Source organism: Erythrolamprus reginae, chromosome 2, assembly GCF_031021105.1.
Source record: "Erythrolamprus reginae isolate rEryReg1 chromosome 2, rEryReg1.hap1, whole genome shotgun sequence".
In the NCBI taxonomy this organism is placed as follows: domain Eukaryota; kingdom Metazoa; phylum Chordata; class Lepidosauria; order Squamata; family Dipsadidae; genus Erythrolamprus; species Erythrolamprus reginae.
Window position 1 is genome coordinate 39,259,917 of NC_091951.1, and position 140,458 is coordinate 39,400,374.

General features: G+C 43.5%; 3 protein-coding genes, 1 long non-coding RNA gene and 1 pseudogene across 9 annotated transcripts; 2 read left to right on the plus strand and 3 right to left on the minus strand.

The window, feature by feature from the left end:
• Positions 1–17,912: 17,912 nt before the first annotated feature.
• Positions 17,913–55,909, minus strand: LOC139160155 (C-type lectin domain family 2 member D-like). 3 transcript variants are annotated; one of them, XM_070737742.1, is made up of 7 exons: positions 55,711–55,908; positions 54,815–55,067; positions 38,807–38,902; positions 22,057–22,155; positions 21,300–21,487; positions 20,304–20,401; positions 17,913–19,366 (listed from the first exon to the last, which is right to left on the minus strand). In XM_070737742.1, the coding sequence occupies exons 3-7, from the start codon at positions 38,883–38,885 to the stop codon at positions 19,252–19,254; spliced, it is 579 nt and encodes a 192-aa protein (XP_070593843.1). In that variant the 5' UTR covers positions 38,886–38,902; positions 54,815–55,067; positions 55,711–55,908; the 3' UTR covers positions 17,913–19,251. The 3 variants fall into 3 exon arrangements, with proteins under 3 accessions (XP_070593843.1, XP_070593844.1, XP_070593845.1); XM_070737743.1 differs by lacking the exon at positions 55,711–55,908 and adding an exon at positions 55,601–55,648; XM_070737744.1 differs by lacking the exon at positions 22,057–22,155 and having other exon boundaries at positions 55,711–55,909.
• Positions 55,910–60,199: 4,290 nt separating this feature from the next.
• LOC139160157 (C-type lectin domain family 2 member B-like) lies at positions 60,200–73,348 on the plus strand. 4 transcript variants are annotated; one of them, XM_070737745.1, is made up of 8 exons: positions 60,214–60,293; positions 62,986–63,041; positions 65,444–65,539; positions 66,508–66,621; positions 67,181–67,353; positions 68,046–68,143; positions 69,946–70,068; positions 72,736–73,348. In XM_070737745.1, the coding sequence occupies exons 1-7, from the start codon at positions 60,253–60,255 to the stop codon at positions 70,052–70,054; spliced, it is 687 nt and encodes a 228-aa protein (XP_070593846.1). In that variant the 5' UTR covers positions 60,214–60,252; the 3' UTR covers positions 70,055–70,068; positions 72,736–73,348. The 4 variants fall into 4 exon arrangements, with proteins under 4 accessions (XP_070593849.1, XP_070593846.1, XP_070593850.1 ...); XM_070737749.1 differs by lacking the exon at positions 62,986–63,041 and adding an exon at positions 62,445–62,501 and having other exon boundaries at positions 60,277–60,293; XM_070737748.1 differs by lacking the exon at positions 62,986–63,041 and having other exon boundaries at positions 60,200–60,293.
• A 4,172-nt stretch (positions 73,349–77,520) lies between these two features.
• LOC139160158 (early activation antigen CD69-like) lies at positions 77,521–121,206 on the minus strand. The gene is made up of 11 exons (XM_070737750.1): positions 121,141–121,206; positions 120,120–120,536; positions 111,694–112,114; positions 101,258–101,353; positions 95,699–95,806; positions 94,796–94,968; positions 94,098–94,195; positions 91,511–91,680; positions 85,150–85,322; positions 84,453–84,550; positions 77,521–81,466 (listed from the first exon to the last, which is right to left on the minus strand). The coding sequence occupies exons 4-11, from the start codon at positions 101,334–101,336 to the stop codon at positions 81,352–81,354; spliced, it is 1,014 nt and encodes a 337-aa protein (XP_070593851.1). The 5' UTR covers positions 101,337–101,353; positions 111,694–112,114; positions 120,120–120,536; positions 121,141–121,206; the 3' UTR covers positions 77,521–81,351.
• LOC139163231 (E3 ubiquitin-protein ligase RNF181-like) lies at positions 90,572–91,026 on the plus strand (annotated as a pseudogene).
• A 3,294-nt stretch (positions 121,207–124,500) lies between the features above and the next one.
• LOC139160159 (uncharacterized) lies at positions 124,501–131,279 on the minus strand. Its single transcript, XR_011557890.1, has 2 exons — positions 131,019–131,279; positions 124,501–126,398 (listed from the first exon to the last, which is right to left on the minus strand). It is a non-coding gene; the product is annotated as an uncharacterized lncRNA (long non-coding RNA).
• Positions 131,280–140,458: the final 9,179 nt, after the last annotated feature.

A 140,458-nucleotide genomic window follows, 5' to 3' on the forward strand; every position in this document is an offset into this window, starting at 1 on the left:
CCACAACATTTGCAACAACAATCGCACAAGTGGGGCTATAAGCACTTACAATGAAAGCCTCGTTGCAAGTGCTTGGGCCCCCACACGTGTGAGCCTTGTTCATTGTGACTGCTCACAGCGCTCATGTTAGTGTTCTACGTGCGCCCTGTCCATCCACTCACATGGCCCAGTGGCGATTTGGCCATGCGCTGGTAGTGGGCTATGACCCACAATTTGGGGACCGCTGATCTAGCTGCATTTTGCCTTCTCAAATATAAGAATTCATCTATTAGGAAGTGCTAATTGTACAATATATATGTGTTTTAGATGATTAGGGGACTGGAAGCTAAAACATATAAAGAACGGTTGTGGGAATTGGGTATGTTTACTTGAATGAAAAGACGGACTAGGAGTGACATGAAAGAATTCTTCCAATATTTAAAGGGCTGCCGCAAAGAGGAAGGGGCCAGCCTATTTTTCCAAAGCATCAGAAGGCAAGACAAGAAGCAATGGATAGAAACTAATCAAGAAGAGAGAAGCAGTAAGCAGATGATGGTTGCCAATTGACCAAAGTTTGATTATGGGGAAGCCATGATGGCTGTATTTACAAGGGCCGATCATACTGTCAATAATTGTAAGTCAATTATTTAAGATCTGTTGTACATTTGAACAGTTACTAAGTGAATGGCTGTAAGTCAAAAACTACTCATAATGCATTTTGAGTTACATTATTAGAGCCAAATCTTTTAAAGTGGCAACGCCTGAATCCTGGCAGCCAGGAGGCTCTTTCCAGGATCAGTCCTGAGCTGGAAAAAGCCTCAGGGGAGGCATTAAAACTTTCATTCAACTCTTGCCAACTAAAAGGAAAAGAGGAGGACTCACGTTGCATTTTCTCCATCTAGCCACTTCCAGGGCTGACCTGGTTCTCCCTTCAGGCCGATCCAAAATACCTCTTTTCCTACGAGCTTCAACACAAAATCCTTTAAAAACAAAAGTTATACACAGTGATACCTCATCTTACAAACGCCTCGTCATACAAACTTTTCGAGATACAAACCCGGGGTTTAAGATTTTTTTGCCTCTTCTTACAAACTATTTTCACCTTACAAACCCACTGCCGCCACTGGGATGCCCCGCCTCCGGACTTCCATTGCCAGCGAAGCACCCATTTTTGCACTGCTGGGATTCCCCTGAGGCTCCCCTCCATGGGAAACCTCACCTCCGGACTTCCGTGTTTTTGTGATGCAGCAGGGGAATCCCAGTAGCGCAAAAACGGGCGCTTCACTGGCAACGGAAGTCCAGAGGTGGGGTTTCCCAGCAAGGGGAGCCTCAGTGAAATCGCAGCATCGCAAAAACACAGAGGTCCGGAGGTGGGGTTTCGAGAACTTCTGTGTTTTTGCGATGCTGCGATTTCACTGATGCTCTCTTCGCTGGGAAACCCCACCTCCGGACTTCCGTTGCCAGCAAAGTGCTCATTTTTGCAATGCTGGGATTCCCCTGCAGCATCGCAAAAACACAGAAGTCCGGAGGTGGGGTTTCCCATGGAGGGGAGCCTCAGGGGAATCCCAGCAGTGCAAAAACGGGCGCTTCGGCTGGCAAAAGGGCTGAATTTTGGGCTTGCACGTATTAATCGCTTTTCCATTGATTCCTATGGGAAACATTGTTTCGTCTTACAAACTTTTCACCTTAAGAACCTCGTCCCGGAACCAATTAAGTTTGTACGACAAGGTATCACTGTATATTGGAATCTTGCATATCTTTTGAAGAGTAACCTAACCCTAATAAAACATAGCTAGATGCTCCTGTAGGGCAAGGCAAAATGAGAGATCTGCATCTTGTTAATTTAAAAAAAATATTATTATTTATTTATTCATTTTTCAATATACAAATCAATAAACATTTTAACAATACTGTGTCATATATATCATATGGTTATTTGCATTTATTTCTCTATATCTTTATTCCTCTGCTTTAACCAGTTATACCACCTATTCCACACTTTATAAAATTATTTTAAAAGTAATTTTAAGCATTTTATAAAAGGTAAAAAATTCCTACAATGGATCTTGACAATCTCCTGTTTTTACTGTTGCTTTTCTGACTCTATTTCTACCCATGGAGTTCACATTATCAGAAAGAAGCAGATGGCACTCCAAGTCCTCGGAGAAGGGCGGCATACAAATCTAATAAATTATTATTATTATTATTATTATTATTATTATTATTATTATTATTATTTCAGTGACATTTTGAATGATATTCTTGATTTTTTTAAAAAAATTCGCAAAGCAAGCTTTGTGAAACTGGCATTCTTTGGAAGGTAGAGGTTTAAAAGGACCCTGAAGCATTTGAACAGAAAGGCACCTGGGAAATATTCTTATTTTTATTCTAATGGTATCAGGAGAAAATCAAGACACCAGCATTGAGTTTATTGAGTTTTATTATCTCCTCCTCTAAAGGAGAGAGGATGCCCCCTTGTGAAGTTTGTGAAGGACAAAAAAGGGGCAATTTTTTATTCCCATCTTACCTTGTGCTTGACTAATATTTTTAGATTAATTTTAGTAGGGAGGTTTTTGAGATAGTTTTTGTTGTACATACTCCTGGTCAGTTGGAGGATGATGAAGAAATTGAGGACTCTGATACAGATAGTGTTTATGAATTAGTGGGGGGCCCGGGGTTACAGGTAGTAGAACAGGTGGGAGGCCAGCCATAGGATGGGGCTATGGGTCCAGAATCTGGCGAGGAAGAATCAGACGTTCGCTGAGTCAATCCTAAATTCAGAAGGGTACATCTCCACCCTGTGCCAATTCAGTGAAGTAGCAGTGGAAGTGATGTGCTGGTGTCTAGAGGCTGTAAGGGTCTGGATGGGTGCCAATAGGCTCAGACTCAACCCTGACAAAACGGGGTGGCTGTGGGTGTTGCCTCCCCAGGATATTTCCATCTATCCATCCATCACTCTGAGGGGGGGGGGAATTTTGACCCCCTCAGAGAAGGTCCGCAACTTGGGAGTCCTCCTTGACCCACAGCTGTCACTGGAACATCACCTTTCGGCTGTGGCGAGGGGGACATTTCCCCAGGTTCACCTGATACACCAGTTGCGGCCTTATCTGGATAGGGAGGCTCTCCTGAAATTATTCACTCCCTCGTCACCTCGAGGATCTACTACTGCAATGCTCTCTACATGGGGCTACCTGTGAAGAACATTCGTAGACTGCAATTGATCCAAAACACAGCCGTGCAAGCTGTCATGGGCCTTCACAGATGTGCCCCTGTTTTGTCATCATTCCACGAGTTGCATTGGTTGCCAACTAGTCTCCGAATGCAAGTGTTGGTGTTGACTTTTAAATCCCTACATGGCTTAGGACCTGATTACTTACAGGACCATCTCTTGCCAAATGTATCCCATCGACCGGTTAGGGCCCACAGGGTTGGCCTTCTCCAGGTTCCATCAGCCAGACAATGCCAGCTGGCGGGCTCTAGGGGAAGGGCCTTCTCTGTGGTTGCCCCTGCCCTCTGGAATCAACTCCCCCGGAGATCCATACTATTCCCACTCTCCCAGCCTTCTGGAAGAGCTTAAAAACATATCTATGCTGGCAGGCATGGGACTGTTGAACCTGATTGCTTTGTGCCATCCCCCAATACTGACTGCCGGACTGTTGACAAAATTGTATGAGGTGGGCTGTCTGTGAGATGCCTTAAGTTAAGGGTTTTTTGTAGTGATGTTTTATAGTGTTGTTTTATTTAATTTTGATTTCTTCCATTGTTAGGTATTAATATGTTGTAAACCACCCTGAGTCTTAGGGAAAGAGCGGCCTAGAAATCGAACAAATAAATAAATAAGTAAATAAATAAATTTAACTTTTCCACATTGTAGATTCACAGCGGTGTCAAACTCAATTTCACTGAGGGCCACATCAGAGTTGTGTTTAACCTTGGGGGAGGGGAGACAGGGGGCCGTGGCCAGTTTGTCATCACTAGTGTCAGAGACGCCTTTGGTGCCCGAGCACTCTGACCATAAAAAAGGGCTCACAAGCTCCATTTTTGGCTGGGATGGTCTCTGCCAGCAAAAACGGAGCTTGGGAGGGCTGTGTTGCCTTTGTGGGCTCTGTTTTCGCTGACAGAGGCACCACGGGCAGGTCTTTTGCGGTTTCCAGGGTGGCCCTGAGGGAGAGATCTAAGCAGCCCATAGGCCTTGAGTTTGACACCCCTATTGTAGAAGATCTATACAGTAAAAGAACATCATTTCTAGGAAATAATTTATGGTAACCCAAGCCAATGACATTACTCACCATTTCCTCATTTGTAATTTTGGCCAAGGAAGCATTGTGCGAAATACAAAAGTTTTGGCTCTCCGTCCAGTTCTTTTCTTCTGTTGAAAATTTGTAGCAGTGCCCGTCACGTCTAGTCCAGTCAGTTGGACATGTATCACGCGAACATTTTATCACATCATTTTGTTGACGTGAGGACACTAGAACATAGAAAAAGGGAAAGAATAGACATTAATTTATCCAGTTCCGTTCCTGTAGGTAGGATGGGAGCACCTGGCTGAGTTACAACCTCCTAGTACCGTGATGGCGAACCTACAGACCTCCCTGTAGGCATGTGAGCCATTGACTAGCTTCAGTACACATGTGCAGGTGCCCCCTGCCACCCAGCTGATTTTTCAGGTCAGACAAGCGCATGCTTTCTCCTCACATTTTGTGGCTCATGCCTTCCCAGATCTCTGGAGCAGTGTTTCCCAACCTTGGCCACTTGAAGGTATCTGGACTTCAACTCCCAGAATTCCCCAGCCAGAACTCACTGGATGGGGAATTCTGGGAGTTGAAGTCCAAATATCTTCAAGTGGCCAAGGTTGGGAAACACTGAACTACAGCCTGGCTTTATTACTAGGAGGAGTGAACTGTCCATGGTCCTGAACTCCTTTGTCCTTCAACAAAGGATCTCATAGATGCAAATATGGACAACCATCCCTTTAAAATATATTTATATATATAACAGTAAGAGTTTTAAAAACATAAATATTTTAATAGGGTATCAAACAATCATATACTCCAAGCCAAGTGAAGCAGTCAGAACTGTGTAGTCAAAAGGACCAAAAATGTTACCCTGCTAATGGCAAGGAAATTATCTGTAAGGGGAAAAATACAGTGCACATTCCCTCTTTATTAGAGAATTAGAGCTATCAATCATGACATATTTCAGACATTCCTTGTTCAAATAATTTATCCCGACACTTTCTAAGCAAAGCATTCATATGGGGGAATGAGGTTTCATGGCAAATGCCATCACAATGGCTCTCTCCTTACATTCTGTGGCCCATGCCTTCCCAGATCTCTGGAGATTCCACCCCAGCTCTGTTTGGGAAGGCTTCCCCTACCTCCCAGCTCTGTTTAGGGATGGGAAGCTTTTCCCCTCTTCCACAGCTGTTTTGGGATGGGAGGCCAAAACAGGGGGTGTCGTGCATGCGTGTGCAAGGGGTTGGACGTGTGGGAAGGGCATTGCATTTTGGTTGTGGGAATTCACGGATGTGCAAGAGTGTGCGCGCACACGCCAGGCATGGGGGAATTGAGATACGCTTTCCCCCTAGGCTTTTACAATTTTATGCATGGTATGTCTGTATGTATGATTGGTTTTTATAATAATGGGTTTTTAACTGTTTTAACTGCCTCCCTTTCTCTCTCCCTCTTTCTTCCCCCCTCTCTTCCTCCCTCCCTTTCTTGACACAGCAGAGCCGTTCGCTTTTCCTCTCGGCAGGAAGGGGAAAAGGCATGTGTCTCATGCCTCAGGCTCGCAAGGGAGGCTGCTATGGCCGTGGCTGACCACCAGGGGGCTCCCTCCTCAGGCGGCGCTGCCCTGACAGCTCGTTAGCTTCCAAAGGGAACTGAGCATGCGCGTCCACCTTTTGCCCGTCTCCGTTTCTCTCGCTCCCCAGCCGAAAAGGCACGAAGGAGGAGGGGAGAAAAGGCTTCCCTGGCGTCTATTCACTCTCCCCGCCGGCTTGCTTTGTTTTCATTAACCAGAGGGACCAGCCTGGAAGACGTCCCAATGCTGCGTGTCGCTCTCTCTGGGCTTGCAAGCGGCGCCCCCCCCCCCCCACCCCCGTAGCACAAGGCGAGCACAGCAGTCAGGGGGTTGCTGTCATGGCAGCAGGGGCCCGCTGATGTCAAGCCTGGCAGCGCTGAGCAAAACTGGCTGCCCGGAAAAGCAGCGTGTTTGAAAAGTGCACGTTTGAAAAGCGCGCTGCTTCCCTGGGCAGCCGGCTCTGCTGGCAGGCGCAGGGCTTGATGTCAGTGACAGCAATCTCCTGACCGCCGTGGTCCCTGCCCCCAGCAACAGACGGTTAATGGCGCTGGAAGTCACCCGCGGGCCGGATAAATGGCCTCAGTTGGCCGCATCTGACCTGCGGGCCGTAGTTTGGGGACCACTGCCCTAGGCCTTTACAATTTTATGCATGGTATATCTGTATGCATGTTTGGTTTTTATAATACAGTAATGGGTTTTTAACTGTTTTTAGTATTGGATTATTATTATAGGCTGTTTTATTAGAAGAAACATAGAAAGGAGTCCACGGAGAGGGGCGGCATACAAATCCAATGAATGAATGAATGAATGAATGAATGAATGAATGAATGAATGAATGAATGAATAATTAATAAATAAATAAATAAATAAATAAATAAATAAACTAAACTAAACTAAACATAGAAGACTGACAGCAGAAAAAGACCTCATGATCTATCTAGTCTGCCCTTATACTATTTCCTGTATTTTATCTTAGGATGGTTATATGTTTATCCCAGGCATGTTTAAATTCAGTGACTGTGGATTTACCAACCACGTCTGCTGGAAGTTTGTTCCAAGGATCTACTACTCTTTCAGTGAAATAATATTTTCTCACGTTGCTTTTGATCTTTCCCCCAACTAACTTCAGATTGTGTCCCCTTGTTCTTGTGTTCACTTTCCTATTAAAAACACTTCCCTCCTGGACCTTATTTAACCCTTTGACATATTTAAATGTTTCGATCATGTCCCCCCTTTTCCTTCTGTCCTCCAGACCAGTGATTTTCAACCTTTTTTGAGCCGCGGCATATTTTTTACATTTATAAAATCCTGGGGCACACCACCAATCAAAATGACACTAAATGACACATGAAATCAGGACCATGGGGAGGAGTAGCAGCTTCAATTACTCGCTGTAGCCACACAATGACAAGTGTGGATGAGAGGTGGCCTGCTATTGGTTCATTGCTAGTGCTCGAGATGAATCCTAGAAGGTGATTGGTCAGTGAGCATTCCCTGTGCCTCCACTCTTCCTGTCGTTGATAGCTGGAGGGATTGTGAGGGGAATGTTTATGTTTGGATGGAGGCAGCTGGCGGCGGGCCAGATAAATGGCCTCCGCGGGCCGTATCTGGCACGCAGGCTATGGTTTGGGGAGCCATGTTTAATTTCCCCACGGCACACCTGACCATGTCTCACGGCACACTAGTGTGCCATGGCACACTGGTTGAAAAACACTGCTCCAGACTATACAGATTGAGTTCATTAAGTCTTTCCTGATACGTTTTATGCTTAAGTCCTTCCACCATTCTTGTAGCCTATCATTGGACCCGTTCAATTTTGTCAATATCTTTTAGTATGTCAATATCTTTTCTTATTACTGTTGTTAGCCGCCCTGAGTCTGCGAAGAGGGGCGGCATACAAATCCAATCAATCAATCAATCAGTAAATAAATACTAGTACACTACAGTTAGCTGGCAAAAAAGACTCAAATGGGAAACTGAAGCATATGAAGAGAGGTTGCAGGAACTGGGCAGTCTAGCGAAGGGAAGGACCAGGGAGACATGATAGTAGTCTTCCAATACTTGAGGGGCTGCCACAGAGAGAAGTGGGTCAGGCTGTTTTCCAAAGCATCAGAAAGCCAGACAAGAATGAATGTATGGAAGTTGACCAAAGAAAGATTCAACCTGGAAATAAGGAGGAACCTTCTGATGGTGAGAGTGATCAACCAGTGGAACGGTTTGCCAGCAGAGGTTGTAAACGCTTCAACACTCGACACTTTCAAGAGGAGATTGGACGGCCATTTGTCTGGGGTGGTGTAGGGTCTCCTGCTCGAGCAGGAGGTTGGACTTGATGACCTGCAAGGTCCCTTCCAACTCTAACAATAAATAAAATAAATAAAACTGTTTGCCTAAAACGTCCCTTACGCCATTATTTCTGCTCTTCTCACTAGTGCAGAAAGTATAATAATTAATAAAATTTACAAATGTGCTGAAATGGACAGGCTTACAATAGAATTCAGATTTGGACTATTATAATATAGAAACATAGAAACATAGAAGATTAATGGCAGGAAAAGACCTTGCGGTCCATCTAGTCTGCCCTTATACTATTTCCTGTATTTTATCTTATGATGGACATACATTTATCCCAGGCATGTTTAAATTCAGTTACTGTGGATTTACCAACCACGTCTGCTGGAAGTTTGTTCCAAGCATCTACTATTCTTTCAGTCAAATAATATTTTCTCACATTGCTTCTGATCTTTCCCCCAACTAACCTCAGATTGTGCCCCCATGTTCTTCTGTTCACTTTCCTAATAAAAACACTTCTCTCCTGAACCTTATTTAACCCTTTAACATATTTAAATGTTTTGATCATGTCCCCCCTATTCCTTCTGTCCTCCAGACTATACAGATTGAGTTCATTAAGCCTTTCCTGGTAAGTTTTATGCTTAAGACCTTCCACCATTTTTGTAGCCTATCATTGGACCCGTTCAATTTTATCAATATCTTTTTGTAGGTGAGATCTCCAGAACTGAACACAGTATTCCAAATGTGGTCCCACTAGTGCTCTATACATCAGGATCACAATATCCCTCTTCCTGCTTGTTATATCTCTAGCTATGCAGCCAAGCATTCTACTTGCTTTCCCTACCGCCTGACTGCACTGTTCACCCATTTTGAGACTGTCAGACATCACTACCCTTAAATCCTTCTCTTCTGAGGTTTTTGCTAGCACAGAACTGCCAATACAATACTCAGATTGAGGATTCCTTTTGCCCAAGTGCATTATTTTACATTTGGAAACATTAAACTGCAGTTTCCATTGCTTTGACCACTTATCTAGTAAAGCTAAATCATTTGCCATATTACAGACGCCTCCAGGAACAGATATATAGGAACAATGGTATCAGTGGATTGGATTTTTTTTTAAAGGAAAAAGCAACAGCTAAAAAAATACCAAAATGTGTTTGTAATAATGATAAATGAGATAAGATTAAGTGTAATGTGCCAACGCTTAAGACCAAAATGGGATTTTGTAACAATGTAGAATTTCTCAAAGAATTATTGTAATAGTTATTTTAAAGAAAAGATTTGAAAACTAATTAAAAAATTAAATTAAAAATAAAACAAGTGTGAAATGACTTCTCCCCCTGCCCCCAGGCAATCTTACTCTGGATAAATCTCAGAAAACAAGACTCAGCAGTTAAGCAAAGGCAAAGGTCCCTCCCACCCCACCCCCAAAACATAGGTACTGAAGTTTCTTGACTTGAGAAAGTGCGGTGCCTAAAACCCAGGACAACTCTATGTTCCAGAGGTCATTCAGCTTCATGAAGTCATATGAAGATTTTTTAAATGGATTCCTTACCCCCAAAATAAACCAGAATGACGGTGAGGATTAAAATGATGACAATGAAGACGGTGTAGGAAATGACAGTTTTGCGATTATTAAGAGCTGATTGGAATTCCTTGAAACATGCTGCATGACAAAAAGAAGAGAAACACAATATATCAACATTCATCTGCTACATCAAGGAAATCTGGAAACCCTTAGGTGTACTTACTTACTTACTTACTTACTTACTTACTTACTTACTTACTTACTTACTTACTTACTTACTCCATTTGTATGCCGCCTAACTCCCTAGAGACTCAAATAAAATATTATATATAAAATGCTCCAGGGCAGGCCTGGAGGGGGGGGGGGGATGGCAGGCGGCGGCCACTTCTCAGAGCTGCTTCTTGCCCCTGGCTCAGCTAGGAGGCGCGCCCGACGCTCTGCCTGCTCGAGCCCCGTGGCTGACTGCAAAGGCGCTTCGTTTAGTCCAGTGGAGGAGCGGCCACAAGGAAGAAATCTGGGACTAAACCGGGCGCCTTTGCCGGCAGCCCCAGGGCTGGATTCCTGCGCGGCGGCAGCGGCCGGGGCGGTCCATCCCACCTGGGAGCTGCCAGCGGGAAGAATTTCTTTCCTTCCCGCAGGATTTCTTCCCGCTGGTAGCTCCCGGGCAGAACGGCTTCGGCCATGACTCTGCGCATGCACAGAAAAACGAAGGGTTGGCGCACGCCCCCCCCCCCCCCGTAGCGGCGCCGCGCGTCCCGTAGCGGCGCCGCGCGTCCCGTAGCGGCGCCGCGCGTCCCGTAGCGGCGCCGCGCGTCCCGTAGCGGCGCCGCGCGTCCCGTAGCGGCGCCGCGCGTCCCGTAGCGGCGCCGCGCGTCCCGTAGCGGCGCCGCGCGTCCCGTAGCGGCGCCGCGCGTCCCGTAGCGGCGCCGCGCGTCCCGTAGCGGCGCCGCGCGTCCCGCGTCCCGTGTCGCGTCCCGTCCCCGCGCTCACCCCTTCCAGTAGGTCCGCAAATAGCAGCCCTTTACTGGGTACAGTCCAATGTTTTCATTAAGAAAATAACACTGCTTCGGAATTCTTGCCCTTGATTCCCCCCCCCCCCCCAAACAACTGACACCCGCTATCTCCTCCTCTGTCTTTGGAGGGATTCCCACATAGGCTGGTAACTTTCATCGAGGGGCGGATATCTCTTGCAGGATCTAATCTGGGTCTGTCAATGGGAGCAGAGGTTTTGTGTCCCGAGTCTTAAAGACTTGCGCCGAGGCTCATCCTCAGGGAACTTCTGATAACTTCATGAAAGTTGTCAGCTCCAGCGCGAATATGGGAGACACGATACATAAGCAATTAAAAGGACGTAAGCAGAAAGAGTTCTTACTTTTCCGTGCTAATGGAGCAGGTGGGATCTCCGTTTCACTGGAACGCTCTGTAATGAAAACGCGGGAAGAATCGGGATTGCTTTCCCTGCTCCAGCCCGACATAATGCCGACTCTCTACACACCTTTTACCAGCCGGCACGACTCTTTTTATAGATGCTCCTCCTCCACCACGGCCGCCGATGGGCAAGTATTACTGAACTGGTGTCAGGGGGCCGCCCAAATTGAAAAATGGGCGGGGTGGAGCGGTTTTAGCCCGTCAACGTGTGCCGGCCTGCTCGCGCCCGCAGCAATTATTATACCCAGAATACAGAACATAGAGCACCCAAACTACACGCTTTCTATAGAGGTACATAGGGGAGGAATAAGAATGTATGCTAGTCACCTTCCTTTTCTAAAATTTCTAACAAAAGACAAAAAGGGTTTTAAAAATTTCTTTTCTGTATTTGAAAACATATTGAGAAAGCATTCAATAAAGTGTGAATTTTTAAACAACATTATTATTATTATTATTATTATTATTATTATTATTATTATTATTATTATTATTATTATTATTATGTCAGTACAACACAGCAAAAGAGATCACTATGCTGGATTTCGTATTTCATCACCAGTCGGGCACTTCCCAAGCACCTAGGACTGCGTGATGTAGTGGTGAATTATGTGTGTCGATCCCAGTAAAGCGGCCTTTTGCGATCGACAGATGGAGATTTTGTCAATTCCGATGGTTTTCAAATGTCCGCTGAGATCCTTTGGTACTGCGCCCAGCGTGCCAAGTACCACTGGGACTACTTTCACTGGCTTATGCCAGAGTCGTTGCAGCTCGATTTTTAGATCTTCGTATTTCACTAATTTCTCTAGCTGCTTCTCCTCAATTCTGCTGTCTCCTGGGATTGCGATGTCGATGATCCATACTTCCTTTTTCTCCACGATCACAATGTCTGGTGTGTTATGCTTCAGAAGTCGGAAGTCCCACGGTATTATTATTATTATTATTATTATTATTATTATTATTATTATTATTATTATTATTAATTAGATTTGTATGCCGCCCCTCTCTGTAGACTCGGGGCGGCTCACAACAAATGAAACAATATACAACAAATCTAATATTTAAAAGTAACTAAAACCCCTTATTAAAAACAAGACATACACACAAACATTATTATTATTATTATTATTATTATTATTATTATTATTATTATTATTATTACTTGGATTTGTATGCCGCCCCTCTCCGAAGACTCGGGGCGGCTCACAACATGTAAAAAGACAAATCATAAGTAATCAACAATTTAAAATTTTAAAGATTTAAAAACCCCCACAAACTAACAGACTCACACACAAGCATACCATATATAAATTCAACGTGCCCAGGGGGGGGGATGTTTCAATTCCCCCATGCCTGACGGCAAAGGTGGGTTTTAAGAAGTTTGCGGAAGGCAGGAAGAGTAGGGGCAGTTCTAATCTCCGGGGGGAGTTGGTTCCAGAGGGCCGGTGCCGCCACAGAGAAGGCTCTTCCCCTGGGGCCCGCCAACCGACATTGCTTAGTTGACGGGACCCGGAGAAGGCCCACTCTGTGGGACCTAATTGGTCGCTGGGATTCGTGCGGCAGGAGGCGGTCTCGGAGATATTCTGGTCCAGTGCCATGAAGGGCTTTAAAGGTCATAACCAACACTTTGAATTGTGACCGGAAACTGATCGGCAGCCAGTGCAGACTGCGGAGTGATGGTGAAACATGGGCATACCTGGGTAAGCCCATGACTGCTCTCGCAGCTGCATTCTGCACATACCATGCATAAACTGTATAGGCCTGGGGGAGATGTCTCAATTCCCCCAGGCCTGACGGCAGAGGTGGGTTTTAAGGAGTTAGGCAAGGAGGGTGGAGGCGATTCTAATCTCCGGGGGGGAGCAGGTTCCAGAGGGTCAGGGCCACCACGGAGAAGGCTCTTCCCCTGGGTCCCGCCAAAAGACATTTTTTAGTCGATGGGACCGGAGAAGGCCAACTCTGTGGGACCTAACTGGTCGCTGGGATTCATGCGGCAGGAGGCGGTCCCAGAGATATTCTGGTCCGGAGCCATGAAGGGCTTTACAGGTCATAACCAAAAATTTGAATTGTGACCGGAAACTGATTGGCAACCAATGCAGACTGCGGAGTGTTGCCGTTACATTGGCATACCTGGGGAAGCCCATGATTGCTCTCGCAATCTTGGTGAGATCCAGGTGGATTTGGTGCTTCAGCAAGTGTTGGGGCAGGACCATGCCTGCCTGTGAGAGAGGCTGGGGCAGGCACAACAGGGAAGGGGTGAAGCCAACCCAGTGCTTTCCCACCTGGCTGTAAAGGGCCTCGGCACCCAAAACAGCACAGGAGGTGAGGAAGGATGTCATGGGACTGCTAGGCACGGAACCTGCATTGATCTGGCCAACTGTGAGGCCTCAGATATCCTCAGCAATGTTGTTGTTTTGGCTGCTACTGAAAATATGCAGAGGGTGCATATTTATTTATTTATTCATTTGTCCAATACACAAATACAGTACATAGGAAGAAAAAAAAAGACATGTGGTAATATATATAAGGGTAAAAGTGAACTTGGAGGAGAGGATATATGAAAGAAAGAGAATATATATGATAAGTGAGAGAAAGGAAAGACAATTGGACAGGGGACGAAAGGCACACCAGTGCACTTATGTACGCCCCTTACTGGCCTCTTAGGAACCTGGAGAGATCAATCGTGGAGAGTTTAAGGGAGAAATGTTGGTGGTTAGGGGTTGACATAATTGAGTCCGGCAATGAGTTCCACGCTTCGATAACTCGATTGTTGAAATCATATTTTTTACAGTCAAGTTTGGAGCCTTTCGTATTAAGTTTGAATCTGTTGCGTGCTCTTGTGTTGCTGTGGTTGAAGCTGAAGTAGTCATTGACCAGTAGGACGTTGCAGCATATGATCTTGTGGGCAATACTCAAATCGTGTTTTAGGCGCCGTAGTTCTAGGCTTTCTAGGCCCAGGATTGTTAGTCTATTTTCGTAGGATATTCTGTTTCGAGTGGAGGAGTGGCACCACCCAGGCCCAAACAGAGCCTGTTTGGACACAATAGATCTCTCCTTGCACTGTCTTCTGTCCTTTGTGCAAGAACACTTTTCCAAAGATGGAAGTGTTTGCAAAAACAGGAAATCTAAGGAAAAGTTTCACACCGACATTTCTAGCTCTGGAGATCTTCCAAAGTGAACAATTGATGGTGCGTGGGGAGGAGTGTGTGAAAGGTGGTGGGCTACCAAAGAAGGACCACTGCCTGCAGAGACCCGGGAGGGAAGAATCGGGGGGAGGTGGAAATAAGGAAGGGAGCACATTGCAGTGTCGCTGCGGTTGGTCCAAATAATGGGGTGCAGCCAGTACTGGGCAAGTGTCCTGGTAGCAAAAATGGAGTCGCGTGTGCCGCTCCAGCTAAGCAGCGGGCAGGCGCACACATTGGCGTGTGATTCGGCTTCTGCGCATGCACCAAAAGTGAAATCTTGCACGAGGATGCACCCAAGAGTGAGATTTTGGAGATCTTTGCCAGTTTATGGCTTCCGCACATGCGCAGAAGCAAAAATATCAGTGAAAATCACTGAAATCTCGCTCACCCATGCGTCCTAATGAGCTTTTGGCACATGCAGAAACAGAACCTTGCACCGACTCCTGCTGGACACATGCGCACCCACAACAGTCACTGGGAGCGTTCCGGTAGCACCGGCGACAGGGAGCCCTTCACTAGATGGGTCCTAAGGGCAGAGGACCACTGTGATGCTGCAACGTACTGTTCTGAACCAGCTCCCCAAACACGACACACCCTGTGTAGTTGAAGCAATTATTCTTTTATTAGCAGCAGCCCTGGCAAAGTTTCTCTTTCACCTGAGGCTAATAAATCCATGAATGGTAGTATGGTAGAGATGAATGGTAGTATGCCACATCTATTTATCTCCACCCACTGCCTTTATCTCCAGACTTAGGGTGGGGCTTTGGTAGCAACGGTGGCTCTTACTTCCTAAGGACTGGCCGATAGATTTCCAGTGCTCTCCTCTCCTCTGCCTTCTGTGCATCTGAGCGTTCCTCCTCTTCCTGGTCCGCCACCTCCAGACTTGGGGGCTGTTGACTCTCCATGTGAGGGCTGACGGATGGCCCAGGCTCTATTTCTCTCTGCCAGCTCCACTCCCTCTCAAGTTCTCAAAGCTCTCAAGTTGCCTTGATGCTGACCCTGACTCCCATGCCTCATCTGATTTGGCTGCTGGAGGGGCTGGAAGCCGGCAGGCCACAAGTTCACATGCATAACTTTGGGACCTGGTCTAAGTACTTTTGATAGGGATGTCATAACTGTTAACTATCACTAAGTCTACTTGTATATACAGCGGTACGGCTACTTACGAACTTAATTCATTCCGTGACCAGGTTCTTAAGTAGAAAAGTTTGTAAGAAGCAATTTTTTCCCATAGGAATCAATGTAAAAGTAAATAATGCGTGCGATTGGGAAAACCACAGGGAGGGTGGAGGCCCTGTTTCCTCCCAGATTCCTAGAGAGGCCCCACAGAGGCTTCTCCCCACCTTCTCCAGTTACAGTTTCGGAGGCTTGGGTTTGTAAGTGAAAAATGGTTAGAAACATAGAAACATAGAAGTCTGACGGCAGAAAAAGACCTCCTGGTCCATCTAGTCTGCCCTTATACTATTTTCTGTATTTTATCTTAGGATGGATATATGTTTATCCCAGGCATGTTTAAATTCAGTTATTGTGGATTTATCTACCACGTCTGCTGGAAGTTTGTTCCAAGGATCTACTACTCTTTCAGTAAAATAATATTTTCTCATGTTGCTTTTGATCTTTCCCCCAACTAACTTCAGATTGTGTCCCCTTGTTCTTGTGTTCACTTTCCTTTTAAAAACACTTTCTTGAGAAGAGGCAAAAAAATCTTTTAACACCTGGTTCTTATCTAGAAAAGTTTGTAAGTAGAGGCGCTCATAGGTAGAGGTACCACTATATTACTACACCAATTTCTTTAATTACCGGTATTATGTGGTAGATTTCTAAAAAAAACTGTAAGAAATATAGTTTTCACTAAAACAACTAATATCCACTTTTATCGCAGAAGCTTTTGCCATTGGCACTAATGAAGAAGTATGTCAACGCATCTTGGGTGGACACCTTGCAAGGTCGCATAGCCTATTCCAACAGTGTTATCCACTCAAATTCTCAAATACACAGAAACCCTTAGCCTGAATTGCTTACTAGATTAGGCGGAGTTTTTCCCCCAATTCTACTTTGCCAAATTTAAAAAGACTCAGCACAAAGCAGCCATTCCCCACTTCCAATATCGGGGAAGCCTTTGCAACTGGATGCAGAAAACGACGTTAAACTGGGGTTCACAAAAATAAAAAAGAAACGTGATTTTTCCAAGGCTCGATGAAGAGAATACTGCCCTCCCATGGAGAGACTCCTCAATTGCAAATGAAACATTTAGGCTATCTTTAGCATTTGCTGTACAGTGATCCCTCGAGTATCGCGAGGGTTCCGTTCCAAGACCCCTCGCGATAATCGATTTTTCGCGATATAGTGGTGCGGAAGTAAAAACACCATCTGCGCATGCGTGCCCTTTTTCCATGGCCGCGCATGCGCAGATGGTGGAGTTTGCGTGGGCGGCGGGGAAGACCCAGGGAAGGTTCCTTCGGCCGCCCAGCAGCTGATCTGCTCGGCAGCGCAGCAGCAGCGAGGAGCCGAAGATCGGGGTTTCCCCGCCGCCCACGCAAAGGGGAAACCCCGATCTTCGGCTCCTCGCTGCTGCCGCGCTGCTGAGCAGATCAGCTGCTGGGCGGCCGAAGGAACCTTCCCTGGGTCTTCCCCGCCGCCCACGCAAAGGGGAAACCCCGATCTTCGGCTCCTCGCTGCTGCCCGCCCGCCGCTCGAGAGCAAGAGGGAGAGAGATAGAGAAAGAGAGAGAAGGAAAGAAAGAGATGAGAGAGGGAGGAAGAGAGTGTGAGAGAGGAAGAAGCAAGAGAGAGAAAGAGAGAGAGAAAGAAAGATGAGAAAGGAAGAGAGTGACGTCATCGGGTGGGAAAATATTTTTAATTAGTTTTTTGAAAAATCGCGATATAGCGTTTCGCGAAGATCGAGATCGCGAAAATCGAGGGAACACTGTATTTTCCTTCTTCTTGGTAAAAGGCCAGGGTGTCATTTTTTAATTTTTTTCTTTTCATGGATTGAAGTCACCAAGCACAGGTTCCTCAAGAAAATGGGCTTTAATGCAAGCGGCCTATATCGGGGTCCCCGACCCCTGGGCATGCCCCACGACAGGACTGCAGCTATGTAAGTGATGGACAAGCACCTGCAGCAAACAGTGCAGAGCCCATTAAGCCAAGCAACTGATTATCAGCTTCCCAACCCTCAGCTGATTGGCCTGCCAGGTGCTAAAATGAAAGTAAAATTAAAGCTGCAAGGAGGCAAACTGCTAGGAGGGAGAGGCAGAATTTTATTTTCTTGTGCTAGTCAGTTGTTGAAATAACTATAAATTTCTGTAGAATGTTCAAATTATTAGACTTGTTTTTTTAAAGACTGCTTTATTATTGTTCTAGACAACTTTACAAAATGAAGCACCTTTTTAAAATAAATTTTGATCTGAACAGGCCCAGTGCTATTGCATCTTCTTTTAAATAGTAGAGAACATAGTTCCCTCTAAGCTGAGCAGTGAGCAATGGCTCACTTAAAAATCATCATCAACTCAGAGTTTTTCAAACCTGCCCAGAAGCCGAGAGGGAAAGAGTGAGAAGGAAAGAGTGCCGCCCAGTCCCGAAGGGACTGCTGCTCAGACACTATATTTTTCTGCCCACCCCCCCAAAAAATTAGAGGGAACACTGGTAGAGAATAACTAATTCTTCCTAGGTTCTGCCTTTTTCAATAAACAACGGAGTGACAAGTTCATTTAAAAGCAATTTAATACAGTAATAAAATATCCGTATCAAGAGAGAACCTTAAGACCCATCTTGCATGCAAGAGAAAAAGTCGGGTATATTATCTTCCAACAATGAATTGTGTGTTATATTTTCTTTGACTGCTTCTCTAGTATTGCAATTTTATTTCAACGTATTTGCTTGATTTTTTCTTTCACCTGTTGCAATCTGTATATATGTTAATCTTTCAGCTGTGGCGAGGGGGGCGTTTGCCCAGGTTCGTCTGGTGCACCAGTTGCGGCCCTATTTGGACCGGGAGTCACTGCTCACAGTCACTCATGCCCTCATCACCTCGAGGCTCGACTACTGTAACGCTCTCTACATGGGGCTACCTTTGAAAAGTGTTCGGAAACTTCAGATCGTGCAGAATGCAGCTGCGAGAGCTATCATGGGCTTTCCTAAATTTGCCCATGTCACACCAACACTCCGCAGTCTGCATTGGTTGCCGATCAGTTTCCGGTCACAATTCAAAGTGTTGGTTATGACCTATAAAGCCCTTCATGGCACCGGACCAGAATATCTCCGGGACCGCCTTCTGCCGCACGAATCCCAGCGACCAGTTAGGTCCCACAGAGTTGGCCTTCTCCGGGTCCCGTCAACTAAACAATGTCGTTTGGCGGGACCCAGGGGAAGAGCCTTCTCTGTGGCGGCCCCGACCCTTTGGAATCAACTCCCCCCAGATATCAGAGTTGCCCCCACCCTCCTAGCCTTTCGTAAGCTCCTTAAAACCCACCTCTGTCGTCAGGCATTGGGGAATTGACATGTTCCTTCCCCCTAGGCTTATAAAATTTGTGTATGGTATGCTAGTGTGTATGATCGGTTTTTAACTTGTGGTGTTCTTAAAATTAATTTAATATTGGATTTGTCTTGTATTGCTGTTGTTGTGAGCCGCCCCGAGTCTGCGGAGAGGGGCGGCATACAAATCTGATTAAACTAAACTAAACTAAACTAACTTAAAACAGTAATATAGTTCCTTTCACTTAAATATCCAAATCCTTTAACAATTATATATTTTCTTCTTTTGACAAATGTAAAAGATGGCTTCTGGGTCTGACAAAAATCTCAGTAGAAAACATTAAAAACATCAGTTGGTAGTTCATATTTCCTGTATTTTATCTTAGCATGGATATGTGTTTATCCCAGGCATGTTTAAATTCAGTTACTGTGGATTTACTAACCACGTCTTCTGGAAGTCTGTTCCAAGCATATACTACTCTTTCAGTAAAATAATATTCAGGAAATAGTATAAGGGCAGACTAGATGGACCAAGAGGCCTATTTCTGCCGTTCTTTTATGTTTCTATGTTTCATAATATTTTTTTTGTGCAAATGTAGCGGTGTTCATTGCCGCATGTTCCAGCGTTGGCAGTGCCATCATCATCCAAATACGCACAATATCCTCCTTTCCCCCCAATGTCCAACCTGCAAGAGAAACAGAAATTAGACAGTGTGGAGTATTCCTCACCTAGCAGTATCAAAAGGCTTCTGAGTTTATAGTTCACCTAGCTAAGCCTCGCCTTCTCAAGGATCATTCCGCAGATTGTTCCCCAGTTCAGCTATGGGGAAGCATTGACCTTACAGTAACCCTGTGTCCCATGAGCTCAGCATTCGGGACTCCGATCCAAGTGGATATCTGAGCACATGTTTTGTCCATTTGACCTAAAACCACAGTTAGGAGTAGAATTTTCACTGCTTAAGCAAAGCAGTTATTAACTGGGTTGTGCGCAATTGTATAACTTATTTGTTACGTGAGCCTCTGTTGAGTGAATCAAATGATTTTAAGTGGGTCCATCAGGGTTCCACTGATGAATTTGCTTCCTGGGAAGATTGCAAGTGACAACCTCATGATCCCCAGGATGGGGCAACCACTGTTAGTGTCTCGCCAGCAGACCTGGGCAACCCAGAGTGATATGGGCTCCATCAATTGGTTAATGTTATTGTTAGCACTGTGGGGCTGAGGGGGGAGTTTATTTGCTTTATTATTGTTGTTTTATTTCTCTAAGCTACCCAGAGTCACTATGCGTGAGTTGGGTGGGCATATAAATTTTCCTAAATAAATAGGGATACTTGTCAAATTTTGATCATGATTATTGTAACTCTGAATCAGTCACAAGTAATTTCTTTTTGATGCCATTGTCATTTTCAATGCTTGCTAAATGAATGGCTGTAAGTCGAGGACAACCCATAAAGCATTTTTAAGTTACATGAATAGGGCCAAATCTTTTTAGGGGGCAACGCCTGATTGATGACAGCCAGGAGGCTCTTCCTAGGATCAGTCCTGAGCTGGGGAGATTCTCAGGGGAGGCATTTAAACTTTCATTCAGCTCTTGCCAACTAAAAGGAAAAGAGGAGGACTCACGTTGCGTTTTCTCCATCCAGCCACTTCCAGGGCTGACCTGGTTCTCTCTTCAGGCCGATCCAAAAGACCTGATGTCTTATGAGCTTCATCACAAAATCCTTTAAAAACAAAAGTTATACATATTGGAACCTTGCATATCTTTTGAAGAGTAACCTAACCCTAATGAAACATAGATGCTCCTGTAGGATAGGGTAAAATGAGAGACTTGCATCTTCTTAATTTTTTTTAATTTATTTATTTATTTATTTATTATTACAGTATTATTATTATTATTATTTACTCATTTTTCAATATACAAATCAATAAGCTTTTTTAACAATACTGTGTCATATATATCCTACGGTTATTTACATTTATTTCTATACATATTTGCTTGCTTGCTTGGTCAAAATTTCCTTTTTAAAAAAAGACACAAAAACTATGCAAGTTGGAACCTTGCACTGCTATATTCCCAGCTGAATTTCTGAACTTACTAAAGTTATCTTTTGAACAGTAATTAACCCTAATAAAACATACCTACTGGTAGTAATAGTTCTTTAGTGAGCAGCAAAATGGTAGACCCTAATTAACTTTTTAAAAGCAAATTTAAAACCTTTTTTTAGAAGACAAAACTCTGAATTTCCTAGAATGGATCTTGGCAATGTCTACGGTTCGCTTCCTGATTCTATCTCTGTTCTGAAATTGAGATATATATATATATATATGAATCATTTGGCGATAGTAATCAGATGCTTCTAAAAAAATGAAAAGAGGAAGATGACAGCAACCTATTTCAATGATATTCTTGGATTTTCAATTTTCTGCTTTGTAAAACCGGCAAATTTTGGAACCTGCAGAAGATTGAAAGGCTTTTGAAGCTTTTATTCAGAAAGGCTTCTAAGGAGATTTTTTTTGAGTAATATTAGGATAAAATCTTTTAACTTTTTCATGTTGTAGAAGGGTGTGCACCATCAATAAAGCAACAATACTTCCATGGTGTCGAGTTACATTGCTCACCATTTCTTCCATTGTAATTTTGGCCAGAGAGGCATTATGCAAAATACAGCTGTTCTGGCTCTCCATCCAGTTCTTTTCATCCCTTGAAAGGTTATAGCAGTGCCCCTGATAACCAATCCAATCAGGTGGACATGCCACAGATAAACAGTTTATTGCATCATTTTGGTGATTTGATGACATTGATCTCCCTAGAACAGAGAAAGATAGAAACAATAGACACTAATCCAGTGCTGCTCTTATGGGTAAGATGGGACACCCTCCTGCTGAATCAGAACCTGTTAGTGAGTTCTGACAAAACCCAATCTAGATGAGAAGCCCCATGTTGTAGCAGATTAAATGACCTCTATCCTGAAATCCTCAGATTAATAAGGACTATGGATCTGAGCAGTGATATGCATGCTGGATTTGCATCAGAGATATTTACCCAATGCAAATCTACTTATTCAGCCATGCATCTATTTGTGGGATTTTCCACTAATTTGGTCAGCTAATCACACATTTGATCCATCTAGTTTTGCATTTATTATTTCTGGCAGGAAGTCACTAAATAAAGAAAAGTATGTTTATTTTTTTTCACTTTTGAAATACCAAGACTTGTTCCAAACATTAGACCTAAAGTTTTCTGTATTGGATGGAACAGACTACAGTACCTAAAAACTGGAACAAAGCCAAGTCTACGTTTCTAATTAAGCTGCATTCAGCTTCATGAAATGAAGAAGCATTTAAAGGCAAAAGTATCAGGCTCAGTATTCCTTACCCAGGAAAAAGAGGACAACACCAAAGATGAGATGTGAAATTACAAATGGAATTGTCATCTTACAGCAAGCTAATGTTTGTTTGATTTTCTTGACACATTCTGCATAGACATACACACACACAAAAAAAAAGAAGCGAGAGAAAACATAATTAGAGAGAAATCTTGGAATTATGAGAATTTGGAACAAAAGTTACAAATTAACGAAATCAAAAGGTTGCAAAGAAAACATTATAAGATGTACTATAGATGGCATTATCCCCAGCTAGACTGACCAAAATGTACCCCAATTTGATGCCAAAATGTTGGAAACGTGGCTACAAAAATGGAACCTATTACCAGTGATACAAAACTTTTAGTATAAAGTTTGAACATGGCTGGAAGAAATAACTAAACAAAAAATTAAAAAGCAATCGGAAGCATTCCTCCTAGGCATACTAGACCAAGTTATAGGAAAGCAATATCATTACATTATACTATGCATTCTCACAGCAGTTAAGAATCACACTAACACAATACTAGAAAAAAGGAGGGGTATCAACCGAAAATGTAATAATTAAAAATATTTTGGAATGTGTGGAACTAGATAAATTGACATTAGAATTGAAAGAGAAAGATGATTCGGGAAACCCAGGAGGACTTCCGGGCAATGTTCCCTCTAATTTTTTTTTCGGTGTCGGCGGAAAAGTATAATGTCTGAGCGGCACATTTTCATGCCTGGGCGTGGATCGGTTAGAAACCCGGTCTTTAACCAAATCAGGCACCCCCGCCCCATTGTCTTTGCTTGTGGGACGGTTGCAAAATGGGGTCACGTGACCTCAAGACACAGCAACGGTCATAAATATGAAACGGCGGCCAAGTTTTGATCACGTGATCGTGGGTGTGAAAAAGGGGCATAAATCACTTTTTTCAGGTTGCGACTTTGAACGGTCAGTAAATGAACCGTTGTAAGTCAAGGACAACCTGCCTTCTCCCCTAGATGTTTTCTGTGGAGCTTCAAAATGGACTCCTGATCTGCTTCTAAAAGAGTGCACTGGTTAGACAGATAATCCTCGACTTCTGTTCTGACCCCAATGGAGGCCAACGTTTCTATCTCCTCAGTAAGACGGTTATTAAGTGAGTTCTGTCTCACTTTACCACCTTTCTTGCCACAGTCGTTAAGTGAATCCCTGCAGCTGCTTGTCAGAAAAACCCAAAAGATGTTCACATAACCCTGGAACATGGCCACCATCATAGCTACATTGTCAAGTGTCCAAAGTTTGATCCAATAACCCCTTTATTTTTCTAATAAAGTCCTTCCTTCCTAGAAGGAAGAATGGAAAGAATAAAATGGTAAAGGGGATACAAAAAAATTAAAAAAAAAAGCATTTGGTTCAAAGTTCTGCTCAGATTTTAAAAATTGGAGTTTGAGAAGGGTTGATTAAGCTTGGAATATTGTTTTGATTGCTCTTTTTTAAACTTTAATTATTTTTTCTATTTAGATATATATCCACCTGTCTGGGAAGAGTTTGTTCTGGTGACACCTGATGAAGTGGACAAGGCCATTGGAGCTGTGAGTTCCGCCACCTGCTTACTGGATCCGTGTCCCTCCTGGCTGGTTTCGGCCAGCAGGGAGGTGACACAAAGCTGGGTCCAGGAGATTGTCAACGCTTCCTTGGGGAGTGGGTCCTTTCCAGCACCCTATAAGGAGGCGCTTGTGCGCCCCCTCCTCAAGAAGCCTTCCCTGGACCCAGCCGTACTTAATAACTATCGTCCAATCTCCAACCTTCCCTTTATGGGGAAGGTTGTTGAGAAGGTGGTGGCGCTCCAGCGGTCCTTGGAAGAAGCCGATTATCTAGGTCCCCAACAGTCGGGTTTCAGGCCCGGCTACAGCATGGAAACTGCTTTGGTCGTGTTGATGGATGATCTCTGGCGGGCCCGGGACAGGGGTTTATCCTCTGTCCTGGTGCTCCTTGACCTCTCAGCGGCTTTTGATACCATCGACCATGATATCCTTCTGCGCCGGCTGGAGGGGTTGTGAGTGGGAGGCACTGTTCTTCAGTGGTTCTCCTCCTACCTCTCCGGTCGGTCGCAGTCGGTGTTAGTGGGGGGTCAGAGGCATAGTTCCCTCTAAGCTGAGCAGTGAGCAATCGCTCACTTAAAAATCATCATCAACTCAGAGTTTTCGAAACCTGCCCAGAAGCCAAGAGGGAAAGAGTGAGAGAGAAGGAGAGAGGAAGAGAGGAAGAGAGAGAAACAGATAGAAAAAAGAGAGGAAGGAAAAGAAAAAGAAAAAGAATGGGAGTAAGGAAGAGAGAAAGAAAATCAAAATCTAGTTTGAAACTAGCTCAACTATTTAAGTGGCATTTTGATATTGATAGAGTTGCCCTATTATGAGCTCACTGTTATAGACACACAGTATTTATTTATTTATTATTTCTGTGCCGCCCAGTCCCAAAGGGACTGCCGCTCAGACACTATACTTTTCCGCCCACCCCAAAAAAAAATTAGAGGGAACACTGGTCAGAGGTCGACCCCGAGGTCTCTCCCTTGTGGGGTGCCTCAGGGGTCGGTCCTCTCCCCCCTGCTATTTAATATCTACATGAAACCGCTGGGTGAGATCATCCAAGGGCATGGGGTGAGGTGTCATCAGTACGCTGATGATACCCAGCTTTACATCTCCACCCCATGTCCAGTCAACGAAGCAGTGGAAGTGATGTGCCGATATCTGGAGGCTGTTGGGGCCTGAATGGGTGTCAACAGACTCAAACTCAACCCTGATAAGACGGAGTGGCTGTGGGTTTTGTCTCCCAAGGACAATTCCATCTGTCCGTCCATCACCCTGGGGGAGGGAATTATTGACCCCCTCGGAGAGGGTCCACAACTTGGGCGTCCTCCTCGATCCACAGCTCACATTAGAGAAATATCTTTCAGGTGTGGCGAGGGGGGCGTTTGCCCAGGTTCGCCTGGTGCACCAGTTGCGGCCCTATTTGGACCGGGAGTCACTGCTCACAGTCACTCATGCCCTCATCACCTCGAGGCTCGACTACTGCAGTGTTTTTCAACCAGTGTGCCGCGACACACTAGTGTGCCGTGAGACATGGTCAGGTGTGCCGCAAAGAAGAAAGCTCAGGTTCCAGTCTTGCAAATTTTTGCTGAAAAGGAGAGGGGGGGGAGAGAGAGAGAAAGCAAGAGAGAGAAAGAAAACAAGAGAGAAAGAAAGCAAGAGAGAAAGAGAAAGAAAGCAAGAGAGAGAGAGAGAGAAAGAGAGGAGAGGAAGGGAGAGAGAGGGAGAAATGAGAGCAAAAAGGGAAGAAGAAAAGGGAATTGAGAAAACAATTGAGGCAGAGAATGAGAGGAAAGAGAGAAACAAAAGAGAGAGAGAAATGACTCTTGATTGAAAGCATATGATAAATAGCACCCAAAGAATAAGAGAGAAAAAACCCTAGCCCTCATCTGTTTTTGGAAATGGTTCAAAAGTGTATATACACACACACACGGGGGGAGGAGACAGGGATGGAAAAAGAGAGGAGAGTGTCTTAGAGTATCAGTTTGTGTCAGTTTGGTTGGTGGTGTGCCCCAGGATTTTGTAAATGTAAAAAATGTGCCGCGGCTCAAAAAAGGTTGAAAATCACTGGACTACTGTAATGCTCTCTACATGGGGATCGGAAACTTCAGATCGTGCAGAATGCAGCTGCGAGAGCAATTATGGGCTTTCCCAAAAATGCCCATGTAACACCAACACTCCGCAGTCTGCATTGGTTGCCGATCAGTTTCCGGTCACAATTCAAAGTGTTGGTCATCACCTATAAATCCCTACGTATCTACGAGACCGCCTTCTGCCGCACAAATCCCAGCGACCAGTTAGGTCCCACAGAGTGGGCCTCCTCCGGGTCCTGTCAACAAAACAATGTGGTTTGGCGGGGCCCAGGGGAAAAGCCTTCTCTGTGGCGGCCCCGGCCCTCTGGAACCAACTCCCCCCCGGAGGTTAGAATTGCCCCCACCCTCCTTGCCCTTCGTAAGCTCCTTAAAACCCACCTCTGCCATCAGGCATGGGGGAACTGAGATATTCTTTTCCCCTAGGCCTTTACAATTCATGTATGGTATGTTTGTATGTATGGATGTTTGGTTTTACAATAAGGGTTTTTTAGTTGTTTTAGTATTGGATTTACATGCTGTTTTTTTGTTACTGTAGTTAGCCGCCCCGAGTCTACGGAGAGGGGTGGCATACAAATCCAATCAATCAATCAATCAGAATTTAGGAATTGCTGATCTGTTTTAATAAAATTAGAAGTATTGATTATAATAAGATATGTAGTAGGTGATACCGATTTGGATTAATGCATAAATGGAATTGAATTTAGAATTGTTGGGAGATTAATGATGTTAAGATTTTTAATTGATTGAAAATAGAGATTATTTAGAATTTCCCCCCCTTTTTTCTTTTCTCAAATTGACTGAAATTTAAGATTAATAATTAAGTAATGAATTAAATAAGTATTAACTGGCTAAATGTTAGATGGGCTGAAATAATTTTTAAATTTGGGATTAGGTAAATGTACTATTTAGAGGGGGGAAAGACGTCTGAAATTTGTATATATTTATGTTTTGTTTTTAATTTTCTTTTGTTAACATCTGATTGGCTGTATAAGGTTTTCTTGGTTTATAGAAAAATGTATAAAGAAAGAAGGAAGTTTAATGGTGATGTTAGAAATATAATTGGTGTTGTACTTTTTGAAGGAACATTAAGGAGGGAATTTAATTAAAAGAAAATGTATACAGTATAACTGGATGACAAAATTAGAAAAAAATTGCAACTTTTCTGATGATTGATCTTCGTTACTAACAAAACACTGCATCTTATTCATGGAAAATTAGATGGTACACTGTATTGTTTGAATATATGTTGATTTTTTAAAAAAAAAAATTACCCCCCAAACCTTTTCTTCCTGTGTCTCTCCATTCATTTCATTCTTCCTCCTTCCTTCCTTGTCCTCTCCATTTCTCCTTCCTTCCTTGTCTCCATTTCTCCTTCCTTCCCTTCCTTCCTCTCCACTTCTCTCTTTCCCTCCCTCTTTTTCCCTTTTCTATCTTTCTCTCCTCTCTCTCTGTTCCCTCTTTTCCCTCTCTCTCATTCTTTCCCTCCAGGTCTCTCTCATTTCTGTTTACCTCTCCCGCTCCCCATCTCTCTCTCATTTGTTTCTCCTCCGTTTTTGCTCTCATTTTTCTCACTTTCATTTCTGTTTTTCTCTCTCTTTCCTCTTCCTCTCCCTATTTCCTTCTCTCTCCCATTTGTTTCCCTCTTCTCCCTCTCTCATTCTCTCTCTCTCAATCTTTCCCTCATTTCTCTCTCTCCCTTTCATTTCTGTTTTTCTCTCAGTTCTTATCTAGAAAAGTTCTAGAAAATAGGCGTTGATTGCTTACCTGAACGCCTCTTCTCGTACGGTGAGCGGGTACAGCAGTCACATGGGTTGCTCATGTCCAATCCGGTGGAACTGAGCCTAGTGTTAAAAAAGCTTGCTGGATCCGCCCCTTCCCCAGAATTCGCGAATCCGTAGACTAGGCTCAGATGTGAAGCTCTTTAGTGTTCAACTCTCATTGTTAGAGGAAGAAAGGTTATAGGAAGATAAGGAAGACACATACAAGGGCGGGAAGTGACTGCTGTACCCGCTCACCGTACGAGAAGAGGCGTTCAGGTAAGCAATCAACGCCTATTCTCCGTACTGAAGGAGCGGGTCCAGCAGTCACATGGGACATACCCAATAGATGGTCCCTAGGGTGGGATTAGATTGCTATCGTGAGAGATAACGGATTGGAGTACCCTTCTGCCGAAGGCAGCATCCGCTGAGGCGTAAGAATCAATCTTGTAGTGCCTGATGAAGGAATTTGGCGAGGCCCAAGTGGCTGCTTTGCAGACCTCCTCCAACGGGGCTTGAGTCGCCCAAGCGGCCGAGGTGGCTGCGCTCCTGGTGGAATGCGCTGTGATGTTCCTTGGAACTGAAAGGGCGGCCGACTCGTAGGCCTTAGATATAGTCCCTCTGATCCAACGGCCTATCACTGTTGAAGACACTTTGGCCCCCATGACTCTGGGGTGATAGGCTATAAAAAGTGCTTCTGACCTCCGAAAGGGTCCTGTGCGTTGGATATAGATCCTCAGCGCTCTAATGAGATCCAGGGTGTGCCATCTAATTGCTAAAGGATGGTCCCGTTGGAGGCAGAAGGAAGGTAAGACAATATCCTGGGTTCTGTGGAACATGGAACTGACCTTGGGTAAGAAGGTGGGGTCCAGTCGCAAGACTACCTTGTCCTGATGAAATTGGCAGAGGTCCTGCCTGATTGAGAGGGCAGCCAGCTCCGAAATGCATCGGGCAGAGGTAATAGCCACCAGGAATGCTACTTTAAAGGATAGGTACCTGAGGGACGCCGATTTTAGGGGTTCGTATGGTGCCTGCGTGAGGGAATGGAGAACCCGTGGCAAATCCCAGGATGGATACCTGTGGACCTTGGAAGGTCTGAGGTTGGCTATACCCTTGAGGAATTCCTGAACTTCTAGAAAGGAACGGAGAGGCTGTCTGCGGGGCCCCGCTAGGACAGAGGAAATGGCCGCCAGATGACGCCGGAGGGTGCTGGTGGAAAGTCCTTGATGGAAACCTTGCATAAGGAAGGAAATGATCCTGTGTATGGGGATGCACAGGGGAGAGAGGCCCTCCTGTAGACACCACTGGTGAAACTTGGACCACGTATGGTCGTAGATTCGATTGGTCGAACCCCTTCTGGCCTTTAAAATGACCTCCACTGTATCGGGGTCGTGGCCACGCAGTTCTAAGTCTCTCCTGATAACAGCCAGGCGGTGAGGTGGAACCACTCCGGGTCTGGATGGAATGAGGCCCCCTGCCGCAGCATATCCCCCGAAACGGGGAGTCGCCAAGGGTCCTGGACGGACAACTGTTGGAGATCCGCGAACCAGGGCCGGCGGGGCCAATGAGGGGCGATTAGGATTACTCGGGCCCTCTCGGTGAGGACCTTGTGAATCACGTCCGGGAGAATTGGAATTGGAGGGAATGCGTAGAGTAGGCCTGGAGGCCATGGGCTCCGGAGGGCATTGATTGCTTCCGCTCCCGGGGATGGAAATCTGGAAAAAAAGCGAGGGAGTTGGGCGTTCGCATTGGTTGCGAAGAGATCCAGAACTGGTAGGCCGAATCTGAGGCTGATTTGATGGAACAGGTCTTGATGGAGGTTCCACTCTCCGGGGTCTATCGTTGCTCGAGATAGCCAATCCGCCTGGACGTTGAGGCTCCCCGAGATGTGGTCGGCTAGGAGCGACCGAAGATGTTTTTCCGCCCAAAGGCCTAACTTGAGGGCCTCCCTCATGAGGGCCTTGGATCTCGTGCCCCCCTGTCTGCAGATATGGCTTTTCGTGGCGATGTTGTCGGTGAGAATGAGAACGTGTCGGTTGGGGATGCGAGGAGAGAATTGCTTCAGAGCCAGGGAGACGGCTCTTAACTCTAGCCAATTGATTGGCTTGGAAGCTTCCTCCGGGGACCACGTGCCCTGGGCTATCATCCCCTGGGCGTGGGCGCCCCATCCCGATAGACTGGCGTCTGTGGTGATGACAAATTGATCCGGGCACCTGAAAGGGGATCCTTTGTCCATGGCCGGAGACTTCCACCACTTGAAGGATCTGCGAACAATTGGTGGGATGACAATGCGACGACTTGAGTTGCTGTGCCCCGATCTCTGAAAGGGTAATAGGAGCCACTGTAGTTCCCTAGCATGAAGGCGAGCCCAAGGAATGATGCCTATGCATGACACCATCTTCCCCAAAAGGGAAGACAGGGTTACTATGGAAACTGAAGGTTGAGATAAAATGCGAGAAATTAACTCCCCTATACTGATTTTTCTCTCAGGAGAAAGAAAGACCTGGGAAGATTCTGAATTAATAATGGATCCCAGGTGTAAAATGGATGTGGAAGGTTGGAGGTGACTTTTGTCAAGTTGATGGAAAACCCATGGTCCTGTAGAACCGACATGGTGACAGAAAGGTCTGCTTTCACTTTCTCTAGGGAGTTCCCATGAACCAAAATATCATCAAGGTAACATAAAATGTGGATGGGTGACGCCCGGATATAGGCCGCCAGGGACCCCAAGAGCTTTGTAAAGACCCGAGGGGCCGAGGAAAGGCCAAATGGCATCGCCCTATACTGGAAATGCCTGCCCTGAAAGGAGAAACGTAAAAATTTTCTGTGGCATTTGGCTATAGGAATATGGAGGTAGGCCTCAGTGAGGTCTAAAGAAACCATGAAATCTCCCGGGTGGATGGCGGCCAAAATGGATGATAAGGAGTGCATCTTAAACTTCCTATATTTGATGAATAGGTTCAGCTTCTTTAAATCCAAAATAGCTCTCCAACCTCCGGAGGATTTTGGAACCATAAATAGGATGGAATAAAAACCTAGGCCCTTCTGACCGGGGGGAACCGGTTGAATGGCTCTGATGGACAATAAGTGGGAAATGGCCTCCTCCATACGGTTACCATCTGAGGAGGACCTGAGAGAAGGGCAGGAAATAAAACGTTTAGGGGGGGGAGAAGTAAATTCTAAAAGAAGGCCTTTTAGAACAGTGTCAATGACCCAGGGGTCCTTGGAGGTGAGACGCCAATTAGAGGCAAAATAGGCTAGGCGGCCACCTATGGGAATCGAGGAAGAACTACCATCTAGGTTTTTTTGAAGCCCTGTTAGAGGACGCTCCCCTTTGGAAGCGAAAACCTCTGCCCCTGGAGTTCCTACCTTGGGAACGAAAGCGGGGGGAATACTGACCTGGGGTTCTCTGATAGGAAGCCGCTTGATCTTGTTGACGCCCTGGGCGACGAAAGGACTGCGTTTTGGTGGCCTTTTTGGTGGTTGGACCCAATACCTTCTTCTTGTCCGTGGTTTCCGTGAGGAGTGGATCCAGAAGATCCCCGAAAAGAAGGTCGCGCTTCAAGGGTCCTAGAGATAACTGCCATTTCTGACGTACTCCTGCTTGCCAAGGGCGAAGCCATAGGAGTCTTCTTGCCGTTGTAGAAGCTGCAATAGACTTGGCAGCAAATCTAGTAGATTGTAAAGTGGCATCAGCCACGTACTGAGCAGCTGCAAATACCTTGTTGAAGTCTTGTTGACCTCTCAAGTCATCGGGAGGAATATGCTGTTGAAGTTGGCGAAGCCACAGAAGCATGGCTCTGGAGAAAAAGGAAGCCGCTGCGGAACTTTTAATGGCCCAGGAATCTGCGGTGAATCCTCTTTTGAGCATCTGTTCAATCCGCTTGTCCTCTGGGCGGAGGACCTCCTCTGCTTCGCCTGGCACAGCAGCCGCCGAGTGAAGGATCTTGACAGGTTCATCCGGTTTAGGAAAAGATAGGAGCTCCTCATAGGAAGAGGAAAGTTTGTACAACTTTTTGTCCTTGGTTGTGGGATTAAGCCCAGAGGCTGGAAAATCCCACTGCTTAAGTAAGGCATCTTTAAACAATTTAGGCATAGGAATTACCTCGTTATCCTCCTGTTCCTCTGTGAAGTAAGGTAAGTTCTCCTCCGGGGGATCAGTGGATGTGGAGGCCTGTTTCTCCTGAGCCGCCAATCCCGTAGAAATTCTAGCTTTGAGGAGGAGAGATTTGAACAATTGAGAGGGAAAAATAGTAATTGGAGAAGGAACCTTTATTTGGGATTCCTCATCATCTGAGAGACCTTGAAAGGGATCCTCATCCTCTTCCATATCCTCATATTCGTCCTGAGAGGAATCTGATTCATCCTGAATAGGAGCTCTAACCATTGGGGAAGAACCCAAGGGGCGGGAGGAACGAGGAGGTGGAGGAGGTAAGGGGGGCACATTGATGGTAGAGAGTTTAGCATCAATGGCCTTGGATAACACAGAAAAAATAGATTGGAATTCAGGAGGTAAACTAGAAATATCAGCAGGAATGGCAGATGAATCCCTGAAAGCCTGGGAGGATCCTGGCTGGGGGGAATCTTCAATAATATCTGGTTCCTCTGGACCTAATCCCCATAGGTTAGGTTGGGGTCTGTCTAGGTTTGGCTCATCCAGAGATAACACAGTGACCCCAGAAGAAGGCAGATTAGGAGCCTCTGGGGGGTCATGACTACTGAGTACTTGGGCCTGTACTTTCAAACGCTTTGCTGATTTGTCATGATTTTTTGTAGGGCTTGGTCCCTTCTCTTCTCAGCCCTGGTGACTTTGGTCAAGGGGCGGGCCCCTGAAGAAGAGGAGGTCGAGGCCTGGGGGATACTGGTAATCTCATCGCCTGTAGGCCTGGCCTCTCTGGGACCTTGAGTGGTGCCTCTCTTGGGAAAAGTAGCCATAGTCTGACAATTAACAGAAGACAAGGCTGAGCCAAATAAACTGGATAATTAGGGAGAAGAATTTCAAAGACTTCCCAAGAGGAATGGATCCTGCTCCTAGGCCTCGGAGCTGCTGAGACTTGAGGGCAATCTGGGCAAACCCAGAGTTCGTGTCCCCAAATACAGCGTGGCTAGCCTCCCTAAACTTTAATTAAAGTAACCAAGGCACTCTGGTTGGAGGCTTAGCCGGTGGAGAATTAAGCCTGAGCGTCCCAAAGCCCACTCCGGGATCCGAGCGGTGGACTAAGGCCTACGCGGCTGGCAGAAGGCCAACACGAGAGGCCTAAATTAAAAAAGGGCGCGAAGGCCTTCGCGCCAAAAAATCGCTCCGTAATAGAAATCTTAAAGGGGAAGCGATCGACTAAGTCCAGGAGACTAGAACAAGCGTCTCACTCCGCAGGAGGTATTTCTTAAGCCCTTTAACAATAGTACTAAATCAATGAAGCAATACTTGCACAAGGACCTCCAGGCCAAAGGATTAAAAGAATCCACAAGCGGCAGCGGAGATCGTAAACGGCAAAGAAGCCGTGGGAAAACGAAACCGCAACTTCTCCCAAAGGAAAAAAGCCGAGCCGCAAACGGCTGGCGCTATTAGTGCAAGTAAACAAATAAGGATAAACAATTCTTACTACTTTTGAAGGAAAGATCGAAGGGAAGGTGTTAGAATGTTGAACGAGCTATCACAATACAACCGCAGGATGCGAGAACTGAGCGAATTCTGGGGAAGGGGCGGATCCAGCAAGCTTTTTTAACACTAGGCTCAGTTCCACCGGATTGGACATGAGCAACCCATGTGACTGCTGGACCCGCTCCTTCAGTACGGAGAAGTTCTTAAGTAGAGGCATTTTTAGGTAGAGGTACCACTGTATTATAAGGAATTACAGAACTCATTAAAAATATTATTACTAGTAACATTCAACAAGATTTTAAACAAAGGAGAAATTCCTAAAACATGGGCAGAGTCAAACAATAACAATAATTCCCAAAGATAAATCAGGAAAACAAAAGATACAAAATACCAGGCTAATCTTGCTGTTGAATGTTGATTATAAGATCTTTGCGACAATAATGGCCAAAAGATTTAAAAAACATAATGACCAAATGTATTCATTCAGATCAAAACGGTTTCCTTCCAAACAAGTACATCAAAAATAATATGAGAAGAGTTTTAGACATATTACTGTAGTTCTCATGTTCTTCGACACCCAAAAGGCTTTCAATAATTTAAATTGGGATTTTCTTATAAATAAATTGGAAATGATGAATTTCAGTCACAAATATATTGGAATGATTAAAACACTATATTCAAAACAAACGACCAGGATAATTATAAATAAAGATATAATGGATAAATTCAATATCTAAGAAGGAGTCCGACAGGGATGTCTCCTTTGTTATTTATATTCACCCTAGAAACTCTTTTACAACAAATCAGGCAAAATCCAAATATTGAAGGACTTAAAGTCAAAGAACAAGAATACAAACTCCAGGCTTTTGTAGATGACTTGTTTTTTTATTATAGAAAAGCTACTAGAAGTAGGAACAAAATTATTATAAGAAATAAATAAATTTGGAAAACTAGCAAGTTTAAAAATTAATAAAAAGAAACCAAAATAATAACCAAAAACTTATTAAATAAACAAATTCAAGAATTAGAAGGAAAACTGGAAATCCAACTCGTCAAAAAAAATTAAATATCTAGGAATAATAAAATATCTGCGAGACCGCCTTCTGCCGCACGAATCCCAGCGGCCGGTTAGGTCCCACAGAGTTGGCCTTCTCCGGGTCCCGTCGACTAAACAATGTCGGCTGGCGGGACCCAGGGGAAGAGCCTTTTCTGTGGCAGCCCCGACCCTCTGGAACCAGCTCCCCCCCAGAGATTAGGACTGCCCCCACCCTCCTTGCCTTTCATAAACTTCTTAAACCCCACCTCTGCCGTCAGGCATGGGGGAACTGAGACATCTCCCCTTGCTAATGTAGTTTTATGTATGGAATGTTTGTGTGTATGTTTTTATATAAGGGGTTTTTTAGTATACTGTTTTATCACTGCTGTGAGCCATCCCGAGCCTGCAGAGAGGGACGGCATACAAATCTAATAAATAATAATAAAAACAGCTGAATGTTCAACGATTAAGAAGGATAACTATACAGAAGTAAAAAAATAGAAAAAGATTTGAAAAAAAAGGAACAAACTACTCATTTTGTTGATAGGGAGAATCATCACCATTAAGATGTTTACACTAACAAAATTAATGTACTTGTTCCAAACTATTCCAATTAAATTAGATAAAAATATTTTGAAAGTTTAAATAGGATGATATAAAAATTCATTTGGGAGGGAAGAAAGCAAGAATCAAATTAAAATACTTGCAGGATTTAACACTTGAGGGACATGATCTACAGGTTGAATGGCATGGGTTCCTATACACTCCTATTTCCAAAATCATAAAATCAAAGAATCTTTATACAAAATATGGGTTAAAATAAAACATCAAGATTACATAGAATTCCCAATTTGATTTTTCAATATGGAAGCAATTATGCACCTCAACACAATATATAAAACAAAATTATGCACCCCAACACAATATATAAAACAAAATTATGCACCCCAACACAATATATAAAACAAAATGGTTAGATACCTAGAAATTTTGGATACACAAGGAAATTTAAAAGACATCTAAACCTTGAATCAACAAGGAATTAAAATTGACTGGTGGCCATATAATCAAATTAGATCCAGATTACAAGAAAACAAAAAGAAATTTGGAATAGCAAAAGATAAATCAGAATTAGATAAAATATTATTTGGACCCAGGGGAAAAATAATAACAAACATTTATAAGTATTTACTAAATTATAAAATGGAGGAAGAAATTGTTGAGGGTAAATGATTAGTTGGGCTAATATATGTAACAAAAATAAAACATCAAGATTACATAGAATTCCCAATTTGATTTTTCAATATGGAAGCAATTATGCACCTCAACACAATATATAAAACAAAATGGTTAGATACCTAGAAATTTGGTATCTAATTTCTGTATGTAACAAAAATTTGGATCAATGGGAAAAAATTTGGAGTAAAAACTATACAAAGCAGTGTCATATAAGGAAATTTTTTATAAAATGTACTACCGATAGCACCAACCACCAGAGAGATTGGCCAAAATGTATCAAAATATAAACCCCAAATGTTGGAAATGCCAACACAAAAATGGATCATACTTTCACATGTCGTGGAACTGCCCAATAATAAAAGAAATGGAAAAAGATACGCATCTGACACAAAGAAATAACGGAGCAAGAAATTAATATGAAACTTGAAATATTTTTAACAGGGAAGCTGGATCAAAAGATAGAAAGGAAATACTGGTATATTACATATATTGAGAGTGGTGAGAATATGCCTGACACAATATTGGAAACATAATAATATAATCATTAGAAAAATTTTAAGATGTGCATCATTAGATAAATTGATGATAGAATTAAACCAACAAGAGGACGCGGAATATTTTGATATACTAGCTTTTATAATGTACATATTAAGTAATAGTGTCATAATATATTTAGAGGTGTACTGATTACAATGACATTAGAACTATGTTAAAATAGTAAATAAGCATAAAATATTTGTTGATATAAGTAGTGTAAAATAACCCTAGAGGTATAAATGTGTATATGTATTAGTTTGGTTTGGTTTTTATAGTCTCTTATTTGTTTGTTTGTTTTTGTTTTGTTTTTTAAGTTTATAAATGAATAAAATTTTATTTTATTTTTAAAAAGAAAGATACTAGTTCTCTCAGAAAAAATATGCATATATATACAGTGGTCCCTCGACTTGCGCGTTCTCGATTAGCGCGAAACGCTGCAACGCGGTTTTTCAAAAAATATTATTTAAAAAACAAAATATTAAAATATTATTTAAAAAAAAAATTTTTTTTTTAAAATAAATTTTTTTAAAAAAAAATTTTTTTTTATTCTGTTCCCTGAATGGAGACCGCCGGCCGCTCAATCGGGCCGGCAGGGAACAGAATGGAGCCTTCCGCGGCGGGGCTGGTAAGGGGGGGAGCCGAGGGGGGAGCCGAGCCCAGCCCCGTGGCATTCGCTTTCCTCCCGCCGGCAGCCGACTGATCGTGGGCTCCTTCGCAACCTCGGAGAGCTTCCTGGTTTTCGTGAGCTTTCATGCCCCGGAAGCTCTCCGAGGTTGCGAAGGAGCCCACAATCAGTCTCGGCTGCGGGTGGGAGGAAGGCGAATCCCCCGTGGGCTCCGTTACATTTTCCGCTGCCAGCCAGGCCATGCTGGCGGCAGCGGAACAATCGCTGGGTGGAAGGCGTGCTCGGCTCTGCCGCTCCAGCCGCTTTCGGCCGAGCCTCCCCGGCCAAGCAGCCAGGGAAGTCGAGCCAGGCGTGGCGGCGGCAGCGCTGCTTCTCCGGTCGCCTGGTCCAATCCTGCCTCCTGCGCCGATGTTCCCCGCTGCGACGGAAGGCAGTCGCTTGGCTAGGGAGGCTCGGCCGAAAGCGGCTGGAGCGGCAGAGCCGAGCACGCCTTCCACCCAGGGAGTCCTGCCCTTTCATTCCCGCCGACCACAGGGGCGAGGGGTGGGGATGAAGGGGCAGGACTTCCCGGGCGGAAGGCGTGCTCGGCTCTGCCGCTCCAGCCGCTTTCGGCCGAGCCTCCCTAGCCAAGCGACTGCCTTCCGTCGCAGCGGGGAACATCGGCGCAGGCCGCCGCCACGCCTGGCTCGACTTCCCTGGCTGCTCGGCCGAAAGGGGCTGGAGCGGCAGAGCCGAGCATGCCTTCCGCCCGGGAAGTCCTGCCCCTTCATCCCCACCCCTCGCCCCTGTGGCCGGCTCATCCAGGGGGGCGTGTGTGGACTGGCAAGCGGCAAGCGGGAAGACCAAGGGAAGGTTCCTTCAGCCGCCCAACACCTGATCCGCTCCGCAGCGCGGCAGCAGCGAGGAGCCGAAGATGGGGTTTCCCCTTTGCCTTTACCCCATCTTCGGCTCCTCGCTGCTTCCGCGCTGCGGAGCAGATCAGCTGTTGGGCGGCTGAAGGAATCTTCCCTTGGTCTTCCCCGCCGCCCACACGCAAACTCCACCATCTGCGCATGTGCGGCCATGAAAAAAAATGGCGCACATGCGCAGAAGGTTTTTTACTTCCGCATCCAGTATAACGCGGAAATCGGTTAGCGCGGGAGGTCTTGGAACGTAACCCCCGCGCTAATCGAGAGATCACTGTATATACACACATACATACATACATACATACATACATACATACATACATATATGTTTTTTAATGTCGGATCACCCTGGTATAAACTAAAAACATTTAACATATAAGCTAAAAACATTTAATATATATACACACACACACACACACATATATGTATCACATCTTTTTGAATTTTTGAAATTAAATTTAAAATTAAAAATTTCCAACAGAAAAAACATATATAGAAGAAACCCGAATATGCCAAGACCTTCATACCTGTACCCGTGAAAATCTACAAAAATACATTCATACGTACATACATACATACATACATAGGTGCTTCCTGTTGTTTAATTTTCAAACCCAACAGCACCCTCTTGAATAAAATAAAATGCCAGTCTTAAGCTGATGAAAAGAAACTGAGCTACAGTTTCCTCACTGAGAAAATACAATTGCGTAGGAGTACCGGTACAGGTGCAGTAGCACAATTGTGCTGGACTCCGCCAGTACTCAGAGCCACAGGGGCTAGCACACGACACTGTTCCACCTTAGCAGACCACCTCTGCCTGTAATCCTCCCTCCCTCCCTCCCTCCCCATCATGGATCTGGAGGCACTTTTGTAAATAAAGATGATGCTCCAAGTCTAAATTTGTGTGTCATCTGGTTCAATATAACAGAAGATTGAAACATAAAATTGGATCTGGTGAAACGATTTGATTGATAGGGCAGCTATAGAAATTGAAGAAATAAAATTGATAATGCAGCAGGAAAAACTGAATGAATGTCTGCACAAGGGGTGGGATAAAACTAGCTCGACTTTCAACTGCTTCAAATAAACTATTCTTCTCCTTTTTGGAGCATCCAGGACAAGGAACTTGTCCAGATAGATCCATAGTAAAATCTGTACTTTTTCCACATTCAGAGCACACTTCCCGCTCTCTCCTGTACATTTGATGTAAAGGACCTCAGATGACAATCTCGCTCTGTAATATTTGCTTCTTTATTTCCCATGAAACATTTAAATTCAGCAGACGTTTTTTGAAATCCAATTAGGGACATGGGTTTGGACTGCTCCATATGCTCCTGTGGCCATGGCTTAGACATTCCAACGCCCTCATTTGGGTGATTGGCTTCCAGATATTGATATTGTTATTACTACCTGCATCTTCCTCCTGTCCACCTGCAGATACATTGAAAGAGGGGTCCTGCAGCTTTTTTTCCTCATCCATATTCAACATTCTTGGATCTGTATGATCTGGAATTGGAAATGGGTTAGGGTTAATGTCAAAAGAAGGCAGGCCAAGATTCATACAGAAGTTGGCAAATTGCTGCTAATTTCAAAGAATCACTTTTTACTTCCTACTGCACACTTCTTAAAAAGTGTGCAGTAGGAAGTAATCTGTCATGCAAAGTTGGTTTTTTTTAATGCCACCAATAAATTGGGAAAGAAGAGCAAAAAAATAAAAACCACATTCCTATCTCGTGTGAGACTGGAAAAGATCATTGGGGGGGGGGGGAGCGCTCTATCACCCAGTGACCGGCTGGACGTACCCAGCTAGGAAGGCAAAGCTTATCCCAACGGAAGAGAGACCGCATCCCCAGACCTCCGAGGACACTGTGGCAAGGCTATTGCCAAACCTCGCTGCCGATTATATCAAGCTCCCCGCTGCTCCATAGCTCAAATCAGTAAAACAATCTGCAAAGCTATCGCTTTAAATCCCGGTGAACGTGAAGAGCTGCGGTTGGTCAAAATCCTCCACAACCGAATAGCTCAAATCAGTAACACCCCCCCCCCGCTTCCTCCCCAGCCCAATACCTGGGGAGCTCTTAACTCCAAGCGGAAAACAGTCTGAAAGGCCTAAATAAATAAATATTCTGCTCATCCGGCATGCCCCCTGCTCACGTAAAATGTAAGCGCCGTTTTTTTAGGCGTCGAGAGGAAGGGGCAGGGGAAACCCTGATTACTGTAGACAGTGTAGAGCCCTCCGAGGCTGCACAGAGAATCATCCGTTGCAAAAATAAACATTTTCAGCTGCCTTTAGAGTTTATTTTCCTTCTTCTTTGAAAAGGGCCAGGGGTAGATCTGTGTCTCCAGAAGTTATTCTCATGGGTTGAAAATACCCAGCTCAGATTCCTTAAAGCGGGGGAGATGGGGGTGGTGGGCTTCAATGCAAGCAGCCTGCGGCTTTTATGCACAGCAAATTGCCTCCCTTGCTGAGAGGGAGCGAGAGAGACAAACAAACACTACCGGGGTTTTTTCTTTACTATGTAGAAGAAGACTGACGGCAGAAAAAGACCTCATGGTCCATCTAGTCTGCCCTTATACTATTTCCTGTATTTTATCTTACAATGGATATATGTTTATCCCAGGCATGTTTAAATTCAGTTACTGTGGATTTACCAACCACGTCTGCTGGAAGTTTGTTCCAAGGATCTACTACTCTTTCAATAAAATAATATTTTCTCATGTTGCCTTTGATCATTCCTCCAATTAACTTCAGATTGTGTCCCCTTGTTCTTGTGTTCACTTTCCTATTAAAAACACTTCCCTCCTGAACCTTATTTAACCCTTTAACACATTTCAATGTTTCGATCATGTCCCCCCTTTTCCTTCTGTCCTCCAGACTATACAGATTGAGTTCATTAAGTCTTTCCTGATACGTTTTATGCTTAAGACCTTCCACCAGGATGGGGAGGGTCAGAGTAGAGGGGAAGGGAGAGAAGAGAGAATAGGCTGAAGAGGAATATGGGGTGCTTAATGGTGGGTGTTAACCTATGAGCAGAGTAATACTTGTTTACCAATGTTGTGCACATTCAGAAACATTTAGATGGAAATTAGTTGTGAATAACTACTCAGCCACACATAGATATACTAACTTGAATTAAAGTTTACTTTGAGAAATAATACATTCAGATAAACAGTCTAAACTCATACACATAATAGTCAGTATAACAATCCAAATATTACCATCTACATAGTCTTTCTTACAGTTGTCTGTCATAATCAGTAAACAAAAACAGATTTTAGCTGAAATACATAACAATGCAGAGCAGCAGAGAATTGCAGAGCAAAAATAACAGCGAGTAGCCATTAACAATGAATAGCCAGACAAACAGAAACAAAAAGAATTCTCCGGCTGTATCTCCGGCTAAAACTACTACAATATATTTTTGCTTGAAATCCAGAGTCATTAAATTATATGTACCACTAATATTCACCAAAACCAAGAAAATAAATTACCCATAAAAATAAGGAAGCTTCAGTCCAAAAAAAGATCTCCTTGGCATAAAAATAAAACAGGCTATATTGCAAACTTTAAAAGCCACTGCAAAAACCTGTGTTACCAAATAAAGGCTGAATGTACCAATTATCACATCACTCAAGAATAAAACCTTCTAGTATGAAGTCCACTTGTGCCTTCTATAATTTTGTAAACAATAAACTCAAAAAGACTCTAGATCAGTGATGGCGAACCTATGGCACAGGTGCCATAGGTGGCACGCAGAGCCATATCTGCTGGCACGTGAGCCGTTTCCCTAGCTCAGTTACAACCTGCATGCACAAAGGCTCTGGGAGGGCATTTTCATAGTACAGTAATATAATTTCTAATTTGGCAGTCCTAACCCAGCCCTTTCTTCGTCATAATTTTTTTATTTTTTTTTCTCCAACATAAAATTAAAAAACAATACATAGTTTCTAACAAATTTATTCTAGATTTTTTTGCCTAAGCAAATATAATTTGCTACTATTTTAATTAATTCTTTAAACAAACAATGAAGTTCAATGCAGAGAAAAGTAGGATTCTACACCTAGATAAGAAAAACCCAAAACACACATAAAAACTGGGTGAAAACACTCTCAATAGGGGGATGTGAAAGAGAACTTGGAGTCTTAGTGGACAACAAATTAAACATGAGCCAACAATGTGCAGCGGCAGCTAAAAATGTCGTTTGGCGGGACCCAGGGGAAAAGCCTTCTCTGTGGCGGCCCCGACCCTCTGGAACCAGCTCCCCCCAGAGATTAGAACTGCCCCCACCCTCCTCACCTTTCGTAAACTCCTTAAAACCCACCTTTGCCGTCAGGCATTGGGGAATTGAAACATCTCCCCCGGGTCTATAGTTTATGTATGGTATGCTTGTGTGTATGTTTGCTTTTAATAATGGGGCTTTAGTGTTTCTTTTAAATTATTAGATTTGTTATATATTGTTTATTATTGCTGTGAGCCACCCCGAGTCTACGGAGGGGCAACATACAAATCTAATAAATAAATAAATAAACAAACAAACAATCAAATAAGCCAACACAATTTTAAGCTGCATAAACAGAAGAATACACTCCAAGACAAGGGAGGTGCTAATACCATTCTATAACGCCCTAGTTAAACCACACCTAGAGTACCACACTCAGTTTTGGTCACCACACTACAAGAGACACTGAAACTCTAAAAAAGTGCAGAAGAGAGCAACGAGAATGATAAAGGGACTAGAAACTAACACATACCAGGAAAGGTTGCAGGAATTGGGCATGGATATTCTATCAAAGAGCAGATCCAGGGGGACATGATAGCAGTCTACAAATATTTGAGAGGCTGCCACAGGGAGAGAAGAACACATTATTTTCCAAAGCACCACTTTCTGACCGTGAGAGCTATGGGCCAATGGATAGGGTTACCTGCAGAGGTGGTGAACGCTCCAACACTAGTGACCTTTAAGAAAAGATTGGACTGCTATTGGACTAGTGTGAGGTACGGTCTCCTGCACCAGCAGGGGGTTGGACTAGAATGACCTGCAAGGTCATCCAACTCTAATAATAAATAAATAAATAAATTTTTAAAAACTTTGTGTGCCATCAATAAATTGGGCAACCTTTTGGTAGAGGAGCAACAAAATCAACCTTCTGTCATTCACTTTATGTCAAAAGGGCGGAATTCTCATCCTCTAGCTATGAATGCTACAGACCCTGTCCATTGTAGTAGTAACATTAACTGGATCACATTAAATGGATGAGGCCATCCCTCCTCTCCCCAATGCATTTGTTAATCGAAAGCATAGGTGTTAAAAGAGTACATGGGGTATCTCGGGGGGGGGGGGGGGGGCTAGTGCAAGGACGAGACAATCACCTCCAGCAACCAAAGGATTTTCCCCACTGAGATATCCTATGCTTCTCTTCTGATCCCTTGGGGCAGCGGTCCCCAAACTATGGCCCGTGGGCCGCATGCGGCCCACTGAGGCCATTTATCCCGCCCGCCGGTGATTGACAGGAGCACAGGGAAAAGAGAGCAAGAAAGAAAGAAAAGGGAAAGAGAGGGAGGGAAGGAGAAGTGGAGAGGAAGGGAGGAGGGAGGGAGGGAGGGAGGGAAGGAAGGAAGGAAGGAAGGAAGGAAGGAAGGAAGGAAGGAAGGAAGGAAGGAAGGAAGGAAGGAAGGAAGGAAGGAAGGAAGGAAGGAAGGAAGGAAGGAAGGAAGGAAGGAAGGAAGGAGAAATGGAGGGACAGAGGAAGGAAGGACTTTTTTCTCTTAACATACATTCAAACAATACAGTGTTCCATCTAATTTTCCATGAATAAAATGCGGTATTTTGTTAGTAACTAATATCAATCATCAAAAAAGTTGCAAAAGTTTTTTTTCTAATTTTGTCGTCCAGTTACAGTACATTCATTTTTTAAATTAAATTCCCTCCTTAATGTTCCTTCAAAAAGTACACCAATTATTTTTCTAATTTATTAACCATTATGCCAAAGTGCTTCCTTCTTTCTTTATACATTTTACTATAAGCCAAGAAAATATAGTATAGCCAATCAGATGTTAACAAAATTAAATTAAAAACAAAACATAAACATACAGTATAAGAATTTCAGACTTCTTCCCCACTCTAAATAGTACATTCCCATTTTGTTTTTTACTTTAAGATAAGGTATGTGCAGTGTGCATAGGGATTTGCTCATAGATTTTTTTTAATGGTACGGCCCTCCAACAGCCGAGGGACAGTGAACTGGCCCCCTGTGTAAAAAGTTTGGGGACCCCTGCCTTGGGGTCTCCACAGCTGCTTGGACCTTGTCCTCTCCTCCCCACCCCACCCTGTTTACCTTGGTCCTTTACTTTTAATAGATTTAAAAACCAAAGCTATTTCTTTGCGTTTTCCACTTCGGTTCTCTAAGACGCATATAATAACGCGGTATCTTACGTGAAATCTATTGCGTCAGAGCCTAGGCGGCGCCACATATATTTTTTCTTCCTTTTTAGCCTGTTTCTAAACAGCCAGAGTAGCAACACTGTTGCAGGAGACACTGGAGTCTTCACAGCATGCCAGGTCATTGCAGTCACTATACTATTTCCTGTATTCTATTTTAGGCTGGATATACAGTAATACAGTACCTCATCTTACGAACTTAATTGGTTCCAGGACTAGGTTCGTAAGGTGAAAAGTTCGTAAGATGAAACAATGTTTCCCATAGGAATCAATGGAAAAGCCAATAATGCGTGCAAGCCGATTACGAAAATCCAAAACATTAAGGTTTAAAAAAAAAAAGCTGCCGGCAGACGAAGCGAACGGAGTGGGGGGAGGGAAACCCATGGAGATCCAGAGGGGAGAATGGGGCAGGACAGGGTGGAGAAAAACGGAGGAAACCCATGGAGATCCAGAGGGGAGAATGGGGCAGGACAGGGTAGAGAAAAACGGAGGAAACCCATGGAGATCCAGAGGGGAGAATGGGGCAGGACAGGGTGGAGAAAAACGGAGGAAACCCATGGAGATCCAGAGGGGAGAATGGGGCAGGACAGGGTGGAGAAAAACGGAGGAAACCCATGGAGATCCAGAGGGGAGAATGGGGCAGGACAGGGTGGAGAAAAACGGAGGAAACCCATAGAGATCCAGAGGGGAGAATGGGGCAGGACAGGGTGGAGAAAAACGGAGGAAACCCATGGAGATCCAGAGGGGAGAATGGGGCAGGACAGGGTGGAGAAAAACGGAGGAAACCCATGGAGATCCAGAGGGGAGAATGGGGCAGGACAGGGTGGAGAAAAACGGAGGAAACCCATAGAGATCCAGAGGGGAGAATGGGGCAGGACAGGGTGGAGAAAAACGGAGGAAACCCATAGAGATCCAGAGGGGAGAATGGGGCAGGACAGGGTGGAGAAAAAAGGAGGAAACCCATGGAGATCCAGAGGGGAGAATGGGGCAGGACAGGGTGGAGAAAAACGGAGGAAACCCATGGAGATCCAGAGGGGAGAATGGGGCAGGACAGGGTGGAGAAAAACGGAGGAAACCCATGGAGATCCAGAGGGGAGAATGGGGCAGGACAGGGTGGAGAAAAACGGAGGAAACCCATGGAGATCCAGAGGGGAGAATGGGGCAGGACAGGGTGGAGAAAAACGGAGGAAACCCATGGAGATCCAGAGGGGAGAATGGGGCAGGACAGGGTGGAGAAAAACGGAGGAAACCCATGGAGATCCAGAGGGGAGAATGGGGCAGGACAGGGTGGAGAAAAAAGGAGGAAACCCATGGAGATCCAGAGGGGAGAATGGGGCAGGACAGGGTGGAGAAAAAAGGAGGAAACCCATGGAGATCCAGAGGGGAGAATGGGGCAGGACAGGGTGGAGAAAAAAGGAGGAAACCCATGGAGATCCAGAGGGGAGAATGGGGCAGGACAGGGTGGAGAAAAAAGGAGGAAACCCATGGAGATCCAGAGGGGAGAATGGGGCAGGACAGGGTGGAGAAAAACGGAGGAAACCCATAGAGATCCAGAGGGGAGAATGGGGCAGGACAGGGTGGAGAAAAACGGAGGAAACCCATGGAGATCCAGAGGGGAGAATGGGGCAGGACAGGGTGGAGAAAAAAGGAGGAAACCCATGGAGATCCAGAGGGGAGAATGGGGCAGGACAGGGTGGAGAAAAACGGAGGAAACCCATGGAGATCCAGAGGGGAGAATGGGGCAGGACAGGGTGGAGAAAAACGGAGGAAACCCATAGAGATCCAGAGGGGAGAATGGGGCAGGACAGGGTGGAGAAAAACGGAGGAAACCCATGGAGATCCAGAGGGGAGAATGGGGCAGGACAGGGTGGAGAAAAACGGAGGAAACCCATGGAGATCCAGAGGGGAGAATGGGGCAGGACAGGGTGGAGAAAAACGGAGGAAACCCATGGAGATCCAGAGGGGAGAATGGGGCAGGACAGGGTGGAGAAAAACGGAGGAAACCCATGGAGATCCAGAGGGGAGAATGGGGCAGGACAGGGTGGAGAAAAACGGAGGAAACCCATGGAGATCCAGAGGGGAGAATGGGGCAGGACAGGGTGGAGAAAAACGGAGGAAACCCATGGAGATCCAGAGGGGAGAATGGGGCAGGACAGGGTGGAGAAAAACGGAGGAAACCCATGGAGATCCAGAGGGGAGAATGGGGCAGGACAGGGTGGAGAAAAAAGGAGGAAACCCATGGAGATCCAGAGGGGAGAATGGGGCAGGACAGGGTGGAGAAAAACGGAGGAAACCCATGGAGATCCAGAGGGGAGAATGGGGCAGGACAGGGTGGAGAAAAACGGAGGAAACCCATGGAGATCCAGAGGGGAGAATGGGGCAGGACAGGGTGGAGAAAAACGGAGGAAACCCATGGAGATCCAGAGGGGAGAATGGGGCAGGACAGGGTGGAGAAAAACGGAGGAAACCCATGGAGATCCAGAGGGGAGAATGGGGCAGGACAGGGTGGAGAAAAAAGGAGGAAACCCATGGAGATCCAGAGGGGAGAATGGGGCAGGACAGGGTGGAGAAAAAAGGAGGAAACCCATGGAGATCCAGAGGGGAGAATGGGGCAGGACAGGGTGGAGAAAAAAGGAGGAAACCCATGGAGATCCAGAGGGGAGAATGGGGCAGGACAGGGTGGAGAAAAACGGAGGAAACCCATAGAGATCCAGAGGGGAGAATGGGGCAGGACAGGGTGGAGAAAAACGGAGGAAACCCATGGAGATCCAGAGGGGAGAATGGGGCAGGACAGGGTGGAGAAAAAAGGAGGAAACCCATGGAGATCCAGAGGGGAGAATGGGGCAGGACAGGGTGGAGAAAAACGGAGGAAACCCATGGAGATCCAGAGGGGAGAATGGGGCAGGACAGGGTGGAGAAAAACGGAGGAAACCCATAGAGATCCAGAGGGGAGAATGGGGCAGGACAGGGTGGAGAAAAACGGAGGAAACCCATGGAGATCCAGAGGGGAGAATGGGGCAGGACAGGGTGGAGAAAAACGGAGGAAACCCATGGAGATCCAGAGGGGAGAATGGGGCAGGACAGGGTGGAGAAAAAAGGAGGAAACCCATGGAGATCCAGAGGGGAGAATGGGGCAGGACAGGGTGGAGAAAAACGGAGGAAACCCATGGAGATCCAGAGGGGAGAATGGGGCAGGACAGGGTGGAGAAAAACGGAGGAAACCCATGGAGATCCAGAGGGGAGAATGGGGCAGGACAGGGTGGAGAAAAACGGAGGAAACCCATGGAGATCCAGAGGGGAGAATGGGGCAGGACAGGGTGGAGAAAAACGGAGGAAACCCATGGAGATCCAGAGGGGAGAATGGAGCAGGACAGGGTGGAGAAAAACGGAGGAAACCCATGGAGATCCAGAGGGGAGAATGGGGCAGGACAGGGTGGAGAAAAACGGAGGAAACCCATGGAGATCCAGAGGGGAGAATGGGGCAGGACAGGGTGGAGAAAAACGGAGGAAACCCATGGAGATCCAGAGGGGAGAATGGGGCAGGACAGGGTGGAGAAAAACGGAGGAAACCCATGGAGATCCAGAGGGGAGAATGGGGCAGGACAGGGTGGAGAAAAACGGAGGAAATCCATGGAGATCCAGAGGGGAGAATGGGGCAGGACAGGGTGGAGAAAAACGGAGGAAACCCATGGAGATCCAGAGGGGAGAATGGGGCAGGACAGGGTGGAGAAAAACGGAGGAAACCCATGGAGATCCAGAGGGGAGAATGGGGCAGGACAGGGTGGAGAAAAACGGAGGAAACCCATGGAGATCCAGAGGGGAGAATGGGGCAGGACAGGGTGGAGAAAAACGGAGGAAACCCATGGAGATCCAGAGGGGAGAATGGGGCAGGACAGGGTGGAGAAAAACGGAGGAAACCCATGGAGATCCAGAGGGGAGAATGGGGCAGGACAGGGTGGAGAAAAACGGAGGAAACCCATGGAGATCCAGAGGGGAGAATGGGGCAGGACAGGGTGGAGAAAAACGGAGGAAACCCATGGAGATCCAGAGGGGAGAATGGGGCAGGACAGGGTGGAGAAAAACGGAGGAAACCCATGGAGATCCAGAGGGGAGAATGGGGCAGGACAGGGTGGAGAAAAAAGGAGGAAACCCATGGAGATCCAGAGGGGAGAATGGGGCAGGACAGGGTGGAGAAAAACGGAGGAAACCCATGGAGATCCAGAGGGGAGAATGGGGCAGGACAGGGTGGAGAAAAACGGAGGAAACCCATGGAGATCCAGAGGGGAGAATGGGGCAGGACAGGGTGGAGAAAAACGGAGGAAACCCATAGAGATCCAGAGGGGAGAATGGGGCAGGACAGGGTGGAGAAAAACGGAGGAAACCCATGGAGATCCAGAGGGGAGAATGGGGCAGGACAGGGTGGAGAAAAACGGAGGAAACCCATAGAGATCCAGAGGGGAGAATGGGGCAGGACAGGGTGGAGAAAAACGGAGGAAACCCATGGAGATCCAGAGGGGAGAATGGGGCAGGACAGGGTGGAGAAAAACGGAGGAAACCCATGGAGATCCAGAGGGGAGAATGGGGCAGGACAGGGTGGAGAAAAACGGAGGAAACCCATGGAGATCCAGAGGGGAGAATGGGGCAGGACAGGGTGGAGAAAAACGGAGGAAACCCATGGAGATCCAGAGGGGAGAATGGGGCAGGACAGGGTGGAGAAAAACGGAGGAAACCCATGGAGATCCAGAGGGGAGAATGGGGCAGGACAGGGTGGAGAAAAAAGGAGGAAACCCATGGAGATCCAGAGGGGAGAATGGGGCAGGACAGGGTGGAGAAAAAAGGAGGAAACCCATGGAGATCCAGAGGGGAGAATGGGGCAGGACAGGGTGGAGAAAAAAGGAGGAAACCCATGGAGATCCAGAGGGGAGAATGGGGCAGGACAGGGTGGAGAAAAAAGGAGGAAACCCATGGAGATCCAGAGGGGAGAATGGGGCAGGACAGGGTGGAGAAAAACGGAGGAAACCCATAGAGATCCAGAGGGGAGAATGGGGCAGGACAGGGTGGAGAAAAACGGAGGAAACCCATGGAGATCCAGAGGGGAGAATGGGGCAGGACAGGGTGGAGAAAAACGGAGGAAACCCATGGAGATCCAGAGGGGAGAATGGGGCAGGACAGGGTGGAGAAAAACGGAGGAAACCCATGGAGATCCAGAGGGGAGAATGGGGCAGGACAGGGTGGAGAAAAACGGAGGAAACCCATGGAGATCCAGAGGGGAGAATGGGGCAGGACAGGGTGGAGAAAAACGGAGGAAACCCATGGAGATCCAGAGGGGAGAATGGGGCAGGACAGGGTGGAGAAAAACGGAGGAAACCCATGGAGATCCAGAGGGGAGAATGGGGCAGGACAGGGTGGAGAAAAACGGAGGAAACCCATGGAGATCCAGAGGGGAGAATGGGGCAGGACAGGGTGGAGAAAAACGGAGGAAACCCATAGAGATCCAGAGGGGAGAATGGGGCAGGACAGGGTGGAGAAAAACGGAGGAAACCCATGGAGATCCAGAGGGGAGAATGGGGCAGGACAGGATGGAGAAAAACGGAGGAAACCCATAGAGATCCAGAGGGGAGAATGGGGCAGGACAGGGTGGAGAAAAACGGAGGAAACCCATGGAGATCCAGAGGGGAGAATGGGGCAGGAGAGGGTGGAGAAAAACGGAGGAAACCCATAGAGATCCAGAGGGGAGAATGGGGCAGGACAGGGTGGAGAAAAACGGAGGAAACCCATAGAGATCCAGAGGGGAGAATGGGGCAGGACAGGGTGGAGAAAAACGGAGGAAACCCATGGAGATCCAGAGGGGAGAATGGGGCAGGACAGGGTGGAGAAAAACGGAGGAAACCCATAGAGATCCAGAGAGGAGAATGGGGCAGGACAGGGTGGAGAAAAACGGAGGAAACCCATAGAGATCCAGAGGGGAGAATGGGACAGGACAGGGTGGAGAAAAACGGAGGAAACCCATGGAGATCCAGAGGGGAGAATGGGGCAGGACAGGGTGGAGAAAAACGGAGGAAACCCATGGAGATCCAGAGGGGAGAATGGGGCAGGACAGGGTGGGAAAAAACGGGAGGAACTCAAGTCTGGAGGTGGGGCATCCCAGTGGCTGGCGGCAGGTTCGTAAGGGTGAAAAAAGTTCGTAAGAAGAGGCAAAAAAATTCCGAACCCTGGGTTCGTATCTTGAAAAGTTCGTATGACGAGGGGTTCATATCATGAGGTACCACTGTATGTTTATCCCAGGCATGTTTAAATTAAGTTACTGTGGATTTGCCAACCACGTCTGCTCGAGGTTTGTTCCAAGCATCTACTACTCTTTCAGTAAAATAATATTTTCTCACGTTGCTTCCCGCAACTAACCTCAGATTGTGACCCCTTGTTCTTGTGTTCACTTTCCTTTTCCCCCACTGAACCTAATTTAACCCTTTAACATATTTAAATAGTCCTCCAGACTATACAGATTGAGTTCATTAAGTCTTTCCTGATAAGTTTTATGCTTAAGACCTTCCACCATTTTTGTAGCCCGTCTTTGGACCCATTCAATTTTATCAATACCTTTTTGTAGGTGAGGTCTCCAGAACTGAACACAATATTCCAAATGTGGTGTCACCAGTGCTCTATACAGCGGAATCATAACCACCCTCTTCCTGCTTGTTAAACCTCTAGCTATGCAGCCGATCATTCTACTAGCTTTCCTACCACCTGACCACACTGTTCACCCATTTTGAGACTGTTTTTAAATCCATTTTAAATCCTTCTCTTCTGAAGTTTTTCCTAATACAGAACTGCCAATACAATACTCAGATTGAGTATTCCTTTTCCCCAAGTGCATTATTTTATATTTGGAAACATTAAACTGCAGTTTCCATTGCTTTGACCACTTATCTAGTAAAGCTAAATCATTTGCCATGTTACAGACACCTCCATGAATATCAACCCCATTGCACACTTTAGAGTCTTCGGCAAATAGGCAAACTTTCCCTACCAAACCTTCCCCCATGCCACTCACAAACATATTAAAAAGAATACGACCCAGAACAGACCCTTGTGGTACACCGCTTGTAACCAGGCTCTGCTCAGAATATTCGCCATTAACAACAACCCTCTGATATCTATGCTTCAGCCAGCTAGCTATTCAGGGATTAAGTTAGAAACATAGAAACATAGAAGTCTGACGGCAGAAAAAGACCTCATGGCCCATCGAGTCTGCCCTTATACTATTTTCTGTATTTTATCTTAGGATGGATATATGTTTATCCCAGGCATGTTTAAATTCAGTTACTGTGGATTTATCTACCACGTCTGCTGGAAGTTTGTTCCAAGGATCTACTACTCTTTCAGTAAAATAATATTTTCTCATGTTGCTCTTGATCTTTCCCCCAACTAACTTCAGATTGTGTCCCCTTGTTCTTGTGTATACTTTCCTATTAAAAACACTTTCCTCCTGGACCTTATTTAACCCTTTAATATATTTAAATGTTTCGATCATGTCCCCCCTTTTCCTTCTGTCCTCCAGACTATACAGATTGAGTTCATTAAGTCTTTCCTGATACGTTTTATACTTAAGACCTTCCACCATTCTTGTAGCCCGTCTTTGGACCTGTTCAATTTTGTCAATATCTTTTTGTAGGTGAGGTCTCCAGAACTGAACACAGTATTCCAAATGTGGTCTCACCAGCATTCTATATAGCGGGATCATAATCTCCCTCTTCCTGCTTGTTATACCTCTAGCTATGCAGCCAAGCATCCTACTTGCTTTCCCTACCGCCTGACTGCACTGTTCACCCATTTTGAGACTGTCAGAGTTCAATCTTCACTAACTCTTTATGTGGAACCATATCAAAGAGTTTACTGAAGTCCAGATAGGCAATATCCAAAGCACCACCTTCATCCAACACCTTTATGACATAGCCAAAAAAATCAATGAGGTTAGTCTGACATGATTTGCCCTCAGTAACAAGGATTGGCCTGTAGTTACCAGCTTCTTCTCTACTGCCCTTTTGTGGATAGGCACAATACTGACCATTCTCCAATCATCAGGAACTTCTCCTGTTAACAAGGATTGGTTAAACAAATCAGTCAGGGGGATAGCAATGACAGATCTGAGTTCTTTAAGAACTCTGGGGTGGATGCCATCTGGACCCATTGCCTTATTTATCTTTATCCATAACTTTTCAAGAACTCCGTCTTTTCCTGGGCTTCCTACCCTCCCTTCCCACAGCAAAGGCAAGCGGGAGAAACCTTGGAAACCTTCCCATCCGGCAGTTCCCAGTTTTCCAGCCCCTTCTTTCCCCCCCCCTTCTTTTAAAAATGTTTTTCTCTTCCTCCAGGTGGCGCTGGAGCTCTGGTTGCACAGGAAGAGGACTTAAAACTCTTTTGCTTGCCTTCAGCCATTTTCTCGACTCCTCGCTGCCGCCCTCCCCCTTTTCTAGGCCCTTTTCTACGGACAATGTATATTTGACAAAGTATATCTGACCTAACGTAGTTCATAAAACCATCTACCACAATGTCCCACCTGTCAATGATTTCTTCAGCTTCAGACGCAACAATACAGGAGCACACAATTGATTCAAACTTAATGTTGACAGCTCCAAAATCGACTGCAGAAAATATCACTTCAGCAACAAAGTGATCAATGTGTAGAGGCCCAAGGACAGTACTTTGAAGAATTTTAAGTGTTTGTGCAAATCTGTTCAATAAATTATTTTAAAAATAATAATTGTATTACTTTTGGAATGCACCCTGTATCGATAAAAGTGAGAGAGGAGAGACGGGGACTAGGGAGCGAAAGAGAGACCATCAAGAGAGAGCAAGTGGCTGGGCGTGCCTATTAAATATTAAGTAGAGGTGTTTGCAGGCATCGTAGACACACAGGATTTTCATTACAACACCCTTTAATTGTAATAGAACATCACAGAACAACTGCAATTGTAATTCATCAATGTAACTTAGAATACAAAATAACTGTCTAACAGCCAACTTTTTTATACCCAGCTTTTCAAATGGAACAATCAATCACACTCTTGCTTCTCTTGCTCGTGATCAGTCAGTCACCTAGTGGCCAACAGGCACATTACAATGCTCACTTGTGAAGAGGCTGGGACTCAACAGAAAGGGGGACGAGCCAGCTCAGTACTTTTCTCCCCCAGCACCCAAGGCAGCAGATGAGGTGAGCATGGGCAGCGTGAGACTCCCAGGTGCAGCACCTGCACCGACCCAGCCCAATGAGGGCTCAGGATTCCCAGCAAGGCAATAATAATAATTTATTAGATTTGTATGCCGCCTCTCTCCGAGGACTCGGAGCAGCTCACAACAAGCAATACATATACAAATCCAATATTTTTTTAAAAAAAATTAAAAAACCCTTATAAAAAGAAATCATACAGTCCAGACAAACAATACATATATCGTAGCAGCTAGGGGTATGTCAATTTCCCCATACCTGGTGACATAAATGTGTTTTCAGGAGTTTGCGAAAGGCAAGGAGGGTGGGGGCAGTCCTAATCTCTGGGGGGAGTTGATTCCAGAGGGCCGGGGCCGTCACAGAGAAGGCTCATCCCCTGGATCCCGCCAGACGGCATTGTTTTGTCGACGGGACCCGGAGAAGGCCAACTCTGTGGGACCTAATCAGTCGCTGGGATTTGTTTTATAGGTCATTACCAACACTTTGAATTGTGACCGGAAACCGATCGGCAGCCAGTGCAGGCCGCAGAGTGTTGCAGAAACGTGGGCGAATCTAGGAAGCCACACGATGGCTCTCGCGGCCGCATTCTGCACAATCTGAAGTTTCCGAACACTTTTCAAAGGTAGCCCCATGTAGAGAGCATTGCAGTAGTCGAATCTTGAGGTGATGAGGGCATGAGTGACTCCCTGTCCAAATAGGGCTGCAACTGGCGCACGAGGCGAACTGGGCAAGTGGCTAAAGTGGATTATGGGAGTGCTTCAGGAATGGAGACGAGCTAGTGCTTGAACAAGTGCTTTAGCTCCACTCCCCCAGTCAGTGCGATATCCCATGTTCATTCCTTTGGAGCATGATTGCTCCCATCAATGTTCCCATATCTTTCCAAGAGCTCAGGGGGTCCTATACCAAAGGAGAGGCCCCTGCACTGTGTGGGAGAAGCAGCCGTCTTTTGCTGGAGGTGCTAGGGAAGCTACTTTTCCTTGCCACACTACCCTTCCTTCCCCAGCAAAGGCAAGCGGCAAATGAGAGAAATGATCTTTCTGGCTGTGCTTTTTAAAACCCTCCCTCTTTCCAGGTTTGGCTGCTTCCACGTCAGAGGGGTGATTTCCTCTTGCCTCCTCCCTCTTTCGTCGGCAGAGTTCCAGTACAATGTTCCTAAAGCAGGTGGGGATGGGGCCTTCAATGCAAGTAGCCTATGGCTTTTAAAGCACAGCAAATTCCCTCTCTCACTGAGAGGAAGAGAGAGAGAGAGAGAGAGAGAGAGAGAGAGAGAGAGAGAGAGAGAGAGACCACCCTTTCCCCCCCCCCTTTACTATGTACACTTGCAGGGATTTAGATGGAAAAGTAACCACTATTTATACCACCCAGTAGAAAGCTCCTTCCGATCCCTTGAAACACTGAGTTTTCTAGCACAGCTCTGATCTGCTCTCTACCAACTTCTGCCCAGCTTCCCTTCTCCTCTAGCAGCTTTTCAGAAAGAGGAACAGAGGAGAAGGGGGAAAGGGAGAGGGAGGGGTTGAGAGAGAGGGAGAGGAAGGGGGAGAAAAAAGGAGGATGGGAAAGAGAGAAAGAACAGGTTGAAGAGGAATATGGGGGTGCTTCAGGTGTGGAGGAGGTCGAAGTGCATGCACAAATGCTCCAGTCCCACCTCCCTACTCATTGAGATACACCAGTGAGTCTCTTCCCACCCTTTGGGCCATTCCGAGCTCACCCCCTGCACCCACCGATTGCTCCCATCACTGATTGCTCCCTTACCTTTCCCAGGGCTCCAAAGCTCAGGAGGTCCTGTGCCAAAGGAGAGGCCTTTTCTGTTTTCCTTTCCTTGCTAGCTTTCCTTCTCCAGCAAAGGGCAAGGACCAACTGGGAGAACTGGGAGGAGACTAACTTCTCCTCTTCAAAGGGGCGTTTTTCTCTTGCTCCTGGGCGGGGCTGGAGCTCTGGGTGCGTTTCACTTCTACCTTCAGCCATTTTGTTGTCTCCTCGCTGGACCCAGGTTCTCCCTCGTTTCCTATGGACAGGACAATGTATATTTGACAAGGTATATTTGACTATGTACAAGTATATCTGACCTAAATGTAGTTCACAAAATCATCTGCCACAATGCCCTATCTTGTCAATGACTACTTCAACTTCAACCCCAACAGTACAGGAGCACACAATAGATAAAAACTTAATGTAAACCTCTCCATACTCGATTGCAGAAAATTGGACTTCAGCAACAGAGTGATCAATGCCTGGAATGCTCTAGCTGACTCTGTGGTTTCTTCACCAAACCCCAAAAACTTTAACCTTAGAGTTCTCGACCTCACTCCATTCCTAAGAGGTTTGTAAGGGGCATACATAAGCGCACCATTGTGCCTACCCTCCCTGTCCTACCGTCGAATTGCTGATTCACCTGTACCTACTTTGCTAATGTTTATGTTTATACCAATACTTCTTATTATTGTTATTATTATAGATTAATTATTAATGGAGATTATCACGGGGTGTCCCAGTAGTAAGCTGCTTTCTTCCCTCCTCCGTTTTCTCGACTTCACCAACCCTGCCAGCTCCAGTCTGTCCTCGGCCAACTCCTGCCTTCTTCCCCTCCACCATCCAGCCTTTTGCCACCCTCCACACTCATCCACCCCGGTCACCGACTCCCCGCTTACCTTTTTTCAAGACCTCCGAAACTCAGCATGTCGGGTATGGAAGCAGGAAAGCCAGTTCCGTTGGTAGATTGCATGGCGGAACACCAAATACGGAGATTCCTCCCACTCTGCATAAGATGGCGAAATCATTTCCCCTCCTCCTTCTCTCCTCTGATGAAGGCGGGGCATGTGAGAAATAGATACTCCTTCTACGTCACCATCCTCTTTCCAGCCAACCGTCTCTGCTGCTTCTTAAAGCGCCACCCACATTTCTGGGTGGAGTGAGAATATTCATGAAGGGGAGTGAAAGGGCGGGGATTAACAAGAATTGTATAACTACCAACTGTTCAGCTAGTCAGCTTCCGTTGATTCAGCCATTTTCTCGCCTCCTTCTGGCTGCTTCTAACCCTCACCTCTACTTCGCAAAGGGCCGGGCTGACCTATAGTTTTAAACAGTTTGATTGGTATGACTTTTCTGGGTTAAACCACCAAGCACGCCATTGCTAAAGGAGATTTGCTTCAGTGGCAGAGCTTACGGCTTTAAGCAGAGAAACTGTAACTGTGAATGTTCTCGCCAATTCTGAGGAAATTCTGAACTGCCTGGCTGTGAAAGTCATTTGAAGCAGTTTACTTTGAGTTTCTCTCTGTTGTGTGCTCGTGTATTGTGGTTGAAGCTGAAGTAGTCGTTGACAGGAAGGACGTAGCAGAGGATTTTATGAGCTATGCTTAGGTTGTGTCGAAAGCGACGAGTGAGTTTCAAGTCCGGTTGTGTAACATATTTGTTGCGAGTAGAGGAGTGCAGGACTCTACTCGTGATCAGAGCCGAAGGGGCGGGGAGGGGGGGAGAGAATGGCTATTTCCTGCTTAGCTTTTCAACTTTGAGGAAGTGCAATTCTTATTTGGGAAAGGACACCAGTTTCCAATAAGTAATTCTAGTAAGGAACTGCAATAAAGCATTAGGAAAGTTGGAAGCACTGAGAGAGGGAGACTAGCATAGAGCATATGAACGACATATTATACAATTTATACAAAGTTTAAAGTTTATTCTTTGTTCAAATTTCCTAGAGTTAGTATTTTAAAGTGTAGTCACACTATTATTACATATCCATGTTTGTCCAATATGTGAACCCTGGTAAGGAACTTCTGGATGGAGCTATGCTTCTGCATGGAGATATGTGCCAGGCACAGCACAGTACAGGAAAACAAGAAGGGGATGAGTGTTTAATATGGGCTTAAAACATTTAGATATAATAATATAGTGGGCCTGGAAAGGCTGGACAAGCAGCCAGTGAGAGGTATGTATAAAGTATGCTGATCTTTATAACCAGGTGTGATCTCCTATTTGTGCGAATTGAGATCCACCAGTCTTTGCAAACACTTCAATAAAACTCTTGTATTACAACAACTTTGGAGTTGAGATTTTACTCCTGATACCAGGTTGTGGCTTTTTAGAGGAGTCCAAGGTCTATTTGCAGGCAGCTATTATGTTCCCGTCTGCCTTGGCTTTTACATGAAGCACATGCTTCATTCTGGGTCTGCTTTCTAGCATGAATACATTCTAATGGCATGACAAAACTTGAGTCACAGCCAGTCACAGTTTCCTACCGGAATGGTAGGGGACAGCAATCCAGTAGTAAAAGTAAAGCTGGATGTGCAGCTTTAGGTCTCTGGCATGCAGGTGTGCGCATCCCAGCGAGACTTTGCTTCTGTGCATGCACAGGAAGCAAAATATCACAAGGGGACACATGTGCAAGAGATATTTCAGTGATACCTTCTGCGCATGCACAGAAGCAAAAAAACCCACTGAAATCTCACACGCACATCCCCTCGTGAGATTTTGCTTCCTGCGCATACACAGAAGCAAAATGCCTCTGGGATGTGCACGCACGCAAGCCAGAGACCTGAAACTGTGTGCACAGCGCACCAGTAGCAGTGGTAGCAGCAGAGGTGGGCTACTGTCCAGACGGGGTGGAGCGCAGTGGGGTAGCGAAAATGGAGCTCCACCCCAGAGCACCCAATTTGCACTGAAAGATGTTGAAAGAAAATGCATAAGCCACGCCCACAGTGTGGTAGTAAAAATTTTGTTAGTCCTTCACTGGGTAGCGGCAACCACACCTGGTCGCAGCATCTAAAGGATGGTCCCACCCAGATATTCTTGAACCTTTCCCAACCACCTCGCGTATTTTGACTAATGACTCCAAAAGAGAGGTAAATCCTTGTGGCTCTTGCAGGCATTACATTACTCAGTAGAAGTTAGGAAACCTCTGCAAACATTTTTGAGAGATGGGCGCAGGAGTGAAATCCTTCCTGCTTGGACTGGATCAGGAGAACCTTAGTGGACACATAGCCTGGTTCGCCACACCAGTAATTAGGCAAGCAGAAGGCAGTCAAGCCTGTCGGGCCGATGGGGAAGACAGTTAACAGCCTAATCCCTTCGCACAGCCCTGCCATGCTTGCCTGCCTTCCACGTTGCCTTCCGGGCAGTCCTCCATGCCCACTTGCCTTTGGAGGTTGGCATCAGCCCGAGATGGACACACTGCTGTGAGACTGAGAGGGGCGGAGGTGCTCCAGGAGGGCTGATGCCACATTGTTGTTCTAGGGGTGCTGAACATGCCCATTTCCTGCCCTCCTGGAGCACCACAATGGCGCCAGTTTTCTTTCAGGGAAGGAAAGCAAATGGCTACATTGCTATGGTGCTCTCGGAGGGCAGGCGACATGCAGATGTCCCAGGGCTGCTGCCATCAGGTGAGTCTGTTGGTATGATGGGCATGCTGAATATGGTGGCAAAGGATAACAGGCCGTGACTTAGAGTGTTCAGAAACTCCAGATCGTGCAGAATGCAGCTGCGAGAGCAACCGTGGGCTTTCCCAGATACGCCCATGTCACACCAACACTCCGCAGTCTGCATTGGTTGCCGATCAGCTTCCGGTCATAATTCAAAGTGTTGGTTATGACCAGGGCCGCCATCAGGAATTTTGGGGTCCCATACAGCCTAAGTGTCTTCCCCCCCCCATTTTAAAACTACTGCCCCCCAAATCCCGTGCCATGCCCACCATGGTCACACACCCTGGGCAAGCCCTCCCCCGGCCCTCTGAGGTCAAACACAGCCCTGATGTGGCCCTCAATGAAATTGAGTTTGACAGCCCTGGCCTAGAGGCTAAATCCTGTGACCAAGGGCTAAGAGAACGAGTCTCTTTAGCTCAATAAATAGAAAACTGAGGGGGAATATAATAGTAGTTTCCCAATCCTTAAAGGGATGCCAGAGAGCAGATGGCATTTATTCATTCTCCGTGCCACCTGAAGATAGTACAAGAAGCAATGGGCGGAACCTCACCAAGAAGAAATAAAATCTGGAAATAAGGAAAAACTTGGGACTGGGCGGCATAGATAGATAGATAGATAGATAGATAGATAGATAGATAGATAGATAGATAGATAGATAGATAGATAGATAGATAATATCTATCTATCTATAAATAAATAAATATATAAATATATAAATAAACAAATCCCTTCTTTTTTATTAAAAGAAATTAATAATTTAAAAAAAATCAAAATCCATTACTATTAAAACTAAAACAACCAGCAAAACTATTAATAAAAACAGGTGAGGGCTGATTTTTTCCCCTCTGTTATTAAAGTGCTTTTACCATATGCTTTAAATCAAGAATCACTTCTCTCTCTGTTTCTCTCTTTCCTGTCATTCTCTGCCTCAATCATTTTCTCATTTCTTTTTTTCTCCCCTTTTTTTCTATCATTTCTCTCTCTCTCTCTTCCTTCCACTCTTCTCTCTCTTTCTTCCTCTCACTCTCTTCCTTCCTCTCTCATCTCTTTCTTTCTTTCTCTATCTTGCTTTCTTCCTCTCTCACACTCTCTTCCTTCCTCTCTCATCTCTTTCTTTCTCTCTCTCTTTCTTGCTTTCTTCCTCTTTCACTCTCTTCCTTCCTCTCTCATCTCTTTCTTTCTCTAACTTGCTTTCTTCCTCTCTCTCTCTCTCTTCCTTCCTCTCTCATCTCTTTCTTTTTTCTTTCTCTCTCGCTCTCTATCTTGCTTTCTTCCTCTCTCACTCTCTTCCTTCCTCTCATCTCCTTCTTTCTTCCTCTCTCATCTCTCTCTCTTTCTTCCTCTCTCTCCCCCTCTTGCTCTCCCTCTCTTTTTCTCACTTTCCCTCTCTTGTTTTCTTTCTCTCTCACACTGTTTCTCTCATTTTCTTTCTCTCACTCTTTCTCTCTCTCGTTCTCTCTCTCTTGCTATCTCTTTCTTCCCCCCCCCTCTCTCTTTCTCACTTTCTCTCTATCTTGCTCTGTCGCTCTCACTCTCTTTCGTTCTCCGGAGGCTGGCGAAAGTGATTTTCAGTGTCGGGCGCGCAGGCCGGTGCGCGCTCCCCCCACCGCCCTGCCAGCCCGCGAAGGTTTTTCTTACTTTGAATGTTCCTGGCGCGGGCTGGCAGGGCAATGGGGAGAGCGCGCGCCCGGCCGCGCGCCCGACACTGAAAATCGCCTTCACCGGCCTCCGCTGTGAGGCAGCAGGCAGCCGGCAAAAGAGGGAGGGTACAGTCTGCGCATGTGCAAAGAACTGCTGACTTGGCGCTGCGGCGAAGCAAGGTAGGAGCCCGTTTGGGGTGGCGGCGGCGGCGCGGCGTGCGTTGCACCCCCGCCCGGCAGACCCCTTTACCTCCGCCCACTCGCGCAAGCACGCTGGCTGGTACCGCAGGAGGTCCCCTCGCCTTCACAATAACCTTCAGGTCTTCTTGACCGAATTTTTTTTAAAAAAACAACAACCCGGGATCCTATCCAGAAATCGTCTACATACATACGCGCGCGCACGACGCACGCGCACCCTCCCTTTTCTTTCTTTTTTTGCCCGAATCAAAAAGCACCCACCACCCACCCACCCACCGGCGCAAAGTACAGTGAGGAGAGGAGGAGGGATCCCTGAGGCGGTTTTTTTTTTCTCTCTTCCTGCCCCGCTCCGCCGGTCGACAACGTCGGTCTGCTTGGAAAATGTCCTCGCTCTATAAAGCGGCGCTCCTTCCTCCAACCGCGCTTGTGGAGACCGGCGCGGGTTTGCCTTCCTCTCCCCTTTGTTCCTCTCCTTGGGCTTCTCCCGCTGGGAAGCCGGCAGCCGGGACCGTTTTTGGACTGAAGGCGGGATAAAAAAAAAAGCGAGCTGTGAGGAGGGCTTGGAGAGCTTGTTCCTCTTCTTAGTGCAAAAGAGGGGCGACCTTGTTTATAACGAGCCTGGCGTCCTTCTGACATTACTGGCGTCGGGGAGGAGAAAACCCGGCCTAAACTCCGCCCAGCTCCTCTAATATGCTCGAGAAGAGGACGTCCTAGGGCGCAGGAGTAGGCAAAGTGGGCTCTTCTATGACATGTGGACTACAACTCCCACAATTCCTGAGCTGGCATGATTGGCTCAGGAATTCTGGGAGTTGAAGTCCACAAGTCATAGAAGAGCCCACTTTGCCTACTCCGTGACCTAGGCAAAGGCTCACGTGGTGGCCGGCCAGGCTCTCCCTGGCTGGGTAGTGAGGGGGGTTATGTCGTGAGCGATGGATGCTGGAGCAATACGCGATTTTCCCCCCTCTTGGCCTCAAAGCCTCGATTCCCCCTTCCCCCCTCCCCGCTTTCTTCACCCCCTTCCCCAATCACCGGTGCCAGGCAGACGGCAGGCTGTCTGCCTTTAGGGGCTTCTAAACGAGGGTTTATTTTATTGATTGATTTTGTCCAATGTACGTTGTTTGTATTTCTTGGTAAACAAGGAAGGGACAAAAAAGGGAGAGTCTGGACGCCAAGATAATAGAAATTTACAACAATTTTCTTCAAAGAATTTTTTTTCTTTTCCCAAAGACAAATCCATGCATGAGGAAACAGGGCTGTAGTTTGCCTCTGGTACCTCTATTGTTTGCAGGTTGTCTTAACATGGAATCCCTTAAAGCAGAAAATAGAAATACAAAACTATGTTGTCTTTTATACAGTGTGTCTGATTATATGTTTGAATAATAGCCCTAAGAATAGAAGAATATAATTATCGGCCAAGTGTGATTGGACACACAAGGAATTTGTCTTTGGTGCATATGCTCTTGGTGCACATAAAAGAAAGAATCATGAGGTACAACACAATGGTTGTCATGGGGGTCAAGCAATCAGGAAACAATATTAATAAATTGTCAAAAATACAAGAACAAGTTACAGTCATACAGTCATAAGTGGGAGGACATGGGTGATAGGAATAATGAGAAAAAACTAATAGTAATAGTAGGTGCAGACTTAATAGTATGATAGTTTTGAGGGAATTGTTTAGCAGAGTGATGGCTTTTAGGAAAAAATGTTCTTGTGTCTAGTTGTCTTGCTGTGCGGTGCTCTATAGCGACGTTTTAAAGGTAGGAGTTGAGAGGCGCTGTTCGCTTACATTGCTGGTGCGCTGTTTGAAGGCTGAAGTAACCCTTCAACTGAGCGACGAAGCGCTGCGGGGCCCGGCCCTTCACACCCGCGCCCAGTATTCATACCAATAAATAATAAACAGTCTGAATCCCTGTAAATATAGGTAGCACATGAAAGAGAGAATTTCTGTTTTGGTGGGGAAGGGGGTGTTCCGCCCTTTACAAACAAAAAGGGAAACAAATGCTAAAGGCAGTTGAAATGCTTCTTTTTGCAATGGCGGATTCTCTGGACATCAATTCTAAACTCTTAACTCTGCCTGAGGCCCTCAGCACCGCTTAGCGGAAGGCAACTTGCATACACTTTCATTTTCAGCGAGGTCGTCATTTTTACAAGAAGTACCAGCGACTAGATGAGCAGAAGAAAACGGTGGTAAGTGTTGGGCTGAAAAGCAGTTGGGGCTGGCCTAGAGCTCCTTACCAGACTCTGTAGTATCATCACCTAACCCTCAAAACTTTACCCTTAGACTCTCCACTGTTGATCTCCCAATTCCTAAGAGGTCAGTAAGGGGAGTGCATAAGTGCACCAGAGTGCCTTCTGTCCCCTATCCTAAAGTTTCTCTTTTATTAGTATCATGAATATAAATATTATATCTTTGTATACCACCAATATGTACGTGACAAAACAAACAAACAAACAAATAAATAGTTTGGGGCTGGGGTGTGGGGTTCTTTTGTTCCTTGCGGTCTCCTAGATAAGTGTTTCCCAACCGGTGTGCCGCAGCACACTGGTGTGCCGCGAGACATGGTCAGGTGTGCCGCGAAGAAAGAAGCTGAGCTTCTGGTCTTGCAACTTTTTGCAAAGAGCAAAAAGTTGTTAGACCAGAAGCTGAGCTTCCTTCTTTGTGCCTTCCAAGTTTTCCGGCAGCTGCAGTGCCCCGCCCGGCTGGAGCTTCCCTGGCGACGGCAGCAGGTGAGCTTTGGGGCCTGGTGGGAGGGCAGCGGCAGCGGGAGGGCGGCACGCAGCGGGAGGGTGATGGCGCGAGGGCGGCTACTGCCCAGTGCCTCTGCTGAGCGAAAGAGAGAGGGAGAGAGGGGGGGAGAAAAAGATAGCAAGAGAGGGAGAGAGAGAATGAGAGGGGGGAGAGAAGGAGAGGGAGAGAGGGTGGAGAGAGAAAGAGGGAGAGGGGGGGAGAGAAAGAGAGAGGGAGAGAGGGGGGAGAGAAAGATAGAAAGAGATAGCAAGAGGGGGAGAGAAAGAGAGGGGGAGAGGGGGAGAGAGAGAAAGAGGGAGAGAGAGGGAGAGAGGGGGGAGAGAAAGAGAGAGAAAGATAGCAAGAGAGGGAGAGAGAGAAAGGGGGAGAGAAAGAGATAGCAAGAGAGGGAGGGAGAGAGAGAAAGGGAGAGAAGGGGGAGAGAAAGAGATAGCAAGAGAGAGAAAGAGAGAGGGGGAGAGAAAGAGAGAAAGATAGCAAGAGAGGGAGAGAGAGAGAGAGGGAGAGGGGAGAGAGAAAGATGGCAAGAGAGGGAGAGAGAAAGAGAGGGAGAGAGGGGGGAGAGAAAGAGAGAAAGCAAAAAAGAGAAAGAGGAAGAGAGGGGGAGAGAGAAAGACAGCAAGAGAGAGAGAAAGCAAGAGAGAGAGAAAGGGGGAAGGAGGGTGAGGGAAAGACATGGAGGGAAGGAGGGAGAGAGAAGGAGGGCAAAAAAGAGGAAGGGAGAAACAAAGAGAGATGGAAAGAGGGGGAAAGAAAGAGGAAGGAAGGGAGAGAGAGAGAGAAAGAGGGAGAGAGAGAAATAGAGCGAAAGGGAGGAAGAGATATTTTTTTGTCCAAACTTTTTTTTACCACCACCCCCCGCTCAATGTTCCCCAGGATTTTGTAAATGTGAATAATGTGCCGCGGCTCAAAAAAGGTTGGGAAACACTGTCCTAGATGTTGCTTTGCGTCCAATTGCAGAGGCTTCCCTGGTAATCGGAGCGGAAGACTGGCTACTTTCTGCTGATCATTTTCAACTTTGGGGAAATGCTATTATTAGTTGGGAAAGCAGGCCATTTTCTAGCAAGCAATTTAGGCAAAGGTTTTCTTTGTATCAAAAGATTTGAAACGGGCTTTTCGGCCTTGGAACGTGTTCATCCAAGATCATGTTAGCACACTTCATTGTTACCAATGACAAAAGCTACTGCAATAGCAGTGAATATTAGTTATATATCTCAGGGATTTTTTTAAAAATCCACCGACATACTAGCTAATTGGTATAGTAATATATAGTAGTTAACAGTAATAATAGAATTATATATGTTCTACTTCAGCTTCAACCACAATACATGAGCACACAATAGATACAAACTTAAGGTAAACCTCTCCAAACTCGACTGCAGAAAATACCACTTCAGCAACACAATGATCAATGCCTGGAATGCTCCACTTGACTCTCTGGTTTCTTCCCGAAACCCCAAAACCTTTAACCCTAGACTGTCTACTGTTGACCTCACCCCATTCCTAAGAGGTTTGAAAGGCACTTGCATAAATGCACCATCCTGCTGTCTTATTGTCCTCTTGCACTCATTTATCTGTACTTACTTTGCTTATGTTTATGTTTATACCTATATCTGCTATCTTGTACATGTTTGACAAACAAATAAAATAAATATGTTTTCTCCAAGGGTTTGAGGAGATGATTTTAGGAGATTAGGACAGCTGTGGATATAGATTGGGGTGGGTAAGCCATTCAAATGACTAAAAATAAACGAATAAAAAGTGTTGGTCTATGCATAAAAATCACATAGAAGTTATAAGTTCTGGCCTGGGTCTCCAGTATAGTTTTTTTCCTGCTGAAATTATGATTTGGGAAATGATCTGTGGTAGGAGATGTGTTTTCTCCTGTGTTATGTGTAGATTGGGGTTTTTGAATGTTGCTGTATATCAGTGTTTCCCAACCTTGGAAACTTGAAGATATCTGGACTTCAACTCCCAGAATTCCCCATTCAGAGAATGCTGGCTGGGGAATTCTGGGAGTTGAAGTCCAGATATCTTCAAGTTGCCAAAGTTGGGAAACACTGCTGTATATGAAAAGTTTGTTCAGTTAACCTAGCCTTCAGATTCTCTGATAAAGGTTCATCCCTCTTAGCTTTTTTAGATCAATTCGGATTCCCAATTGAATTAAACCCTTTTAATGGAAAATGGAATGTTGATTTTTACCAAAAGGTAGCCTAATATATTGACAGCAATAAAAATTGCATCAGAAATTTTTTCTCCTGCAAACTTTTTAAGAGGCTTTAGCCTGTATCTAAAAAGAGATTATTTGAAATTATCAGTAATTTGCCACTTTCTATAGGGATCTTGGCCTTCCTTGTGACAGCCCCATTTCTAATTTCAGACCATACAATTCCAGGAGTGCTGAATATGCATAATGAGAAAAGGCTGCTGGGCCTTCCTTCCAGTGGATCTCCAGGTGGACAGGAGGAAGAACCAGGTACTAATAACAATAACAGGGTGTGGAAGCTAGTCACCCAAATGAAGGATTGAAATAGCCAAGCCATGGCCACAGGAGCATTCAGAGCAATACAAGACATGTACCGTATCCCCAATTGGACTTGGAAAACCTTCTACTAAATTTTTAATGTTTCATGGGACATAAATAAAGAGGAAAATGTGATTATAGAGCTTGGCAGCCGTCCTAGTAAGTTTACATGGAATGTTCAATAGAAAGCAGATGAATAGCAAATATAGTCTGGAACATCAGATTTATTTACATAAATGCCTCCAGATCCATCATGGACATTGAGGAAGAGGGAGGGAGGGAAGGAAGGAAGGAAGGAAGGAAGGAAAGAAGGACGCACGCCCCCTTAGTTTTGGGGGAGGAAAATAGGGGGAGAAATCTGCCTACCAGATATTCTGGCTGGCATCCTTAGTCTGTTCAGCTTCAGCACATTATCTTATCCCCTGATTATGGCTTTTAAAAACCCTATTTTGGAGAGTGTGACAATGAAAGAGCTTTTAAGCTGGTAAGAGCTGGGAACATCATTGGCACTTGGTTAGGGCTAGAAATAAACATTCGAAGCAAGTAGAGCAATGAAAAAAAGCCTGCAAAGACTTAGGACTGGAAAAACATTCTTTGCAGAGAGTAACAATAAAAGAGCTGGCTAGGTAAGAGCTGGGAATATCGCTAGCACCTAGTTAGGGCTGAAAAAAAGAAGCTTCGAAAACAGCTACATTCAGAGTTTATCAACGCACCCAATTTTTCAGCCTAGGTAGGAAAATGGTGCATCTTATACTCCAAAAAATATGGTAGTTTTGTTTGCTGAATCAAAACTTTGTTTCTTTTCATCAGAGTCAGTCTGACATTTTAGTTGACCCCAGTATCCAGGTTTCTCTCTTCCTTCCTTTGGTATAGCGGATAGGTGCTGATGAGTCTTGTTTCTCTTCCTTTTCTTCATCCAGCTCGTGTCAAGTTAATCAAACATAAATTATGGTCAACATATACTGAACACAAAAAGGAAATAATTGGAATTGTTGTTTCTCACCTCATCTTTGGCTGCTTCTTCTTTTTGCTGGGTAAGGAATATAGGTCCTAAAACCTTTCCCTTACAGTGCTGCTTTTCATGTGTACTTCATGAAATTGAATGATCTCTGCAGTTGGATCAGAAACATAGAATTGATCTTGTGCTGTTTTTTATGTACTGTAATCCTCTTCATCCAATACAGGAAACTTTGCTTCCTATGTGTTGAAAATGTCTTCTTAAGAAGTAAAACTGATAAACCTGCATTTCTTTATTTAGTGATTTCCTGCCAGAAACAGTAAACGTGAAGCAGGTGGACCAAATCTGAGACAAGTTGACCAAATCAATTGGAAAAATCCCACAAAAAGATTTTTGGCTGAATAAGTGGATTTGCATCTGATTTCTTAGATTCCGATCCATCATGCAAATCACTGCTCAGATCCATAGTCTCTCTTAATATGAGGATTACAGGACACAGGCTGCTAGAACCTGGGTCTTCTCATCCAGATGGGTTTTGTTAGAACTCACTAACAGCCTCGAATTCAGCCCATCCTACCGATAAGAATAGGACTGGGTACGTTAGTGTCTATTCTTTCCACCTTTCTTTGTTGTAGGAGCATTACTGCCATTGAGCTGCCAACAGGATGTCATTGATTGTCCACCTGACTGGATTGCATATCAGGGACACTGCTACAAATTTTCAAGAGAAGAAAAGAACTGGAAGGAAAGCCAAAACCTCTGTGTTTTGCATAATGCTTCCCTAGCCAAAATTACAGAGGAGGAGATGGTGAGTTATAGAGACGGTTTTGGCCAGCATAAATGAGTTCCCAAAAATAACGTTGCTTCATAGCATAGTTCATGCTTGTTCTACCCCATAAAAAATGTTATAAGTCTACGGAGAGGGGCGGCATACAAATCTAATGAATGAATGAATGGATTTTCTCCTGATATTACTATAATATATATCTCCTTAGCTGCTTCTCTGAATAAAAGTTTCAAGATCCATTTAATCTTCTCCAGGTTCCAAAATCTGCCAGTTTCACAAAGCAAGATCTCTTGACATAGATTTTTTTAAAAAAATAAGATTGCTCCAAACATCATTGAAATAAGTTAGTCATCTGCTTCTTTCTTTTTTTACTGCTTAGAAGTTGAAATCACAAGGATCCCCAAATGCTTAAACCATGTGAATTTCAGAGGCTAAAAATCGGGAATCTAATTGTGAAATTTTAGGCTTTGCCAAGATTCTTTTAAGGAAATTCAGGGTTTTACTTTTGTATCAAAGGTTTAAACTTTACTTCAAAAAACTTAACAAAGATCTCCTATTTTGCCCTTCTCTGAAGGAACTACTACCTATATGTTTTATTAGGGTTAATTACTGTTCAAAATATAGTTTTAGAAGTTTTAGCCTATATGTAAATTCAGAAATTCTATTGCGAATTTAGCAATGCAAGACTTTAACATACACGTTTTTTTTAAAAGAGCTTTATCAAGTTATTCACAAGACCTAATGTCTTTTGGATCGGCCTCAGGAGAGAACCAGATCAGCCCTGGAAGTGGTTAGATGGAGAAAATTCAATGTGAGTCTCTTCCTTCTCTTCTATTCTACTAGTTTTTCTCATCATTCCTTTCACCCATTTCCTCCCATGTTGACTGTATGACTGTAACTTGTTGCTTATATCCTAAGATTTTTATTAATATTGCTTCTTCATTGCTTATTTGACCCCTATGACAATCATTAAGTGTTGTACCACATGATTCTTGACAAATGTATATTTTATTTTATGTACGCTGAGAGCATATGCACCAAGACAAATTCCTTGTGTGTCCAATCACACTTGGCCAATAAAAATTCTATTCTATTCTATTCCTGTTTCCCTGTCAGTGCCAAGAGCTGAAAGCTAAATGCCTCCATTGAGGCTCTCCCCAGCTCAGGACTGATCTTAGAAAGAACCTCCCAGCTGCCATTACTCAGGCGTTGCCCCCTAAAAAGATTTGGGCCTACTAATGTAACTCGGAGTGCATTATGGGTAGTCCTCGACTTACAGCAATTCATTTAGCAACGATTTAAAATTTGAACACACTGAGAAAAATGACTTATGGTCAGTCCTCCCCATACAATCATTATACATCCCCATAATTACATGATCAAAATTGGGTACTTGGCAGCTGGCATGTACAGTGGTACCTCTACTGAAGAACTTAATTCGTTCCGTGACCAGGTTCTTAAGTAGAAATGTTCTTAAGTAGAAGCAATTTTTCCCATAGGAATCAATGTAAAAGTAAATAATGTGTGCAAACCCATTAGGAAAAAAATAAAAGCTTGGACTTTGGGTGGGAGGAGGAGGAGGAAGAAGAGGAGCAGGACAGTCACTGCCGAAGGAAGAAGGGGAGGTGAGGGGAATCAAAAAAATCCAAAACTTTAAGGCATTAAAAAAAAAGAGGGACTCTGAGGCAGCGCCCAGAGAAAGGAAAACGCTTCGTTCGCTCTGGACTGCCAAAGCCTCCTTAAGCATCACCAAAAGGCTCCTCTGGCAGCCCAGAAAAGCCTGAGATGGCTGGGATTAAAGGTGGAATGGCAGGAAACTGGCTGGCCCTTTGTGCCACTCTCAAACTTCCTGGGAAATTTTTCCGAGCTCGGGTTCTTAAGTAGAAAATGGTTCTTAAGTAGAGGAAAAAAATCTTGAATACCCGGTTCTTATCTAGAAAAGTTCTTAAGTAGAGGCATTCTTAAGTAGAGGTACCACTGTATTTATTTGGAAAAATTCTGTGGCGCTCATGGTGATTCTGACAGTTTACAGAAATAAAACAATACTAAGCCCAATAAACCCCCACCCTTCTAGTGATTACAATCAAACGAACCATACGATTGGCTCCATATCAACATTGAGCAGGTCTCTTGGGAAAGCAGTTACAAGGTTTGCAGCCTCCTGGGGTCCTGTGATTGTCATTTCCAACCTTCCCAAGAAGCAAAGTCAACTAGGAAAGCTGGATATTCTTAAAATCATTTGATTTATCCAACAATTGCAGTGATTCACTTAACTGTGGTTAAAAAAAGAGTTATAAAAACCTCGCTTAACAACTCCTTTGCTTAGCAATGGACATTCCAGTCCAAATTGTGGTTGCAAGTCAAGGAGTGCCCGTACAAGTAGCATGGTCAGAATCCCACTTAGAACTGAGTGCGGAGTGCTGAGCTGCTGGGATGCAGGTGGGTTAACTGGGATGCACTGTTAACACTTCCAAATAGATGAATTGGAGAACAATCTGCAGAATCATCTTTGGGAAGGCAAGGCTCATCTAGATGAACTGTAAACTTAGGACCCCTTTGGTACTGCTAGGTGGGAGATAACTCCCCATTGTCTAATTTCTTCTTCTGTTGCAGGTTGGAAGTCATGGGAAATGGAGGAGACTGTGCGTTTGTGGATGATGGTGCCACAACCAGCTCAGGGAGATGTAACATGGAACATCGTTACATTTGCAAAAAAAAATGATCCAAATATGATATGTAAGATCATCATATGTTCCCTGTCTTCCCCCACTCCACACTTCACCAGTATTCCTCGATCCACAGCTCACATTAGAGAAACAGCTTTCAGCTGTGGCGAGGGGGGCGTTCGCCCAAGTTCACCTGGTGCACCAGTTGCGACCTTATTTGGACCAGGAGTCACTGCTCACAGTCACTCATGCCCTCATCACCTCGAGGCTCGACTACTGTAACCATAGTTCCCTCTAAGCTGAGCAGTGAGCAATCGCTCACTTAAAAATCATCATCAACTCAGAGTTTTTCAAACCTGCCCAGAAGCCGAGAGGGAAAAAGTGAGAGGGAAAGAGTGCCGCCCAGTCCCGAAGGGACTGCCGCTCAGACACTATACTTTTCCGCCCACACCAGAAAAAAATTAGAGGGGACATTGACTGTAACACTCTCTACATGGGGCTACCTTTGAAAAGTGTTCGGAAACTTCTGATCGTGCAGAATGCAGCTACGAGAGCAATCATGGGCTTTTCCAAATATGCCCATGTTACACCAACACTCCGCAGTCTGCATTGGTTGCCGATCAGTTTCCGGTCACAATTCAAAGTGTTGGTTATGACCTATAAAGCCCTTCATGGCACCGGACCAGATTATCTCCGGGACCGCTTTCTGCTGCACGAATCCCAGCGACCAGTTAGGTCCCACAGAGTGGGTCTTCTCCGGGTCCCGTCAATTAAACAATGCCGCTTGGCGGGACCCAGGGGAAGAGCCTTCTCTGTGGTGGCCCCAGCCCTCTGGAACCAACTCCCCCCAGAGATTAGAATTGCCCCCACCCTCCTTGCCTTTCGTAAGCTACTTAAAACCCACCTCTGCTGCTAGGCATGGGGGAACTGAGATACTCTTTCCCCCAGGCCGTTACAGTTTTATGCTTGGTATGTCTGTATGTCTGTTTGGTTTTTATTATAATGGGTTTTTAATTGTTTTTAATATTGGATTATTATTATATGCTGTCTTATTATTGCTGTTAGCTGCCCCGAGTTTTTGGAGAGGGGTGGCATACAAATCCAATCAATCAATCAATCAATCAATTCTATAGGCACTGGACATTGATTATTAATGTTTTGGATCCTTCTGAGTAACCTTTCGACTGCCTTAAGCAGATTAAGAGTGGATGTAGTGGCAATGTGGAAGAAGTTAGGGACATTTTTTTCTTTCATATCTCTAGAAGTTTAGAGCTCAGTCTGAGCTAGCCTGCATATGTTTCACTCACTTTCTGGAGGAGAAAAGGGAAGGATCCTTCGTTTACTTATTTATTTATGTGTTAGATTTCTAAGCCGCCCAATTCCTTCCAGAGAAAGCTGAGAAAGTTTCAGATTTTTGCGTCTAGAGTCCCCTGCTGGCCAATCAAGGTCATGTCTTGCCGTCTCCTTTATCATAGCAGGGCTGTGATGTCAGAGTGCCATATTTCTATCAAACCTTTGTAGTTGTGTTGCTTGTGGGGAGCTTCTAGACAGAACTTCACATTAGATAGCTGCTACTGTCTTAGCTTGATTGCTTCTCTTGAGGAGATCTAGGCAGAGAAAGGAATAGTTTGCTTGCTGCTGTTGCATTTTAGTTTTTACCAGCAATCTCACCCTGTGTTTTGCAACAAGGCTCCAGCATTGGCTGTAATGCAGGACCATTGGAAGGAAGGAAGAAAGAGGGAGTGGGGAAGAGAAGAGAGAAAGGAGGGGTGGTTGAGCCTAGAAGAAAGAGAATCGAAGTTGGAGGCACTTCTACTTGCGACAGCAAAAAGTTGGAATCAGAAAAAGTAAGAATATTGAGGGAATATTGTGATGTAAGTGATGAGCAGGAAATTCTTGGCAGTTGAATTATCACCTTTAATGGAGTACATGGATTGGGATCAGATTATTTGAAGGACTGTCTCTGCCCTTACATTAACCCAACCCACCATTGGCAGAAAGACAGGGCACGTTATGGGCCCCAAGGATAGTCATGTGGTGGGATCACCTAAAAAGCCTTTCTCTGTGGTGGACCCTTGTTCATAGAGCATCATTCTCCCTGAAGTATGGTTGGGGTCCCCTTTCCTGCTACTTTTCCAAAAGACGCTAAGAACATGGTTTTGCCAGTGGGATTGATGCCTCGAAATGGAAATGGAACGGATGAAGTGACTAATGGTATGGTTGCAGCTTTTGGAGCTGGGGGTAGGGTTCTCTTTTTTTTTAATGTTTTATGTTGTAAGTTCCCCAGAGTGGCTTAATGTGTGAGTTTGGCGGCTATATAAATGTATTCAATAAATAAATTAATAATGATTAAATAGGTAAGTACATTGATGCAATGGGAAATATTTCTTCAGCTTTCTTCCTTTGAAAACAAAAAGTGCAAGGTGAATCCCCTGAAATAGTTGAGCCTGGCAAAAATCATTCCTAGCAGATTTTTAAAAGACAACAATAATCCATTAAACCTCAGATTTACATGATTCCCAGTTTATTGTGTTTCTCCTTAGAAAATCAAATTCTACTTCTTAGTCTTTACTTAAACAAGATGCGCCCCAGCAAAAATCAGTTGCTAGGCAGCTATTGTTCTTGGGAGCCCAAGCAGTTGAATTCAGTACCCTAATTCATGTTTGATGTATTGCCAGAGACAAAACTGTTAATATCTTCACTGACTCTATGAATGTTTGTGTCTGCTTTGCTCCAGGTGCCTTATGGAAGCCGAGAGGATTCTTCAGCTCAGGCTGCCAGATTGCTCACCTAGAGGAATGCTGTTTGCTCTGCTTCTGTTTCACTTTGAGATGCATGCATAGCTTTGCATCTGTCAGTCTTTGCACTTGTGTATTTATTTCCTTCTGCTAAGATTCATGAGGCTATTTTGAATAAGTCATATTTTATAACTATAGAATAAAAATATAAAAACATTTGTTTGATGCACTTGTAAAAAATTACTATAGATCCATTCCATTTTCTGAACAGGCTCTAAGCAGAGTGCTCCATAACTTTGTATCTGTCAGTCTTTGCACTTGTGTTTTTATTTCCTTCTGCTAAGATTCATGAGGCTATTTTGAATAAGTCATATTTTATAACTATAGAATAAAAATATAAAAACATTTATTTGATGCACTTGTAAAAAATTACTATAGATCCATTCCATTTTCTGAACAGGCTCTAAGCAGAGTGCTCCATAACTTTGTATCTGTCAGTTTTTGCACCTGTGTTTTTATTTCCTTCTGCTAAGATTCACGAGGCTATATTTATCTTGGCTACTTTTGAATAGGCCATCACTTGTAATGTTGTAATAAAAATATAAAAATGTTTGTTTGAAGTTTGTTATTTTTATACCATATATTGTAGAAGGCCCCAAGTCAGCTCCTCTTCACTCAGTGTGGCCCAGGCAAGGCAGAATTTAGACACTCATGGTTTAAATCAGCCAGAGTACAGTGGATGGTCACGCTGTTTATAAACATGCCAGGTAAACAAAAGGCATGCTTTAAAAACATCTTACCAATATAAATCTATACTCAACATCAAATCCATTTTCCTCCATTTCAATTTTTTTTAAAGTAATTTTTATTCAGTATATACACATTTTTTTTAAAAGACATTATCTCGATTACATAGTTACATTGACCATTATTCTGTCTACATTTAAGAATATACAAAAGAAGAGAAAAAATAAAAAAGGAAAGAAAGAACAGGCATAACACAAAACAACTATACGTAGCCATCCCCGCCCCCGCTATCTCTTTGACAGCTTAGTCTTCACTGTTAAATTATTCTATGGTGCACGATTAATTCGGTCTTATGTATACCTATTTTAAAATTGGTTTTTTTAGTAAATCTTAATTTCCTATCTTTCTACATTTATACTTGATTATTCCAATCTCTTTAAGTTTTATACCGGTAATCTAATATTTTTAAAAAGTTTTTAAACATATTTACAAGCCTTTCATACACCTTCCCTTTAATTTCCTTTTTTTTAGCCATTCATAGATGTAATATACAAAAATCCCCAAACCTATAAAATAACGCATGCCGGAATGAAGGCATAGCTAGATCATGAATTCACAAATTTAACTTTTAAAGGAAAAGACATACATTTAGAACTTCACAATTCAAAATACCCGTAGTTTCTCAATTTCATATGCACATGCAAATCTGCAGAAATACAATAGATGGCGACCTAACACTGACAGTGTAACAAACACTTAAATAAATAAATAAATAAATAAATAAATAAATAAATAAATAAATAAATAAATTTATTCATTCATTCATTTATTTATTTATTGGATTTGTATGCCGCCCCTCTCCGCAGACTCAGGGCGGCTAACAAGAGCAATAAAACAGCATATAATAATAATCCAATACTAAAACAGTTAAAAACCCATTATTATAAAACCAAACATACGTACAGGCATACCATGCATAAAATTGTAAAGGCCTAGGGGGAATGAGTATCTCAATTCCCCCATGCCTGGCGGCAGAGGTGGGTTTTAAGCAGCTTACGAAAGGCAATGAGGGTGGGGGCAATTCTAATTTCTGGGGGGGGGAGTTGGTTCCAGAGGGCCGGGGCCGCCACAGAGAAGGCTCTTCCCCTGGGTCCCGCCCTCTTTCTCTCTCACAGGCACACACACAAATAGACAACACACACACATGCAATCTATCACAGCCCTTTGGCAGAAGAAGATGGCCCTGTACACAGGCAGGAAAGTTAATGTGGAATGCAAACTACTAAATTTTGTATATATTTTGTATTCTTCACATTCTTAAAAGATATATCATTGTAATGGCATGGTAGTACAGTACTAGTATTTGCATAACAAATCTATTATATTTGATGGTTAATAATAATAATAATAATAATAATAATTTGAAACCATCAAATATAATAGATTTGTTATGCAATGACAAATGACAGTCTTGCAATTGTTTCCAATTGGCTTATTGCTCCAATTACTCGAATAATATTTAAGGAGGGAAAATGCAAATATCAGTGGTAAGTTTATTCGCAAAAATTAAAATGCTATAGCTTTAAGACCTTTTTGATTAGTAGTATTAAGTTGTTTATGTATTAAAATTATTCCCATAGTTAATGTAAAATGCATCATGAGTTTTACCAGAGCCCCTTAATTTTGCTGCTTGGAAAGATTTTCAGGAAAAGTTTTCAAGGCCTTGTTACACTTGGCTTCTGGATAGCAGGGACAAATTTCATCCAACTATTGTGCCCAACAGTATTTGTAGCTGGTTCTTTTACTTTACTATATTCTTCTTGTTACCCCCAAAAATTCAAAAGTTTCAGTTGATAAAATTAAAAAGTTCCTCATCCTAGACAATCTTGTTTACCATAATGATCGAAAAAGCTCTGCCAGTTTCTATATTTAAAACAAACAACAGCTTCTTTCTTATCTGTTGCAAGTTGAACTGAAAGATTTCTGGCATCCCGAGCCTGCAAAAATTTTACTTTAAATAAGATTGTCCTAAGGAGTCAGAGAAGAAACAATCCTGTTGCTCCTGTGATAGAGACCACTGGCCCTTTTCAGTTCTGCATACTTTTCCTGTTGTTTTCCCATTATTTGCAGCTGAGTTAATTTTCTTTTCTTTTTTTCCAACACCTTTCAGTGCAAATTGGGTGCTCTGGGGTGGAGCTCCATTTTTGCTACCCCACTGCGCCCCCCCCCCCCCCGTATGGGCAGTAACCCACCCCTGGGCTAGCTCATCCCCAACGCTCATAAACACCTGTTCTAATACCTGACCTGAGCTGATTATAGCTCCTTCTCCAATGGGAGATGTTACTGGTGGAAGAGCCTGTATGATTGTGACTCTCACATTCCCACTCTGCTCTCTTCTGACTCCCCATCCCAAATGACCTAAGACTGGTGTCAGGTCATCCTCTGCCGCACGAATCCCAGTGGACGGTTAGGACCCAGAGTTCCCCACAGGGCCTTCTCTGTGGTGGCCCTGACCCTCTGGAACCAGCTCCCCCGAGATTAGGACTGCCCCCACCCTCCTTGCCTTTCGTAAACTTCTTAAAATCCACCTCTGCCGTCAGGCATGGGGGAACTGAGACATCTCCCCTTGCCTATGTAGTTTTATGTATGGTATGTTTGTATGTATGCTTTTTATATAATGGGGGTTTTAGGCTTTTAATGTAAAATTGTTATTTTAGACTTTGATATTAGATTTGCCATTGTATATTGTTTTTATCACTGTTGTGAGCCGCCCCGAGTCTGCAGAGAGGGGCGGCATACAAATCTAATTAATAATAATAATAATAATAATAATAATAATAATAATACTCGTCCCTTTGGAAGTAGACAGGTCCCACAGGTGAAGGGGTGAAGGGCATAATCTTCTGAACCATCATCGGAGTGACTTGTGGTTCAGCCCCTCCGCTCACAGGACAGAAAAGTCACTGGTTGCACTCAGTTTGCACTCAGACTGTCCACAGCATCCTTGAGTCAAAACTATTAGCTGGAGTCTCTGCTGTATTCTGTTTACCTGAAAGGGCCCAATAGGTCACATTGGAACGAGGAAGGCAACTTTTAGCTGTTTGTTTGGACAGAAATAGAAAGCTGCACACTTGGGCCAGCAGTCCAAATCAGGTACTCTCAGTAAGTTAGCACAGAACCAAAGGTGGGTTCCTGCTGGTTCAGACAGGTACTATAGAACTGGTAGTGGGAATTTCCCCCCCCCCCCGGCTTGGCAAACTAGCAGTGATGGCTGACTGTACACGACCCTCAATCAGCTCTCTTGGCGTCGCTATCTTGTTTTTTCCGGCTCTCTTGGCGTCGCCATCTTGTTTTTTCCGGCTCTCTTGGCGTCACCATCTTGTTTTTTCCAGCTCTCTTGGCGTCGCCATCTTGTTTTTTCCAGCTCTCTTGGCGTCGCCATCTTGTTTTTTCCAGCTCTCTTGGCGTCGCCATCTTGTTTTTTCCGGCTCTCTTGGCTTCGCCATCTTGTTTTTTCCGGCTCTCTTGGCGTCGCCATCTTGTTTTTTCCGGCTCTCTTGGCGTCACCATCTTGTTTTTTCCAGCTCTCTTGGCGTCGCCATCTTGTTTTTTCCAGCTCTCTTGGCGTCGCCATCTTGTTTTTTCCAGCTCTCTTGGCGTCGCCATCTTGTTTTTTCCGGCTCTCTTGGCTTCGCCATCTTGTTTTTTCCGGCTCTCTTGGCGTCACCATCTTGTTTTTTCCAGCTCTCTTGGCGTCGCCATCTTGTTTTTTCCAGCTCTCTTGGCGTTGTCATCTTGTTTTTTCCAGCTCTCTTGGCGTCGCCATCTTATTTTTTTTCTTCTGCACATATGCAGAAGCTAGATTTTCAGTATTGCACATGCACAGAAATGGGAGGAAGCGAACCAACAATGAGGTAAGTCAGAACCCACCCCGTAACAGAACTTAATGTCAATGTATGTGATTTATTTTACAAGCTCAGGGTTTATATTTGGGTAGTTACATTTGTCCTTTTTGGTATAAGATGACATTTGCTGCATTTTTCCCCCCAATATATTTTATTAATTTTTTAAAATAGACAAAACTGACAAACATACATTTAACATAAAAATGGGGTTGTATCTACCCCGCTTATTCTAGAAGTAAAATTTCAATACAGAAAAAGAGTACTGTACATTTAAAAAATACTTAAATTCAACTTATTACTTTAGATGAAAAGAAGAAATTTGTTTTACCTTATATAATAAATTTTCATACATAAACTAAATCTAACATAACTCTTAAATCATAACAATGCTAATTCTAACATAAATCTTAAATCATATCACTACTAATATAATTCTCTTATTTATTTATTTCTTATTTTAATATTTCTTCTTATTTATCCATATATACACGTTATTCCATATCTCATAATATTCTGTTTCTTCTTGGTCGTTTAACCGTCTTGTCATCATATCCATGACATTTGCTGCATTTGTTGTGAGCTGCTCCCAATCTTCGGAAAGGGGTGGCATACAAATCTAATAAATTTTTATTATTATTAATTATTTAGTACAAGACAGTGAAAACTTCCTTTTTTTTTTTTTAGTGGGGGTGTATTTCCCCCGCTTCTTATGAAAGTATACATTCAAATGTAGAAAAAGAATACATAATTAAATATATGTTAACTATTATAGAAAAAAAAAGTTAATAAATTTGAGTTAAAGTTTTACAAATCTTAATTTTGATGTAAATGTTAAATAGGGTTAGTATAACATAATTACCAAAGAATACCTTTAATATAATCCTAATTACTATAGTAAAATAATGTCAAACCTTCAATCCAAACAATTAAGCTAAATTCAGCTATTATACATCAAAGATCTTGGTATGTTGCTTATACTTATACATAGACTACTATATCATAATCGTCAAAAAGTCCTTTTAAACTAATATTAATATTGTTATCACCTAGGTAAAAACTAATACAAAAAAACAACAACTAAAGATCAATCTATATGTCTTATTTTTCCTTATCTATCCATTTATAAACATTGTTCCATGTTTCATAAAATTTAGTATCCTCTTGATCGTTTAATCTTCTTGTCATCATGTCCATTTCAGCGCAATCTAATATTTTAGCTATGACCTCTTCTTCCTTGGGGATTTCCTCCCCTTTCCAATTTTGCGCATATATTATTCTAGCCGCGGTTAATATGTGTATAATTAAATAAAAAATTTCTTTCTTGTAGGTCTGATTTGTAACACCTAGTAGGTAAAATTCCGGGGTATTATCTATATCTTGCTTTATTATTTCTTTTAATATTTTTTCAATCATCTTCCAATATGTTTTTGCTTTGCCACATGTCCACCATTGATGATAATAAGTTCCTATATCCTTCTTACATTTCCAGCATATTGGGGATGTTTTGGGAAACATTTTTGCTATCCTATTTGGTGGGAGATGCCATCTATAAAACATTTTAATTTGATTTTCTTTTAGGGAAACTGATTTAGTCATTTTCCAATTATTAATCCACACTTTCTCCCATGTATCTACTGTATATCTATTTCCTTGCCAATATTTCTACACCATCTTATCATAGTATCTTTTAAAGTCAGCTCTATATTTTTATGAGCGATAAGTAATTTATATATTTTCCCTATCATTTTTGTTGAATTAGTGGTAATTAAAGTAGTTAAAGGATTCTTACTTTTATTAAAGATGTTTTATCCTTCTGATATCTAGATCGGATCTGGGCGTAGTGAAAACTTCCTAATGCTATCACTGCCAGGGGTTTCCTGGTGCATGTCTGTAGTTTGTGAGTTCTGCAAGGAAGTCAGCAATGAGAGGGACAACTTAGAGACAGTCTTCGTCATTTTATATTCTTAAATTGTCTTCAAGCCATCAAAAAGAGCTCCACTACAACAATGTCTCTCCTTCCTTGATCTATGACCCTTCTGCACCTGTCGAAGCAGTAAAATTGCGCATGGAGCCACAGGTGTGCCCGTGTTTCGGCATGCGCAGCAGAAAAAAACCCTTACCAAAACATGAACACACCTGCAGCTCCGTGCACAATTTTGCTACCTCTACAGGTGCAGAAGCAAAATCGCACTGGCCCCGCAAGCTCTTACGAGACACGGCGGCAAGCACAATTTAGCGTTCCGGCGAGTAGCCCACCACTGGTCATATCATATGATCCAAGTTATCCTGTCCATTCAACAGGGAGTGGTCAAAGAAGAGTGGTCATACTGCATACAAAGAAGTGGACAATACAGGGGTCATAGATCAAGGAAGGGGAGACATTGCTGTAGTGGAGCTCTTTTTGATGGCTTGAAGACAATTTAAGAATATAAAATGATATAACCCAGAACAGCTGTACATAGCAGCATTGTGCTTTAAAAAAACTTGTGGAGTGACTGCACATCTAGTAGCAGTGCCCTGTAAAAACGTGGAGTGCGTGACTGCATAGCAGCGGCAGTTTTAAAAATACATGCTGCTGCATTGTTTTAAAAAAACATGTGTTGCAGCAGCTGCACGTGATGATAGTGCATGGAATGGAGGAGGGAGGGGGAGGAAGTAAGGGAGCATCTCTACTCCGCGGAAATTTGACTTTCGTGGGCGGTCTTGGAACGTACAGGTATCCCTCGCGAAAGTCAAGGGACCACTGTATACAGTAACATATTTGATCCAAATTAATATAACCGGACACTGGGATTCATTTCTGCCTCTGTGAATGGCAGCGCTGAGGCCCCTTTTCTCCCAGCCCCCCCAAATACCCGGCTCTTCTGTCTGGGGGGAAGTTGCGGGAGCTGATGGGGGAACCTTCGCCTGTCTCCACTCCCCAAACTACAGACGGAACATCTGGGCCAGGTGAAGCTTTGTCCGCCTTACGGGAGACATAACAGGCCGTAGCCCTCCAGATGGGGGAGGGGGGGGGAAACATCCCGCCCTTATTCAGAGTCCAAAGTTCTGATCTGGGGAGTTTTGTGGTTTGGTGAGGTGGTTAAAAAAAAAAGCCTCTTTTTCTAGACCTGAAGGGAGGAAGATGAGAAAATGCGGAGGGGGGGGGAGGTTGATGTTGGATGGAGCACGGTGAGAGATTGAAGGGGAGATCGCAAGCGAGGCTCCCCAAAGGGCGATGGGGGGTGAGGTGTTGGCAGTGGGGGACAAAGACTTTAACGTCAGTGCAGGTGTTGTGTGGCTGGTGTGTCTTCCGAGCTTTCCAAGGGTACAAAGGGAGGGGGACAGGCAATGGGTTGTATGTTTGGCCAAGGTGAGAAGGAGGTGGCAGGCACCTTACTATCCATCCATCCATTTGTGTCTGAGTGTCCTCCTCCCTCCGCTAAATCAATAAAGAGAATGTGGCATTTCTATTTAATCTCCCGTCCAACCATCCAAATCAAAGCCTCATTGCCAGAGCTGTCACGTTTCCTTCCCAACCAGTCTATCATCACGACTGCGCGGCGTTGGAAAATGCTGCGCGGCAGTTTGTTGTTGAGTGCATGGCTGGGTAGCTTAGGGGGAAAAGTGCTGGCAAGTGACTCCGGATAGAAATATAGAGAGTCTGAAATTTTTTCAAGCTTTGAAACGACATAAGGATTCTTCTCCAGAAAATGAATGAAACACAAGCAGGTTATTTAGAATGAACTCTAAACTACTAGACTTTTCTTTATATGAAGAGAAATTAAAAATGCGCCCCTAACTCCTCAAAATAACACCACTAGTTCTTCCACATGGTCACTACATCCACTATTACTCCCCCTAAGGCAATCCCCGAGGTTGCTCGGAAGGACTCAAAATACAGTTATGTTTGGTGGCTATAGAATATGGGTGAAATGTAAATGGGGGGAGATGGAGAACATTGGGTTCTCTTACAAAAAGTCTTTAGATCAATTTTTTTTTGCAGATGTAGTGGTGTTCGGTGCTGCATCTGCCGGAGCTGGCTGTTCCATCATCGTTCAAAAATGCACAGTCTCCTCCATTTCCTAAGACTTTCAACCTGAAACAGAGGCAGAAATTAGACAGTGGGCAGTATTTCTGACCTAGCAGTACCAAAGGGGTCCTGAGTTAACAGTTCATTCACCTGAGCCTTGCCTTCTCAAAGGGGATTTTGCAGATTGTTTCCCAAATTCACCTATTTGTAAGTGATGACTGTACAGCACTGTTCCCTGTAAGCTGCGTGCACGCGCATGCCCCAAAATACCCCCCCGTGCACCCTTTTCCAAGGGCGTGCAAGGAGCTGGGCGTTGGAGTTGGGGGGCAGGGAGTGACAAAATTCTGCAGGCGCCGCGCACGCTCCCCACCCCCCTGCCAGCCCAAGGGGGGACGGGTGGGGAGGCGCCGGCAGTAGACATGGGTGGAAGGAAAGGGAGTTGCGGCCGCCCCCACCTCCCCATGGTGCCTCCGACACCCTCATGCCCCTGGCCTCTCGCCGCTGCCCACCACCCACCCGATCCGCCCCTCTCCGGCTTTCTCCGCCTCCCTCCTTGGGGCGCGACTTCTCCCGCGGTGGTGGCGGCTGCGGCTTCTCTTCCTCCTCATCCACGCTCCCAGCCAGGGGGCTGCGAGCGGGTTTTCTCTGCGCGCTTCAGGAATGCCCGCCCCGCCCCTCTCGCAGCCCCTTCGCTGGGACCGCTTTTGTCCCGAGCTTTCAGCAAGGGGGCTGCAGTAGAGGCAGGGCAGGCATTCCCAAAGCGCTCGGAGAAAGCTCTCTCGCAGCCCCCTCACTGAGAGAGAGAGAGCAACAGACAGAGCAAGATGGAAAGAGAGAGGGGGAGAGAAAGTAAGTGAGAAAGAGAGAGAGAGAGAAAGAGGGGGGAGAGAGAGAGATAGCAAGAGAGAACAAGAGAGAGAAAGAAAGCAAGAGAGATAGAAAGAGAAAGAAAGCAATAGTGAGAAAGAAAACAAGAAAGAGTGAGTAAGAGAGAGAGAGCAACAGACAGAGCGAGATAGAAAGAGAGGGAGAGAGAAAGTAAGTGAGAAAGAGTGAGAGAGTAAGAGAGAGAGAGAGCAACAGACAGAGCAAGATGGAAAGAGAGAGGGGGAGAGAAAGTAAGTGAGAAAGAGAGAGAGAGAGAAAGAGGGGGGAGAGAGAGAGAGATAGCAAGAGAGAACAAGAGAGAGAAAGAAAGCAAGAGAGATAGAAAGAGAAAGAAAGCAATAGTGAGAAAGAAAACAAGAAAGAGTGAGAGAGTAAGAGAGAGAGAGCAACAGACAGAGCGAGATAGAAAGAGAGGGAGAGAGAAAGTAAGTGAGAAAGAGTGAGAGAGTAAGAGAGAGAGAGAGCAACAGACAGAGCAAGATGGAAAGAGAGAGGGGGAGAGAAAGTAAGTGAGAAAGAGAGAGAGAGAGAAAGAGGGGGGAGAGAGAGAGAGATAGCAAGAGAGAACAAGAGAGAGAAAGAAAGCAAGAGAGATAGAAAGAGAAAGAAAGCAATAGTGAGAAAGAAAACAAGAAAGAGTGAGAGAGTAAGAGAGAGAGAGCAACAGACAGAGCGAGATAGAAAGAGAGGGAGAGAGAAAGTGAGAAAAAGAGAGAGAGAGCAAGAGGGGGAGAGAGAAAGAGAGAGAAATGACTCTTGATTTAAAGCATATGGTAAAAAGCACCCAAATAATAACAGATAAAAAACCCAATCTCTCCTCCTTCCTTGTGTGTGTGTGTGTGTGTGTGAACTCTTGAACCATTTCCCATAGCCCTCATCTGTTATTGGAAATGGTTCAAGAGTTCACATACACACACACAAACACAAGAGGGGAGGAGACAGGGATGGAAAAAGAGGAGAAGATAGTAATAATAGTAATAGATTTTGGTTTTGTTTTATTATTAATTTCTTTTAATAAAAAAGAAGGGAATTTTCTTTCTTTCTTTCTTTCTTATTTATTTATTTATTTATTTATACATACATACATACATACATACATACATACATACATACATACATACTTCTATACCATCCAGTCCCAAAGGGACTGCCGCTCAGACACTATACTTTTCCGCCCACACCGAAAAAAAATTAGTGGAACATTGCTGTACAGTACACCTACATCCCAGGAGCTCAGCATTCTGCTCTGAGCTCCAAGGAAAAATCTGACCATGCTACTTGTGCAGGAACTCCCTGATTTGCAACCACAATTTGGACTGGAATTTCCATTGCTAAGCAAAAGAGTTCTTAAGAGAGTGGTGCTCAATTTTATAATCTTCTTTTTTGCGACTGTTGTTAAGCGAATAATTGAATTTCTTATGTGAATCAAATTATTTTAAGTGTATCCAGATTTCGTGGTTGTTTCTGCTTCTTGGAAAAGGCAATCACTTGACCCCAGCAGGCTGCAACCATTGTTAACTGCTTTGGCAGCTAACGTGGGGTGACCAGGGTCATAATAATGGGTTTTTTAGTGTTTTTTAAATTATTAGATTTGTTTTTTTACATTGTTCTTGTTATTGTTGTGAGCCGCCCCGAGTCTACGGAGAGGGGCGGCATACAAATCTAATAAATAATAATAATAATAATAATAATAATAATAATAATAATAATAATAAAGATAACAACTGATTGGTTTGATTTTTGTCACTAAGGTGTGGTAGAGGTTTATTAAATATTGTTTTATTTCTGTAAACTGCTCAGACTCACCATTAGGGGTGGCCACATAATTTTTCCAAACAATTAAATACATGCCGATTGCTAAGCACCCAAATTTTGACCGGGTGATTGTGGGGATGGCATGATAGTTTTCACTGCAAAGATTGATCGTAAGTCTTTGTTTTTAGTTCCACTATAACTCTGAACAGTTGATTAATGAATGGCTTTAAGTCGAGGATTACTTATAATGCATTTTGAGTTACATGAGTAGGGCCAAATCTTTTTAGGGGGCAATGCTGGCAGCTAGGAGGCTCTTCCTGGGATCAGCCCTGAGCTGGGGAGATCCGCAGCAGAGGCATTTAAACTTTCATTCAGCTCTGGACACTGAAAGGGTAAGAGGAAGACTTACGTTGCGTTGTCTCCATCCAGCCACTTCCAGGGTTGATCTAGTTCTCGCTTCAGGCCGATCCAAAAGACGTTGTTTCTTGTGATCTTCGTCACCAAATACTTTAAAAGCAAAAACTATGCATGTTAGAATTTTGCATTGCCGGATTCACATCTGAATTTCTGAAATTACACATAGCCTGAAGAGACTAAAACTATCTTTCGAACACTAATCAACCCTAATAAACCATAGCTAGCAGTTCCTTTGGCACAGGGCAAAATGGGAAACCTTCAAGTTTTTTTAAAGTAAATTTTAAACCTTTTGTAGAAGGGGAAATTTTGATTTTCCTAGAATGGATCTTGACAATGGTTACAATTTTACTATTGGCTTCTGATTCTATCTCTATTCTGAAATTCACATCTATTAAGCATTGATTATTCGGTATTTCCAAGTTTCTAAGCAGGAAAAAAAAAGAAAGAAGCAGAGGAGTGACTTATTTCAATGATATTCTTGGATTTATAATTTTCTGCTTTGTGAAACTGGCAGTATTTGGGAACTGGAAAAGATGGAAAGGATTTTGAGGCTTTTCCTCAGAAAGGTATCGAAGGAGGGTTTTTTAATAATATAAGGAAAAAAATCCTTCACCTTTTTCATGTCGTAGGAGAGAATTAACCATCAATAAAGCAACATTACTTCTATGGTAGCCAGTAACATTACTCACCATTTCCTCCTCTGTAATTTTGGCTAAAGAAGCATCATGTAAAATACAGAAATCCTGGCTCTCCTTCCAGTTCTTTTCTTCCCTTGAAAATTTGTAGCAGTGTCCATGATGTCCAATCCAGTCAGATGGACATTTAATGGCCTCCTTTTGGCGGTTTAATGGCACTAAGGTTCCTAGAACAGACAAAAATGAATTTTTTTTAAAAAAATCAAGTCACATTCTTATCGATAGAAAGGGATCCTCCTGCTGAATTAAAATCTGATAAGGATTTCTAAGAAAACCCACTTGGGCAAGAAGCCCCATGTTCTGGCAATTTTAATGGCCCCATCCTATAACCTTCAGATTAAGAGAGATAGTGGATCTGAAAAGTGATTTGTATGCTGGATTTGAATCCAAGAAACCCCGATGCAAATCCACCGATTCAGCCATGAATCCTTCAGAAGGATTTTCCATTACTGTATTTTTCAGAGTATAAAATGCACCTTTTTACTCCCCAAGAGAGTGAAAACATGGGTGCAGTTTATATACTGATGTAGTTTTACCTGCCCATCCCCACTATTTTGGTCTCTGCCTCCCAGTAATTTACCTCCTTGCAGCAAGCAGCCCAGAGCCTGATTAGCACAAGCCACTAATTATCCACCTCCCAACTCTCAGCTGATTGATTGAGGCTGCAAGCAGGCCCATGTGCTAAAATGAAAGTGAAACTAAAGCTGCAGGGAGGCAGGGAGAGGCAAGGCAGAATTTTATTTTCTTGTGCTATTTAGACTGTGCTGAAATTGGTTGTTGTTTGCTGCAAGGAAATAAGTCACTAACTATAAATGTTTAGAATGTTCAAATTATTAGACTTATTTTTAAAAGATTTTTAAAGAGTATTGTTCTAGACAACTTAACAAAATTAAGACACTTTTAAAAATGAATGCTTGATCTGAAGAGACCCAGTGCTATTGTATCTTCTTTACAATAGCAGAGAATAATGGGACTACCTTTGAAAAGTGTTCGAAACTTCAGATCGTGCAGAATGCAGCTGCGAGAGCAATCATGGGCTTTCCCAAAAATGCCCATGTAACACCAACACTCCACAGTCTGCATTGGTTGCCGATCAGTTTCCGGTCACAATTCAAAGTGTTGGTCATCACCTATAAAGCCCTTCATGGCACCGGACCAGGGTATCTACGAGACTGCCTTCTGCCGCATGAATTCCAGCGACCGGTTAGGTCCCACAGAGTGGGCCTTCTCCGGGTCCCGTCAACAAAACAATGTCGTTTGGCGGGGCCCAGGGGAAAAGCCTTCTCTTTGGCGGCCCCAGCCCTCTGGAACCAACTCGCCCCGGAGATTAAAATTGCCCCCACCCTCCCTGCCTTTCGTAAGCTCCTTAAAACCCACCTCTGCCGTCAGGCATGGGGGAACTGAGATATTCTTTCCCTCTAGGCCTTTACAATTTATGCATGCTATGTTTGTTTGTAGGGATGTTTGGTTTTTACAATAAGGGTTTTTTAGTTGTTTTAATATTGGATTTATATGATGTTTTTTATTACTGTTGTTAGCCGCCCCGAGTAAATAATATAAAATAAAATAAAATAAATAATAAATAAATAATGTATAATTCCAGAAAGCCACTATCAATTTTAAGAGGATCTGTAAAAGTATAATCTTAAATGTAGCAGTGGTCCTGTTTAATGTTAAGATAAGGCAGCTGAGTTAAACCTTGACTTAGTTATGTTTTGAGTAGATCTATTTAAATAATTGGGAGGAGTTAGTGTGACCACATTTAAGAAAAATTGCTGGCATTAATATAGTGCCATAATGTACATTTCTCAAATTCTTGGCTATTTCTATGATTCAGGCACACTTGCACAGAAATACACAGCAAACACTGTATATCATCTGTGCTGTTTGCAGTTTGGCAAATTGCTGAGAGGCAGAGGAAGATTTGTTTTTTCCTTGTTTTCTTCTCCCAAAACTAAGGTCTGTCTTATACTCCTGGATGTTTTGTAGTCCAAAAAATATGGTAATTTGGTCAACTTGTCACATTTGGTCCGCTACTTCACATTTCATTTCATTTCATTTTATTTATTTATTTTATTTAATCGCACAAGTATAGGATTGTAGTTTGTATAAGCGTAACGTAAGTAGTAAGTAATTATAAAAGAAGACAATAAGGGCAGTAGGACAGGGACAGTAGGCACAATGGTACATTTATGTATGCCTCTTACAAACCTCTTAGAAAAGGGGAGAGGTCAACTGTAAACAATCTGAGGTTAAAGATTTGGGGGTTTGAGGAAGAAACCACAGAGTCAGGTAATGCATTCCACGCATTACCACTCTATTGCTGAAGTCATATTTTCTGCAATCTAGATTGGAATGGTTTACGGTACGTTAAGTTTGAATCTATTATGTGTTCATGTATTGCTGCGGTTAAAGGTGAATTAGTCACTAACAGAAAGGACATTTTGGTATATGATTTTAGGAACTACTGTTAGATCAGTTCGGAGGCGACATAGCTATAAATTGTTTAGTCGCAATATTTCAATCTGGCGGTTTTGTTGTGAGAGGAATAGTGAAGGACTCTTCTTGTGAAATATTTCTGGACTCTCTCAATTGTATTTATGTCTGATACACAATGTGGATTCCATACAGGTGAATTGTATTCTAGAATTGGCCTGACAAAAGTTTTGTAAACTCTAGTTGGCAGTACAATGTTTTTGGAGAAGAAGCTATGTAAGATTAGATTAACAACTCTTAATGCTTTTTTGGCAATGTTATTACAGTGGGCTCTGGCACTTAGGTCACATTTACTGCTTCTGACTGGAAAGCATTATATAAACATATGCATGTGTATTTTATTTTTCAAACACCAAGATTTCCTAGGAACTGAGTTACATATACAGTAGTACCTCTAGATATGAGCTGCTCTACATGCGAGTATTTCAAGATACGAGCCACAAGGGGAGAGACATTTCTGTTCTAGTCCCGAGCTCAAATTCGGGATACGAGCCGAGCGTCCATTAGGTGGCGCAAGAATCCTTGCTTTTGGTTATCTCGGAGGGGAAAAACAACGTTTAAAGCCATTTGTTCCAGATACAAGTTACTGTGTTCAGTTCTGGAGACCTCAGCTACAAAAAGATATTGACAAAATTGAACGGGTCCAAAGACGGGCTACAAGAATGGTGAAAGGTCTTAAGTATAAAACGTATCAGGAAAGACTTAATGAACTCAATCTGTATAGTCTGGAGGATAGAAGGAAAAGGGGGGACATGATCGAAACATTTAAATATGTTAAAGGGTTAAATAGGGTTCAGGAGGGAAGTGTTTTTAACAGGAAAGTGAACACAAGAACAAGGGGACACAATCTGAAGTTAGTTGGGAAAAAGATCAAAGGCAACATGAGAAAATATTATTTTACTGAAAGAGTAGTAGATCCTTGGAACAAACTTCCAGCAGACGTGGTTGGTAAATCCACAGTAACCGAATTTAAACATGCCTGGGATAAACATATATCCATTGTAAGATAAAATACAGGAAATAGTATAAGGGCAGACTAGATGGACCATGAGGTCTTTTTCTGCCGTCAGTCTTCTTCTATGTTTCTATACTATGAAAATCTATCTGAACACCAATGCATCAATTAATATATTTCCATAAATTATAATTTTCTATAATTTCATTCAATATTTCTAAGCTCAATTAATTTTCAGGCACTTAGCATTTACTATTATTAACTTTCATCAATCTTCTACATTCCAAGTATTTTTTAAATTCATAATGCAAAGTCATAAAATCATACAGCACATATCATAAACCCCTTATTTATCCTATGTATCTTCCATTAACTTTACCTATGTAATTCTATATAGTTCTAAAATTCTAATCCAATTTTACAAATTAACACATCCTAATATTAACCAACATCTAAATATATCGTTTACTATCATTGCATAGTCAATCCATATTTAATAATCAATCATCCCTCCTCAAATTTCTACCACTCTTGCCAAAGGGATAGGGTGCTTAGGTTGTCATAACTTAGACAAATAATTAACATATGATACAAATGAAACATATTTTTCAGAAGAAAACATATAGAATTTTAAACTATATTTACTAACTGCAGGTGTTCCTTCTGTCCTTGAAATTTCTGATAAACAACAAGTTTGCATTTTGAAAAGGCATTTTATTTGAAAAGGAATTCATTTATGCATTATATCATGTTTATTACAATAGAGCCAAGGAGCAGAAAATGTAGTTCTCCCAGCTAACTTGAGATATTTGAAATAAGACCATACATATTTTTGTTTGTATAAGTAAGAAATAAAAAAGATTTTGAGAAATTGCTGAAAGTCTGCAACAAATCAAGAGGGATTCCTATTATTGTTAGAGATCATATTGGTATTCTATTTCTAGTTGTGTTTTATTTGCTGTTTTCTTACATAAAACATTTAACATTCACTGTAATTACTGAATTCTAAATGTCATTATAACATTAAACAAAAACCTTAGACTAACCAGAAGTGCTGGATTCTCATAAACTTTATTAACTTTGATATATACTTTCTCTTAAGCTCAGAACCTTTAGTTTTAAATGTATGACTACTTAGAGTTCAATAATCTAGGCTTTTCCTTTAAAAACAAATCAGTTTAGAACCCACAAGTCTTATTTGTATAGAGCCAGGGTGGCGCAGCAGGTAGAGTGCTATACTGCAGGCCACTGAAGCTGACTGAAGATCTGAAGGTCAGTGGTTCAAATCTCATCACTGGCTCAAGGTTGACTCAGCCTTCCATCCTTCCGAGGTGGGTAAAATGAGGACCCGGATTGTGGAGGCAATACACTGGCTCTGTTAAAAAGTGTATTGCTAACATGTTGTAAGCCGCCCTGAGTCTAAGGAGAAGGGCGGCATAAAAACTGAATAAATAAATAAATAAATAAATAAATAAAATAAATAAATACATATGTGTGTGCAAGATTGCATGGGTTATATGCAGTAGAAAGGTTTTACAGCTACAAAGATTTGATGATTATGAGGTTATGACTTTTGTATCACTTTTCACTTTCATATAATTTTTCTTGTTTATCTCCCTGTTGTGATTGTAATTCATTGACTTTGTTGCAGTGACTATTAGCAGATTAACACCAGACCAATAATAAAGCAGAAAACAATGCACAAATCAAGGGATTGCCAAGGAGAAAACCACACAATTAACACTGGCAGGGCAAGTTACTGAATATAAACAGAAAGCAAACCCCTTGGCAACTTTAAGACTTGTGGACTTCAACTCCCAGAATCCCTCAGCCAGCAAAGTTGCAACTACCACTGTTCCCTATAGACCAGGGGTCTCCGACCTTGGTAAGGGGATTCTGGGAGTTAAAGTCCACAAGTCTTAAAGTGGCCTAGGTTAGAGACCCCTGCTTCGAACCACAAAGTGCATGCATAAAAAGCCACGGAAGCACGACTACGAACCTGGCGCTCTCACTGGGGACCCGCTGCCGCCCCGCCGTGCCTTGCTGGACCTGGCCAGGTTGCTCTTCCACAGGCTGGAGCTGGAGGCGAGTGCCCTGCAGAGCGGTGACTGGGATCACCGGCTACCCCTGCCCGCAGCGCCATGGAGGGGCTGCCCAAGGTGCGGGTGGTGGCCCCGCAAGCAGCAAAGGCGCTCTGGTGCCTGGTCTGCCTGCTGGAGTTTGAGGCGGTGGGGGCAGCCTGGAAGATGCCCTGCCAGTACCTCTTCCACACTGGCTGCTCCCTGCCCTGGCTCGGGAAGACCAACTCCTGCCTGCTCTGCCCCCAAGAACTGGCCACTGATGACCCCGAATATGAGGAGCACAAGGAGAAGGTTCGGCGGCAGCAGCAGGAGTCTTTGCACGGCACCATGTACACGTGACCACCCCCCATGGTCGTCCGGAGCCCCAGCCGGGATCATCCCCAATGCACGGCAGGGGCAAGTAAGGCAGAACTCGCAAATGACGCCACATGTCCCCCCCCCAATGCTGCTTCCAAGTGAAGCCTCCAACAGGCGGAGCTCAGAATTATTGTTGGAAAATAAAAATAGCACAAGTCACTGTTTTCAACAACAACAAAAAAAGCCACGGAAGCGCAGGCACCCAGTGCAAAGTGTCTACGATGAGGACGACAAAACCAGGCCGGAGCCAGAGCACCTTCCTCCCATCAGCCAGAAATGGAGTGTGGCGGTTGCCTCCCCTACGGGCAGCGGGAAACATTTGCACCCCCCGGCAGAGTTGAAGCGGTGCGTGCGGCGCTGGCCACAGCCTCTCCAAATGGGGATGCAGCTGCTCCCTGCTTGTCCTGCCCCGGCTTGTCCCGGTGCCACCTTTGAGCGCTCGAGTTGGCGCACTCTTCAGACCTACCCAGGCACTTGATCTGGAAGCCGTCGGGGGGCTTGAGAGTCCTGCGCATCCAGCCCTCGGTGAAGATCTTTTTGCAGATGTAGTGGTGTTTGGTGCTGCATCTGCCGGAGCTGGCTGTTCCATCATCGTTCAAAAATGCACAGTCTCCTCCATTTCCTAAGACTTTCAACCTGAAACAGAGGCAGAAATTAGACAGTGGGCAGTATTTCTGACCTAGCAGTACCAAAGGGGTCCTGAGTTAACAGTTCATTCACCTGAGCCTTGCCTTCTCAAAGGGGATTTTGCAGATTGTTTCCCAAATTCACCTATTTGTAAGTGATGACTGTACAGCACTGTTCCCTGTAAGCTGCGTGCACGCGCATGCCCCAAAATACCCCCCCGTGCACCCTTTTCCAAGGGCGTGCAAGGAGCTGGGCGTTGGAGTTGGGGGGCAGGGAGTGACAAAATTCCGCAGGCGCCGCGCACGCTCCCCACCCCCCTGCCAGCCCAGGGGGGGACGGGTGGGGAGGCGCCGGCAGTAGACATGGGTGGAAGGAAAGGGAGTTGCGGCCGCCCCCACCTCCCCATGGTGCCTCCGACACCCTCATGCCCCTGGCCTCTCGCCGCTGCCCACCACCCACCCGATCCGCCCCCTCTCCGGCTTTCTCCGCCTCCCTCCTTGGGGCGCGACTTCTCCCGCGGTGGTGGCGGCTGCGGCTTCTCCTCCTCCTCATCCACGCTCCCAGCCAGGGGGCTGCGAGCGGGTTTTCTCTGCGCGCTTCAGGAATGCGCGCCCCGCCCCTCTCGTAGCCCCTTCGCTGGGACCGCTTTTGTCCCGAGCTTTCAGCAAGGGGGCTGCAGTAGAGGCAGGGCAGGCATTCCCAAAGCGCTCGGAGAAAGCACTCTCGCAGCCTCCTCACTGAGAGAGAGAGAGCAACAGACAGAGCAAGATGGAAAGAGAGAGGGGGAGAGAAAGTAAGTGAGAAAGAGAGAGAGAGAGAAAGAGGGGGGAGAGAGAGAGATAGCAAGAGAGAACAAGAGAGAGAAAGAAAGCAAGAGAGATAGAAAGAGAAAGAAAGCAATAGTGAGAAAGAAAACAAGAAAGAGTGAGAGAGTAAGAGAGAGAGAGCAACAGACAGAGCGAGATAGAAAGAGAGGGAGAGAGAAAGTGAGAAAAAGAGAGAGAGAGCAAGAGAGAGAAATGACTCTTGATTTAAAGCATATGGTAAAAAGCACCTAAATAATAACAGATAAAAACCCCAATCTCTCCTCCTTCCTTGTGTGTGTGTGTGTGTGTGTGTGAACTCTTGAACCATTTCCCATAGCCCTCATCTGTTATTGGAAATGGTTCAAGAGTTCACATACACACACACAAACACAAGAGGGGAGGAGACAGGGATGGAAAAAGAGGAGAAGATAGTAATAATAGTAATAGATTTTGGTTTTGTTTTATTATTAATTTCTTTTAATAAAAAAGAAGGGAATTTTCTTTCTTTATTTCTTATTTATTTATTTATTTATTTATTTATACATACATACATACATACATACATACATACATACATACATACTTCTATACCATCCAGTCCCAAAGGGACTGCCGCTCAGACACTATACTTTTCCGCCCACACCGAAAAAAAATTAGTGGAACATTGCTGTACAGTACACCTACATCCCAGGAGCTCAGCATTCTGCTCTGAGCTCCAAGGAAAAATCTGACCATGCTACTTGTACAGGAAGTCCCTGATTTGCAACCACAATTTGGACTGGAATTTCCATTGCTAAGCAAAAGAGTTCTTAAGAGAGTGGTGCTCAATTTTATAATCTTCTTTTTTGCGACTGTTGTTAAGCGAATAATTGAATTTCTTATGTGAATCAAATTATTTTAAGTGTATCCAGATTTCGTGGTTGTTTCTGCTTCTTGGAAAAGGCAATCACTTGACCCCAGCAGGCTGCAACCATTGTTAACTGCTTTGGCAGCTAACGTGGGGTGACCAGGGTCATAATAATGGGGTTTTTAGTGTTTTTTAAATTATTAGATTTGTTTTTTTACATTGTTCTTGTTATTGTTGTGAGCCGCCCCGAGTCTACGGAGAGGGGCGGCATACAAATCTAATAAATAATAATAATAATAATAATAATAATAATAATAATAATAATGATAACAACTGATTGGTTTGATTTTTGTCACTAAGGTGTGGTAGAGGTTTATTAAATATTGTTTTATTTCTGTAAACTGCTCAGACTCACCATTAGGGGTGGCCACATAATTTTTCCAAACAATTAAATACATGCCGATTGCTAAGCACCCAAATTTTGACCGGGTGATTGTGGGGATGGCATGATAGTTTTCACTGCAAAGATTGATCGTAAGTCTTTGTTTTTAGTTCCACTATAACTCTGAACAGTTGATTAATGAATGGCTTTAAGTCGAGGATTACTTATAATGCATTTTGAGTTACATGAGTAGGGCCAAATCTTTTTAGGGGGCAATGCTGGCAGCTAGGAGGCTCTTCCTGGGATCAGTCCTGAGCTGGGGAGATCCGCAGCAGAGGCATTTAAACTTTCATTCAGCTCTGGACACTGAAAGGGTAAGAGGAAGACTTACGTTGCGTTGTCTCCATCCAGCCACTTCCAGGGTTGATCTAGTTCTCGCTTCAGGCCGATCCAAAAGACGTTGTTTCTTGTGATCTTCGTCACCAAATACTTTAAAAGCAAAAACTATGCATGTTAGAATTTTGCATTGCCGGATTCACATCTGAATTTCTGAAATTACACATAGCCTGAAGAGACTAAAACTATCTTTCGAACACTAATCAACCCTAATAAACCATAGCTAGCAGTTCCTTTGGCACAGGGCAAAATGGGAAACCTTCAAGTTTTTTTAAAGTAAATTTTAAACCTTTTGTAGAAGGGGAAATTTTGATTTTCCTAGAATGGATCTTGACAATGGTTACAATTTTACTATTGGCTTCTGATTCTATCTCTATTCTGAAATTCACATCTATTAAGCATTGATTATTCGGTATTTCCAAGTTTCTAAGCAGGAAAAAAAAAGAAAGAAGCAGAGGAGTGACTTATTTCAATGATATTCTTGGATTTATAATTTTCTGCTTTGTGAAACTGGCAGTATTTGGGAACTGGAAAAGATGGAAAGGATTTTGAGGCTTTTCCTCAGAAAGGTATCGAAGGAGGTTTTTTTAAATAAAATAAGGAAAAAAATCCTTCAACTTTTTCATGTCGTAGGAGAGAATTAACCATCAATAAAGCAACATTACTTTTATAGTAGCCATTAACATTACTCACCATTTCCTCCCCTGTAATTTTGGCCAAAGAAGCATCATGTAAAATACAGAAATCCTGGCTCTCCTTCCAGTTCTTTTCTTCTGTTGAAAATTTGTAGCAGTGTCCCTGATGTCCAATCCAGTCAGGTGGACATTTAATGGCCTCCTTTTGGCGGTTTAATGACACTAAGGTTCCTAGAACAGAGAAAGATGAAAAGAGTAAACCTTATTTTTTATCAAGTCATGTTTTTATTGATAGAATGGGAATCTCCTGCTGAATTAAAACCTGATAGTGAGTTCTAGGAAAACCTATCTGGATAAGAAGTCCCATGTTCCGGCAGTTTAATGGCCTCCATCCCGTAATCCTTAGAAAAAGAGAAATAGTGGATCTGAAAAGTGATTTGCATGCTGGATTTGAATCCAAGAAACCAGATGCAAATCCACCGATTCAGCCAAGAATCCCTCTGTATTTTCCATTAATTTTCAATTAATTAGGTCAACTTGTCTCACATTTGGTCCGCCTACTTCATATTTACTGTTTCTGGCTAGAAATCGGAGAGGGGTGGCATACAAATTTATTTAATAATAATAATAATAATAATAATAATAATAATAATAATAATATAAACAAATGCAAGTGTATTTTATTTTTCAAATACCAAGACTTGCTAGGAACTGAGTTACACATATTGAATGAAATATGATTACAGTACCTAATGTATTTATTTGTGTTTATATTATTATTGTAAGCCGCCCTGAGTCCTTCGGGATTGGGCGGCACAGAAGTCAAACAAACAAACAAACAAACAAACACCAGGGCAAGGCCAACTCTGTTGCTAAGCCAATTGCAGAAATCACTCAGTTTCATGATGTCATGTGAGAAACAGTATTTCAAGGGGATAGTATTAGGGTCAGGATTACTTACCCAGGCCGAAGGAGGCGGAAGAAAAGATGAGACAAGAAAGGGCAATTGCTGCCTTTTTGTGTTTATCGAAAGGTTGTAATAATCTCCTTTTGATTGCCTTGAAATGTACTGCACAATAGAAGAAAAAAATAGGAACAAGATTTATCACCACTCATCTGCTACATAAAAGAAAATTACTCTGAATACTCATCGCCCACCTTTAGCCGAAAACCCTAAATAAAATATTACACACATTTCTAACTTGCTAAAGTTTCTTGCTTTTTGTTTTTCTTTAAATTTACAAACCCAATAGTTCTCTTGAGTCTGCTGAAACGCAGTATGATTCTGATGAAAAGAAACTGAGCTACAATGTTCTCATTGAGAAAATAAAACTGCTTAAGAGTTTCTCCCTCGAATCCTACTTCCCTTCCTCCTTTCTCTCCCTCCCCATGATGGTATTCTTGTAAATAAAGATGTTGCTCCAGACTATGTTTGCCATTTCATCTGGTTCAACTAAGAACAGAATTGAAACGTAAGATAAAGTTGTGTCTGGTGAAGTGGGATTGGCTATGCTGCACTTCCCATCAATCAATGGCGGGAAGTAGAAGACAGGTTCCTCTGCTGTAGCCCCTACCTTGTGGGCCCCTCTCCCTCGGAGATTAGAATGAACACAGCCCTGTTGGCCTTTCACAAGGCATTAGAAAGTTGGGTAGGTTCCTGGGCCTGGAACTCGGAATGGGGTAAGGCTCCCATTCCTTGGCTTTATTGTTAATTAATTATCTTGGATGTGGTTGCATTTATTTTCTGGATGTTTCAGTGGTTCTATCATTTTACAAGTGTAAGCCACCCAGATTCACTTGATTGAGTAGGGCAGTTATAGAAATTGAATAAATTAATGAAACTGATGGCGCAGCAGGAAAACTACATTAATGCCTGCACAAAAGGTGTGATAAAACCACCCTGACGTTATCTCAACTGCTTGAGATAAATTGCACAAAATTCATGAAACCCATTTTCTTCTTCTCCTTTGTGAAGCATCCTGCACAACGATGCCCAGAGAATACATAGTAAAATCTGTATTTTTTTGCATTGTCTGGAACAGACTTCCCGCTCTCTCCTGTATCCCTCCTCTCTACAATATATTTATTGTAAATGACTTACAATATCTTAAGGGTTATGACTCCCCAGGTGCATAATCACATTTGCTTCTTTATTTACGTTTTTCAAAGTTTTTCTATAAACTTAACTTCAGTGGCTTGCTCAAGTGCTATGACATAGAAACATAGAAGACTGACGGCAGAAAAAGACCTCATGACCCATCTAGTCTACCCTTATATTATTTCCTGTATTTTTATCTTAGCATGGATATATGTTTATCCCAGGCATGCTTAAATTCAGTTACTGTGGATTTACCAACCACGTCTGCTGGAAGTTTGTTTGTTCCAAGGATCTACTACTCTTTCAGTAAAATAATATTTTCTCATGTTGCTTTTGATCTTTCCCCCAACTAACTTCAGATTGTGTCCCCTTGTTCTTGTGTTCACTTTCCTATTAAAAACACTTCCCTCCTGAACCTTATTTAACCCTTTGACATATTTAAATGTTTCGATCATGTCCCCCCTTTTCCTTCTGTCCTCCAGACTATACAGATTGAGTTCATTAAGTCTTTCTTGATACGTTTTATGCTTAAGACCTTCCACCATTCTTGTAGCCCATCTTTGGACCCGTCCAATTTTGTCAATATCTTTTTGTAGGTGAGGTCTCCAGAACTGAACACAGTATTCCAAATGTGGTCTCACCAGCGCTCTATATAGCGGGATCACAATCTCCTTCTTCCTGCTTGTTATACCTCTAGCTATGCAGCCAAGCATCCTATTTGCTTTTCCTACCGCCCGACCACACTGCTCACCCATTTTGAGACTGTCAGAAATCACTTCCCCTAAAACCTTCTCTTCTGAAGTTTTTGCTAACACAGAACTGCCAATACAATACTCAGATTGAGGATTCCTTTTCCCCAAGTGCATTATTTTACATTTGGAAACATTAAACTGCAGTTTCAATTGCTTTGACCATTTATCTAGTAAAGCTAAATCATTTACCATATTACAGACGCCTCTAGGAATATCAACCCTATTGCACACTTTAGAGTCATCGGCAAATAGGCAAACCTTCCCTACCAAACTTTCCCCTATGTCACTCAAAAACATATTAAAAAGAATAGGACCCAGAACAGACCCTTGTGGCACACTGCTTGTAACCTGTCTCTGCTCAGAATACTCGCCATTAACAATAACTCTCTGATATCTATGCTTCAGCCAGCTGCAAATCCACTAAACTATCCAGGGATTAAGTCCAATCTTCACTAATTTATCTATCAGCTCTTTATGTGGAACCGTATCAAAGGCTTTGTTGAAGTCCAGATAGGCAATATCCACGGCACCACCTTGATCCAACACCTTTGTGACATAGTCAAAGATTTGCCTTTAGTAAAGCCATGCTGATTTGGGTCCAATAATTTATTGTTTTTTAGGTGCTGATTTATCCTCTTTTTGAGTAGAGTCTCCATCATTTTAACTATAACTGATGTCAAGCTAACTGGTCTTTAGTTACCAGCTTCTTCTCTACTGCCCTTCTTGTGGATAGGCACAACACTGGCCATTCTCCAATCCTCAGGAACATCTCCTGTTAACAGGGATTGGTTAAACAAATCACTCAGGGGGGTAGCAATGACAAATCTGAGTTCATTAAGAACTCTGGGGTGGATGCCATCTGGACCCATTGCCTTATTTATCTTTAATCGTTCAAGTTCTTCTAAGACATCGGCTTCTAAGATCACTGGAGCTGAATCCGTAGAGCTGGAAGCAATGCTATATCCCTCTATTGCTGCGGTCCCCAAACTACGGCCCGGGGGCCACATGTGGCCTGCTGAGGCCATTTATCCAGCCCGCGGGTGATGGCAGGAGCACAGGATGCGTCCGTATCCTGTGCTCCTGGCCACTGTTCCCTCTAGCCTGTGTGGTCACATGGCTGCGCAGGCAAAAAACAAACTCCTAGAGCTGGCGCCATTTCTCCCACCCAACAGCTGATCTGCTGTCGGCCGGGAGAAACCCCCATAGGCTCTGAGCCCCGCCCAGCTTCTCCGGCTGTGTCTGGGGACCACGCCCCGCCGACTCCTACCGATATTCTTCCCGCCACCGGGAAGAAACAGGAAGCAACCACCCCCCCCAGGAAACAAGAGGCAGCGGTTGGATGGCCTTGCCACCTGTGCACAAAAGCAGCGCCCTGGGGTAAAAGTGGCGTAGACTTGTGCCTACACCAGAGCTGTCACCTCGCCCTCTCTCCACCTTTCCCATAAGTTGACTTTTGGGGAGTCTCATTTTTTCAGCAGAGAGAGAGACGCACCCCCTCAAGTTCAGAAGTTTTATGAGAGAGAGGGAAAAGAGAGAGAGAAAGAAAGAAAAGGGAAAGAGGGTGAGGGAAATAGAAGTGGAGAGGAATGAAGGAGGGAGGGAGGGAAGGAAGAATGAAATGAATGGAGGGACAGAGGAAGGAAGGACTGTTTTTTGGGGGGGTAATTTTTTAAAAATTTTGTCTTAGCATACATTCAAACAACACAGTGTACCATCTAATTTTCAATGAAAAAATGCGGTATTAGTAACTAATATCAATCATCAAAAAAGTTTTTTTTCTAATTTTGTCATCCAGTTACATTCATTTTCTTTTAATTAAATTCCCTCCTTAATGTTCCTTCAAAAAGTACACCACCAATTATATTTCTAACTTATTACCCATTATGCCAAAGTGCTTCCTTCTTTCTTTATACATTTTTCTATAAGCCAAGAAAACCTTTTATAGCTAATCAGATGTTAAAAGAAAATTAAAAACAAAACATATATGAATTTCAGACTTCTTCCCCCCCTCTAAATAGTATGTTCCCATTTTGTTTTTACTTTAAAATAAGGTATGTGCAGTGTGCATAGGGATTTGTTCATAGGTTTTTTTTTATAGTCCGGCCCTCCAACAGTCCGAGGGACAGTGAACTGGCCCCCTGTGTAAAAAGTTTGGGGACCCCTGCTCTATAGTATTATATTGTAAGGTGTCTTTTGAGAAAACTGAACAGAAGTAGCTGGTATATATATACCTCTATACTTGTGGAAGGAAGATTGGTGGAAATGGTTTGAACTGTGGAAATCACATGGGACTGATAAATGTAATTACTGCCAGGTGGGCCATATGTTTTATAAGTATTATAAGTCTTCAAAGTTTTTCATATAATGCAAACACAAGCAATGGAATATAACCCAAGCACTGACTTAAACTTTAAAAGAACTCAGAGAGAGCCTGAGAAAAATTCCATGGATGAAAATCCTAAAAGGGAAAAACAACTCAGGAAGCTACAGAAACTCTGAAAAAATATGGTCATAAAAGCCCACCCCAACCAATATCAGGATTTGTATGCTGCCCCTCTCCGAGGACTCGGGCGGCTCACAACACATACAAAGACACAATAGCATAGTAATCCAATTAATATCCATAAAAATAATCTTAAAAATAATCTTTAAAAATTCTAACTTTAAAAACTTCCATTAGCATTCATTCAATAAAATCATGCCAAAAATATTCATTGGTGAGGGGGAAGATCTAGTAACCCCAGGCCTGGTGACAAAGATGAGTTTTTAAACTCTTTCAAAAGGCAAGGAGGGTGGGGGCAGTGCGAATCTCAAGGGGGGAGCTGATTCCAGAGGGCCGGGGCTCCCACAGAGAAGGCTCTTCCCCAAGGTCCCGCCAGCCGACATTGTTTGGCCGATGGGACACTAAGGAGACCAACTTTGTGGGGCTTCACCAGTCGCTGAGATTTGTGCGGCAGAAGGCGGTCTCAGATAGTCTGGTCCTATGCCATGTAGGGCTTTATAGGTCATAACCAACACTTTGAATTGTGTCCAGAAATAGATCGGTAGCCAGTGCAGTCCGCATAGTGATGACGAAATATGGGCATGTCTTGGAAGGCCCAAAACCGCTGGCATGGCTGCATTTTGGACGATCTGAAGTTTCTGAACACTCTTCTTTGCATTAGTCTTCACATACAAAAGCTATAACCCAACCCACCAAAAACATAACTGTAAAAGACAGGCTAGAAATGAAATTTAAAATAAGCAAGAAAATAGTAAGAGAACGCCTGTCTGATCTTGATGAATATAAATCACTGGGACTTGACGGATTACTCCCCAGAGTTCTCCAGGAGCTGGTAGATGTTATCACAGAACTATTGTACCACATCTTTCAGAAATCCTGGAGTACAAGGGAAGCACCCGAGGATTGGAAAAGATTTTGAACAAAGGGGATGGGGGAAAGATACTAGAAAAAATAATAATTTAAAAAAATAATTAACAGATCTGTGAACATCTGGAAACAAAGTTATACCTACAAGCCAGCATGGGTTTGTTAAAAACAAATTATGCCAAACAAATCTTATTTCATTATTTGACAAAGGGATTGCTCCGTATGTTCTAGTGGTCATGGCTTGGATATTTGAATTCCTGTTTGGTTGAATGACTTCCAGATCTTGATAGTTATTAATACCTGTTTTGTTTTGCTGTTCAGATGCAGATTCATTGGGACGAGGATCCAACACCTGATTTTCTACACTCATAGTCTGCATTCCTGGAGTTGTATAATCTGGAATTAGAAATGGAACTGTCACAAGAAGGAAGTCCAAGAATGCTTACAGAAGCTGGCAAATTGTTACTAATTTCAAATAGTCTCGTTTTACACGGGCAGCCACTTAAAAAGCATAAATAGAAAATAATTTGGCAATAAAAAAAACTTTGCATGGCATCAATAAATTGGGCAACCGTTTAGCAGAGGAGCAACAAGATCAACATTATTTCAACCACTTTATGTGGAATGCTCATCCTTGGGTTATGAATGTAACAGACCCTGTCCATTGTAGTCATAACATTAAATGAATCACATTAAATGGATAGCCCATCCCTCCTCTCCCCAATGCATCTATTTCTCTCTCTCTCTCTCCCTCTTTCTCTCTCTCTCTTCCTTCCTTCCTCTTTCTTTCCCTCTCTCTCTCCATCCCTTTGTTTCTCCCTTCCCTTCCTCTCTTTTTTGCTCTCTTTCTCTCTCCCTCCTTCCCTCCCTCAATGTCTTTCCCTCACCCTCCTTCCCCCCTCTTTCTCTCTCTCTCTTGCTGTCTTTCTCTCTCTTTCTCTCTCTCCCTCTCTTGTTATCTCTTTCTCTCTCTTGCTATCTCTCTCTCTTTTGCTTTCTCTCTCTCTCTCCCCCTCTCTTGCTATCTCTTTTTTTAAAAATAAACTTTATTAATTTTCAATAAAAAAGACATACAAACTTACAAACATTTAAACATATATTAGGGGTTACAATTACCCCTCTTTTCTTGAAGTCAATTTTTAATACAGAAAAAAGGATAAAATCTGAAATCTTTAAATCAAACTAATATTCTAATTGAAAAGAAGAACTTTGTTTACATATTCTAATAAACATGAAGTTAAATTGATAAAATAGAAAAGCCAACAACACTAAAAACAACAAAAAATATCAATAACATTTAATTATATTCATACTGTTTTCGTTACCTTATTTTCAACTTTATTCTTATCTATCCATGTATAAACTTTATCCCAAATAATATAAAAATCAGATTCTTCTTGATCATTCAGCCTTCTCGTCATCATATCCATCTCTGCACAATCCAGAATTTTTTTAACTACATCCTCTTTTGGGGGGATATCTTCCCCTTTCCAATTTTGTGCATAAACTATCCTAGCGGCTGTTAAAATATATACAACCAGAAAAAAAAAATCTTTTTTATATTTCTGTTTAGCTATGCCTAGGAGATAAAATTCAGGGGATTTTTCTATTTCATATAATGTAATCTCTTTTATCATTTTTTCTATCATTCTCCAATATGTCTGGACTTTATTACATGTCCACCATTGATGATAATAAGAACCTATTTCACTTTTACATTTCCAACAATTTGGGGAGGTATTTGGATACATCTTAGCAATTCTATTCGGTGGGAGATGCCAGCGGTAAAACATCTTAATTTGGTTTTCTTTTAAAGAAACTGAGTTTGTCATCTTCCAATTTGTTATCTAAACTTTCTCCCAAGTCTCTAGATCGGTTTGTGGCCAGGAGGATAAAACAACTTGTATCAGAGAGTTTAATGAGTGGTTAAGGCAGTGGTGTAAAGCTGAAGGTTTTGGCTATGATGTGAGTAGGTGGTCTAATAGGGAGTTGTTTAAGAGGGATGGTTTGCATCCATCATACAGAGGTACCCAGGTACTCGGTGAGGAATTCAGAACTTTTTTGGACAGGCATTTAAACTAGGTAAAGGGGACAGAGATGTAACTGATGTGGATGATTTCTGTCCCCGACCAATGAGGATAAATCAGTTTCTGGAAGCTTATGAAAAGGAAACTGTAAATAGAATAGATGTAGTTGTTGATGATAAGGGGCAAACTAATAATGAAAATAATGTTCTTCGGGTAATGTGCACGAATGCTCGAAGCTTGAGCAACAAGCTCTGTGAGTTAATGGCTATAATATCTAGAGATAATTTGGATCTGGTTGCCATAACTGAGACATGGTTTAAGCATTCTAATGAATGGGAAATATCCATACCAGGATATACACTCTATAGGAAGGATAGAATAGAGAGAAAGGGAGGTGGAGTAGCCATTTATGTTAAAGAAAGTCTAAAAACAACACTAATTCAAAATACGTGTAAAGATCTGGAGACTCTCTGGATTTGCATGCAAAATAAAGACAGTTCTGTCATTAGAATTGGGGTGATCTATAGGCCTCCAGGGCAATCTGAAGAATATGACAACAAGATGGTGGATGAAATTACCCAAATGGCAGTAAAGGGAAATATTGTGGTTATGGGTGATTTCAACATGCCTGATGTTGACTGGAATATCCCCAGTGCCCTTACATGCAAAAGTAAGAATATAGTAGAGGCCTTTACAGGAGCAGCTCTGGCACAGCTGGTTAAGACACCAACTGGAGGGGAGAATATTCTAGATTTAGTTTTTATGAATGGGAAGTGGGTTTCAGAGGTCAAAGTGGAAGAACATTTAGGTTGCAGTGACCATTTATGTTTGTGGTTTGATGTAAGAACTGATTGTGAGCATCCTATACTGCAACCAAAGTATTGGATTTCAGAAAAACAAATTTTAATGCAATGGGGGAATATTTAAATAATGAATTAAAGGGAAGGGATAAAATGGCAGGAGTGAGCACCCAGTGGACTGTATTAAAAAAGGCCATCTTAAAAGCCACAGGACTGTATATAAGGCAAATAACTAAAGGTAAAAGGAAGAAGAAACAGCTATGGTTTAGCAATGATGTAAGGGCTATAGTCAATGAAAAAAAGGCTGCCTATAGGAGGTATAAAGAGTCTGGAAGTATAGCTGATAGAGAGGTGTATAAAATGAGACAGAAGGAGGCGAAACAGATAATACATGCTGCTAAAGCCTCAAAAGAGGAAGAAATTGCCAAATCTGTCAAGAAGGGGGATAAAACCTTCTTCAGATATATTAGTGATAGGAAGAAGAAAAACTGCAGCATCACGAAGCTTAGTACCGGGAATAATACATGCATTGATGGGAATAAGGAGATTGCTGACCATTTCAATAGCTACTTCTGTTCAGTTTTCTCAAAAGACACCTTACAAAATAATACTATAGAGGGATATAGCATTGCTTCCAGTTGTACGGATTCAGCTCCAGTGATCTTAGAAGCCGATGTCTTAGAAGAACTTGAACGATTAAAGATAAATAAGGCAATGGGTCCAGATGGCATCCACCCCAGAGTTCTTAAAGAACTCAGATCTGTCATTGCTACCCCCCTGACTGATTTGTTTAATCAATCCCTGTTAACAGGAGATGTTCCTGAGGATTGGAGAATGGCCAGTGTTGTGCCTATCCACAAGAAGGGCAGTAGAGAAGAAGCTGGTAACTACAGGCCAGTTAGCTTGACATCAGTTATAGTTAAAATGATGGAGACTCTACTCAAAAAGAGGATAAATCAGTACCTAAAAAACAATAACGTATTGGACCCAAATCAGCATGGTTTTACTGAAGGCAAATCATGTCAGACTAATCTCATTGATTTCTTTGACTATGTCACAAAGGTGTTGGATCAAGGTGGTGCCGTGGATATTGCCTATCTGGACTTCAGCAAAGCCTTTGATACCGTTCCACATAAGGAGCTGATGGATAAATTAGTGAAGATTAGACTTAATCCCTGGATAGTTCAGTGGATTTCAAGCTGGCTGAAGCATAGACATCAGAGAGTTATTGTTAATGGCGAGTATTCTGAGCAGAGACAGGTTACAAGCGGTGTGCCACAAGGGTCTGTTCTGGGTCCTATTCTTTTTAATATGTTTGTGAGTGACATAGGGGAAGGTTTGGTAGGGAAGGTTTGCCTATTTGCCGATGACTCTAAAGTGTGCAATAGGGTTGCTATTCCTGGAGGGGTCTGTAATATGGTAAATGATTTAGCTTTACTAGATAAATGGTCAAAGCAATGGAAACTGCAGTTTAATGTTTCCAAATGTAAAATAATGCACTTGGGGAAAAGGAATCCTCAATCTGAGTATTGCATTGGCAGTTCTGTCTTAGCAAAAACTTCAGAAGAGAAGGATTTAGGGGTAGTGATTTCTGACAGCCTCAAAATGGGTGAGCAGTGTCGTCGGGCAGTAGGAAAAGCAAGTAGGATGCTTGGCTGCATAGCTAGAGGTATAACAAGCAGGAAGAGGGAGATTGTGATCCCCTTATATAGAGCGCTGGTGAGACCACATTTGGAATACTGTGTTCAGTTCTGGAGACCTCACCTACAAAAAGATATTGACAAAATTGGACGAGTCCAAAGACGGGCTACAAGAATGGTGGAAGGTCTTAAGCATAAAACGTATCAGGAAAGACTTAATGAACTGCATCTGTATAGTCTGGAGGACAGAAGGAAAAGGGGGGACATGATCGAAACATTTAAATATGTTAAAGGGTTAAATAAGGTTCAGGAGGGAAGTGTTTTTAATAGGAAAATGAACACAAGAATAAGGGGACACAATCTGAAGTTAGTTGGGGGAAAGATCAAAAGCAACGTGAGAAAATATTATTTCACTGAAAGAGTAGTAGATCCTTGGAACAAACTTCCAGCAGACGTTTTTGGTAAATCCACAGTAACTGAATTTAAACATGCCTGGGATAAACATATATCCATCCTAAGATAAAAATGCAGGAAATAGTATAAGGGCAGACTAGATGGACCATGAGGTCTTTTTCTGCCGTCAGTCTTCTATGTTTCTATGTTTCTATGAACTCTTTGCCGAAATTTTTACACCAAGTAATCATGTTATCTTTGAGAGTTAAATCTATATTTTTATGTTTTATCATATATTTATATGCTTTCCCAATTAATTTCTTTGAATTTGTAATCAATAAACTACTCAAAAAGTTTTCACTCTTGTTAAATATATATACTTTGCTATCTTTTTGAAACTTCGACTGTATCTGTATATATTGCCACCAATCTATTTTAAATACTTCCTCTTGAAGTTTATTTCTTGTTTTTAAATTCATTTGTTCATCTAGTAATTGTTTATACTTTGGTATTTTCCCGCCTCTAGTGGGGATATCCAGTCTGGTACATTTAAGAAGTGATCTTTCTTAATATCTTTCCATGCTTCTAATAAATACTTTCTTACTGTATGTCTTTTAAAATATGAATGTGTTTTTTCTTTGTCATACCAGAGGAACGCATGCCATCCAAGCATCAGATTGTGCCCTTCCAGAGTTAATATTCTTCTATTTTCTAAAGTTATCCACTCCTTGATCCAAGATAGTGCAGCTGCTTTATAGTAAAATTTCCAATTAGCTAGAGCAAATCCACCCCTTTCTTTAATATCTTCTAAGATACTTAACTTTATTCTCGCCTTCTTGCCCTGCCACAAGAATTTTTTAACAATTGTTGTTAAGTCTTTAAAAAATTTCCCCCCTGGATTTATAGGTATTACTTGAAACAGAAACAATATCTTTGGTAGAACATTCATCTTAATAGTTGCTATTCTTCCCAGGAAAGATATTTTCAGATTATTCCATATTTCTAAATCTTTTTAAATTTCTTCAATTACTTTGATATAATTATCATTTTTTAATGATATCGTTTTGGCTGTGATCCATATTCCTAAATACTTTACTTTTTTAACTATCTTCATATCTGAAATAATTTCTAATCTTCTTTCCTGCATTTTTGTCATATTTTTAACTATAAGTTGTGTCTTATTTTTGTTAATTTTTAAACCAGCTACCTTACCATATTCTTCTATTGTAGCTATCAAAATTGGTAATGTCGTCAATGGATTTTCAATTATAAAAGTCATATCATCGGCGTATGCTTGTGTTTTATATGATTCTTTCCCAATGGTTATTCCTTGTATTTTATTATTTGCCCTAATCTTAATTAGTAATACTTTGAGGGATAAAATAAACAATAAAGGTGAGATCGGACATCCTTGTCTAACTCCTTTAAAGATTTCAAATTTTTCCAATTGTTCATTATTTAGTATAATTTTCGTTGTCTGTTTAGAATATATGGCGTCAATCAAGTTCACAAATTTAGTACCAAATCTCATTTGGTTCAGTTGCATTTTAATAAATATCCAGTCCACGTTATCAAACGCTTTTTTAGCATCTAAAAACATCAGGGACATTTGTTTCTCTGGGTGTTGCTCATAGTATTCCAAAGAATTGATAACCATTCTAAGATTATTTTTAATTTGCCTGCCTGGTAAGAATCCATTTTGGTCCTGATGTATTATCTCTTCCAAAATCTTTTTAAATGTTTCTGCATAAATTGAAGTAAATATTTTATAGTCTACATTTAATAATGATATAGGTCTATAATTTTGAATTTTATCTTTATCTGTCCCAACCTTATGAATTAACGTTATTAACAAATCAGACCATGATTTTGGTATTTTACCATCCATAACAATCTCATTAAAAATTTCCAACATATTATTTATTATTACATCGCTTTCTATTTTATACCATTCCCCCGGAATAGCATCCGGCCCTGTAGCTTTATTATTTTTTTGTTTTTTAATAGTTGTCTGCAGTTCTTGTATTGTAATTAAACTATCTAACCTTTCTTGTTGTCCTTCCGTTAGTTGTGGTAAATCTGATGAATTTAAATACCTAAAAATCTCATCTTCTTTAATATCTTCTTTCTTATATAGTTCTTTTTAGATGTCTTGTACGATTTTTGCTTTTTCCTCACTTCTATATTTTTTAATACCTTTGTCATCTATCAGTTCTTTAATTATTTTTGATTGTCTATACTTTCTTAGTTTATATGCGAGCCATCTTCCTGGTTTGTTGGCATGTTCAAAATACTGCTGTTTGGCCCTTTTAATCTTTTCTGCTATTTGCTTTTGTTCAATAAGTTTTATTTTATGCTTAATTAGATCCATTTTCCTCTTAATGTCATAGTTTTTAGTATTGTGTTGAAATACCAGCTCAGGTTGTTTCAGCTCAATTGTTCATATTCTATCCTTTGTTCTTTATTTTTCTTTGCTGTAAAAGAGATCGCTAATCCTCTAATATATGCTTTAGCTGTATCCCACAAATTTTGAAAAGAAGTCTCTGAATTTTTATTGCATTTAAAAAAGATTTCTAATTCTTTTTGTATCCAGTCTTTGTATTCTTTATCTCTTATAATATTCCTATTCATCTGCCAATTTATCTGTCTCTTTTTATTCTTCCAATATATCACTATAGGACTATGGTCAGCCCAAGTATTAGTATCAGTCTCAATTGCTCTAATTTGCTCTGCGGTTGTTTTAGAGGCCCAGGCCATATCTATTCTAGTCCCAATTTTATGGGGATTCGAATAAAATGTGTATTGCCTTGTAGAAGGATGTCTTTCCCTCCAAATATCATTTAATAATAGTTCTGATCTCATTTTCTGAAAAGTAGTAGGTAAGATACTTTTCTTTTTCTTAGCTTTTTTCTTCCCTGAATGGTCTAATACCCTATCTGGAACGGCATTGAAATTCCCGATAATTATCATATTTTCAATATTTAATTCATTTATTTTTTTATGTAATTCTTTGTAAAAATTCATTTGATTTTCATTCGGGGCATAAATGGAAACAATAACAAGGGGTTTTGCATCAATATTTACCTGTACGATTAAAATTCTTCCCTCCTGGTCTGCATATAATTGTTTGGAGTTTATTGAATTTTCAACGTACAGTGGTACCTCGGTACTCGAACGCTTCTTTTCTCGTACATTTCGGATAATGAACAAAATTTTTGGCAAAAATTTGCTTCAGTATCTGAACAAAAATTCAGATACCGAACAGCCAGAGAAAATTTTGTTCATTATCCGAAATGTAATCCCAGCAGCTTCAGGGGGCTGAGGAGCTCTCTAAGAGCTCCAAGCTGCAGGAAAGGTGGGGGCTGCTGCAATCTTGGCAGCTTCTGGGGGCTCCTTTCCCCATTGCTTCCTTTTATTACCTGTAAGCAGCTTCAAAAACTTTTTCCCTGTGGCTGCAACAGCGGCGTCTTCGCTTTCAGTAGCAACAGCGCCAGGAAGTCACGTAATGAAGGGAAGCTGCTGGAGTGGCATGGCTCCGGCGGCTTCCCTTCATCACGTGACGTTCCCGGCGCTGTTGCTACTGGAAGGGAAGACGCCGCTGTTGCAGCCACAGGGAAAAAGTTTTTGAAGCTGCTTACAGGTAATAAAAGGAAGCAATGAGGAAAGGAGCCCCCCAAAGCTGCCGGGATTGCAGCAGCCCCCACCTTTCCTGCAGCTTGGAGTAGCGAATTTATTTATCCCATTGGAAATAAAGAAAATAGATTTAATTGGTTCCCAGCGAGTTAACAGGGGCTAGGAATCAATTAAATCCATTTCCATTATTTCCTATGGGATAAATAAATTAGGTACTCGACCAAATCGGTTCTCGACCACACTTCTGGAACAAATTGTGGTTGAGTACCGAGGTACCACTGTATATTGCAATACCTCTTTCTTTTTGGTTCGCCAAACTTGTATACGTGTTTCCAATTTTAGAATTTAATAATAATTTTCTATTTGTCTTCTTAATATGTACTTCTTGTAAAATCACAATTTGTGCTTTTTGTTTTTTGAGTTTAGAAAATATTTGATTCCTTTTCCTCGGTTCGTTAAGTCCATTTACGTTTACTGAGAAGATTTTCAAATCTCCTGGTACTGTCATTTGTAATGTTGCTTGGGATCTTTAGATTCGCGGTCTGGTTGTTTTCTACGTGCTCCTTGCTCTTCTACACTCCCCTGGGCGGTGCTTCTCACTTCCTTCTCTTCATCTCTCCTTATGGTTACTGCTCTGCTTGGTTGCTCAAGATTACGAATTCCACTTGTTTCGTAAAATTTTCTAGCTTGTTCGATGTTTTCTATTTTCACTCTTTCTGCCTGCCAATACAGAGAAAGTCCCTCAGGTACAAGCCAACGGAAGGAAATGTTTTCTTTAATTAGGATTTTGGTTAGAAAATAATAGTCCCTCCTACTTTCTCTCGCTCTCCTTGGGACTTGCTTCAGTATAGTTATTTCTTTTCCTTTGTCTTGTAATTTTTCGTTTCTTGTCCATCTCAGAATGTCATCTCTTATGGTCTTCCTCACAAATATGTACCTCTCTCGGTAGGTTATTCCGTCGGACATAGCTAGTTTGGACTCTGAAAACTTCATCTTTCTCTTTTGATAGTTCTGTAGGGTCCATCTGTAGAATACCTCCAATTATTTCAGCCATCTTAGTTTGTAAGTCTTCTTCTTTTTCTTCAGTTATGTTCTGGAATCTCAGACCATAAGAGGTGCGTTGTATTTCTAAATGTGTGATGGATTCATCATATCTTTTTTTAAAAGAGTCTGTTTTGCCTTCCTAGGCATCCATTTTTGTTCAACTTTGTCGATCTTCGCTTCAGCATTCTTAATTCTTTGTTCATTTTCTTTTAATGTCTGTTGTATTTCATCCATTTTCTCATCTACTTCTTTCATCTTCGCTTTCATCTCACCTGTATCTGCTTTCATCTCAGCGGTGTCTACTTTTAATTCTGCAATTTCAGCCTTTAATTCTTCACGTTGTTGATTAGCATCATTTTGAGATTTTAACATAAAGTCCTTCATTGCATTTAACATTTCTTGGATTGTCTGAAGCGATGGTTGTGCTTGTGCTTTCTCTTTTTCTTTGGTAGACATGCTTGTGGTTACGCTTTGGTGTACAAGTGATGCCAAAGGGGAGACTTGTGGAGATGTTGATGAAGTTAATGCTTGTTTTTTAATTGTCTTTGTGTATGTGGAAGTACTCGACATCGTATTTTAAAATCTTAATTTAGAAATTTACTGAAATCCAACAAACTCCAAATCCATTAAACATTTCTTAAATTGATACTGAATTGATTACTGATCTAATTTTAAAGTCTATAAGAGCAATATTCAAACCAAACTATTAAGGAAACAGTCAAAGAAGCAAAAAAAAAGAAAGAAAAGAAGAGCGAAAAGGAGGAAGAGGAGAGAAAAGAAGAAGAAAAAAAGACAGGAGCAACAACTTATTTTGTACTTATCAATCAATATGCCTATTACTCACTACACAATAAAAAGAAAAAAAAGAAGAAGAAAAAGCAGATATATCTTAAATGCTCAGTAAAATCTAGAGGAGAGAAAACTGATTGCTCTCTCTAACCCTCCCTTAATTAATTTTCTTTAAATGTATGGCAAAATGCTTATATAATTTTTATACAAAAAACTGTATAATGAGAGAACAATTAAAAATCAAAAAGGCACCACAACAAGGGGAGGGGAAGAAAAGGAAGTTATTAGCAATTCATTATATTAATAATAATACAATAATAATATCTCCCAATCAGTATGTTATACGGAGCCAAAGAGAAAAAAGAAAATAAAAAAAGAGAAAAACTAATATATCAATATTATACTTATACCAGAATAAAAGAAGTCTCTTGTTAATTATGAATTGCCTGTGAAACTTTTCTTTTAAAGTCCATCGATCTCCAAATAATAATGGTGTAAATTGGTCCCGGGGGAGGAGAAGGGAAAAAAGTACTCCAAATTCCAAAGCAAAAAAAAAAAGAAGAGAGTAAACACAATCCTTCAAATCGAGTGTAATGTTTGTTGTTGTAAGATTTATAGTCCAATCCAATCCAATACTGTAGTTAGTCTGTGTAAAAGTAGATACTTGTAATCCGAACTCAAATTATAGTCCAGCTGCAAAAACACTATGGCGGTCTTCCCTTCGAGCGCCGGGAACGTGACCTACTGAAGGGCGGCAACTGGTTCCGGTAGCTTCCCTTCATCACGTGAAGTTCCCGGCGCTGTTGCTACTCGAACGGAAGTTGCCACCGCCTGGAAGGAGAAAGTTTTTGCAGCTGTTTACAGGTAATAAGAGGAAGCAATGAGGAAAGGAGCCCCCCGAAGCTGCCGGGATTGCAGCAGCCCCCAACCCCTGCAGCTTGGAACTCTTATAGAGCTCCTCAGCCCCCTGAAGCTGCCGAATTTGCAGCAGCCCCCGGCGGTAACATTTCGGATAATGAACAAAATTTTCTCTGGCTGTTCGGTATCCAAATTTTTGTTCAGATACCGAAGCAAATTTTTGCTGAAAATTTTGTTCGTTATCCGAAATGTACGAGAACCAAAGCGTTCGAGTACCAAGGTACCACTGTATTATAATTAACTCAGTCCTCAATCAAATATATGGTAACTATGGCTTAGAACCATCAAGCACACATTCTTAAAAGAGATCTACTTCAGTGCCAGAGCTTTTCTTTAAGCAGAGCAATTGCTTCCCAGAAGGAGAGAGAGAAATCACAAGCCTTTTTTCTTTCTCTTATTATTTACAAATACATTTATAGGAATTTAGAGAAAACAACCATTTACACCAGGGTGTCCAAACTTATCAGTAGAAAGCTTCTTTCTTTCTCCTGTCAAGTCTCCAACTACCTGCCCCCAGCTATTTCCCAGCACCACTCCAGTCTGCCATTGTCTACCAACTCGTCCCTTTTCTCCTCTTCCCTTCCTCTTCCCTTTTCACTGAGAGCTTCTACAGGTAGGAAGGAAATACAGTAGTCTGAATGAATAGCCTTGTTGCATAATGCATAGCAAAATAAATCAGAAGCTTCACAAATAACTGCATTTTGCTTATTCAAATAACCATTTATAATCATAAGAAAATATTTCTACAATACTACATGTTCCTTCACAGATTGCATGGCAAGAAATGTTTTCACAACAAATTTGCAGGACAGTGAGTAAATGTCTCTAAAACAGTTATTTTTATGAGTTGAAACCATCAAGCACAGGTTCCTAAAGATTGGCTTTAATGGAAGTGTCCTATAGCTTTAAGCACAGCAAGGAGAGAGAGAGAGAGAGAAGGGGGGAAGAGAGACAAAGACCATCTGGGCTTTTTTTCTTTACCATGTACATTTACAAGTATTTGGATGGAAAGACAACCATAATTTCTATCACTGTCCAAATTTTCACCAAAAAGCTGTCTCCTTTCTCCAGAAATGGTATAAAATAGTGATGGGAAATGCATCAGAAGGTGCACACAACTCAGAAGGTGTACACACTCATGCCTACCAGAGTAGTGGAAACTACACCAAGCAGCTGGGCAACAGTGCACATGTCCACAGTGGCCATGCCGAAAAATTGCAGAAAAAACAATTACTGCCAACCTGCCTTTCATGGAGGACCTGTATACAGTACTTGAAAATATTTATGGACCCCACCATAGTTCCCTCTAAGCTGAGCAGTGAGCAATCGCTCACTTAAAAATCATCATCAACTCAGAGTTTTCCAAACCTGCCCAGAAGCCGAGAGGGAAAGAGTGAGAGGGAAGGAGAGAGAGAGGAAGAGAGAGAAACAGATAGAAAAAAGAGAGGAAGGAAAAGAGAAAGAAAAAGAATGGGAGTAAGGAAGAGAGAAAGAAAATCAAAATCTAGTTTGAAACTAGCTCAACTATTTAAGTGGCATTTTGATATTGATAGAGTTGCCCTATTATGAGCTCACTGTTATAGACACACAGTACAATACTGTATTTTATTTTGAAATTCTCTGAAGCAAAACAGGGTTTTTGTTTGTTTGTTTGTTTGTTTGTTTGTTTGTTTGTTTGTTTGTTTCTTTCTTATTTCTGTGCCGCCCAGTCCCAAAGGGACTGCCGCTCAGACACTATACTTTTCCACCCCCCCCCCAAAAAAATTAGAGGGAACACTGGACCCCACACATCCTGGACATAAATTGTTTCAGCTCCTACCTGAAAAACACTATAGAGCACTGCACACCAAGACAACTAGACACGAGAACAGTTCCCCCCCACAACACCATCACTCTGCTAAACAAATAATTCTCTCACCACTGTCAAACCATTCATTTAAGGCTGCATTACTATTTCTATTAATCTTTTCATTAATGATTAATCAGGAAATAATTTGTACTTTAACCAAATAAATAAATAAATAAATAAATAAATAAATAAATAAATAAATAAATAAATAAATAAATAAATAAATAAATAAATAAATAAATATTTGAACCCTATGAAAATCATTAAGTGTTATATTTTATAATTCTTGACAAATGTATCTTCTGTGTACACCAGACCTGGGTGAAGGGCGGCCTGCAGGCCGCATCTGACCCACCTGTTGTCTGTGACCGGCCCATGGAGGTTGGGGTCTGCTCCAGGTCAGGGTCCATCTAGTCTGCCCTTATACTATTTCCTGTATTTTATCTTAGGATGGATATATGTTTATCCCAGGCATCTTTAAATTCAGTTACTGTGGATTTACCAACTGTCACGCTGGAAATTGCCAGCCACAGAGACATTCAGTAATTAAAGAGCTAACATGTGTGACTTTGCTTTTAATCACTCCCATGTCTACGTCACATCCCACATATCACTTCCGAAAGCACTTCTCTTCCCCTTCTTCCTCTCTCGCAGCCATGTTTTAAGCTGCTTACTTATGTGTCTCTCATGGCACTGTTTATTTTCTATTTTACAATAAAGAAATGCTTGTTTTGATTTCCACTGTCTGAGTCTCATAACTCCATTGGCCTCTGCCTTTATCAGCAAAAGGCGACACCAACCACGTCTGCTGGAAGTTTGTTCCAAGGATCTACTACTCTTTCAGTGAAATAATGTTTTCTCACGTTGCTTTTGATCTTCCCCCCAACTAACTTCAGATTGTGTCCCCTTGTTCTTGTGTTTACTTTCCCATTAAAAACACTTCCCTCTTGAACCTTATTTAACCCTTTAACATATTTAAATGTTTCGATCATGTCCCCACTTTTCCTTCTGTCCTCCAGACCAGTGTTTCCCAACCAGTGTGCCGCGGGACATGTTCAGGTGTGCCGCGAGCCCGGCCTGGCTGGAGCTTCCCTAGCGGTGACGGCGTTAGCTTTTGGGGCCCGATGGGAGGGCACCGGCCACTGTTGCTTCTAAGCTGCGTGGGCGGGCGCCCGCACAGCCATTAGGAACCCCCCCCCCGCAGAAATTTTTGAAGTGGCGCAAAGCCACGCAGTCCTGAATCGCTCCCTTCTCCGGCCAGCAAAGTCTGCTGCCTAGGAAAGCGGCGCATTTGAAAAACGCGCGTTTTAAAAGCGCACCGCTTTCCCAGGCAGCTGGCTTGCTGGCCGGAGAAGCAAGCGATCCGGGACTGTGTGGCTTTGCGCTGTGATGACAACGGCGCCATGGTGGCTTTCAAGCGCTGCCCTTCGTGGCGCCCCACCACCCGTTCCTGCAGGTAGCAGTCAGGCGGGGTACCGGGAGGCGGAGGCGGCGCGTGGCCGGGCGCTGAGCGCCATGGACACCTGGGAGGGCAAAGGGGTGAATGTGGCTGCTGCCTCTTAGGCGGAGGTGAAGGCGACGGCGGAGTCCGTGCTGGGACCATGCGGGGCTGCTGATCCAGGGGGTCGCAGACCAGCAAGCCGCCCTCCACTCTCTCTCCGCTCTCTCTCTCTTTCTCTCTCTGTTGCTGGTGTGGTGCACGAGACAGAAAGAGAGAGAGAGAAAAAGGAGGTGAGAAAGCAAGAGAGAAAGAGAGAGAAGTAAAAGCAAGAGAGAAATCAAGAGGGAGAGAGAAAGCAAAGAAGAGAGAGAGAGAGAAATAGTGTGTGTGTGTGAGAAAGCTGGAGAGAAAGAAAGAAAGAGAGGCAGAGAAAAAGAAAGCAAGAGAGATAGAAAGAGAAAGAGTGTGTGTGTGAGAGAAAGCAATAGTAAGAAAGCAAGAAAGAGAGAGAGAGAAAGAAAGAGAGAGAGAGAGAGAGAAAGAGACAGAGAGAGAGAAAGAAAGAGAGAAAGAGGGAAGGAAAGCAAGGGAGAGAGAAAGAGAGAATAAAAGAGAGAGCAAGAGAGAGAGAATGCAAGAGAAAGAGAGAAAGAAAGAAAGAGAGTAAGAGGGAGGGAAGGAGGGAGAGAGAAAGAGCAAAAAAGAGAGGAAGGAAGGAAGAAAGAAAGAGGGACGGAGAGAGGGGGAGAAAGAAAGAGGGAGGGAGGGAGGGTTTTTTTGTCCAAACTTTTTTAGCCCCCCCCCCCCCCCCGCGCTCAATGTTCCCCAGGATTTTGTAAATTTGAATAATGTGCTCAAAAAAGGTTGGGAAACACTGCTCCAGACTATACGGATTGAGTTCATTAAGTCTTTCCTGATACGTTTTATGCTTAAACCTTCCACCATTCTTGTAGCCCGTCTTTGGACCCGTTCAATTTTGTCAATATCTTTTTGTAGGTGAGGTCTTCTTTTCCATCAGAACAGCCGGCTGCCTCCTGCCCCCTGAGCACCACTCTCTCTACAAATCCCGGGGCGCCTCCCCAGGCTCCTCGTCCTCAAGCAGTCACAGCTGCAGCCGACATCTCCCTGAGAAGGAGTGGCACTACCTCTTCTCCCACATGTCGCCTGGCGGTGCTGTCCTGGCCAGCCCGACCCTCAGCACTTCCACGGAAGCCAGCAATGGGCTTCGACAGCATGGCACTGGGAGGCAGCCTGAACTCCTCAGTCCTTGACTGGGATCTGGATTTTAACTTGGAGCCCGGCTAGGGCTCTCACCTTGAGTTCCTGGACTATTGTACCCCACAGGTGAGTGAAATGATCTCGGGAGACTGGCTCGAATCCAGCATTTCCAACTTGGTCTTTACGCACTGAGTTGGCGAGGCGGGGGAAGAACAGAAGGATAAATCCACAGTAACTGAATTCAAACATGCCTGGAATAAACATATATCCATCCTAAGATAAAATACAGGGAATAGTATAAGGGCAGACTAGATGGACCATGAGGTCTTTTTCTGCCGTCAGTCTTCTATGTTTCTATGTTTCTATGATTATGATTATTAGTTGGCGCGCGTTGGGGGGAAGGAAGCAAAGAGATGTGGACATGGCGTTCAAACCACCTCAGGCACGCTGCAAAACTAGTGAGCATTTCACCCACGGTGGAGGATGGTTCCCCCGCCCTCCCCTCCATGACTGAAATCGACTTTGAGGTGTGTGTGGGGCAAAAAAAGGGATCAATGCATTCTTCACCGAGAAAACTACCACAGAAATAACACCGGACTTAAAATCGATCCCCCCTCACCCCCCTCGTTCACGTTTTCATCCTTCTTTTGCAACTGAAGAATTGAAAAAAGCACATTTCAGATTCTGGTGAGACATCTAGTGGCTTAAACAGGAATGACAACTACAACAAGTGGGACGGGGTGGGGGTAATTTGCTGTACATCTTTGTTCCTTGTTGAATTAGAGAGGGGGGGGAGGTTAAATTCTGCTATGTGTATTGGGTAGAACTGAGTTAATTATATTAGTCCGGTCCTCTAAAGCAGTGTTTCCCAACATTATTCATATTTTCAAAATCCTGGGGAACACTGAAAGGGGGGGGGGGGGGCTAAAGAAAAGTTTGGACAAAAAACCCCTCTCTTCCTCCCTTTCGCTCTATTTCTCCCTCTTTCTCTCTTTTCCTTCCTTCCCTTCTTTCTCTCTCTCCATCCCTCTTTCTTTCTTTCTTCCTCTCTTTTTTGCTCTCTTTCTCTCTCCCTCCTTCCCTTCCTCTATGTCTTTCTCCCTTGCTCTCTCTCGCTGTCTCTCTTGCTATCTCTTTCTTGCTTTTTTCTCTCTCTCTTGCTCTCTCTCTCTCTTTCACTGTCTTGCTATATGTCTCTTTCTTTCTCTTTGCCTCTCTTGCTATCTCTCTTTCTTTCTCTCTCTTTCTCTCTCTCTGTCTCTCTTGCTATGTCTCTCTTTCTTTCTCTTTCTCTCTCTGTGCCTCTCTTGCTAAGTCTCTCTTTTTCTCTTGCTATGTCTCTCTTTCTTTTTCTCTCTCTCTGCCTCTCTTGCTATGACTCTCTTTCTCTGCCTCTCTTGCTATGTCTCTCTTTCTCTCTCTCTCTGCCTCTCTTATATCTCTCTTTCTTTCTCTCTCTCTCTCAGCTGACTGCAAGCGGGAGCCCTGACGGCGGCAGCTGGACGTGTTGCTGGACACCGTATATGCCAGGCCCGCAGCGCCAGCATGTACGACGTCCAGCAGCACGTCCAACCGCCACCGTCAGGGCTCCTGCTTGCAGCCAGCTGAGAGACAGAGAGCGCCCTCTCGCGGCCCCCCCCGCTCCCATCGCCAGTGCCCTCCCGCTGGGCCACAAAGGACACTTGCCGTCGACGCCAGAGAAGCTCCAGCTGGGCGGGGCGCTGCCGGTACTTCCGTCCTGGGGCTCCTGCTCGCAGCTGTCAACCGGCTCCTGCTCGATGCCGCGGTTTTCGGCGCTCTCCTGCTGGGCCCCAAAGAAGGAAGGCGGGAAAAAGGCACGAAGAATGGAGCTCTCCTTCTTCCTGCCTTCCTTCTTTGGGGCCCAGCAGGAGAGCGCCGAAAACCACGGCATCGAGCAGGAGCCGGGGGACAGCTGTGAGCGGGAGCCCCAGAACGGAAGTACCGGCAGCGCCCCGCCCAGCTGGAGCTTGGCGGCACACCTGGCCATGTCTCGCGGCACACTAGTGTGCCGCGGCACACCGGTTGGGAAACACTGCTCTAAAGTCATCCCAATTTCTCATGTGGCCCCATGGCAAAATTATTATTTTTATTTTTTTTATTATTTAGATTTGTATGCCGCCCCTCTCTGCGAACTCGGGGCGGCTCACAACAAGACATAAACAAATCTTACAAATCCAAATATGACTTCAGTAACCAAGTTGTCGAAGCGTGGAACTCATTACCGGACTCCATAGTGTCATCCCCAAACCCCCAACACTTTACCCTTAGATTATCCATGGTTGACCTGTCCAGATTCCTAAGAGGCCAGTAAGGGGCGAGTACAAGTGCACTAGAGTGCCTTCCGTCCCCTGTCCTATTGCTCTCCTATATCTCCTATACCTTTCTTCTATTCCTATATCTCTTCTTCTATTCTTTCATTGATATGTTTTATTCCTATATCTTCTATTCTTTCTTACATATATTTTACTATGAGTATGTCCTCTATAACAGTGTTTTTCAACCAGTGTGCCGCGGCACACTAGTGTGCCGTGAGACATGGTCAGGTGTGCCGCGAAGCTCAGAGGGAGAAAGAAAACAAGAGAGAGAGAAAGAAAGAGAGAAAGAAAGAAAGCAAGAGAGAAAGAAAACAAGAGAGAGAGAAAGAAAGAGAGAGAGAGAAAGAAAGCAAGAGAGAAAGAAAGAAAGAGAGAGAAAGCAAGAGAGGGAAAGAAAACGAGAAAGAGAAAGAGAAAAAGCAAGAAAGAAAAAGAAAGAGAATGAGAGAGAGAAAGAGAGAGCAAGAGAGAGAGCAAGAGAGAGAGCAAGAGAGAGAAAGAAAGAGAGAGAAAGAAAGAGAGAGAGAAAGAAAACGAGAAAGAGAAAGAGCAAGAAAGAAAAGGAAAGAGAATGAGAGAGAGAGAGAGAGAGCAAGAGAGAGAGCAAGAGAGAGAAAGAAAGGGAGGGAAGGTGGGAGAGAAAGACAGAGGGAGGTAGGGAGGGAGAAAGAGAGCAAAAAAGAGGAAGGAAGGAAGAGAAAGAAAGGGATGGAGAGAGAAAAAAGAAAGGGAGAGAAAGAGAGAGGAAGAGAGAAATAGAGCGAAAGGAAGGAAGAGAGAGAGAATTTTTTTGTCCAAACTTTTTTTACCCCCCCCTCCCCCCCCCCGCTCAATGTGCCCCATGGTTTTGTATATGTAAAAAATGTGCCGCAGCTCAAAAAAGGTTGAAAATCACTGCTCTATAACCTTTGTTATGTATTTTACTATGTGTATACCCACTAAAACCCTCATTGTGTATTGGACAAAATCAATAAGTAAAACAAATACCCCATGCATCTCTTTCCATCCTTTGGGCCATCTCCAAGCCCAACTTATGCACCCACCAATTGCTCCCATCACCGATTGTTCCCCTACCTTTCCAAGCGCTCCAAAGCTCCGGAGGTCCTGTACCGAAGGAGGCCCCTGCATGCTGGACTGCATGGCAGACTTAGAGGTCTGTCGCTGGAGACTCTTGCGAAGCTGTTTTCCTTTCCTTGCTCGCCTTCCTTCCCCAGCAAAGGCAAGAGGCAATTTAGAGAACGTTTCTTCCTCGCCGTCCTTTTTGACGCTGTGGGATGTCTCGCGGCTTGTTTCTCAGCCGCTCCATTGCCTCTTCAAAGGGGCCCTTTTCTCTTGCTCCTAGGCGGCGCTGAAGCTCTGGGACGGAAGGAGAAGTTGTTTCATGTCCTTTTAGCCATTTTTGTTTTTTCCTTTATATAGAAACATTCCTTGCAGAGAGTCATGCATGGTAGAGAGCGACTTCTTTCCTCCGACAAACCAAGCACCATTTTCCTAAAGCAGGTGGGGTGAGGGATTCAATGAAAGTAATAAGCACAGCAAATTCCTTCTCTCGCAGAGAGAGAGATCCACCCGTTTTCTTTCCCTTTAAACTATGTACCCTTACAGGGATTTAGATTGAAAACCCACCACTATTTATACCGCCCAGTAGAAACCCCCCTTCCTTTCCTTCTGATCCCTTGAAACGCTCGTTTTCTATCACAGCTCTGGGTCTGTGTTCTCTACCAACTTCTATCCTGCTTCCCTTCCCCTCTAGCAGCTTTAAGGAGGCTGAGGGGGAGAGAGGAGAAAGGGGGAGGGAGGGCTTGAGAGGGAGATTGAGGGAGGAAGAGGGAGAAAGGAGCTTGGGAAGGAGAGAAGAGAAGAGAGGGAGTGGGAGTGAGAGAAAAGAAAACAGGTGGAAGGGGAATATGGGGTGCTTAGTGGTGGGGGAGGGACCAGTATAGGCACTAGTACCGCTGCCTCCCCCCTCCCAATCCCTCCCAACCCCTAAATATCCCATGCTACTCTTCCCGCCCCTTGGGCTCCCCCTAGCGGCTTGGGCCATCTCCCTACCACCCCTTACACCCACCAGACCCCGTCACTGATTGTTCTTTACCTTTCCAAAATCCTCAGAATTAAACAAGTCCGAAAATGGAAGGAAGAGAGGCAGCTCCATTGTGAGGTCCAAATTTTCTGACAAGTTGGCTAATATCCCAGCCTTCCCTTGCAAGCTTTCCCCGCCCACTGAACGAAACTCCAACTACAGTACTTCACCCACTTATCAGTTGACTGGCATCTTCCTCTTTTATAACCCCGTCTTCTGGCTGTTTTTTCTTCCTTCCTTCCTTCCTTCCTTCCTTCCTTCCTTCCTTCCTTCCTTCCTTCCTTCCTTCCTTTATTTATTTGTTTGTTTTGTCCAATACGCAATAATACACAATGAGGGTTATAGAGGATATAATCAGGTAGAACGTATTAAAGGGGGAATACAGGAGAAAATGAAGGAGTGAAATATAACTACCGTAGTGTGTTTCGCCCTCCCCAGGCTCCAAAGGCTTCCCTGGAGCTGGGGGAGGGTAAAAAACACCCTCCCCCATACTCCCGGAGGCTCTCTGGAAGCCAAAAACGCCCTCCCACAGCATCTGGCCAAGCCAAAAATCAGCTGGCCAGTGCACACATGCACACTGGAGCTGAGCTAGGGCAACAGCTTGCATGCCAGCAGATATGGCTCCATGTGCCACCTGTTTTGTCCAATACACAATAATACACAATGAGGGTTATAGAGGATATAATCAGGTAGAACGTATTAAAGGGGGAATAGAGGAGAAAATAAAGGAGTGAAATATAACTACCGTATGAGAGAATAGCAGAAAAAGATATAGGTATAGAAGACTCAACAGATTTAAACTTAATATTAACCGCTCCAAATTTGACTGTAAAAAACATGACTTCAGTAACCGAGTTGTCGAAGCGTGGAACTCATTACTGGACTCCATAGTGACATCCCCAAACCCCCAACACTTCACCCTTAGATTATCTACGGTTGACCTATCCAGATTCCTAAGAGGTCAGTAAGGGGTGAGTACAAGTGCACTAGAGTGCCTTCCGTCCCCTGTCCTATTGCTCTCCTATATCTCCTATACCTTTCTTCTATTCCTGTATCTCTTCTTCTATTCTTTCATTGATATGTTCTATTCTTATATCTTCTATTCTTTCTTAGATATATTTTACTATGTGTATATCCTCTATAACCTTCATTATGTATTTTACTACGTGTATATCACTAAAACCCTCATTGTGTATTGGACAAAATCAATAAATAAAATAAAAATAAATAAGAGAAGATATAGGAGATATAGGAGAGACAATAGGACAGGGGACAGTACGCACTCTGGTGCACTTATGTACACCCCTTAGTGACCTCTTAGGAACTTGATGAGGTCAACTGTGGATAGTCTAAGGGTAAAGTCTACGGAGTCTACAAAGAGGGGCGGCATACAAATCTAGATAGATAGATAGATAGATAGATAGATAGATAGATAGATAGATAGATAGATAGATAGATAGTGTTGGGGGTTATTGGATGATACTACAGAGTCTGATAGTGAATTCCACGCTTCGACTACTCGATTACTAAAATCGTATTTTTTACAGTCAAGTTTGGAGCGGTTAATATTAAGCTTGTATCTGTTGTGGTTATAGAGGATATAGTAGAGAAGATTTAGGAGATATAGGAGAGACTGTAGGACAGTGGACGAAAGGCACTCTAGTGCGCTTATGTATGCCCCTTACTGACCCATAAGGAATCTGGAGAGGTCAACCGTGGATGGTCTAAGGGTAAAATGTTGGGGGTTGGGGGATGATACTACAGACTCCTTTAGAGAGCATCATGGAGTTTGGGAGGAAGTATTCTAATATAAATTGCCAAATGAAGAATAAATAGCAAGACATGGATTGTTGTGTTACAGATTTTATAAATCCCTGTCAGGATTTTAGGGGCAATGCTCTCTCATTCTCTCTCTCTCTCTCTCATTCTCTGTCTCTGTCTCTCTCTTTCTCTCTCTCTCTCATTCTCTGTCTCTCTCATTCTGTTTCTCATTCTTCTCTCTCTCTTTCTCCCTCCCTCCCTTCCTCTCCCCCACTTCCCAACCCCCTCACCCAGAGAATAACAGTAAGGAAATTCTGTCAAAAATCTTTCTGTCTCTGAAATATATAAAAATGAACTTAGTGTTACAAAAAGGGTGACTCAGAGCCTCAAGCGGAGCAGCCTCAAGCAGAGCAGGGAAAGGCAGGCAGTACTTTGTCTCGTTTTCTGTCCTGGCTAGGTCTGGATTACATTTTATTACTCATGAGAAAAGGAAGAGACGCCAACCCACTAATGGCTTTCAGCCACTTCTCGCTCTCTTCTGATTTTACCAGTTCCATCCACAGTGTTTCTTTGGCAAAGGGCCAGGTGGGGTGTATGTGTAAACTCCCTAGCTTTAAAATGTTTTCGATTAACTTTTGTGGCTTAGAACCGCCAAGCCCACATTCCTAAAAGAGATCTGCTTCGTTGGCAGAGCCTAAGGCTTTAAGCGGAGCAATTGCTTCCCAAAGGAAGAGAGAGAAACCAGGAGGCTTTTTTCTTTCTCTTATTATGTACAAGTATATTTACAGGGATTTAGAGAGATATCCTCCACCATTTACACCAGAGTGTCCAAACTTATCAGTAGAAAGATTCTTTCTTTCCCCTGTCTCTTGAAACAGGAGAAACAGTCTCTAAATACCCCTCCCCCAGAGCTATTTCCCAGCACCCCTCCAGTCTATTTTTTATTTATTTAATTTAATTTGTCATACAAATATAGTATTGTATTGTGGTATGTTTAACGTAATATAAGTATAAAGTAGAGATAGAAAAGATAAAAATACATTAGGACAGGAATGGTAGGCACAAAAGTGCACTTATGCACCCCACTTACAGACCTCTTAGAAAAGGGGAGAGGTCTATTGTAGATAATGTAAGGTTGAAGATTTTGGGATTGGGGGAAGAAACAACAGAGTCCCGTAGTATTATTGTCTACCAACTCCTCCCTTTCTCCTCTTCCCTTCCTCTCTGATTTTCACTGAGAGCGCTACTGTAGGTAACAAGGAAATAATCTGAATGCATAGCCTTGTTTTGCCTATTTCATTCTGCTAAACTATTTCCCTCAACACTGTCAAACTTTACTAAGTCTGCATTTCTTCTTCTACTAGTTTTTTCTCATAATTCCTATCATCCTTCCCTCTCACTTAGGACTGTATGACTGTAACATGTTGCTTGTATCCTAAGATTTTTATTGTTTCTTCATTGCTTATTTGACTCCTATGACAATCAGTCTGTGTTGTATCACATGATTCTTGACAAATGTATCTTTTTCTTTTATGTACACTGAGAGCATATGCACCAAGACAAATTTCTTGTGTGTCCAATCATACTTGGCCAATAAAGAATTCTATCCTATTTTTTTTAATTAATATTTTTATTGATTTTTATAATATAAAACACACACACAACATATTACATATGTGCTCCGTGATCCCACCACCAGACAATCAATCATACCCCACCACCAGTTGGGGGTATTTCTTGTATAAATCATTTAAACCCAGGAGTGAAATATTTCTTTACATATTATAGAGTGCCTTTTAATAAGTTGACCCTGTGTGGGATGTTCCTCCCTCTGGATTTGGGATTCAGCCCTTCCCAGCCTGGAGCTTTCAGGTCCATCCACAGGTAGTTAATTGTAGGTGCATTTTGACCTTTGCATGTGTTGGCAGGTGCTTATATTTCTTTCAGTTTCAGGATGGGAAGCCCCTGAAGCAGACTGGACTCATACCTTGTAGTTTAATTGGTTACCTAAGCCAGTGTTTTTCAACCAGTGTGCCGTGGCACACTAGTGTGCCGCGAGACATGGTCAGGTGTGCCGCGAAGCTCAGAGAGAAAGAAAACAAGAGAGAGAGAAAGAAAAAGAGAAAGCAAGCAAGAGAGAAAGAAAATGAGAGAAAACAAGAGAAAGAAAGCAAGAGAGAGAGAAAGAAAGAAAAAGAGAGAAAGCAAGCAAGAGAGAAAGAAAACAAGAGAAAGAAAGCAAGAGAGAGAAAGAGAAGGAAGGAAGGAAGGTGGGAGAAAGACAGAGGGAGGTAGTGAGGGAGAGAGAAAGAGCAAAACAGGAAAGAAGGAAGAAAGAAAGAGGGATGGAGAGAAAAAAAGAGGGAGAGAGAGAAATACAGCGAAAGAAGAGAGAATTTTTTTCCAAGCTTTTTTTAGCCCCCCCCCCTCAATGTGCCCCATGGTTTTGTAAATGTAAAAAATGTGCCGCGGCTCAAAAAAGGTTGAAAATCACTGACCTAAGCAAACTGTCTCATCCCAACGGAACTGACTTCACTTTGGGCTGACCCCTCCCCCCACCCCCACCCCGTGCCAGGAAAAAGAACACTCTCCATATTCCATCTGCCAAGGAATCCCAGCTGGCAAGGCCTCTCTAGGAGAAGAAGCTTTTCTACCATGATACTACTTGTCTTTGGAACAACATATCCCTCAAGGCAAAATATCCGCCTTCCTCCCACGCAGTCTCTTGGCCTTCTGAAACCTGTGCTGGCAAAAGGAACATGCTCCAGACTCCATCAGCCAAGGAATACCAGTTGGCAAGGTCTCTCTAGGACAGTGGTTCTCAACCTGGGAGTCAGGACCCCTTTGGGGGTCGAACAACCGTTTCACAGGGGTCATGTAAGACCATGGGAGAAGACAAATTTCCCATGGTGTTAGGAACTAAAGCATCTATTCTGGAACCTTGGAACATATTTTTTACAATCCAACCAATCAGGCATTTACAGTGAGGGTGCCCCTCTGACCTTCCTGCCAATCAGCTTAAAGCTCTGCTGGGAGAATTGGTGCTAGGCTTATGCTTGGGGGTCACCACAACGTGAGGAACTGTATTAAGAGGTTGCGGCATTAGAAATGTTGAGAACCACTGCTCTAGGAGAAGAACCTTTGCTATCATGACACTTGCCTTTGGAATATAATATCCCTCAAGATGAAATCTCTGCCATCCCCACCCCCGCTTTTTGGCCTACTGAAAGGGCCTGAAAATCCAGACTCTGCCTGCCAGCTTCCAGTTTTCCTTCCAGCTTTTCCTGTGGTGACTTTTCAATAATTCTTCTTTTCTTTTGGCCATGCCAATAATTGTCTAGCCCAGTCCATCTGATCCAGTTCCCTTCTTGCTAACAGGGAGAAAGATCTGAGGACGGGGAATCAAATTCTTTAAAATGTTTTTGTTGTTTTTCAATTAAATCCTTTACTTGATCTGGTTGAACTGGAGCTCTAATCCTTGCTTCATTCCTCCCTCTAGTTCTCAGTTCCTGGATTGAGGATGGGAGAAAGCACTTTAGCAAATCTGACACTTTATTATTTATTTATTTATTTGTTTGTTTGTTTGTTTTGTCCAATACATAATACACATTGAAGAGAAAGATATGTAATTATATAAGTAAAGAAAAGAATAGAAGAAAAGATATAAAAGTATAGGTGAAGATATTTGAAAGGAAGAAAAGATAAATGAGATAAGGAGAGACAATTGGACAGGGCACGGAAGGCGCACTGGTGCACTTATCACGCCCCTTACTGACCTCTAAGGAACCTGGAGAGGTCAATCGTGGATGGTCTAAGGGTAAAATGTTGGGGGTTAGGGGATGATACTACACAGTTATTTAGAGAGCATCATGGAGTTTGGGAGAAAGTATTCTAATATAAATTGCCAAATGAAGAATAAATAGCAAGACATGGATTGTTGTGTTACAGATTTTATAAATCCCTGTCAGGATTTTAGGGGCAATGCTCTCTCTCTCTCTCTCATTCTCTCATTCTCTGTCTCTCTCATTCTGTTTCTCATTCTTCTCTCTCTCTTTCTCCCTCCCTCCCTTCCTCTCCCCCTCACCCAGAGAATAACAGTAAGGAAATTCAGTCAAAAATCTTTCTGTTTCTGAAATATATAAAAATAAACTTTGTGTTACAAAAAGGGTGACTCAGAGACTCAAGCAGAACAGCCTCACTGACCAGGAAAAGGCAGGCAGTATTTGCGTGTCTGACATTCGCGGGTTATGACTCATGAAAAAAGGAAGAGACGCCAACCAACCAATGGCTTTAGGACACTTCTCCACCTTCTGGCTGCTTTTACCAGTTCCGCCCCCATTGCTTTCTTGGCAAAGGGTTTGTGTACTTATAAACTGGATAGCTTTAAAATGTCCCTAAAAAAGATCTGCTTCGGTGGCAGAGCCTATGGCTTTCAGCAGAGCAGTTGCTTCCCAGAGAAAGAAAGAGACAGCACAAGGCTTTTTTCTTTCTCTTATTATATTATATTATATTTTTTATTTATTTATCTTGTCCAATACACAATAATACACAATGAAGGCTATAGAGGATATAGTAGAGAAGATATAGGAGATATAGGAGAAAATATAGGACAGGGGACGAAAGGCACTCTAGTGCGCTTATGTACACCCCTTACTGACCTCTTAGGAATCTGGAGAGGATGGTCTAAGGGTAAAGTGTTGGGGGTTGGGGGATGATACTACAGACTCCTTTAGAGAGCATCATGGAGTTTGGGAGAAAGTATTCTAATATAAATTGCCAAATGAAGAATAAATGGCAAGACATGGATTGTTGTGTTACAAATTTTATAAATCCCTGTCAGGATTTTAGGGGCAATGCTCTCTCTCTCTCTCTCTCATTCTCTCTCTCTCATTCTCTGTCTCTCTCTCTCTCTTTCTCTCTCTCTCTCATTCTCTGTCTCTCTCATTCTGTTTCTCATTCTTCTCTCTCTCTTTCTCCCTCCCTCCCTTCCTCTCCCCCACTTCCCAACCCCCTCACCCAGAGAATAACAGTAAGGAAATTCTGTCAAAAATCTTTCTGTCTCTGAAATATATAAAAATGAACTTAGTGTTACAAAAAGGGTGACTCAGAGCCTCAAGCGGAGCAGCCTCAAGCAGAGCAGGGAAAGGCAGGCAGTACTTTGTTTCTTTTTCTGTCCTGGCTAGGTCTGGATTACATTTTATTACTCATGAGAAAAGGAAGAGACGCCAACCCACTAATGGCTTTCAGCCACTTCTCGCTCTTCCATCCACAGTGTTTCTTTGGCAAAGGGCCAGGTGGGGTGTATGTGTAAACTCCCTAGCTTTAAAATGTTTTCGATTAACTTTTGTGGCTTAGAACCGCCAAGCCCACATTCCTAAAAGAGATCTGCTTCGTTGGCAGAGCCTAAGGCTTTAAGCGGAGCAATTGCTTCCCAAAGGAAGAGAGAGAAACCAGGAGGCTTTTTTCTTTCTCTTATTATGTACAAGTATATTTACAGGGATTTAGAGAGATATCATCCACCATATCATCCACCAGAGTGTCCAAACTTATCAGTAGAAAGCTTTTTTCTTTCCCCTGTCTCTTGAAACAGGAGAAACAGTCTCTAAATACCCCTCTCCCAGAGCTATTTCCCAGCACCCCTCCAGTCTATTTTTTATTTATTTTATTTTATTTGTCATACAGATATAGTATTGTATTGTGGTATGTTTAACATAATATAAGTATAAAGTAGAGATAGAAAAGATAAAAAAGACATAAGGACAGGAATGGTAGGCACAAAAGTGCACTTATGCACGCCCCTTACAGACCTCTTAGAAAAGGGGAGAGGTCTATTGTAGATAATGTAAGGTTGAAGATTTTGGGATTGGGGGAAGAAACAACAGAGTCCCGTAGTATTATTGTCTACCAACTCCTCCCTTTCTCCTCTTCCCTTCCTCTCTGATTTTCACTGAGAGCGCTACTGTAGGTAACAAGGAAATAATCTGAATGCATAGCCTTGTTTTGCCTCTTTCATTCTGCTAAACTATTTCCCTCAACACTGTCAAACTTTACTAAATCTGCATTTCTTCTACTAGTTTATTCTCAACATTCCTATCATCCTTCCCTCTCACTTAGGACTGTATGACTGTAACATGTTGCTTGTATCCTAAGATTTTTATTAATATTGATAGAAACATAGAAGACTGACAGCAGAAAAAAACCTCGTGGTCCATCTAGTCTGCCCTTATACTATTTCCTGTGCTTTATCTTAGGATGGATATATGTTTATCCCAGGCATGTTTAAATTCAGTTACTGTGGATTTACCAACTACGTCTGCTGGAAGTTTTTTCCAAGGATCTACTACTCTTTCAGTGAAATAATATTTCCTCACGTTGCTTTTGATCTTTCCCCCAACTAACTTCAGATTGTGTCCCCTTGTTCTTGTGTTCACTTTCCTATTAAAAACACTTCCCTCCTGAACCTTATTTAACCCTTTAACATATTTAAATGTTTCGATCATGTCCCCCCTTTTCCTTCTGTCCTCCAGACTATACAGATTGAGTTCATTAAGTCTTTCCTGATACGTTTTATGCTTAAGATCTTCCACCATTCTTGTAGCCCGTCTTTGGACCCGTTCAATTTTGTCAATATCTTTTTGTAGGTGAGGTCTCCAGAACTGAACACAGTATTCCAAATGTGGTCTCAGCAGCGCTCTATATAGCGGGATCACAATCTCCCTCTTCCTGCTTGTTATACCTCTAGCTATGCAGCCAAGCATCCTACTTGCTTTTCCTACCGCCAGACCACAGTGCCCACCCATTTTGAGACTGTCAGAAATCACTACCCCTAAATCCTTCTCTTCTGAAGTTTTTGCTAACACAGAACTGCCAATGCAATACAGTGATCCCCCGTTTATTGCGTCCCCAACCATTGCGAACAGGGTACTTCGCTATTTTTCAACCCGGAAGTCAAAATACCATCTACGCATGCGTGCCCGTGGGCACGCATGCGTAGATGGCAACCGGGAGATCAGCTGCTGGGCGGCTTCCCTGAGTCTTCCCCCTCTTGCTGGCGTCAGCGAGGAGTTTCCCCACCGCCCACGCAAACTCCTCGCTGCCGCCCGCCCTTCGCCCGCCCACGCCGTTCATTCTCGCCGCTTTCGAGCTGAATCCGGGAGCGAATTCGCTCCCGGATTCAGCTCGAAAGCGGCGAGAATGAACGGCGTGGAAAAGCCGTTCCTTGCCGTTCGTTCTCGCCGCTTTCGAGCTGAATCCGGGAGCGAATTCGCTCCCGGATTCAGCTCGAAATCGGCGAGAATGAACGGCGTGGAAAAGCCGTTCCTTGCCGTTCGTTCTCGCCGCTTTCGAGCTGAATCCGGGAGCGAATTCGCTCCCGGATTCAGCTCGAAATCGGCGAGAATGAACGGCGTGGAAAAGCCGTTCCTTGCCGTTCGTTCTCGCCGCTTTCGAGCTGAATCCGGGAGCGAATTCGCTCCCGGATTCAGCTCGAAATCGGCGAGAATGAACGGCGTGGAAAAGCCATTCCTTGCCGTTCGTTCTCGCCGCTTTCGAGCTGAATCCGGGAGCGAATTCGCTCCTGGATTCAGCTCGAAAGCGGCGAGAGCCAGCGCCCCCCGGACCCCCAACCCGGGTTTGGGGGGCTGCTAGGAAGCCCTCCATGCCGGCGGCAAACAGCCGCGCCGCCCCCAATCTTCGGCTCCTCGCTAGCGCTGTGGGAATAAAAACACCATCTGCACATGCGCAGAAGGTGTTTTTACTTCCGCATCGCTACTTCGCGAAAACCCGCTCGTTGCGGGGGCTCCTGGAACGGAACCCTCGCAACGAGCGGGGGATCACTGTACTCAGATTGCGGATTCTTTTCCCCAAGTGCATTATTTTACATTTGGAAACATTAAACTGCAGTTTCCATTGCTTTGACCATTTATCTAGTAAAGCTAAATCATTTACCATATTACAGACCCCTCCAGGAATATCAACTCTATTGCACACTTTAGAGTCATCGGCAAATAGGCAAACCTTCCCTACCAAACCTTCCCCTATGTCACTCACAAACATATTAAAAAGAATAGGACCTAGAATAGACCCTTGTGGCACACCGCTTGTAACCTGTCTCTGCTCAGAATACTCACCATTAACAACAACTCTCTGATGTCTATGCTTCAGCGAGCTTGAAATCCACTGAACTATCCATGGATTAAGTCCAATCTTCACTAATTTATCTATCAGCTCTTTATGTGGAACCGTATCAAAGGCTTTGCTGAAGTCCAGATAGGCAATATTCACGGCACCACCTTGATCCAACACCTTTGTGACATAGTCAAAGAAATCAATGAGATTAGTCTGACATGATTTGCCTTCAGCAAAGCCATGACGAGGCTAGAAGCAGCCAGATTGAATGCTAGAAAACTTGGCTGAATTTTTCTGTCAGTTCTATGGGTGTGGCTTAGTGGGCATGAGAGTGCTACTGTAGGTAACAAGGAAATAATCTGAATGCATAGCCTTGTTTTGCCTATTTCATTCTGCTAAACAAATAATTCCCTCAACACTGTCAAACTTTACTAAGTCTGCATTTCTACTTCTACTAGTTTTTTCTCATCATTCCTATCATCCTTCCCTCTCATTTAGGACTGTATGACTGTAACTTGTTGCTTGTATCCTAAGATTTTTATTAATATTGGTTGTTTCTTCATTGCTTATTTGACTCCTATGAAAATCATTCAGTTTTGTACCACATGATTCTTGACAAATGTATATTTTTCTTTTATGTACACTGAGAGCATATGCACCAAGACAAATTTCTTGTGTGTCCAATCACACTTGGCCAATAAAGAATTCTATTCTATTTTTTTTAATTCATATTTTTAATTGATTTTCATAATATAAAACACACACACACACACACAACATATTACATATAACATGTGCTCAGTGATCCCACCACCAGACAATCAATCATACCCCACCACCAGTTGGGGGTATTTCTTGTATAAATCATTTAAACCCAGGAGTGAAATATTTCTTTACATATTATAGAGTGATTCCAACTTGTTTCTTATAGCTATTCTATTCTATTCTATTCTATTCTATTCTATTCTATTTTTAGATCATGATTGTCTTCCCTTTAATATGTTGACCCTGTCTGGGATGTTCCTCCCTCTGGATTTGGGATTCAGCCCTTCCCAGCCTGGAGCTTTCAGGTCCATCTGCAGGTAGTTAATTGTAGGTGCATTTTGACCTTTGCATGTGTTGGCAGGTGCATACATTTATTTCAGTTTCAGGATGGGAAGCCCCTGAAGCAGACTGGACCCATACCTTGTAGTTTAATTGGTTACCTAAGCAAACTGTCTCATCCCAACGGTCAGGAGTGTTAGAACTGACTTCACTTTGGGCTGACCCCAGCTGCGTCGGCGAAAGGAACATGCTCCAGACTCCATCAGCCAAGGAATCCCAGTTGGCAAGGTCTCTCTAGGACAGTGGTTCTCAACCTGGGAGTCAGGACCCCTTTGGGGGTCGAACGACTGTTTCACAGGGGTCACGTAAGACCATGGGAGAAGACAAATTTCCCATGGTGTTAGGAACTAAAGCATCTATTCTGGAACCTTGGAACATATTTTTTACAATCCAACCAATCAGGCGTTTACAGTGGGTGTGTCCCTCTGACCTTCCTGCCAATCAGCTTAAAGCTCTGTTGGGAGAATTGGTGCTAGACTTGGAAGTCATGCCAACACATGCAACTGTATTAGGAGGTTGTGGCATTAGAAATGTTGAGAACCACTGCTCTAGGAGAAGAACCTTTTCTATCATGACACTTGCCTTTGATGATGATTTTTAAGTGAGCGATTGCTCACTGCTCAGCTTAGAGGGAACTATGATCATGACACTTGCCTTTGGAATGTAATATCCCTCAAGATGAAATCTCTGCCATCCCCACCCCCACCCCGTGCCAGGAAAAAGAACACTCTCCATATTCCATCTGCCAAGGAATCCCAGCTGGCAAGGCCTCTCTAGGAGAAGAAGCTTTTCTACCATGATACTACTTGTCTTTGGAACAACATATCCCTCAAGGCAAAATATCCGCCTTCCTCCCACGCAGTCTCTTGGCCTTCTGAAACCTGCGCCAGCAAAAGGAACATGCTCCAGACTCCATCAGCCAAGGAATCCCAGTTGGCAAGGTCTCTCTAGGACAGTGGTTCTCAACCTGGGAGTCAGGACCCCTTTGGGGGTCGAACGACCGTTTCACAGGGGTCATGTAAGACCATGGGAGAAGACAAATTTCCCATGGTGTTAGGAACTAAAGCATCTATTCTGGAACCTTGGAACATATTTTTTACAATCCAACCAATCAGGCATTTACAGTGGGGGTGCCCCTCTGACCTTCCTGCCAATCAGCTTAAAGCTCTGCTGGGAGAATTGGTGCTAGGCTTATGCTTGGGGGTCACCACAACGTGAGGAACTGTATTAAGAGGTTGCGGCATTAGAAATGTTGAGAACCACTGCTCTAGGAGAAGAACCTTTGCTATCATGACACTTGCCTTTGGAATATAATATCCCTCAAGATGAAATCTCTGCCATCCCCACCCCCGCTTTTTGGCCTACTGAAAGGGCCTGAAAATCCAGACTCTGCCTGCCAGCTTCCAGTTTTCCTTCCAGCTTTTCCTGTGGTGACTTTTCAATAATTCTTCTTTTCTTTTGGCCATGCCAATAATTGTCTAGCCCAGTCCATCTGATCCAGTTCCCTACTTGCTAACAGGGAGAAAGATCTGAGGACGGGGAATCAAATTCTTTAAAATGTTTTTGTTGTTTTTCAATTAAATCCTTTACTTGATCTGGTTGAACTGGAGCTCTTATCCTTGCTTCATTCCTCCCTCTAGTTCTCAGTTCCTGGATTGAGGATGGGAGAAAGCACTTTAGCAAATCTGACACTTTATTATTTATTTATTTATTTATTTATTTATTTTGTCCAATACATAATACACATTGAAGAGAATAGATATGTAGTAATATAAGTAAAGAAAAGAATAGAAGAAAAGATATAAAAGTATAGGTGAAGATATTTGAAAGAAAGAAAAGATAAATGAGATAAGGAGAGACAATTGGACAGGGGACGGAAGGCACACTGGTGCACTTACGCACACCCCTTACTGACCTCTAAGGAACCTGGAGAGGTCAATCGTGGATAGTGTAAGGGAAAAATGTTGGGGGTTAGGGGTTGACACTACGGAGTCAGGTAATGTGTTCTACACTTCAACAACTCGGTTGCTGAAGTCATATTTTTTACAGTCAACTTTGGAGCGGTTAATATTAACTTTGAATCTGTTGCGTGCTCTTGTGTTGTTGCGATTGAAGCTGAAGTAGTCATAGACAGGTAGAACGTTGCAGCATATGATCTTGTGGGCAATACTTAGATCGTGTTTTGGCCACGTAGTTCTAAGCTTTTGAGACCTAGGATTGATAGTCTGCTTTCGTAGTGCATTCTGTTTCGAGTGGAGGAGTGAAGGGCTCTTCTGGTGAAGTATCTTTGGACATTTTCAAGGGTGTTGATGTCCGAGATGTGGTATGGGTTCCACTTGCCAGTTAAACAGGGGTGGGCTACTGCCCGATGGGAGAGGGGAATGCAGGGGGGTAGCGAAAATGGAGCTCCACCCCAGAGCACCCAATTTGCACTCAAAGATGTGGAAAGAAAATGCAGGGTGTCCTGCATAAGCCACGCCCACAGTGTGGTAGTAAAGGTTTTGGTAGCCCTTCACTGCAATTAAGTCTTCTGAGTTGATCCCAGCTAATGAGAAACGAGACAGAAATAAGCTTTCTGTGCTGTGGCCGTGCAGTTTGTTTCACAATTGTATTTATTTATTTATTTTGTCAAGTATTTACTTGCTTGCTTGCTTGCTTACTTACTTACCTTACAGTCATTCTAAAACCCCAATGGTATTAAAATCAGTATGTATTGGTAATATACAAAGATATAGCAATGTTTATGTACATGATACTAGTAAGAGAGAAACATTAGGACAGGAGATAGTAGGCACAGTCCCTTTTCGTATATGGGCGTATCTGAGAATAGTCCTTATCACCTCGAGGTTCGACTACTGCAATGCTCTCTACGTGGGGCTACCTTTGAAGAGTGTTCGGAAACTTCAGATCATCCAAAATGCAGCCGCACGAACAGTTTTGGGCCTTCCAAGACAAGCCCATATCTCGTCATCACTCCACAGGCTGCATTGGCTACCAATCTGTTTCCGGACACAATTCAAAGTGTTGGTTATGACCTATAAAGCCCTACATGGCATCAACCAGAATACCTCCGGGACCGCCTTCTGCCGCATGAATCCCAGCGACCGGTGAGGTCCCACAAAGTTGGTCTCCTTAGGGTCCTGACAACCAAACAATGTCGGCTGGCGGGACCTAGGGGAAGAGCCTTCTCTGTGGGGGCCCAACCCTCTGGAATCAGCTCCCCCCGAAATTCGCACTGCCCTCACCCTCCTTGCCTTCTTCCGAAAGAGTTTAAAAACCCATCTCTGCCGCCAGGCCTGGGGTTATTCGAACTTCCCCCTGACCAATGAATGTTTCCTAAAATAAGTATTGTAGGAATTGTTAATTGAAGTTTTAAAATTAGAATTTTTAAATGATTGTTTATGTTGTTAATTGGATTGTTTTTCTACTGTTTTATTATGCACTGTGAGCCGCCTCGAGTCCTCGGACAGCGGAGGCATACAAATCCAATTCAAATAAATAAATAAAATAAATCGTGTCCAAAACTGCATTTTAGCTCAAGCCAAAGGAGTGTTTATATCCAAAGCTTCTAGCTGGCAAACCCACATGGAGAGAGTCAAGCAGGTTTCAGCAACAATCTTTGGCCCAGTCAGCATCCCGCAGCTATTTTCTAAAAGGGGCCCCAATTCTTGCAGCCTAAAGAATAAAAGAGAAAATGATGTTTTTTTAGAAAGAGCAGTCTATCTTCCTGCCGTCTCCCTCTTCCCTTCCTTCCCCCCTCCTTTGTTTCTTAGCTGGATTTTTCTATTCCCCATAATCAGCCTTCCAATCAGGGTGAAATTCAACAGGTTCGGGCAGGTTTGATAGAACAGGAGAGGATGATTATACACAGTTTGGAGAACCAATGAAATTGCACCACGGGCTGGCGTCCCACCTCCCACTCTCTCCTTCTTTCCTCCTTGGGCTCATGCACACATAGCCTGGACTCACTGGATGAGGACGCACAGGCCATAATAGACATGAGACAGTGACGTGCTGCTCAGAGACGGGGCCAATTAGAAAGGTATTTGCACCAATGAATTGGCAACAGCTGGGTTTGGGTGTGGTTCCCCTCAGCAGGGTTTAAAAAGGCAGACCAGCCCTTACAGCCTTGTGGAGCGTTATCGAATGGACAGAACGGTACGGGAGGCGATGATTATACACAGTTTGGAGAACCATTAAATTGCACCACTAGCTGGCCTCCCACCTCCCACTCTCTCCTTCTTTCCTCCTGGGGCTCATGCACACATAGCAAACATGACAAGGAGGCTAGAAGCAGCCAGACTGAATGCTAGAAAACTTGGCTGAATTTTTCTGTCAGTTCTATGGGTGTGGCTTGGTGGGCATGATTTAGTGGGGTGCCGCCACCCAACCTTGCCATGAGTGATGTCAGGTTGGCCACGCCCACTCAGTCACATAATTCCACCATCAAGTCACCCCCACAGAAAATGTGGGGAAAAATTGGATGTCAGCCCTGCTTCCAATATTTATATGTTGATCGGACACAATATACAGTACATCTTTTATTTGTCCAGAAACACTGATAAAGGATTGTTTGAAAGATTAGAAACCTTATATGAACTTTTTGTTGAAAGAGGACTGAATGGATTTAGGAATTTGGGGACTAAAAAGAATTGAAAGAGAAGAGGAATGGAATTATGGAGAGGTGCGGGAGGAGAAGGGAAAAGAATAAAAAGGTAATTGCACAATAGTGCTTTCTCACTTGACCTTCCCCAAGATCCAAGATGCCTTATCTGATAACCGGTCTAGGCACACTATAACAGTGATGGCGAACCTCTTTTTCCTCGGGTGCCAAAAGAGTGTGCGTGAGTGCCCACACACATAATTCAATGCCTGGGGAGGTTGAAAATAGCTTCACCCAGCCCCTGGAGGCCCTTTGGAGGCTGGAAATGGCCTGTTTCCCAACTTCTGGTGAGCCCAGTAGGCTCGTGTGTTGCCCTCCCCAGGCTCCAAAGGTTTCCCTGGAGCCGGGGGAGAGTAAAAACATCCTCCCCCATCCTCCCGGAGGCTCTCTGGAAGCCAAAAACACCCTCCCAGAGCCTCTGGCAAGCCAAAAATCAGCTGGCCAGCATACACATGCACATTGGAGCTGATCTAGGGCAATAGCTTGCATGCCAGCAGATATGGCTCCACGTGCTACCTGTGGCACCCATGCCATGGGTTTGCCATCACTGCTCTATAACTCAAGTAGAAAACAATAAAGTCACTTGTTTTAGTTATTTACAAGTATCATTTGCATGTGCTATTACCCCAGTTGAATTGATTATTTCTGATTCTATTCACTTTTACTCAGAAATAGACTTTATGTTGTGTAGTGCAGCGTTTCCCAACCGGTGTGCCGCGGCACACTAGTGTGCCGCGAGACACGGCCAGGTGTGCCGCGAAGCTCCTAGGGAAGCTCCAACTGGGCGGGGCGCTGCCGGTGCCGACCTGGAGCTCCTGCTCGCAGCTGTCCCCCGGCTCCTGCTCGATGCCGTGGTTTTCGGCGCTCTCCTGCTGGGCCCCAAAGAAGGAAGGCAGGAAGAAGGAGAGCTTCATTCTTCGCGCCTTTTTCTCGCCTTCCTTCTTTGGGGCCCAGCAGGAGAGCACCAGAAACCGCGGCATCAGGCAGGAGCCGAGGGACAGCTGCGAGTGGGAGCCCCAGATCGGAGGCACCGGCAGCGCCCTGCCCAGCTGGAGCTTCTCTGACGTCGGCGGCAAGTGTCCTTTGGGGCCCGGCGGGAGGGCACTGGCGGTGGGAGTGGGGGGGTGGCTGCAGCCGCCGCAGGCAGTCGCGGGGAGATGGCGGCGGCGAGAGGGAGCTCCAGGCGGCGGCGAGAGGGAGCTCTCTCTCTCTCTCAGCTGACTGCAAGCGGGAGCCCTGACGGTGGCGGTTGGACGTGCTGCTGGACGCTGTACATGCTAGCGCTGCGGGCCTGGCATATACGGCGTCCAGCAGCACGTCCAGCTGCCGCCGTCAGGGCTCCCGCTTGCAGTCAGCTGAGAGAGAGAGAGAGAGGAAAAAAAAGAGAGACATATAAGAGAGGCAGAGAGAGAGAGAAAGAAAGAGAGACATAGCAAGAGAGGCAGAGAAAGAGAGAAAGAAAGAGAGACATAGCAAGAGAGGCAGAGAAAGAGAGACAGAGCGAGAAAGAGAGACAGCAAGAGAGGCAGAGAAAGAGAGACAGAGCGAGAAAGAGAGACAGCAAGAGAGGCAGAGAAAGAGAGATAGAGAAAGAGAAAGAGAGAGAGAAAGAGAGACATAGCAAGAGAGGCAGAGAGAGAGAAAAAGAAAGAGAGACATAGCAAGAGAAAAAGAGAGACTTAGCAAGAGAGGCAGAGAGAGAGAGAAAGAGAAAGAAAGAGAGACATAGCAAGAGAGACAGAGAGAGAGAAAGAGAGAGAAAGAAAGAGAGATAGCAAGAGAGGCAAAGAGAAAGAAAGAGACATATAGCAAGAGACAGTGAAAGAGAGACAGAGAGCAAGAAAGAGAGAAAAAAGCAAGAAAGAGATAGCAAGAGAGACAGAGAGAGAGAGAGAGAGCAAGGGAGAGAGAAAGACAGAGGAAGGGAAGGAGGGAGAGAGAAAGAGAGCAAAAAAGAGAGGAAAAAAGAAAGAAAGAGGGATGGAGAGAGAGAAAGAAGGGAAGGAAGGAAAAGAGAGAAAGAGGGAGAAATAGAGCGAAAGGGAGGAAGAGAGAGGGGTTTTTTGTCCAAACTTTTCTTTAGCCCGCTCCCCCGCCCCCCCCCTTTCAATGTTCCCCAGGATTTTGAAAATATGAATAATGTGCCGCGGCTCAAAAAAGGTTGGAAAACACTGGTGGAGTGGATGGAATAGTCCATTGCAGGATTTCAATAAGTCTAGAAAGAAATACTCACAGTTTTTCATTCAATGGGGAATCGTCAACCCACATCCACTTTCTTGCTGAAAACATTCCTATCAACCCAATCCATAGTGACTGTGTTTCATCAGAAATACTCTGGATAAAAGTCTGTTTAAAAAAAGCACTTGATTAGAGGTGGCTGAATAGCGAGGTCTTGATTTTACTGTCTGTCATTCAGCAGATGCTGAATAAAATTATGTTTCAGGCAGGGGTGGGTTCCTACTGGTGCGTTAGGGAGTGCCGTTCTGGTAGCAGCCCACAGATTGCGCAATTTGCATGCGACCACTCTGGTGCTGTGTCTTCGCTGCTCCATTGGGCGGCACCATCTTTTTTTTCAATTTTTTGGCTCTTTTTTTGCTTCCTGCACATGTGCAGAAGCAAAATCTTGCGGGGGGGGGGGGGAAGCTCATGCATGAGAGATTTTGCCAATTTTTTGCTTCCGCGCATACAAGAAAATCAGCAAAATTGCACATGAGCATCTCTTCACAAAATTTCAGTGCTTTTTTGCTTCCTGCTCATGTGTGGAGGCAACATTGTGTAAGAAGGCACACGAGAGCACCCCAGTTGCCAGCATGCATGCGTAGCACACTGGTATGCCGGTAAGAGGAACCCATCCCTGGTTTCACGCACTATATCTGAAGCTATTTATGGTTGCATAAGTATATCAATACCATATATTATTATTATCATCATTATTGTTGTTGTTTTGTTGTTATTATTATTATTATTATTATTATTATTATTATTATTAAAATTTATATGCCGCCCCTGTCCAAAGTCTCAGGACAGCTTACAACACATAAAAGCAGTATACATCGAGATAATAATTAAAGTTAAAATTAAGAATTACATTTAAAAAGGAAATTGAAAGGCCTATTAACATGCACACATCCCATTCAAACAAACCTAGTATACATTCATTGGCCGTGTGTGTGTGTGTAGAATCTAATGACCCCAAGCTTGGTGGCATAGATGAGTCTTTAGACTCTTACGGAAGGTGGGGAAGGGTGGGGGCAACACAAATCCCTGGGGGGAGTTGATTCCAGAGGGCGGGGCTCCCAAAGAGAAGGCTCTTCCCCTAGGTTCCACCTAGTGACATTGTCTAGTTGACGGGACCTGAAGAAGGCCAGCTCTGTGGGACCTAACCGGGCACTGGGATTCCTGAGGCAGGAGGCGGTCCCGTAAGTAATCTGGTCCCATGCCATGTAGGGCTTTATAGGTCATAACCAACACTTTGAATTGAGTCTGGAAACCGATTAGCAATCCAGTGCTGGATTTAATGACAACTTTTCCCTTCAACTTCTTCCTAGCATATTCCCACAAGTCCAGGATCTGCTATTGAATTGCCTCACTGCTGGTTGTTTACTTTTCAAAGGGATATGTAATTAGAACACAAAGGGTGGCGTTTCTATCATACAGTTACAGTTCTATCTTGTT

Coding starts and splice junctions, on each gene's coding strand:
- LOC139160155 (XM_070737742.1), bottom strand. CDS start 38,885: ATGTTGAATATGGATGAGGAAAAAAAGCTGCAGGACCCCTCTTTCAAT. Junction 22,156..38,806: donor TGGACAGGAGGAAGATGCAG/GTAGTAATAACA, acceptor ATGTCTATGCAG/AATGTGTCAAGAAAATCAAA. Junction 21,488..22,056: donor TGTTGTCCTCTTTTTCCTGG/GTAAGGAATACT, acceptor TCTCTGTTCTAG/GGAGATCAATGTCATCAAAT.
- LOC139160157 (XM_070737745.1), top strand. CDS start 60,253: ATGTGCAAAGAACTGCTGACTTGGCGCTGCGGCGAAGCAAG. Junction 60,294..62,985: donor TGGCGCTGCGGCGAAGCAAG/GTAGGAGCCCGT, acceptor GTGCCTTCCAAG/TTTTCCGGCAGCTGCAGTGC. Junction 65,540..66,507: donor TGGACAGGAGGAAGAACCAG/GTACTAATAACA, acceptor TTCTTCATCCAG/CTCGTGTCAAGTTAATCAAA.
- LOC139160158 (XM_070737750.1), bottom strand. CDS start 101,336: ATGCAGACTATGAGTGTAGAAAATCAGGTGTTGGATCCTCGTCCCAAT. Junction 84,551..85,149: donor AAATTACAGAGGAGGAAATG/GTGAGTAATGTT, acceptor TTGCTTTTAAAG/TATTTGGTGACGAAGATCAC. Junction 81,467..84,452: donor CTGGATGGAGACAACGCAAC/GTAAGTCTTCCT, acceptor CCTCTGTTTCAG/GTTGAAAGTCTTAGGAAATG.